Source organism: Capricornis sumatraensis, chromosome 10 (assembly GCF_032405125.1).
Source record: "Capricornis sumatraensis isolate serow.1 chromosome 10, serow.2, whole genome shotgun sequence".
In the NCBI taxonomy this organism is placed as follows: Eukaryota; Metazoa; Chordata; class Mammalia; order Artiodactyla; family Bovidae; genus Capricornis; species Capricornis sumatraensis.
Genome location: NC_091078.1, coordinates 95,794,316 through 95,920,161, shown reverse-complemented (window position 1 = coordinate 95,920,161; position 125,846 = coordinate 95,794,316). Strand labels below are relative to the sequence as shown.

The 125,846-nt window shown below is 44.8% G+C and overlaps 3 protein-coding genes across 5 annotated transcripts; 1 reads left to right on the top strand and 2 right to left on the bottom strand.

Annotated features, from left to right (window-relative positions):
• Positions 1–6,808: 6,808 nt before the first annotated feature.
• Positions 6,809–19,772, bottom strand: MST1R (macrophage stimulating 1 receptor). 3 transcript variants are annotated; one of them, XM_068982199.1, is made up of 20 exons: positions 18,534–19,772; positions 15,453–15,641; positions 15,250–15,378; positions 14,906–15,076; positions 14,033–14,193; positions 13,520–13,685; positions 13,270–13,406; positions 12,694–12,855; positions 12,505–12,598; positions 12,138–12,347; positions 11,883–12,029; positions 11,632–11,794; positions 11,360–11,461; positions 11,081–11,284; positions 10,729–10,809; positions 10,394–10,575; positions 10,156–10,265; positions 9,739–9,904; positions 9,212–9,348; positions 6,809–7,237 (listed from the first exon to the last, which is right to left on the bottom strand). In XM_068982199.1, exons 1-20 carry the CDS (start codon positions 19,770–19,772, stop codon positions 6,982–6,984), a joined length of 4,206 nt encoding a protein of 1,401 aa, XP_068838300.1. In that variant the 3' UTR covers positions 6,809–6,981. The 3 variants fall into 3 exon arrangements, with proteins under 3 accessions (XP_068838300.1, XP_068838301.1, XP_068838302.1); XM_068982200.1 differs by lacking the exon at positions 11,883–12,029; XM_068982201.1 differs by lacking the exons at positions 15,250–15,378; positions 15,453–15,641.
• Positions 19,773–24,235: 4,463 nt separating this feature from the next.
• MON1A (MON1 homolog A, secretory trafficking associated) lies at positions 24,236–35,301 on the bottom strand. The gene is made up of 6 exons (XM_068982551.1): positions 35,142–35,301; positions 28,895–29,034; positions 27,148–27,633; positions 25,452–26,217; positions 24,544–24,691; positions 24,236–24,451 (listed from the first exon to the last, which is right to left on the bottom strand). Exons 2-6 carry the CDS (start codon positions 29,019–29,021, stop codon positions 24,311–24,313), a joined length of 1,668 nt encoding a protein of 555 aa, XP_068838652.1. The 5' UTR covers positions 29,022–29,034; positions 35,142–35,301; the 3' UTR covers positions 24,236–24,310.
• Positions 35,302–41,222: 5,921 nt separating this feature from the next.
• On the top strand, positions 41,223–124,922 carry RBM6 (RNA binding motif protein 6). Its single transcript, XM_068982959.1, has 21 exons — positions 41,223–41,330; positions 56,624–56,734; positions 60,665–61,943; positions 63,591–63,680; positions 65,229–65,298; positions 80,009–80,082; positions 108,214–108,288; positions 112,713–112,773; positions 114,852–115,118; positions 115,502–115,662; positions 116,488–116,585; positions 117,260–117,302; positions 117,443–117,524; positions 117,749–117,834; positions 118,547–118,693; positions 119,010–119,105; positions 120,194–120,454; positions 121,476–121,550; positions 122,233–122,330; positions 123,888–124,017; positions 124,757–124,922. Exons 2-21 carry the CDS (start codon positions 56,691–56,693, stop codon positions 124,880–124,882), a joined length of 3,363 nt encoding a protein of 1,120 aa, XP_068839060.1. The 5' UTR covers positions 41,223–41,330; positions 56,624–56,690; the 3' UTR covers positions 124,883–124,922.
• Positions 124,923–125,846: the final 924 nt, after the last annotated feature.

The following is a 125,846-nucleotide window of genomic DNA, read 5'->3' as shown; positions in this document are numbered from 1 at the left end:
GCAATCAAGGCACAGGGAGGAGAGAGAGACTGCAGAGGTTGCAGCTAGTGAGTTGTAGAGCAGAATCTGAGGCCAGGCCACCAAGCTTGGGACCCACACTTCTGTAACTTCCGGTGCCACAACTAGGTGCCATGCCCAGGGCCACGCGGGCATGGACTCTGCTGGAAGGGAACCAACATGCCTCCCTTCTGAGCTCTGCAGCCTCAATCCCTTGATACTCAAGCGATATCCCACTTGGCCCTGCTGCTTCTCCCGGTAGCTTAGCAGGCGGCTCAGGCCTGGGAGAGGGCATTTTTCTGGCAGGCACTAAGCCAGAGCCTCCCAGGAACCTGGTGGTGCTGAGTAGGGGCTAGTTACTTACCCTGTGGGACCAGGCTGAGTCTTTTGTACTCACAGTTCTTGGCTGATCAAAGCCCACTCCGCTTCATCCAGCTAAGGGGAGGGGCAGCGGGGCAGTCAGAGAAGCTCCCAGGCTGGGCCCCTTCTACCCAGCCCCTCTTGGGGATCAGGCAGGGACATTGCCCCTATACCCCTCCCCCCAACATGTTTTTAAATAGTCTCTCACCAGGAAGAAGGGCATCCAATTCTATTTCTGATTCTGGAAAGTGAGGAGGGCCAACGTGTTGCCATGGCAACCTGGAGAGCCCCTCCCCCCCGGCTGAGCCCATTCCCCAGGCTGAGGGCTGCCTGGGATGAAGAGGCCAAGAAGCAACGGGGAGGAGCTCAGTCTGAGGGGATGGCCATACCAAGACTCCTCTGTGAGGGCAGGTTTCAGCGCTGCCTGTCTTCACACTTCACCTGACCCACTCCGGGCTGGCTCGGAGAGTTGGGGGAGCCCCAAACCCTGGGAAGAGGGTCAGACTCCAGGAGATGGGGACAGTCCGCTCACTCTGAGAAACCCTCCTTCCCCATGGATCAGGCTGGAATCCTCCTACCCAGGAGGCTCTGGGGACGGTAGGCAGGAAAGGCCCCGTGAGCAGCCAAGTTCCCCAGACCTAGTTTTTCAACACAGATGTGTCTTGGGCTCGGTGGTGTTCCCAGGGGTCAGCTCATCAAGTCCCTGGCCCTGCACTCTTCCAGGTGACCTGCCTTCCCTGCCCTGTACTCTGGGAAGACTCTAGACATCTTAAAAAAAAAAAAAAAAATCTAGGATCAAAAGGAGCCTTCGGAGGACTTTCCTGGTGGTCCAGGGACTAAGACTCTGCACTCCCTGATGCAAAGGCCCTGAGTTCAATCCCTGGTCAGGGAACTAGATCACACATGCTGCAACTAAAGAGCCCATGTACCTCAACTAAGACCTGGTGCAGCCAAATAAATAAATAAAATTAAATATGTAAAAAAGAAGTCTTAAGGGGCTCCCAGTGCAGCCAACCACTTGCCAATGGAGTGAAAAGGAATGCAGCAGCTCATCCCTGCCTATTGTCCAGGGGCTCAGACACCAGCCCTGTGTCCCAGAGGCTGCACATGGGTAGCACTTAGATCTGTGGAGGGAGGGCACTCCAGGCGGGAACACAGCCCAGGCAAAGGCAGACTTCTGAAAAGCCCCCTGAAAGGACCTAGTTATTAACCCTCTCTGGGTGGATCTGATGGGAAACCAAAGCCCCCCAGGAGGAAGGCTGTGTCTGCCGCCTCTCAGCTCTATAGCCAGCACTCTGTGTTTTCCTCTCCTCCCTGTGAACACTAACTTCCTGCTTCCCTGAAAGTCTCTTCTGGCCCGGGGGCACCATCCCATGGAGCTGGCGCCTTCTCCCTGCCCCATTCCCTGCCTGATCCCAAACAATGGCAGTTACGGTGCAGAGAAGACCAGCCCTAGAGGAAGCTATGGCGGGATGAGGGGTGATAATACACCTCACCTGGGATGTGAAAGGCAGAATCCAAGAGTGCGGGAAGACGTGTCTTTTGAGCTCTAAGGCGCAGGGAAATTTAAATAACAGATGTTTAAACAACCTTCCCTGCAAGCCATGGTGCAGTGACCCCTCTGCTGTGATGTGTTACAGCTTAAAAATAGCCCACAATGAACCGCTCTGAGCTCCAATTGACTCAAGCTTACGTAACTCTGCGTGAAAGATGGCCAGCCGCACCAGCCACAAGGGAGGCAACGGCACAGCCACCCTGACTGCAGTCCACAGCTGGCTGAGGGGCTGCGGCCAGCTCCGCCACCCCCCCACTTCCCTGGGAGCAGCCCCCATCCAGCCAGGAGTCAGGAGGGAGGAGGAGGGAGTCCTTGCTGCCGGAAGCAGGGCCTCAAGGCTAGTGAGAAGAGACCTCCCACCACACCTGCGATGACGATGTGAGGAGGGCTGCCTTCCTGCATGGTCCCTGTGGAGGGTGGGGGAGACTTTAAGAACAGATGGCTGGTCAAAGAGAGCGGGGCAGGAGCCCATGGGGGCAGAGTGATAGGGCAACCCAAAGAATTCCTTTCCCCCTTTGAAGAGGGGGCTCCCCAGCTCGGAGAGACATGTCAGCAGGACCGATGGCTGGCTGAAGCTGTCACTACCTTGTGGCCCAGGGGAACTACAGAGGAGCCTTGGGGACACTCTCCTGGTGGTCCACGGACTAAGACTCCACACTCCCTGATGCAAAGGCCCTGAGTTCAATCCCTAGTCAGGGAATTAGATCCCACATGCTGCAACTAAAGAACCCCTGTATCAAAACTAAGACCTGGTGCAGCCAAATAAATAAATAAATAAATAAAATATATTAAAAAAAAGTCTTAAAGGGTTCCCAGTGCAGACAACCACTTGCTAATGGAGTGAAAAGCAATGCCTGTTTCCCCAGCAGCTCATCCCTGCCTATTGTCCAGGATCTCAGACGCCAGCCCAGTGTCCCAGAGGCTGCACATGGTGGCACTTAGATCTGTGGAGGGAGGGCACTCCAGGCAGGCGCACAGCCCAGACACGTGGGCTGTGTGCCTCTGGGGGCCTCTAAGTCTCCAGGTCCTGGCTGCACCGGAACCGGGGCGGGGGGAAGTGGGGGGACTTGTGGCACGAGGAAGGGAGATCTGGCTTCAGAGCTAATTGAATCCTGCGATCTTGGCCACCAGCTGCTTTTGAGTCCCCTGTCTTCCCTGATGCATTCCCAGATCCCAACTGCCCAATCTAAGATCACAAGTTTGTGAGTGGCTAAACCAATATGAAGGGGAATGAATGAGAGAGAAGGCAAGGATGCCCCTGGATCTCATGCTCCATCTGCCTCTGCCTGTGCAGAGCCCCAGGGATTCAGCAATGTCCCTCTGCTCCCACCGTCAGAGCTCAGAATAGCAACCATCACAGGCTGGGCCCCACGAGCTCAAGCTCCCACAGAGCAACAATGAGACTGATGAGGGCCAAACCCGAGGACCCGCCCGCCACCTGCACGGCACAGGCTGGCTGTCAGGACCATACCTCTGCTTCCCTTCCAAGGTGCCGCTCCTGGATGGGTGGAGCCAAAGTTGTGGGCAAATGGGTAGCCATGGAGGGACAGGAGCTGGTGCTAGGCCATCTTGGCATCTAGGCTCATAGGGCTAAAAACTCTGACTGGAATGAACCCCCAAAAGAATGGAGGGAGAGACTAAGGCTCAGCTGGCCTCCAGTGCCAGATGGGGAACGCTGGGGCTAGTTCAAGTCATCCCCCCTTCTCCAGGCTGGAGTAGCTCCACCTTTGAGCTGACTGGACTCTCACACGGACAGAGCAGAGGCTGTGGGTGAAGAGATGCTCAGTTCCTGGGTCTTCACAGAGGAGAGTTCTCCAGCTCAGCGTGGAGTAATAGGTGTTTTTCACCAGGGCCTGGCAGATGCCAGGTCAGCACTCGGTTATCAATTCTCAGGGCTGCTTCTCTCCAGGCAGAGGCACTAAGTGTGAAAGATGCATGCTGGGCCTTCCTGAGCCTCAGACCCTCCCAAGAGCACCCATGGCCCCCCAACCCCACCCAGCCCTGGGGGAGGGGTGGGTCTCCTACAGCTGCAGGGAGTTAGTTCATGCAGTGGCGTCAGAGGTGGACCCAGGGCCTCATGGGCTGCACCAAGGGAATGACCGATGAAGTCATTGTCCCAGAAAGGTCTCAGGGTTTGAAATGGGGTTGTGTCTGGAGCCCTCAGGGGTGACCCCTAGACAGCCTTTGGATCCCTGTGGAAATTCTCTGAAAGGCTGGGGCTTTGGCATAAGGGGAATCCCAGATCAGACTCCTGGTCCCCATCAAAGCAGGTCGGTCTACCCCATGTCTGCCCTCCAGGTGCCAGACGACACTGACACCAATGGGCAATCAGGAGGATGTGAGTCATCTGCCGCTTCCTCAGCCCCAGCTCCCAGCCTGGCCTCCCTCCAGCCTCTACTGGTACCTGCTGGCCCCCAACCCCACTGGGCTGCAATGGAGGGAGACGAGGCTGACGAGCTGACACCCACTCCCCATAGCTCATGATGGGAAGACTGGACTCCTGAAGCCGTGGGAGAAAACTGCGCTCATCCCATCCAACCCCAGTGACAGGCCTGGGCTCAGGCCTCCCCCAAGGGAGAAGTAAAAAACAAATAAATAAGGGAAAGGCAGCCCAGGTTTCATGAGCCCTGGAAGCCACTCCAAGTTCCTGTTCTGTTCAGCCCATGGCGGGCAGCCAGAACTAACCCCTCCTTTCTTCCCTGGTGGCCCAGGCAGGAACTGGAAACCCTGAAGCAGTTCCATCTTCAACCACTCCAGATGAATGTAGGACTATCAAATGGCTCTGAGAACAGAGTTCAGAGCTTGGGGGCTTCAGTGTTAGGGAGAGGCGGTGCAGTTGTGTCAAGCACCTGCTTAAGTAAGTCCCCTCCCTGGAGAATCCTGGCCCTGGAGGCCTTTGGCCCATAAACAGGCCCGAAGCCCCACATTCTGGCTACACGGGAAACTGACACCCGCTGAGCGTCTTCCGTCTCCGCTCTCTCCTCGATAAGCTTCCCTCCCATCCAGAGAATCCCCTTCTTCTCTGAGTCTCTCTCTTACATATATATATGTATTTGGCTGCATCAGGTCTTAGTTGCAACACATGGACTCTTTAGTTGCAGCATGCAGGATCTTTAGTTGAGACACGCAAACTGGCATGTGGGATCTAATCCCTGACCAGGGATTGAACCTGGGCCTCCTGCATTGGGAGCATGGAGTCTTAGCCACTGAAGCACCGGGGAAGTTCCCTGAGTCCCTTTCTTATCCCTTTCTTATCTGGGCTCATGATAAGCCCATGGTCCCTAAGCTGCAGAGGCCCAGTGGGGAAGGAGCCTCAGTCTAACTTCAGTGAAGCCTCTGAGCCTTGTCCTCACTCCTCACCCAGCTCCAAGCCTGGGGTCACCCTTAAATCCCCAGGGTGAGATTAGGGCACAAGGACTACCAGGCGGAGGGATAGAGACAGTCCTTTCCAACTGGTATGGGGACCACAGCTGTGGGAGGGTTCCAGGACCATTCCACTCACTTCTCTCCCAGCCTCAGGGGTGACACAAGGCAAGGAGGGAGCCCAGAGGTCCCTGGCAGAGTGTGCAAGGCTACAACCTCCTCCTCTGTGCCTGCACTCTTGGGCATCAGGGGTGAAGTGGTAAACGGGCAGACGGAGCCCATCTCTACCCCTCTCTAGCTTCTAGAGCCCTGATCTTCAGACCCTTGCACAAGAGCTTGAGTCTCCATTTAAGCTTTACCTACCTGTCCTCAGAGTCCTTCAGGTTCCCATATCTGGGCCTCCCTCTTACCCGAGGTGACAGAGTGGGCAACAGATGGATAGAAAACAGCTAGGCAGCTCCAGTCCCAAGGAGACCCCTACTCTGCTTACCGGGGGACTGTTGCCCCAAACCCAGGGTTCCATGCATGACAGGCCAGAGAGCTGGTGACTCAAAGGGGTGGGAGCCTACTTCCCTTAGGGTGAGTCAGGGTCCCCCAACTGATGAGAGAGAGGCCACGGGAAGCCTGAGCAAGAGATAGGACCCACCACGGTGCAGGCCCAGGGCCCAGTCACCCTGGTCGCCCAGGTGTCCACACCAAACAGGGCCCAGTGGCCCCCTCAGCCTTAAGGACATGGGGGAGCAGCAGTCCAAGGAGGAAGATGCTCTCCTTCTCCAGTGGAGCTGCCCCTCTAGTGGCTATTGTACTGTGGCCTTGATGAGTATAAATAGCCTGAGCCGTCTGCACCTCGAAGCTGGTGCCTTGAAAGTGTGGAGCTGAGGCCTTGCTGCAGGCTCATCTCTCTCAAGGCTGCAAGAGCAATGCTGGCATGACTGGGGGAGAGGGGGACAAGTCTCCATGCCTAACAGTGCATGGGGGCGGGCAGTTAGGGGAAGCGTGCCGGTGGAGCAGGGAGCCCTGGAGTGGGGCTAGGGCCTGGGCAATGGGATGGCGGACTGGGCAACAGCAGAAACCATCGCGGCTGCTGCATGTCTGGGTTTTCAACCCACCCCTCTTGGTTCTATCTGAAAGTCCCCAGGGGCCTGTATTCTAGATGTGGGCCTGGCCTGCCCTTCCTGTTCTCTGGAGCCTTCTTGCTAACCCAACCCCTTTCCAGCCCCAGGGCCTTTGCATGGGCTGTTCACTCTGACAAAACTTTCTTCTTCCCTCAACCATTTCTGGCACACTTCCTATCTGACAACATCCCAGCAAAAATGTCACCTCCTGGGGTGGCCTCCCTTACCTCCCTCTTCATCTATCTAGGGCTGTCCTCCATTCCCTCAGAGCAGCCTGTCTTTTCCTTTCATAGCATTTACCACAAAGTGTACTTAAATATTCATTTGTTCATTTACTGATTTAAGGGCCAGTGGTCACCACTGAGTCCCCTGTGCCCAGCAGCCAGGCACACAGCAGACACCTCATAAATACTGCATCAAGGATCCCCGCACTGGCTCCTCCTGAGGAGCGAGAGACCGATATGCCTTGCAGTCCTCCTATGCCCCTGAAGGTGGAGGGACTGGGACACAGCAGAGGCCAGCCCAGAGGCAGCTTGGGATAACTGCCACCGCTATGCAGGTCCAAGCCCCAAGGCCTGCCTGGGGCTGAGGTCACGTGGGCCTCGGTGGCTCTGAGAGGGGCCGGGGCCGCCCTGGGCTCCTGTGCACTGTCGGGGACGGTGACTGTTCCAAGGGCATGATTGCCTTGTCAGGGGCACCAGGGCCCATGTTCACGTAGGCCACGGGCAGCTGCACGTAGTGATCCCCTCGCAGCGCAGCCACCACGAGTGCCACTTCCCCTGCTAGCTCTCCGAAGGTGGGTCGCGCCGTGGGGTCCGCCGCCCAGCAGTGCTGCATCACAGTGTACCTACCAGGGAGAGGAAAACATTAGGGGCACTGTGCACCCCCACCCAGAGCTTCTGGGCCATCCACTTGCGCTTAGCCCCCTGGCAGGCCACAGCGGATGAGAGCGGGTGACATGGCTGATGCCTTGCCTCACCCAATTACAGGGAAGCTCTTATTATAACTGCCTGCCTTCCCACCCTGGCAGAGGCCGAATTGCCTCAGGGGTTGAGAGGCTGGACTCCTGTGTCCTGTGACCTGAGATCTGTGACCTCAACAAGTTTCTTAACCTCTCTGTGTCTCTGGATCCTTCTCTGATCACAGAGCTGTTGGGGCATAAAGTGAGAAGACTCCTGTGAAGTTCGGAGCTTAGGGCCCAGCTCATAAGCTATCGCATTTATCATCACAGGTCTTCCAGGAAGGAAGCCCAGGTCTGAGGAAATGGGGATTCAAAGCCCTGAGATTGTGGGGCAACTCATTGGCATCCTATGGGCTTTCCTGGTGGCTCAGGTGGTAAAGATTCTGTCTGCAATGGGGGAGACCTGGGTTTGATCCCTGGGTCAGAAAGATACCCTGGAGAAGAGAATGGCAACCTACTCCAGTATTCTTGCATGGAGAATTTTATGGACAGAGGAGCCTGGCGGGCTACAGTCCACGGAGTTGCAAAGAGTTGGACACAACTGAGCAACTAACACTTTCACTTTTCTTTCACTTTCTTTGGCACTATGGCTCCCAAGCAGTTTCTTTGGGTCTTAACACATGCCCCTTCATCTTGGAAATGTCATCCCTGCCCTAAATGATACTAAAAGTGCCCTACACATGATAATCTCATATAATTCTCAGACCTCTGAGGGTGGTACTGTGATCACTCTAACTCTGCAGATGAGGAAACTGAAGCCCAGAGACAAGGGACTTCCCCTGGTTTAGAGGATACTGGCATGGCCCCCTTCATTCTCCCTGTGGTTGCTGATGACTCTTGACTGAGGTGCCCTTTAGGAATTGCCCTAGGCAGAAAAGAAATGCCTCCTCCAGGCTCACATGCCTTCCTCCTGGACAGCTGTAAGCAGTGACTGATGTATGTCCGGTGCAAAGACCCGGGCCCCTGGATCTTAATTTCAGAAAACTCTGAAGGGCCACCCCAACTCCAGAGATCCCGGGGGATGGACAGCAGCCTCTTTTACATCTGCATCACAGCTCTACTTCTTTCCTACCTAGTCCTGCTTCCCTTGCCCCCAACCTAGGAATCAACCACCTGCATACATGTAAATCTCCATCTCAGAGTCTGTTTCAGGGAGCCTGACCCGGAGGCAGAAGTTAATTTCCCTGACTTTGAAGCAGATGCATCAGTGAAATAAATAATGAAAAGTAAAAGCAAGGCAGGCAGGGCTGTGAGGAAGGGTTACTCATACCCTTCTGGAACACAAGCTGAGTGAGACAGGAATCATTAGCCACCTTTACCTGTGACCTGGTTCTTCCTGTTCTAACCTCAAAGACCTGAGCATGGCTAAGGCATGCGTGCTGCTCATGAAGCTGAACCACCTGACAGGCACTGATGAAACACAGCTGCCGCCATGCCTCTGGGAACAGGGAATATGAAACTATATCCAATGAAAAACAATTTCTGATCTGGAGATGTGGAGGGGGCTTAGTGTAGGAACTAATGGAACCTTTCCTTGAGGTTAAGTAAGTGGAAGCAATGGAAAACAGCACCCCTTGCTGGGGATTGTGGGGAGAGGAGTGCTGGGAAATGAAATCACTGGCCTCAACCAATGATTAGGAATGCTGTTACCATGGCAACCATGATCTCCTTCTAGCACCAAGCCCTGATGCTGGTGGAACCAGTCCGCAGATGAGGAAACTGAGGCCCAGAGAGGGTCCCTTTCTAGGTCAACCTGAGAATGAGTCAGAAAGCCAGGCAAGAACTCTGTCTCCAGCCCCCTCCTTCCCTTCTTGTCTCTAGGTCCCAGCTCCCTCCCCATCACCATGTCCATATACTCACAGAGAATCTGGGCAATACTCAGGCTGGGGCAGGCGCCGACCCTGGGCCAGGAAGTGAGTGAGGTCAAAAGGGTCGATGTGGGGGTATGGAGGGGCACCCCGTGTCAGCAGCTCCCATAACAGCACACCATACGACCACTGTGGGAGGGACCACCACAGGTGAAGGGACTCAACTCTCAGCTCGAATCTGGGGACAGGTGGACCCCTCCAGGTCTGCTCCCTCCCAGAGCCTGCTAGCTGGAAATGAGGGGCTCCAACCCCAAATCGGAATTGTTCTTCTATACCTCACAAGCATCTTCGCTCTGTCCCCACCCACCACCCCTGAGCCTGCCCAAAGTTGGGGCTCAGCAACGCCTGGATTGCCTGTGAAGAGCCACCTCTTGCCCTGATACCTGACCAGAGATGGGCAAATGGTCTGTGGGCACCGCCCAACAGAGGGTTCCCTGGGTTCATCAACATCCAGAGTTGAATGGGCAAGGCCGAGTGTTGTCTGAGGCTGGGTGGACTCTGGGGCAGATGGGGCCTCACCACATCGGACTTGGTGGTGAATCTGTAGGTCTGCAGGCTCTCCAGCGCCATCCACTTGACAGGCAGGCGAGCGTGGCGGTGCTGTTGGACACTGTAGTATTCCTTGTCCAGGACATCACGGGCAAGACCAAAGTCAGCCACCTTGACCGTGAATGACTCATCCAGCCTGGGAGGGGAGGATTGCACTCAGCACTGGTCCCTACCAGGCCCGAACCCATCTATCTCAGGCCCTCACAGGGTTTCTGAGCCACAGCGTCCAACCCAAGCCTGCACTGGGCAGACAGAAAAATGGAGGGCCAGAAAGAGAAGGACATGTCCAGGGCTATAGAGCAAGGAATTGAGCGCGGGGCTTCCCTGGGGGTGCCTTCAGCTGCATGCCCCGGCGCTCCGCCCCCTGGCTTCTCTCTGGCCACTCACATGCAGTTCCGAGCAGCCAGATCCCTGTGCACAAACTTCTGCTCAGCCAGGTACTCCATGCCGTGGGCCACCTGCAGGCCGAAGCTGATGAGGTCCTTTACTGTGGGATTCTGGGAGTGGGTGGGGAGCACAGGTGGGCCAATAGGTGAGGGCAGAGCAGCTCCATGCCCAGCTGCTGCCCAAGCCCCCCCCACCTACCCACCCCAGAGAACCCAGGGTCAGCTAAGCACTGACTGACCCGCTGGGGTGAGCGGATGAACTGCAGCAGGTCTCCATGGCGCATGTAGGGCAGCAGCACGCGGGGCAGTCCTTCCGGGGGCAGCACAATGCCAATGAGAGCCAGCACGTTCGGGTGGTGCAGACGGCGCATGAGCAGCCCCTCGCGCAGGAAGGCCTCCACCTCCTGCACCTCTGTGATGCCTGCAGGGAGGCTGGAGTCAGGCCCAGGGCGGGGAACCCCTTGATAAGGGTCAGATGGGGAAATAGAGGAAACAAAAGTCTCCTGCTCAGGGTCACGGAGCCGAGTGGTAGCACAGCAGGGATGAGGATCCTCCCAGCCTCTATTCCACTTACGACTCAGTGACTTGATGGCACAGTGGATTTGATTCTGGGCCTCGTCTGTGTATTCTCCATGGTAGACAACTCCAAAATGGCCTGATGAGGGAGAGATGATGAGAGGGGCCCCAGGGCCCAGAGCACACACCACTCCCACCCACTGGCAACCAGACCTCAGAACTCCAACTCGTGATGGCAGAGCCTGTAGCCCTCCCATACCCACTTAATCTGCACCAGAACCCACTGAAGACAGAGTGCCTATTTCACAGATGAGCAAATGGAGGCTCAGAGTCCTGCCCGACTGTTCCTCAAGCCCATGTCATCTCAGGACTCCATCTCTCCCCCGCTCCACCTGGTCTGGCACCCATACCTTTGCCAATGACTCGGTCAGCATGGGTGACCACCCTTTCATGGGGAATCAGTACATCCTTGACCTCAGCCAGGAGCACAGAGTCCAGGTCCCCAAGCTGGATGGATCCTTTCCGCAGCAATGGGACACGGGACCCATCCCCGCTGTCTGAGGAGGATATTCTGTGGACCTGAGTGGAGGAATCCTGGCCAGTGATAGGAGGGGCTGTGGAGGAAGAGAAGGAATGAGGGGCTGGTGGAGCAGACAGTATGGTCCCACCTAGCACCTCCAGCATCTCACCAAGGCCATTTCGGTAGTCAGAGCCTGAGCGGAGCAGAGGCAGAGGCATGGCTCCAGGGGTCCGGTCCAGGGAGGCCAAGTCTTCCAGGTTCGAAGAAAGAACTGTGGACAAATGCCTGCTAGTAGCCAGCCACTCCAAGGTCCTAGAGGCTGACCCAGACCCAGGAGGTGTGGGCAGACCCCCAAGGCCTGGACAAAGAGAGGATATAGCGGCTTGGAGACGTCATAGTTTGGGGGTGAGGGCTGGGTCAGGATGGCAGTGGAGGGCTCACCTAGCTGCTTCCTCCGGTGGTAACTGAAGACCAATATGGCCGCCAGCACAGCCACAAGCAGGAGCAGAGCCAGGAGGACACCGAGGAGCGTGCTCTGGGGGACCCCTTCCAGACCTGGCCGCACTACCCTGCCCAGGGTGTAGCACCCACCATCCACGCAGACCTGAGGGGCATTAGGTGGCAGCTCAGGCCCAGCCTGTAGACTGCCCCACCCACCTGTGTCTCCTGAGGAGGCCAACAGAGCTGCCTACCTGCAGTGGAGCGCCGTCCTTGCCAAGTTGCAGGGAGGGGGGCAGGGGGCAGACTACCACATCCCCCCGCAGCTCGTGCTGGCAGCTCTTGCCACTCACAGTCACATTCACAGCCACGCAGTCGGCCACAGTGCCCAGCCCGATGTACTGCAGAGACAGTCACGGGGGCTGGCCAGTGCCCACCCACCGCGCTCCTTCGGCGAGGCTGCAGCCCTACCCCCTCCACTGTCCTCACCCCTCATCCCCCACACCTACCTCAAACTTGATGGCATGCTCCTCAGGCTTCAGGGGGGCCAGGTCCTTGCTGGGTGGGTGGGGTGGAGGCAGGAAGCGAAAGCCAGGCAGTGTGTAGCCAGGAGCTCCATCCCCACGCACACTCAGGTTCCCTGTCACCCACCCTCGGCGGCCTCGGACCACGTATTCGGGCAGGCGGCACCTGTGTTGCTCCGGGAGCTGCCCCTCACACTGCAGGGCCCAGGTGAGAGCGGTAAGCCCCGGTATCCTACCGTCAGCCACCCCGGCCCCCTGAACCCAGCGTGGGCTGAAGCTGAACTCAGGGGACTGGTGTGGCCTTCCTCCCTCCTGGCGAGGGCCCGCTCAGCAGCTGCCAGCGCCCACTCACCCTGTTCTCCACTGCCCTGACCCCGTCATGGAATGACAGCGTGAGGTGCCATGCTGAAGTCAGGTGCTGGCCACGGATGGTGACGTGGGAGCCACTGCGGAGGAGAGCGGGGTGCTGGCCTCGGGGTGCTCTCTGAGGCTGGATCCCTCATCCTTCAGGGACCAGAATGGGCGAGGAGGTGACACTTACGTATAGCCGCATTTGGGGCTGATGCCCAGGACAATGGGGTCTTCCTGGTAGTGGAAGTTCCAAGAGCCAGGCACCTCGGCGCCCCCTACCTGCAGGCGAATGGGAACGCTGGCCGTTGCGGCCCCAGGGGGCGTGGTGCATAAAAGCTGCCCCTCGCTGACCCTGCAGAACATGGGGATTGGGCTCAGGGGCAACTTCCAAGTGATGGCCAGGCCCAGCTCCTCCAGGGCCCAATAGACCCCTCCCAGTTCCTCTACTGGTCTTCTCCCCGATCTGCCCAAACTCCATGGTCTGTTTGAAGACAAGGTGGTCCCAGTAAAGCCTCCAAGAAGTCAGGGAGGAACAGGGGCCCCATAGCGCTGGCTGCACCCAATGGACACTATAATGGGCTCTCTCACCATCCCCAAACCACCTCTGGGCTGGAGGGAGCAACAGACACTTCTTCCTGGACCATTCCCTCCACTGAGTGACTGAGCCCTCCTCCCCTACCCTGTCGGCGATCTAAGCCCTAACCTGGTGAGGGTTCCCCTATGTGGGACCCTGTCGCCTCCCATCCCCCTTCCCACTGGCTCTTACTGTTTCAGTGGGCACTCAGTCCCATTGACCAGCACAGCCTGGCTGGTGCCAATAGACAGGCCTCGGCCTTCAAGGGTGAGGCAGGTACCTCCTGCCCGAGGGCCAAAGAAGGGTCGGACTGCTGTCAGCACTGGTTCCTAAAAAGGCATGGAGTTGACTTAGCTTGGAACAGGAGGCCCTCCCCTCCAAACCCTTCCCTGCCCGAACTGCCCACCTGCCCAAGGACACAGACAAGGCAAGGCAACCTCACCATGAAAGAGAAGCCTCCTAGCATGGAGGTGCCATCTACCCGGAAGTGCCTGCCCAGTGGCATATTGGTCACAGTGAGGCTGACGTTTGCAGGCCCAGCTACCTGCGTGCTCAAGGGCTCCAGCTCACACTCAAAATCCTCTATGAAGTCCTTCCGGGGCAGTCGGCTGGGACATCAAGGGAACTCAAGGTCGGCCAGGGTGGTGGGTCACACAGGCCTACTGGCCTGCCCATCACAAATCACAGGTCTCCTCTGAGCTTAAAGATATCATCTATCTACCCATGCCTCAATCCCAGGTCAACAGGAACTGTCGGTGCGGGGACTAGTTTGGCCATAACTCAACGGACAGGTAAGGCACATGCAGGCTCAGAAAGGAATAGAGGTGTCACCCCAGACACAAAACAAGCAGAGCCACCGCAGCTTGCCTCATGCAAGCTGAGGACAGGATCCCACAGCAAAGGGGCTGCTTGGTTTACCCGCATCAGGGACAGAAACAGCAGGGACCAGTCATACCTGAGGTCTGAGTTGCCTTTAGGTAACAGTCGGCAGGGACTTCGACCCACAGTGACCTGATGGGTGCCTTCAGGCACCAGACCAGGAGGGTACAGGTAAAAGTTGGTGCCACATAGGGTCAGTCTTGTGCTGCCCCTTAGGGGTCCACTGCGGGGATAGAACTGAAAGGGGGAGGAGAACATAGCCTGAGTCCCTCTGTCGGTCAGGACTCTCAGGCCTGTCTGCTTCCCCCTAAGTTTTCTGCCATACTCCTTGCCTGCCACACACTCCAGTCACCCTAGGTCATGCTGTGTGCTGGATGCTAAGTCGCTTCGGTCATGTCTGACTCTGTGTGACCCTATGGACTACAGCCTACCAGGCTCCTCTGTCCATGGGATTCTCCAGGCAAGAATATTAGAGTGGGTTGCCATTCTCTCCTACAGGGACTGAACCCCCAGCTCTTGCATTGGCAGGTGGGTTCCTTACCGCTAGTGCCACCTGGGAATCCCTTCACTCTAGGTCAGCAGTTCCCAGCCTTTTTGGCACCAGGGACTGGTTTCACGGGAGACAGTTTTCCATGGACCAGGAAGAGGAGAGATGGTTTTGGGATGATTCAAGCACATTGTATTTATTGTGTACTTTGTTTATAATCTAATGCTGCAGCTGATCCAACAGGAGGTACTGATCGGCAGCCCGGAGGTTGGGGACCCCTGCTCTAGCTCACATGCTAGTCCCCATTCAACACTATTCTGTCTCAAAGTCTTTGAATGTGCCCTCTTTGTAGCTACTTAGGACATCCCAGACCTGAGGAAGATCATGGTTAAGACCTGCTGACTCCCACCCCAGGCCCAGCAGGTCCCATCCCTTAACTGTGCCCTGCCAGGCAAGCCATACCTCAGTAAGCTCGGGTGGGCAATAGTCCTGTTGCCAGGAGCCAGGACACTCCTTCTGCCGGCCACACATGCCCCCACACCATCCACAGCCCATGAAACGCTGTGCCCGCAGGCAGCGCCCACAGGTGAGGAAGTGGCGACAGCCAGGGCCCCGGATCGGTACCTGGAAGACCTGGAACAGACAGGTATCTCAGGGGTGGCTGAAGGGGGAGGCTAAGCCCCCTATAGCTCCTGGTTCCACTGTAAATCAGGGTGGTGAGACCTGTGTGTCAGCGCCTCCCTGGATTCCAGCGGGACTCTGTGCTCCCAACAGCCCAGCCCCAGGCCCTACCCTGCCCACCTTACCTGGTCCCCAGAGGCAAAGAGTAGGTGGTCCCCAAGGCGTCTGACACCCCGATGCACGGGCTGCCCATTGCTGCCCAGTGAGAAGTTGGACACGTACAGCAAGTAGTTGAGAGACCTGGCCAGCTCCACCTGGGACAGGTTGGCCATGAGCAAAATGGGGACAGGGATCCAGGGACGAGGGGCCGCGGAGACGAAGGACTCACCTGCAGGATGCGCCCGTCGGCTGTGCCCATGTGGGCCACTGTGACGTTGTCGAGGCGCGTCACGTACAGTGCCGTGACCTCCACTGGTCCCAACAGCCCGTTGAATAGGTCCACCCGTAAGAGGCTGCTGCTGACGAGCAGAGGGAAGTGACGGCAGCTGATATTGGGGCTGGAGACCCCCAGACCAGGCTAGGGAAAGTCAAAAAAGGAATCAGGGCTCATCTCCATGTGCTGAACCCTTTGGGCCTCTGTCAGGGACCACAGTGGCCTAAGCTCCCACTTCTCACCTGGCCTGGCTGGAGAAGGACCCAGACCTGCCAGGCATCCCACCTTCCATCATGCAGCTTTCAGATGCAGCCAGGCCAGGGAAGAAGACCGAGGCCAGAAGGCTGGCTCCCCCGCCCAGAGCCTGGCCCTTCCCTGCCACAGCCATTCTGATAATGTGTTATGGAGCCTTCCAGAGACAACCCCACTCTGTTCTCACTACCACGCTGTGGAGTTGGCTTCTCTTATCACTCCTATTTTACAGATAAGGAAACGGGCTCAGAAAGGTCTGCCCACCTGTCAAAGGCCTTGTTCCCTCCCAGGAGAGGAGCCGGATTGACAGTCTTGAGTTCCTGACCAGAGTCCTCTCCTGCCCCCTGCTGGTCATGCCCCATATTTCAACAAACCCTGTCACCTCTTAAAGCTTCAAAGTCTCCACCTGCTTAAGGAGCTGAACTCTGAGATTAATTGGGCGGCATGGGCTTGGTAACATGGTCCTTCTCCCTGAGACGCCAAAGATCTTCCGGCACCTCCAGCCGCCACCTGTATCTCCTTCGAGGTACAGGAGGGATAAATCAGGGCCTGAAGGCCTGGGTGCCAGGAGACACTAATTTCTCTCCTGTTTTTAGCAGGAAGGTGTCTGGGGGACACCCAGTGCCCCAGGTCAGGGTTGTGGAAGCTTCTGGGAAACCAGAAGTGAAGGTATGGATGCAAGGGTATTGGAGCTGGATACAAGGTACAGGCAAGGCTCTGTAGCCCTCGTAGCTTGGGACCCTCCCTTGCCAGCCCTAAGGGTCCTCCTCCTGATAGGAGGCCCCTGTCTGACAATGTGTGCTTAACCCAGTCCTGAGACCTCAGCACTGATTGTAAGTCTTAGAGCAAGACCTCAGCATAGAGCTGGGCCCTGAAACTCCACACACTGGATCTATAGCATGGGTGGGTGGGGACTAGGAGTCTGTCCTAACTGGAGGTGAGTAAAAGTCCTGATCCTAGCGGGAAGCCAGCCAGGTGTTTTCCGTATGACTCAGGGACAGGTGGGGCTGTGAACTGGAAAAGAGGCCCTACCCTAGTCAGAGGCCCTACCCTGTCTGTGTGCCCCTGAGCTCCAGGGCCTTGGCTATGGATTCCTAGGCTTTTCTGGGGACCCCAGCCTCCTGAAATCACTGAAGTGTCTAGTACCGCATAGAGGAGGGTGACTCCACCAGACTCAAACCCCACCTGAACCCATGGAGGGCAGGGACCAGCTCTGAGGCCCTCAGGCTTCTTGAGGGCAGCCACAAGGAACACAGAGTGACTTTCCTCCTAGAGGCTGTGTGCCCAGTCGCTGGACAAACATGGGACAGGCTGGTTCACACACTGCTTGGGGGCCTGGCCAGACTGTGGGCAGGGCTGGAGATTAGCCCTTTCGAGCCTTGTACTGCCAAGTGGGGCCGGGTGTCTTCTGATCTCCTGACCCCTAGCCAAGTCAGAGAGAGGTCCCTATTCCCCAGAGAGAAGGAGAGGAGGGCAGTGAGGGTTCCCTATGCCCAGACTAGGGATTCCCACCCCTAGGGCCTCCTCAAATGGCGTCAGCTGAAGGAGGAGGCTGAAGATCTCCCCCTCTTCGTTGTGTGTAAACTCTCCTCCTGCCACTGGGACATCAATCAGAGCAAAAGGAGACAGTGAAGAATGTCACAGAAAGGCCAGAGCCACAGGGCAGATAACGACTCTGAGACCAGTGACTATGGGTTAGTTCCCTGAAAGGCTACTTGTCCAAGGCCATTCCTTCATTCATTCACCCATTTCCCTTGGTTTAATCTCTTGTAAGTAGGGTGGGACTGTTTCAGTGGCTTCAAGAAGTCAGTTTTAGGTTTGTCCTCAGGGAAAAAGCATTTTAAGGACCATCCTCTTAGTCTCTATTCCAGCTCCCTAACACCATGGCTGAAGGGAACCTGCGCAGGGTCTGCCGGGAGGAGCACCTTGTTCAGCCTCGGCTGGGAGACCTCCTTCCTGGGATGAGAAGGGCCCCAACTATGGTGAAAGAAAGCCTAGGACTCCTGCATGGTGAACCAATCCAGCCAGCCCCTCCTAGGCCTTTACTCATAAGCAGATGTTTATAGTTGCTTGCACAAGACCGGGGTGAGTCTCCTGGAATCCACTAGAGCCAGGCCGCCTTCCCACTATGTCCTGATTCCTCTCCCAGTCACCCCACTGAGAGCAATCAGTAATGAGTGGGTCCATAAAGCCTAGGGCAGGCAGGCTCCCTGACAAGCACCCAACTTTCAAGGCCCAGAAGGATCTATGGAACAGGGGTGGAGGGGGGCATTCTCTGACAACTCCTGCCCCACCCTCTTGGGAAAGCAGAGCAAAACAAGCGCTCCCACAGGGAAAGTGAAACTGTGTTGGTGAGTAGATGTGAGTCTGGGTGAATTTGTGAGTATCTGCCTGTGGATCGGGGGTGAAGGGCTGCTTTTTGTGTGTGTCCCTAAGTGTATAAACTGGGGGCAGGTAGAAAGGGACAACCACCATTGTACCCAGAGTTTGGAAGTATGCCTGGCAGAGAGATATGATGCAATCCAATTTTCCCATAACCAGGGAAATTACCCAAAAAAGCAAGAGGCCATGGTAAGTGAGAGGGTGAAACAGGAAAAGGGTTTAGCAACAGGATCTAGCCTGGCCAGATGAGATTTCAGTATGCCATTTGACTGACTCCCCCTAAGAAACTGGGTGGAAGAGAAAGCTTCTCCCCACCTGCCTTCCCCCTCCTAGACTCTCTCAGCTGTGGATGGGAAGTGAACACACACTGCTCACAAGTGAGAGCTGCTTCCTTCTGCTTACCGCATCTGGGCAAAAACTGGGCAACTGGAAGAAGTCCAGCCCTCGCCGGAGGCCAGGAGGGACGGGAGGCTCACAACAGCGCTCTACGCCCTGCTCGATGAGAGTGTCCAGCAGGTGGACCGGGAACGCACAGACCACAGAATTGGGATCCGCATCTGGGCGGCTGTCTTTGCTAGCTGAGAAGACCCCGAAGAGCACTTCCTGCCCCTCAGGGATGCTCAGCTCAGCGGCTAGGTGGCCGCCCACTGGAGCAGCGTGGGCTGCCCGCAGCACCGGGTAGGGCTGCCCACCCTCATGGGCCGCGCGTCGCCGGCGTTTAGGGGCGAAATGGCAGTCAAGGACCAGCTCTCGGTAGTCGCCCAGGTCGGTCTCGACAGCACTGAGCCGTGCCAGGCGCGTGTGCAAGGCGCCAGGAGCAGCTGCCACGTCGGTGGGCTGTACCATCAGGAAATAGACGAAGGCTCCGGCGTGGAAACTGTACACATATTCGATGCGGTAGGAATCGAGGTGTTCGGGCAGCACCGAGAGCGCTGCGAAGCCTGCTGCGAATCCTGAACCGTCGGCCTTGAGCCGCCGGATGGACACCGAGAGCGGGCTGAAGCTGGCGGCCACTGCCGAGTCCAGTGACGATGCCACGTACAAATAGGATGCCTGGCCCTGCTCAACCACAGTCACGAGGGTGCCCAGAGGGCTGGCTACACAGTCGGGACAGTCCTCTGGCCGATTGTGCTCTGAGAAAAGGCAGACCGGTGGCGCCAGGTGCAGGGCTGTCCTGCCTGGCTCTAGCTCATGCAGGAAGCAGCGGCCTCGAAGGCTGGAGCCACAGCTGATCAGTGCGGGAAGCGCGGGGTCCAACACCAGAACCTGTGCATCTGTGTCTCCTGGCGGGCCAAGGGGGCCTGGGCCACAGGCCTCACACGTCTGGCAGCCAGGGGCCCCAACAGGGCCGGTGGCCAGGCTCTCAACCGGCTGCAGATCAGGTCCAAGCACATGCAGGCGATTGCGTGTGGCCACGAACACCGCACTCCCTTCCCTGCCGCCCTCGTAGGTTGCAACGGCTTGTACCGGACTGCCGGCGGAGAAGCTGGGCACCGAGTACTCCACAGCAAAGTCGCGGGAAGCAGCATACGGGATGCGCGGGCACTGCCAGGACCCGCCAGTCTCGGGCACCGCCGGCAGCGTCGGCGGCAGCAGCAGCAGTAAGAGGAAAGGCTGCAACAGCGGCGGGTGGAGCTCCATCGAGGCCCAGGTAGGGCCCCGTGGAGGTTTCCGCAGACCCGGGCCTGGCTGGGAGCAGACTCGAAGTCTGGGTTGGGACCCGCGTCGAGGGTCGATCCTGGGAGCCCCGGGGCAGCTGACCCCACCAGGACTCCTGAGATGCCCACCGCCCTCTCCTGCCCACAGTGGCTGAGCGCCTGGCGCGGGCGGACACACGCAGACAGAGAGGCCGCCTCACCTGTTGCTCTTGTTGCCGCTCCCAGCCGGAGATTAGAGCAAAGTCTGTCGGAGCTACCCCGGCGCAGCGGACAGAACCAGGGCGTGGGGGCGGAGCCGTGGGCGGGGCCTTCTGGTCGGCTGGCTGGCCGACTTTCCTCGCCCTCGGAAGCCTGGGTCCTACACCTACGCTTGGGCCCTTTTTTCTCAGTGGCCTGTGAGTGAGTGGGTGTAGAGTGGCCCGGAGAGACGTTTAGTAGATCTGAGCTGTCCTGTCCCGCCCCCTGACGATCGACTGGGCGGAAATGGGAGGGGTTGCCCCAGCGCGTTTGAGGACCATTTGGTATCTTCTTCTCTCGGCTCCAGGATACAGCAACATCCTCAGACACTCGTTCCTGGTCAGGGCCCAGGGAACCCTTTTTGTGGGGACCAGAAGCCAGAAATGTGTGGAGAACCAGACGGGAGGTGTGAGGAGACCCCAGGAGTGGCACTACCCTCTTTGAAAGTGTTATTCAGTCGTGTCCGACTCTTTATGACTGTCGCCCGCCAGGCTTCTCTGTCTGTGGGATTCTCCAGGCAAGTATACTGGAGTGGGTTGCCATTCCCTTCTGGGACTATCCCTCTGTGGACCTGCTCTGGGCTGACTGCAACAGGATGGCGGTCAGAGGCTACTGCCTTGCATCCGGCCTGCCCAGGGCAGTGGGAGTTATAAGATGGGGCCCACCCTGTTGGCTGGCTCTTAGAGTCAGAGGAGAAGCAACTTACATGGAGGCCCAGCCCTAGCTCTGGTCTGTCTACCACTGCCTCAGTAGGTGGCAGCTGCAGGGATTGGGTCAACAGAACACAAGCTGGCCTTGCTTCCTGGTTCTGTTCCAGCACCTCCCTGATATGCAGGAGACATTGGCTTTGGCTTTCAGGGCACCTCTAACCTGTTCTGTTAGCCTTGCTGGGCCTCAGGCTTTCAGTCTCCGAAATGAGGTGGTTGCCCAGAGTTCTCTCTCCAGGCTGTGATTTGTGCAGGGTGGGAGTAGGGGAGTCAACCCAGGTCTGCTCTTGCCATCTCTCAGCATCTGCTCTTTGGGAACTACACCCCTCAACACTGGAGTGTCCTGGGGGACATCTTTAGCCTGATATCCCCCTCAGCCAGGTGGGCCTGGGCCATGGAGAGAGGGAAAGCTTCACAGAGTGACCCTAGGTTGAGTTCTGAGTGACCTGTGAACTGTGAGTCCCAGAGATTTGTAGGGTAAGGAGTGCAGGTGAGGAGAGGAGACAGCCCAACAAGATTCAGCCTGGCCCTACAGGAACCTCCTCCAGTCACCTCCAGCCTATACTCCTAGTTCCTCCTTCCAGGAACACCTTTTCCCCTTCCTTCTCTTGCAACGTACGTGGCATCTCCTCCAGGAAGCCTACCTGATCTGGGTGGTGCCAAGTCCATTTTGTGGGTGCCATACACCCTGTGCTACACCTACCCCAGGACAGTTCACTCTGAATAACTGACGCCCCCATTCACCGACTCCTAATTCGGGACTCCCCTACCCCTTCAGGCTGGAGCTCCTGGAGCAACTGGGGGGAGGTGGGGAAGAGCATAGGGTGGCCACACCCAGTGCTGGAAGGATACTGCACCTGAGGCAACATAAAAGGCACTCCCTTCTCTAACCTGAATTGCCCGGAAATGAATAGACACCTTCAGAAATTATGGCACCATTCCTATATTCCACAGTCAACATATCTAAAAGGTAGTCAAGTGGGACAAAACTGAAATAAAACGTTCCCTGCCTGGCACTGAGGCATGGGTTCTTGGGACCTCCATCCTGGCTCAGGATATTGGGAGAGACTTCTAGGGATTGGGAATAAATTTCAAGGGCCTTCCCTGGTCACCTGTTTGGGAGCAGGGAGTGGGTCTGCAGTAGTCAACAGTTGGTTCTCTGCTGCCATCATGCGGCCAAGCTGTTGACTGCCTCCAGGCTGACATCTCTCAGGTAGCCTAGACTTTGGACAGCAGCCCTTTCCTCCCTCCTCATCTGCTTGGTCTGCGGGAGGGGAGCAGGCAAGCTGTGTCGGGGAAGTCAGCTAATGGGGCCTTGCAGTGCTGAGAACAAGTGCTTTTCTCAAGGTGAATTCACAAGACCCGGCCAAGGTTCAGCTTAAGCACCTACCCCACTGTCCTTGAAAAGAGTGCTAGCCACTTTGCCCTCTGGGATCTCACTTCCCTGTGAATGCTACCACAGAGAACTGGTGCCAGCCTCTTTCTCCAACCCAGAGATCATCCTGGTAGCCGCAGGGGGATCTCTCTAACCACAAAATATCCAGATCACTTTGCAGCTTAAAAATACTCAATGACTCCCCCTTGCCTGAATTTTCCCTGGAGTTTGAGAACCCTGGGCCTGAAAGACTGCTCCAGCTTCACTGTAACCCAATGAACCTGTCATACCAGTTTCTTTACCATATCAGGTTTCATACCAGGTTCATCCCTTGCATGTTCTTCCACTAGGAACACCTTTCCTATTTGCCTGTTGTCCCTTCCTTGCTACCCAAACAGGTAAACTCCACGCTCCTAGATGCCTACTGTCCTAGGTATACACACTTATCTAATTGTGATTCTCCCTTCCCACCCCCACCCAGAATAGGTACTGAACTGCAAGAAGCTGGGAGCCCTACAGAGATTAGGGCAGCCAACAGGGACACTGGGGGGCTGACCACTGACCCAAAAGAACACCAGTAGCTGTCAGAGACAGGTGCCTGGCATCACCTTGGCCCCAGAGACGGGTTTGGTGCCCTGGCCAAAATTCAGGGAAGTAATAAAAACAGGAAACAGGCAAAAAAGAGATGCAAGGCATGTGCAGTGTGAGTGGCAGCCACTAAGCCTCTGGCTGCTCCATAGGTGCTTCAGGGTCTGGGCAGGTAGCCTGCTGCCTAATCCATTCTAGTATGATCTGGGGTGAGGCTAAGGGGTGGGGCCAAGGGGAAGGGCTATGCTGCCTTTTCCTGGGACAGTAAGTGAATCATTCCAGTGCATCCTTGGCCCATGCCACCCACACAGACACATTCTCTAGCATGGGTTGGTTTTAGCAGCAGGGTGTCTTGGTCCGGCACTCAGAGTCACGTAAGGGTGATTCACTCTATAGTCTGAAGACCATATTCTGTGGACATTATTCTCCTATAAGTATTTCTGAGGTCTTCTGCTCCCCTGGCCAATGAGATGGTAGAGCTATGGCATAACTGCGAGAGCCTCTAGCAGGAAGGTTGAGGCTTTCTGCATTGTGCCTTGGGCTCTGTCCAGAAAAGTTCTCATGTTGAGTGAATGGGGCTGGGCCTTCACTTCTGAGCCTCCTGGGATGTTCATGGTGACCCACGTAGGCTGGGCTATGCCAGACACTGGGCCAGGTGACTGAAGAGGGCATCGGCTGTTCTTCTTAGGGCAGGATCCACTCCTACCCCAGAGGTCAACTGGGTCTTCTTCCAGGTTCTCCAGCTTACTCTTGAGGAATGTGCTGGCTGGAGGTAGGGGAGCCGAGGTGGACAGCCTTCATGAGGAAGCCTAAGCTGGGACAGTTTTCCCAGAGGCCTACAGCTGGAGCGAGGCTGGACTCTGACTTTACCTGTGCTTAGCACTAGGTCACCTCACCAAGGGCTCCCAGCCATGCCAGGGCTCAGACCCTCCCCTCTCGGCTGTACCTGTCTCACTCAGCACAGCCCCTGCTGAACAACAGCAGCCCCTTAAGCAGAGCATCAACCAGGGCTCCCACGTGGTTGGGTAGTCTTTGGGGGCACACAACTGGGGATCCCACCAGAGTGACAGGGGACACACCAGGGGCTCAGACTGGGGTGGGGGTGAGGCTTCACAGGGGGTTGGGGGGGAAGGCCACTGGGGTCCCAGAGAACTCTTTACATGTGGCAGGACTCCTGCTGAATGAAAACAGCCCAGCCCAGGGGCAGACTCTGAGCACATGTGATGCTGTGCAAAGGAGGGGAAAGAGAGGCTCAAATGTGCATGTGCTAAAGCAACTATATTCCAATAAAATTTTTTTAAAATAATAAAATCAAATAAAATCATAAGAGAATTCTATTTAAAAATGTGCATGTGCCCCTGAACATGGGGAAGCACGGGCAGGGCTTAGGGAGGAGGAGCCAGGGTTTGTATGTGAGTGAGAGAGGGTGAATGAAGGAATCAGGGACAAGGCCCTTCAGTGTCTTCCCCAAAGCACTTTAATGCACACACCACCCCACAGTTGCTGCCTGCTGCAGCAGGGGGAGGGGGAGCAGAGAGGCCAGTGCCACCTGGAGGCTCCCACGGCTTCCACAGCCCGGTATGCCTAGGGGGGCTGCGCCCACACACATTCTCATCAGTACGTGAGGGGCGTGAGGATGAAGAGGCGGTCTTCCTCTTTGCGGATCCAGCGCATCAGTTTATGGATGGCACTGACGGCCGACGCCTTGGTCCCCAGTGGGCTGTAGCACATGTAGAGCTCAAAGGCGCCTGTCACCTGGAGGAGGGGGCACAGGGTGGTCATCCAGGTGGTCTAAGGACCTTGCGCAGGACCCCGAGGCAGCCCAGCCCACCCCACGGCCACCTTACCCAGGCCAGGAGGTTCTCGTTGGGGCCAGTGTAGTAGATCGTCTTCAGGGGGCGGGAGGCATTGTGGGCGCGGCTATGCAGGTACTGGTAGAGGCCCAGCAGCCGCTCCTGCTCCTCTTCACTGTCGTAAGGGGCCTCAATCTCAGGGCTGGAGATGGGGGAGTGGGTTCGCAAAGGAATGACTCCCACTGGCTTCTCTGGAAATCCAGAAATGCCTATTCCTAGCCAGGGAGACTCCACCATGTGGCCTACCCTCCGGATGCCATCCCACCCACAACCAAGCCACTGTCTCCTCCCTGCTGAAGACTGCCCAGGACAGGGGTGGGGGTGGGGTGGGGTGGGGTGGAGGCCTGGGAGTCCACCCAGACTGCAGCCCTCTTCTCCTCTCGCCCCCAAGTTCATGGCAGTTTTGGGGAACCTCCCTGTGGAGAAGCCAATCTGAGTTTAGGTGTCCTAGAGAGAGTGACAGGACAGGAGGAGAACTGAGTTGGGAACCCTCCGGACCAAAAAGGGGGTAACGGGAGGATAGAAGAGGCCTCATTGGGCCCCAGCCTTTCTGTTGGAGGAGGTGGAGGAGTCCTGCCTGCCGGCTGGACCAAACTGACCCCAAAGGCAGAGTAGCTCCAGGGCCAGCAACCCAGGAGACCTTGGTGCAAGCTTCCTTCCCTGGGTGAATTGGGTATTTCAATGCCTTCTGGTAAATGAATGAAGTAGAGAGGTCTAGGCTGATGGGGAGTAGGGTGATAAGGGGTGGGGTTCCCTAGGGTCAGAGTCAGACAGACAAAGCAAGTCGGCTCTTTTCCAGAGGGGTGGTCAGCTTCAGGACTGCATAAGGGCTCAGGCCCAACCGGTGCCCTCTCCCCACGCCCCTGTCTCCCTCCAGCAGCGTCCCCAAGGCCCGCCCTCACCTGGTGAAGAGTCCTGAGCTCTTTGACTTATACAGGAAGTGGCGCAGATCGGGGACGCCCACCTGGGCAACACTGTAGTAGGGCGTACGCAGTGCCTCCCGGAGCGCCAGGTGCGCTCCGCGCTTCCGCAGGCGCTCCTGAAAGCGACGGCGGCAGTCAGAGACCGCAAAGAAGTCCTCGCGGTCGGTGGAGACAAGCAGCAGGCAGAGATCCGTGTCAGGCTCCAGGTAAGAGATGTGTGCGTGGAAGAAGCCAGCCGCGTTGAATTTGGGCAGGCACACTGGCGTCCAGGCCTCGCCCTCGCGGAAGGACGAGGAGGAACTTATGAGGTTGAAGAGCAGGTGCAGGTCGATGGGATGCAGGAATTGGTCCTTGCGGCGCACGAGGGCCACGAGCTGGTTGCGCGCCAGCAAGATGGAGAAAACCAGGCTGCGGGCGCGTGCCTGCTGCAGGCTGGCACTCACCACATCACGCACCGCCGCCGCCAAGGGCAGGCAGCGCGCCGCCCCCATCAGGAAACTGGGGTCTCGCGCCATGAGCTGAAGCAGGTTGTCCGTGATGCGCTCGGAGCCTGAGAGCAGGCGCCGCAGGTCATAGTTCTGCTTCTGCTGGAAGATGTGGCTCAGCTGCGCGCCCGTAAGCAGGCTTAGGATCTGGTAGTAGATGTAGAGCAGCTCCTGAGCCAGTTCCTGCGCCGACTGCCGCGTGCGGGCCACCGCCACCAGCACCAGCGGGCTCCGGCGCACGAACACTACCTTGTAGCCATCTGGTGGGGTGGATGCACGGAGGCGGCATCAGCGTCAGCCCCTCTCCCGGGAAAGCCCTCCCGGATTGGCCTGGCCCAGCACCCTCAGAGCCCCGCTTTCTCGGCTGGAGCCTGTCACTTTCGCGCACGTGTGTGTGTGTGTGTGTGTGTGTGTGTGTGTGTCCAACTCTTGCGACCCCAGGGACTGTAGCCCGCCAGGCTCCTCTGTCCATAGGATTTTTCAGGCAAGAATACTGGAGTGGGTTGCCATTTCCTTCTCCAGCGGATCTTCCTGACTCAGGGATCCAACCCAGGTCTCCTGCACTGCAGGCAGATTCCTTACTGACTGAGCTACCAGGGGGTCGGCTTCATAGACTGGGGAGGCACTTCAGGACAGTGTGTTTACACATTCTTGGGACTTCCCTGGTGGTTCAGTGGTTAAGACTCTGCCTTTCCACTGCAGGGGACTTGGGTTCCATCTCTGGTTGGGGAACTAAGATCCCATATGCCCTACAGTGTGCCCCCCAAAATTATTTTTTAATAAATTAAAACAAAAATAGAAAAAAAAAGCCATAAAAAACGGAAAGAAAATTTTTTTTAAAAAATTAAAAGAAAACCCTCAAATAAACAAACAAAACCCACACATTCTTGGGCTAAGTTAAGTGGCAAGAGCTGGGTGGACTCAAGACCTGCGATTTTTTGGTCACTGCCCCAGGCTTCTTACTCTAAGGGCAAAGTCTATGTGCAAGCCACCTTTGAACCTCACAACAGCTCTATGAGGCAGTCAGTGTTGTTTCCCTGTGTTCCCAGATGAGGACCTGGGGCTCTCTGAGGTGGAGGGACTTGGTCACACAGTATATCCCAGCCCTCTAGTCCCTGGGGGTCCAAAACCTGCTGTGAATGAACTGTGTCGCCAGGGAGACCTCCCAGCACCCCCTCCAAGGGGCTCACCTGCATGGATGGAACGGATGGCATTCTTGTCAGCCTCTAGGAAGGACACCAGGGCCACCATGACGCCCATGGTGCTGGAAAGTGCCTCCTCGGACCCGTAGCGGGAGTACACAGGCTTCCCTGCCTCGCTCAGCACAAAGACATGCTTCTGGTGCCGGCGCCAGGCCTCGGCAGCCTCTTCCTCATCCCCTTCACCAGCGCCATCCCTTGGGGGCTCTGTGGCTGGTCGCCTGGCTGCCCCTGGGCACTCTGGCCAGTCCTCAGAGCTTCCTGGAAGCATCTCCTCCTGCAGGTCTCGGGCGACACCCGTCAGCTGGGTGCTCAACTCACTGAAGTCCTGGCTGATCTGACGCATGTCTGTAGCCAGAGGTGGGGGACCCCCGGCACCCTCCTTGGGGCTCTCCCCAGAAGCCGCCCCATCCTCTGATTCAGTCAGGTCCTCGTAGGAACGGGCGTGGACGAACATGGCACCCTCCTGTCCGGCACCTGCCAGCCAAAAGCACTGGAGCTTAGAGTGGTACCTGCCGGCAGACCGATTCACCAGCATGGCGCCCCATACAGTGCTCTAGCTTGACTGCCTGAGGCAGTTGTGATGAGGCCAGCCACTGCTCCCTCCGGCTATAGTCTGCTACAAGTCATGTGACTTACAGTTCACTGGTCTCCTCACACTGGGAATAAGACCCAAATCCCTCCAGGCTGAGGTGGTGGCTGGTTTCTGCCTGTCCCTCTCACTCTCATCTCACAGTCCCTCGCCCTCTGCTCTTTGAATACCCTCCCCTACCTCAGGGCCTTTGCATCTCCTGTCCCCTCTGCCAGGAAGGCTTTCTCCCGCCTCTTCCCAGGCCAGCTCTCCCGTCACACTTCAGCTCTCAGCAAAGATGTTAGTTGGCCCTGTCACCTGACCCCTAGCCCCAAGCACTCTATCATATACCCCCTCCTTGACTTCTCATGGGGCACCCATCAGCTATCGCCCTTCTCCACAACTGCAGTTGAACTTCCCCTCAAGGGCAGGAACCTGGTTGTCCATCGCTGTGTGCCCAGTACCTCACCCTGCATGAAATACCCACTGTGCTCAATGAATCTCTCTCCCTGGGAGATACCTCCCCAAGCCCATGCAGGGACCCATGGCTCTGAACCCCATCCAGTGGAATGCTCTCACTAGCCTGCAGCTCCTCCAAGGCAGAGACCAGGTTGATCTTCCTTTACTAAGGTTTTTCTTTTGGTACAGAAGAGTTTAAGAGTTACATTTTGAGTCTCTATTATGAGTTCAGCACTGTACCAGCCATCAGGGTACAACACGGGTACCCACAGCTCTGTGCTCAAAGAGCTCCCAATCTTGTGAATGAGAGAGATGGGCAATACCTACACACACAAATACAACCCTATAAAACTAGTGTTCTATACAGAGTGTGGTCAGAGCAGGCCTCTCTTGTGAGGAGATGACATTTAAGGTGAGAGCTAAGGGAGGGAGAGGGAGCCAGGGAGGGACCTGTAGACCCAGGAAAGAGGAGGAAGGCCCACATGGGCAGTCAGACATCACAGGGCGAATGGCACAACATGGAGAAGAAGGCCGGAGGCAGACTGAGCCTGGATCCCTCCAGTATCCCCAGCTCATGACAAATAGCCAGTGAGGGAGTGAACACATGCATGAATGAGTGGGAGCAAAAGAGTGGCTGGGAATTGAGACTGCCCAGGAGGCTGCTCTGGCTGTGAGCTGGCTGGGGGTGCCCGAGGACCCTGCCTGTACCTGGCTCCATCCCCTGGGCCAGTCCTGGTGTGGGGCTCTCTGCTCTCTCCACACTCTGCCCATTAGAAGGCGCCAACATGCCATCAGGGCCTTCACTGCTTCTCTTCCTCTGCATGTCAGCGGCCATCCCTTGGGCTCTCCTGTGGAGCAAACAAAGGCATCATTGAGGGGAAGGTGCTAGTGGCAGGGCTCACTGGCACAATTAGCTGTGCTTAAGTACAGAAAAGTACCCCTCACCAGGACCCAAGTAATTCAGACCTCTAGGGAATGGGTTCTGAATATGCCCTTCGAAAAAAGCGTGCTCTTCTTTTGATGATTATGAAAGGAAGAACACATGGTATCTATTCACTGTAGAAAACTTGGAAAATAGAAAAAAAAAAAATAGAAAGGAATATCACCACTGCCCCACCATTCAGGATCTCTCACTGTTCACATTTTAGTATATTTCTTTCTAGGGTTTTAAAATTATTTTTAATTAAAAAAACATTTATTTATTTGTCCATGCCCTGTGGCATGTGAGATCTAGTACCCTGGCCAGGGATCGAACCCATGCCCCCTGCACTGGAAGCACGGAGTCCTAACCATTGGACAGCTAGGGAATTCCCTCTACTCTTTTTTAAAACAATGTATATAAAATGTTATCTGCTGCTGCTGCTGCTAAGTCGCTTCAATTGTGTCCGACTCTGTGCGACCCCAGAGACGGCAGCCCACCAGGCTCCCCAGTCCCTGGGATTCTCCAGGCAAGAACACTGGAGTGGATAAAATGTTATCTATTTATCTACAAACTGATAATAGCAGCTGCTGCTAAGTCACTTCAGTCGTGTCCGACTCTGTGTGACCCCATAGATGGCAGCCCACCAGGCTCCCCGGTCCCTGGGATTCTCTAGGCAAGAACACTGGAGTGGGTTGCCATTTCCTTCTCCAATGCATAAAAGTGAAAAGTGAAAGTGAAGTCGCTCAGCCGTGTCCGACTCTTAGCGACCCCATGGACTGTAGCCTACCAGGCTCCTCCATCCATGGGATTTTCCAGGCAAGAGTACTGGAGCGGGATAATAGCAGCTAACCCCTCCTAAATGCCACAATAGCATGCTAAGCTTATGTGGATTTTTATCCAATCCTATCACTCCCCTCTGAGGAGGCACTCTTGTCAGGCTAGCTTTACAGGTGAAGGAACTGCGGCTGAGAGAGTGTAAGCACCTCACTCAAGGTTGAGACAGAAAAGAAGCGCTGGAGCTGAAACCATTCTGTATCCTGATATTTTCCCTTGTACATCCTACCAAGAATACTTCTCCATTCAAAACTCGAGTTGACCGATCAGTTCCTTTTGATATTTAAGTGCTAAGAAAGAAGTGACTCAGAGCAAGCTGGCTTGTCTTCAGGCCTGAGCCTTGTTTTTCCACTTGCATTTTGCATCTATTGAATCTGGCACCAGGGCTCCCCTTTCCAGTCAAAACAAACTGCGGACAAACTGTGGGTTCTCAGTGCCCATTTGATGGACACCGGGGACAGATGCAGCCTGATCTCTCAGCCCTCCCGCAGCCTCAGCGTCAGGGGGATATGGCCGAGAGTGGATGTCAGGGATAACGAAGTTGGGTGGACTCAGGCTCAGCCTCTATGGCCCTGAATGACAGGCTGAAGGGTCTTCATTTGGCAGGCAACATACCATCGACAGGAGACAGGTTCCATCTGAGGCACTGACCCTTTAGGGGAGACAGATTTGACTGTCTGGGCTAGAAGGGCAGCAGAGATTAGCCAGGGACTCACGAGGCAGGCACTGCAGGCAGGCCCAGGGCTTGGGCAGGGCTGGTGTCAGTGTGAGCACAGGAGACCCTGCCTCTGCCCTGGGGCAGAGTCTGCAAGGAATAACTGAGGCTTGTCCCTTTACTAGCTCTGTCACCTTGGGCAAATGACCCCGAGCCTGGCATGAAGTAGGTGCTCAAAAACGTTCATGAAGAGAGTGATTTTAGGGAGGCAGCGTCACCATCACTAGCATTGGTGTAGCCTCAGCTTATCTGTGTCTCAGACCTCTCTCTCTGACCACCCTCTTGACCCAAAGAACTGATTTTCAAGCCCTTCTTCTTGTCATCTTTGTGATAAGCCATGGGATCCTTTCTTCAAATTAATCTTTTACAGAAGCTCAATGTGCAGAACAGACTGACAGGGAGGCAGGGGCCAGAGACTGGCCTGATGGCCATTCCCACACTGCTCCTGGAGCACCACGGCCTAAGACGGGGGACCACTGGCCAACAGCATCACCCTACACAGAGTGTGTTTTGAGTAACCTTCAAAGGAAGTTTATTTGGGAGAACATCTACCTTTGGGGATTTTCTAGGCCCACCCAAGCCTGTCCACCAGGACAATCAAGAGTGATGGTTCCCAGTGAGGGTCAGAGCCCAGAAGACCAAGGTGTGGGCCACCTTGTTTGACAAAAGGCCAGAGTAATTAAGAAGCTGTGTGGCCTCAACAGAAGCCTGGGGAGGCGTCCAGAAAGGTCTCCTTTGAAACTGAGACCAAGAGAAGCAAGCCAAAACAGGCCAAAACAGCCACTGCAACACCACCGAGCCTGGGGCAGTGGATGGGAAGGCAACTAGAGCATGTCCAGGTCTTGAGCAAGAAGACACAGCCCATACCAGGAACCCTGTAGACCATTATTCCACAAGCTAACTTAAACGCCAGGGTGGGGTCTGCATTGCTGTGTAAAGAGAATGACTGCAGACAGATGAGTCTGTCCAGATGCAGGTGGAGGGGGAGCCAGGGCTTTTGGACCTGGCTCTGTAGATGGAGACATAGATTGGGACATGCTTTTTACTAAGGAGAGGGTCCAGAAGCACTGCTTTAAGTGCACATGTCCCGCATTTCCATGTGTACTCACTTGCCCACTCCCCTAGTTGATATCTTCACATCATCTCTCTTCTTAAGCTTCCATCATCTTCTCCCATGCTCACTCTCAGCTCTATCAGTGAGAACCTTCCTTCTAATTCACTGAGGAAACTGAAGTCGCAAAGAGAACTTCCAAGCTGCCCACCACCACCTCACCTTACCTGCCAGACTCTGCCTTCCTTCTTCTTGCTGAAGATGAACTATCCTGGCTCCACTGAGGGCTAACACCTCCACTCCAGCCCATCTCACCTACCCAAGCATATGGCTTCAGCAGCTGTCGCCTCCCCCTCAGATCATCAGTGTTCCCTTCTTCCCTATCCATCACCAATAGACTGTATTTCAATTAAAAAAAAAAGTTAAAAGACACACAAAAAAAGTGGGCAACAGATACAAAGTTACTGATTCTGGACAGAATGTCCAACTTTCATGAAACATTACTGATGTTCAGGGGGAACCACCCGCAATCAGAATCTGACCATGTCTCATCACCTCCACCACTACCACACTGGTTCAGGCCAACACAATCTCTCTGGCAGATGGTTGCCACGGGCTTCTAACTAGTCTCCCCACTTCTGTCCTTGTCCTTGGAGAGTCTGTCCTTGTCATAGTACATAAAGTGATTGGTTTGAAACAGAAGTCAGGCCATGTAATTTCTTTGCTCACAACTCTTTAACGGTCATACCTGACCCAGTGGGAAAGCCAGCTTCTTCACAGTGGTATACAAGAACCACTGACCACACGTGCTTCCCCACACCACCACCCCCAATTACTTCTTCAACCTCATCTCCTATTCTTGCCCCTACTCGCTCTGCTTCAACCCAACTTCATGGCTTTCCTTAAGTATAATGTAGCTTCTCTGGTGGCTCAGCAGTAAAGAATCTGCCTGCCAATGCAGAAGATGCGGGTGCTATCCCTGGGTTGGGAAGATCGCCTGGAAAAAGAAATGGAAACCCACTCTAGTGTTCTTGCCTAGAAAATCCCATGGACAGAGGAGCCTGGTGGGCTATAGTCCATGGGGGTCACAAAGAGTCCGACACAATTTTGTGACTAAACAGCAACAACCAGTATAGTGTAAACGTAATTCCTGAGTATTCTTTCACTTCAGAACTTCACTCTTGCTGAACTTTCTGCATGGACCATACCACTCTGCTTTTCTCCTGCCCTCCACCTCACCTATTCCACTACTTGGGCAAATATCTACATGAGTCACTCTGTCATTTCCTTCAGGTTGGTGCTCAAGAGGTACCTTATCAGAGAGGCTTTCCTGGAATATCCTGGATTCTTATCTCCCTAGCCCTATTTTATTTTTCTACATCGAAGGTCACCCTGTGAGCTGTAGCAAAATGTCAGCTCCATAGGCAGGAGGATTTTAATTCACACTTGTCAGATAAATAACTTTGGAAGGGAGAAGGTGAAAGATCCTCAAAAAACACCCAGCTCCCACGTAGCCTCAGGAGACTCCAGCATGTGGGGAAGATCTGTCCTCAGTGTTCGGGGAAAAAAATGGCTCTGGAGTCAGAGGGACCAGGATTAACCTGACTTGATTTTAAAGTCTCAGCTTTCTTACCTATGAAATGAGGATGATGATAACATTGATTCACTGGGTTGTGTGAGGATTAAATGAGATAAAGCATGTAGTTTGGTTACTCTGAGACAGAGTAGGCATGTACACACTCAGCCGTCTTTAGCATATCATGATTATGTTTAGTTAACATTCAGACTGTGTGCACCCGTACTTATATACAGGTCCAGTGGTCTCTGGAATATAAATTAGTCCTTAGAGATTGTTCATCCTGAGCCAGGCCTTCAGTGAACAGGCCTGGGGAAATGTGCTTCTGACCTCATGAAGCTAGGTGGGCTCTGACCTGAAATGACCCATCTGTGATGCAGGGACAAAGAGATGCCTTTGGGCCTAGGGTTGGGAGTTCCTCCAGGCTCACTGGTTCTCCATCCTGAAGTGGCAGGACAGACCACTGGTTCTCTGCTGCTCCCAGAAATCTCTCCCAAGTTGAACTCCTTTCTGCCACATGCTCCCGCTCTGTAGCCTTGTGCCTCTGACTCAAAGACTCAAACAAGGGCCACAGCACTTATCCAATGTACTGAGGCCCCACTTCCCCCTGACCCCACTGGACTTCAGGTAACTGAGCTGAATACCAGCATAACTGAGTACTACTCAACATGGTACCTGCATGGGGTCAGGGCAGGGTCAGCTGGCTGGGGCTAGTGTGCACCTCATTCTGAACAATTCCCCAACCACTTGAGATCATGCAGTACCTCAAGATCTCCAAGGCCAATCTGGGGATCCAGGCAAAAGCCCTGAAGAAACAAACAGTTCTCTGGACACTTAACACGGGAAAAAACTAGGCAGAGAGGGTGAATGACTCACAGCAAACCCCACCCCCAAACCCTATTGGATCCATAACCTGTGTGGCAGAAGCTCCTGGGTGGCTGAAGCAGTTAAACAAGAGAGGTCTTTTGGAACCAGTCCCAGAGCCTCCCGTGGGGCCCCTTCTCTGGCGGCCTCTCCAGAAGCCCCCAGGGCTTGCTCTTTTCCCCAGAAGTGGTCTGCTGTGCCTTTGAGCAATGTCACCAAACAAGTTAGCTCAATGAGCCCTTCCGGTATGCCTCCCTCTTCTAGGTGCCTGGTCTGGAGAGTGGGAGGGCCTGGCAAGAACCCCTCCCTATTGGCTCCCTAGCACTCTTGCTCCCTCTTCCTGCTTAGATAGTGCCCTAATCTGCCTTGATGCTTGGGAAGCGGGCTGTCTGGGACAATGGTGCCAGGGTGCTTGGATGTGTGGCAGACAGGGTCCAGGTCAGGTTCTGCTGTAGCTGCTTCAGCAGGATAGCTACTCTGTGGTGAGACTATAGCCTGGTACTTGCCACTGGTGGTGGCCACTCCCCTCTCTGACAAAGGCTGCTCACCCTCCCGCAGCAAACTCAAGTCCAGAAAGGGGTGGTTCACCAGGTACAAGAGGCAGCTTGGTTATCTGAGCCAGGGCACCTTTGAGAGCAAAGTCCCAAGCCGCAAGACACCTTCAGGAGCTGCCTGCTCACCCCACAGTCAACCTCTGCCAATCTTTGAGAGTACTCTGCCCGGCCGAATCTGTGTGCGTTAAGTGTGGGCGGGTACTCCTTGGGCACTGCCCGCTATAGGACTTTGCCCTGCCAGCCAAAGGAAGAGCTCCAGGCCTCGCTTTTGTATTCCCCAGCTGGGAACCGGCTAAGGGACCCTAGAGAGACCCAGTCCTCCTACCGCAAATAGCAACGTAGACGGTAGGGGCCCCGTCTTCAAGCCCCTCCCTCCAAAGATGACAGCTCTCCAGTCTCTCGGCGCCCCCAGGCCACGTGGGTTGGCAGTCGGACTCACCTGTTTCTCGGGGAAGGGGGTAGGGAGAGAACACAGAGATTGCCGGTCACTGCCCTCTGCCGGACCCCCGGGAGGGCATGGGTATCCGGCCGGGCCCAGACTGATGGCTCAGGTTCGCAGGACCACGGCCCCCTGCGGACGCAGACATGGCCACGGCGAAGGCCACCACTCCCTCCCACCGCCCTTTGCCGATTGCCGGTTCAGGAAGACAGCATTCGCCGGCCTCTCGCGGCGGAGGCCCGGCTCCCGTCGCTGGGCCTGGCCCTGCCCGCCCCTGGTGTGCATTATGGGAAATGTAGTCCGCAGTGCACGGCCGCCGCGGGGCGGGGAGGGTCGCGGGTCTGGGCAGAGCCCGAGGCTGGGCCTGACCCAGGCCAGGGGTGGCCGCAACCTGCTCTGCCTTCTGCAGGGTCCCAGCCAAGTTCAGACACTTCCCCAAACCCATAGCCCCAGGTGGATCGCAGGCCCAAACTCCCCAGACCCTCTGCCCCAGCGAACAAGAGGTTTACTTTGAGGAAAAGAGACTTTCTTTCCTCCCTAGCGCAGTTTCCCCCACTAATTGCGGAAGGACAGTGCAAGTTTCCGGGCTGGATAAATGTCATAAGTGAGCCCGGCCACACTGGCTGTAAAGGATGTAGGCACACGGCTTGATGCTAAAAGGACATCTTTTCAATCACGTTTTAATATATGAGTCTCTAGAACGATAGTTCTCAATTCTGCACATAGAATGACCTGGAGAACTTAAAACACACAAATGCCTGAACTTTTGATTTAATTGGACTGGGATGAGCTCACGCATCCATATCTTTTTAAAATCTTCCCAGATGATTTACCAGGGCAAGGAAACTCTCCTATGAACATTTGTAATTTCCTAGATGCAAAGTGATTTAAAAAACAAACAGGACAACATAAAGCTTTCCCAACAATTTTATTTTTGGAGAGTACTTTAAAGAAATCAAGTTAGGGATTAACAACAATACTGCTCATGTGTCTCTGAAGCAATTAAATTACTTAATAGCCTCATGGTTAATTCACCCAACAGTTTAGGGATGAAGGAAAAAGTCCGAAGTCACTCCTCTGATTATCCCTGTTGCTCCAAGCACCCCAATGCAATGTCCTGTCTCCATCTCAGTCCTATACCGGAACTGGGGGAACCCTGCCCCCGGGGCTTTTCTTACAGTCTCAGACAACTGCCACTTGGAGCCCACGTGCACAAACTGGACTGTGACTGACACTGTGAGAAAGCTGTGGCCTTTTATGAGAGATGGCTTTGCTCAGGGCTATTAAACTCATGCACATAGCTTAAGGGAAGCTTTCTCCTCCCTTTTAGTTAAGAATATGTGAGAAAATGCCCAATTCCTTAGCTATCCTTAGAGAGAGGAGTCTCTCCAAGTTTTCACAGGTCACTCAGTAATTTTTCTCCTCATTGGCTCAGGAGGACAGGCTTCCTCCCTTAGAGTAAATATCACTGATACGGTTTTACTCTCACTAGTCCTGCCATATTACAAGAGTATAAGCCAAGAAGATCTCATATTCTCTGATTTGAACAGAAATATGCTGATTACATTCCATTAACCAGAAGCTGCAGCCCATAGAACTGATCGCCAAAGAAGACAAATTTAAAGATTTCTCACATACCCAACCAACCACAACAGTCTCCAGGTGACCTCAGGGTTTCTTTGAGTCTCATTCTTGCTTTCAAGCACATCAGCTCTATCAGATAGCACCTCTGTCACTTGGAAGTATTGCATCTCCTTAGCCAAGCAAGTGACCATATAGCCCATGAGCTTCTAACTAACGCTTAAGTGTCCTTCACTCTATGGACTTCCCTAGCGGTCCAGTGGCTAAGATTCTGTGCTCCCAATGTAGGGGGCCCAGGTTCAATACCTGGTTAGGGAACTAGATCCCACATGCTAAAACTACAGATCCTGCATGCTGCAACAAAGATCGAAGATCCATGTGCTGCGACTAAGACCTGGCAGAGTCAAATAAATAAAACAAATAAATATTAAAAGCATAATTCTTTTTCAAAAAAAACCCCTCTGTTTTAATCTACCTATTGATCTACATTTGAATATTGGGACAACCCATCCTAAATGTCACTTTTGCTTATAGAATTACAAAGACACAAATCTAGGTCTTTGGCCTGGAGAATCCCATGGACAGAGGAGCTTGTTAGGCTACAGTCCATGGGGTCGCAGAGTCGGACACGACTGAGCGACTTCACTTTCACTTTCACTTTGGGATAATAGCACTTGTCAATTCTGTGATGGCTCTGTGGCACTGTATGACACTCCTTTAAGCCTTGGTCTTTGCCACAAACACCAAGCTAACCTGCACCTCCAGGTCAGGGGCTCCTCAAAATCTCAGCTTTCTGTTTCGTCTAAGCCCATGATTTGCATGGATCCAGTGTGTCATCTCTGGAGAAGGCAAAGGCACCCCATTCCAGTACTCTTGCCTGGAAAATCCCATGGACAGAGGAGCCTGGTAGGCTGCAGTCCATGGGGTCGGTAAGAGTCAGACACGACTGAGCGACTTCACTTTCACCTTTCACTTTCATGCATTTGAGAAGGAAATGGCAACCCACTCCAGTGTTCTTGCCTGGAGAATCCCAGGGATGGTGGAGCCTGGTGGGCTGCCGTCTATGGGGTCACACAGAGTCGGACACGACTGAAATAACTTAGCAGCAGTGGCGGTAGCAGTGTGTCATCTCTATAGCAGCAGTAATGAGAACTAGTTGTAAGTAAGTGTTACTAGCTCAGTTATATCTGACTCTTTGTGACCCTATGGACCACAGCCCACCAGTCTCCTTTGTCCATGGAATTCACAAGACAAGAACACTGGAGTGGGTTGCCATTCCTCTCTCCAGGGGATCTTCCCAACCCAGGGATCAAACCTGGCTCTCCCGCATTGCAGGCAGATTCTTAACCATTGGAGCCACCAGGAGGAAGTGCAAAGGTAAAAGACCTCTGTTCTTCCACAGATTTCTCCTTTTTTTATTCCATAACTGGAGTGGCCATTTCAGAACCTGAGATGCTGTGAAGAGGTTGTAAGCTGAAGTAAAAGGCCTGATTGTATCCAGAGGGTGGGATCTGTTCCAGCCCTGTTGCTGTTTTGCTGGTGTGACTCAGGGCCAATTCTTTAATGACTCTTTCAGCATCTTCAGCAGTTTCCCCCTCCTACAAATACAAGATTATATAATACGAAGTATTCTGAACTAATAATAGAAATAGTCCTTTCCTGGAAATTTCAAAGAGGTTTTCCTTCCTCCCTTTATTGCTTTTGCAGTTCCTGGTAAAGCAACTGTCTTTCCTAATCTGCTGGAAAATTTCATTGGTGGTCCTTGTATCATCTGTATCTCTCCTGGTTCCTGTCTCTCATTTTAACATTTGATCAAGTCTCTACTTTCATTGCTGAAGAGTCATGGCCCCAAGTGTGATCAAGGCAGCAATGAACCACAGGCAGCAGAGCAGCCTTCCTCTTTGCTGGGTTCATCTGTGTGAGAATTTTAGGGGCCGAAAGTAAGCCAACCCACCTCTGCAACTGGATGTTGTACTCCCCATTCTGGGTGAGGGCACTGTTCTGGATCAGCTCTTCTAAACAATTCATACTTTTTGGTCTTAGGTAGTATAAACAGCCTTACAAGTACTATGGGCCAGCGTAAGTTAAAAAAAAAAAATCCAGATGCTTCCTCTGAAAACCCTCCATCATCACCCTAAGGAGAAGGGGAAAGTTGTCTAGAGCATGAGCCCTGGAGTAGGACTGACCTGGGTTGGAATCCCCCTACCTTCTACTTTCCAGCTGCAGCAAGTTAATCTTTCTGGGCTTTGGTTTCCATAACTACAAAAGGGGATATCACGTGGTTACTGTGAAGATTAAATGAAATAATGAAGGGTCAGCACAAGGCCAGGAGCAGAGTTGTGATAAAGGGTTGCAATTATTATTGCCCAAGGAGAGTGGGCATAAGGCAGAAATAATTAGTTCCTTCATGTTTACCTCTTGGAAGGACAAAGTACTATGTGATAAGGGAGAGATCCACCAATAATGTACCAGTTTGGGAAGCAAAGTACCCACAGTTCTGTGTAGGTGTTATTCCTCTTCCCTGAAACCTCTTAGTGCTGGTGTGCCCCAGGGCTCAGGGCTGGAACTCTGCTCTCCAGTCTATAACTCACTCCTTCCTTCGCAAAGCCATCTCATCCAGGCCCAAGGCTTTAGATACCAGCACCAGTGATATGTTGATACCTTTCAGATTTGCAGCTCTAACCCTGACCTTTAATTTGAACTCTAGGCAAATGTAGCCAGTTGCCAACTCCAAATCTTTTCTACTAGGCATCAAAAACAACCTACCGAAAACTGAGCTCCTCCTCTTTCTACCATAATTGCTCTTCCCACATTCTTCCATCTTTCCAGGCAGTCTCCTAACCAGCTGGCCTGCTTCTGCCCTTTTCACCTTCAGCCTATTCTCCACACAGAAGCCAGAGGGATCCTATTTACCTGGAAATCACAATATTATTCTGTTTAGAGCCCCCCAACAGCTTTCCATCTCTCTCCTTACGGAAACCAAACTCCTTTGAGCAGAGACTGTGTATCTTGTTTAGTTTGTCACCTGTCTTCAATAGCCACCCCCACTCCCATCGCCACCAGAGCAGCAAAGTGTATCAGCCTTATTCAAGTTCCTGTAACGCCAGCACCTGATCCAGTGCCTGGCACACAGCAGGTGCTTCATGAAGTTCTTGAATGAATGACTTCCAGACAAGATGCCTGAGAAGTGGAAAAGTAACCTTGAAGACTACTTAACCCAACAATCTCTTTTCTCTACAGATGAGTATTACTTTATTTTAGAATAATTTATAGGCTTTTCTTGCAGCAGACTTCTTTGATCCCATGATGTTGAATTCAGGCTCTGTAATCAGGTTACCTTCCCTGAGGGGACACAGTCTGAGGATACTGGGTAGCTGGAATCAGCAAGCATTTCACCAATGTACAATCCACTTGGAAGCTTGGAGCTGGCCATTTGAAGAACATTAGCTGTGAGAAGATTCTGGACGTGAAAAGCTGTGCTGCCCTGTTTTCCACTAGATTGTTGATCTGCAGATAACTTCCAGTTCCTCTGTGACCTGGCACAAGTCACTCTTGGCCAGATTTATGACCCATGAGCTAGCAAGGCCTCGTGGAAACTGAGTGGAATTTCCTTTATAGGTAGGGCTACTAAACCTTTAAGACAGATGATACCCACAGTGTATCTGTGAATAGCACTGAAGATTAAAGGAGATAATGAAGGGTCAGCACAAGGCCAGGAGCAGAGTTGTGATGAAGGGTTGCAATTATTATTGCCCAAAGAGAGTGGGCATAAGGCAAAACTAATTAGTTCCTTCATATGTTTACCTCTTTGAAGGACAAAGTACTACTACCCACCAGTGATATTCTTGAGCTGGGAATGGCTAATTTGAAAATCCATCAGAAAGAAAAGAGGACGAGCGTGTGATTACTGGTCCACTATCCACTCCAGTGTTCTTGCCTGGAGAATCCCAGGGACGAAGGAGCCTGGTGGGCTACCGTCTATGGGGTCGCACAGAGTCGGACACGACTGAAGTGACTTAGCAGCATCCTATTGGAGGGTTGGGAGCCAGGCTCTTGTGTGGGCCACAAACTCCCGCCCCGGAAGGCTTAGGTGGAGAAGGCTCCCTTCCATTCCTTCACATTAACGGAGAATAAGTCCTTTTTAAGCTAGGCAGGCCAGGGTCCTCTCCGCACTCTGGCAGGGAGCAAATCTCGAGAAACCCAAGCCACCCATAGACTGCACGCTTTGCTCATACTCGAAAGAGCGAAAGAAGACGAGCGGCGGTGGGCTAAGGGCCAAACCACAACCCCCAGCAGGCCCAGCGGACCGGGGCAAGGAAGCGCACCCTCCCATTGGACGTGGGCAATAGCGTGCCCCTCACGCCCCGCCCCCGCAGGCAAGCACACACCCCCGCCCCGCCCCCGGCCCCCGCGCAGGGTACGCCGGGAGTGGAGTCGCCGCGACCCACTGCTGTATACTCCATCTCCCGGCGGGCCGAGCGCTAAAGGCGGCGGCACTTTTGTGGAGGCAGCGGCCCGGCGCGGAGGAAGTTCCGGTCTCCGCGGCGCTGGGTCGGTGGCGGCGGCTGAGGATTAGGAGGAGCGGGCCGCGGAGGCCGCGCTGCCTCGGTAAGGGCTTGGGGTGGTAGAGAGGGCGTGCGGGAGCCAGTGGGGAAGGAGCCGGCCTGCCCGGCCGCTTTGGACGTAGCGGGCTCGCGCGGCCTGGAAGCTGCGGCTTCGGTGTCGCGGGGCGGCCGCGGCCTCCCTCAGGAAGAAGAGAGTCAAGTGGCGGTGTGGTGAAGGAGGCGCCGCCTACGGGAGGAACGCCCCAGAACGGTCGCGGGCCCGGGGCGGGGCCCGGCCTGGCGGTGGAATTACCGGTCCCGTCTCGGGGCGGCCGGCTTCGGGGGTCCGTGGCTTGCGCGTGGTTGCGGTTGGGTGCTCTTGGTCCTAGGGGCTGCAGGCAGGCGGGCCTTTCTTCCTCTTTTTTTCCCCTGCATTTGCAGGAATCTGATCCACTTGTGAGGCATCGCTCGAGAGGGAGCTTTTCTTGTGGTTAGCCCGTAGCTTCGCCCTCAGACCTGGACAGACCGGAGTGGGCTCGGCCGGACAACAGGGCGCGAGAGCTCGGAGCCCAGCGCGCCGGGCTGTAGAACCTGGATCCCGGGGAGTGGTCTGGTGGGTCCTATGCCAGTTGGGCGAATGTGGGAGGACAGGGTTATTTCCTCGTATTATGCACTCTTTAGATTCCTTTTAGTGGTATATCAATAAGTCTGCTTTTCTCTTAACTTTAGAATTGATCTTGTGCTACTGGGCTTAACTCTGGGCGTGCTTTTTTTTTTTTTTTAAATAAAGGAAAAGGTCTTATTTTGTAGGGTAAACTGTAAAGGTAATTGTATTTTTTGCACATTCCAGGTTTGCTTGTGAATATCAGAGCTGCGGGATCTAGATGGAGTTTAGTAGACTCTGATGCGCCCGGTCACCTGGTTCATTTTTCTGAACTCTGGATTGTGCCCTCAGTTTGTTAGCTTTCAACTTCCTGTTGAGTAGTGCCGCCACTGTGAATGGTTTAATAATGTCAACATCAGCAGACTTGTGAGGTCTATAGGGAGAGGTTTCAAGAACTGATAAGTGAGGGTAGGACAAGTAGTGTCTAATAGTATGTTACCATTTTAGTGAAACACACAAAAATTGCACCTGAACCTTGCCTGGTTAATTAGTATCTAACCAGGTACCTACCCCATAGGATAGGCTATTTTTGGACATCTGTAGCATTCCTCTTCATTTAATTCTGTTACCAGAATTGGGTTTACTTTTGTTGCCTTTGGGAGCCTAGTTTTTTTGTAGCCTTTCATAGGAGAATTGTCAATGGAGAGGTTACAAAGTGAATGCTCCTGTGTTATTGAAGATAACATGGGCAAGGTTATACTTTTCTGCCAGTGTTTAAATACATAAAATAATGTGTTAATAGTCTAACTCAAAATTGTATTAAGATTAAAAAACTGTTGGAAAATTCTGAAATTTTTAAAGATCATAAATCATGGAGTCAGCTTGCTTAGAATAGACTTTTCTGCTAGACTTCCACAGTAGTTGTTCATTTCATTCACTTAGGGGGCATCTATTGGGTACCTTTTATAACCTTCCTATCACACTGATAGGAACTGTAGGAGCTCTAGAAATTGATAGGGTTTGAACTGTTGACTCCTCTACTAACTGAGCAACATTGAACAAGTTACCTAACTTCAGTTTCCTCATGTGTGAAATGAGGTTAAGAAATGGCAGCCACTTTGAAGGTTGTTGTGAGGTTTACGTAATCCTTTTAGGATGGTGCCTGGTGTGAGGAAAGTGTTCACTAAGTGTTAGCTGCCACTGTTACCTTTAAAAAATTTTTTTGTCACTTCCCTGGCAATTAAGTGGTTAGGACTCTATGCTTCCAGTGCAGGGGGTGCAGGTTCCATCCCTGGTGTGGGAACTAAGAGTCCACATGCCATGTGGTGCAGCCAAAAAATTAAAAAGAAAAAAATTTTTTGTTGAGATAAAATTCACACATCATACATTTCACCCATTTAAGGTGTCTAATTCGATGTTTTTTCATGTATTACGGTACTTTTTTTTTTTACAAAGTTGTGATAAATATGTTTTTTTGCATATATTGTAATGAAATTTGCCATTTAATCCATTTCTATATGTAAAATTCACATACAATTCAGTGCATGAATTACATTCACAATGTAATGAAACCATCACCACATCTATTTCTAAAACTTTTTCATCACCTTAAACAGAAACTCTAACCATTAAGCAGGTAACTCCCTTGCCCCTTCCCTCTAGTCCCTGGTAGCCTCTAATCTGTATTCTGTCTGTCTGAATTTGCCTGTTCTAGGTACCCTGTGTAAGTGGAATCATACAATAATTATCCTTTCATGTCTGACTTTTTTCAGGTAAAAGAATGTTTTTTAAGGTTCATTCATGTTGTAGCGTATATCCAAACTTCATTCCTTTTTTTTTAATCAAAAAAAAAGTTGAGATGTAATTGACATCTACATTCCCTTTTAAGGCTGAACAATACTCAGTTGCTATGTATAGGCTACATTTTACTTACCTGTTCACTTGCTGGACAGTTGGGTTTCCACCTTTGGTGATTGTAAATAATGCTGCTGTGAACGTGGGTATACAAATATCTCTTCATGCCCCTGCTTTCAATATCTTTGCATATATGCCCAGAATTGGGTCATATGATAATTCTGTGGATAGCTTTTTGAATACCCACCATACTGTATCCCACAGCAGTTGCATCAGTTTATGTTCCCGCCAGTAATACACAAGGGGTCCGATTTCTCCACATCCCAACACTTGTTACTTTCTGAGTTTTTTTGTACAGTAACCACCTGAATGGGTGTGAAGTAGTCCCTACATCTCTTCCTTCTGCCTCCCTTTTTCTTAGCTATTTTGACCGTTTTAAAATGTACATGTCGGTGCAACCATCATTACCATCCAGCTTCAGAACATTTTCATCTTCTCATACTGAACCTCTGTGCCCATTAAACAATAGCTTCCCATTCTCCCCACCTCTTCCCCTGGCAACCACCATCCTACTTTCCGTCTCTCTGAATTTTTCCTGTCCTAAGAAGCGAAAAGCAAAGGAGAAAAGGAAAGATATAAGCATCTGAATTCAGAGTTCCAAAGAATAGCAAGGAGAGATAAGAAAGCCTTCCTCAGCGATCAATGCAAAGAAATAGAGGAAAACAACAGAATGGGAAAGACTAGAGATCTCTTCAAGAAAATTAAAGATGCCAAGAGAACATTTCATGCAAAGATGGGCTCGATAAAGGACAGAAATGGTATGGACCTAACAGAAGCAGGAGATATTAAGAAGAGGTGGCAAGAATACACAGAAGAACTATACAAAAAAGATCTTCACGACCCAGATAATCACGATGGTGTGATCACAAATCTAGAGCCAGACATCCTGGAATGTGAAGTGAAGTTGGCCTTAGAAAACATCACGATGAACAAAGCTAGTGGAGGTGATGGAATTCCAGTTGAGCTATTTCAAATCCTGAAAGATGATGCTGTGAAAGTGTGGCACTCAATATGCCAGCAAATTTGGAAAATTCATCAGTGGCCACAGGACTGGAAAAGGTCAATTTTCATTCCAATCCCAAAGAAAGGCAATGCCAAAGAATGCTCAAACTACCACACAATTGCACTCATCTCACACGCTAGTAAAGTAATGCTCAAAATTCTCCCAGCCAGGCTTCAGCAATACGTGAATTGTGAATTTGCAGATGTTCAAGCTGGTTTTAGAAAAGGCAGAGGAACCAGAGATCAAATTGCCAACATCGGCTGGATCATGGAAAAAGCAAGAGAGTTCCAGAAAAACATCTATTTCTGCTTTATTGCCTATGCCAAAGCCTTTGACTGTGTGGATCACAATAAACTGTGGAGAATTCTGAAACAGATGGGAATACCAGACCACCTGACCTGCCTCTTGAGAAACCTATATGCAGGTCACGAAGCAACAGTTAGAACTGGACATGGAACAACAGACTGGTTCCAAATAGGAAAAGGAGTATGTCAAGGCTGTATATTGTCACCCTGCTTATTTAACTTCTATGCAGAGTACATCATGAGAAACGCTGGGCTGGAAGAAGCACAAGCTGGAATCAAGATTGCCGGGAGGAATATCAATAACTTCAGATATGCAGATGACACCACCCTTATGACAGAAAGTGAAGAGGAACTAAAAAGCCTCTTGATGAAAGTGAAAGAGGAGAGTGAAAAAGTTGGCTTAAAGCTCAACATTCAGAAAACAAAGATCATGGCATCTGGTCCCATCACTTCATGGGAAATAGATGGGGAAACAGTGGAAACAGTATCAGACTTTATTTTTGGGGGCTCCAAAATCACTGCAGATGGTGATTGCAGCCATGAAATTAAAAGACACTTACTCCTTAGAAGAAAAGTTATGACCAACCTAGATAGCACATTCAAAGGCAGAGACGTTGTTTTGGCAACAAAGGTCCGTCTAGTCAAGGCTATGGTTTTTCCAGTAGTCATGTATGGATGTGAGAGTTGGACTAAGAAAGCTGAGCACTGAAGAATTGATGCTTTTGAACTGTGGTGTTGGAGAAGTCTCTTGAGAGTCCCTTGGACTGCAAAGAGATCCACCCAGTCCATTCTAAAGGAGATCAGTCCTGGGTATTCTTTGGAAAGAATGATGCTAAAGCTGAAACTCCAGTACTTTGGCCACCTCATGCGAAGAGTTGACTCATTGGAAAAGACTCTGATGTTGGGAGGGATTGGGGGCAGGAGGAGAAGGGGACAACAGAAGATGAGATGGCTGTATGGCATCACTGATTCGATGGGCGTTGAGTTTGAGTGAACTCTGGGAGTTGGTGATGGACAGGGAGGCCTGGCGTGCTGCGATTCATGGGGTCGCGAAGAGTCGGACAAGACTGAGTGACTGAACTGGACTGAAGTACCCCATATACATAGAATCATAAATTATACAATATTGGTCCTTTCATGACTGGCTTATTTTTCTTAGAATATCTCCAAGGTTCATCCATGTTATATCTATCGGAATTGCATTCCTTTCTGAGGCTGAATAATATTTCACTGTATGTATATATTACATTATCTTTATCTTCTCATCTGTTGATAGGCACTGGGTTGTTTCCACATTCCACCTTTGAGCTGTTGTGAATAATGCAGCAATGAACATGGAGGGGTGCACATATCTACTTGAGTCTCTGCTCTCATTTCTTTTGGGTTTATACCCAAAAGAATTGGAATTGTTGGATCGTATGATAATTCTGTTCTAAATTTTTGAGGAACTGCTGTATGTTTTATGCGGTGGCTGCATAGATTGTACGTGCCTAACAGCAATGCACAGGGTTCACATTTCTTCACACCCTCACTAGCTTCTGTTAGTTTCATTTGGTTTTGTTTTAATAGCCATCTTAATGGGTATAAAGTGGTTATCTTATAATTTTGATTTACATTTCTCTAATTGTTAATGATGTTGAGAGTCTTTTTATGTGTTTATTGGCCATTTGTGTGTCTTTGAAGAAATGTCTATTCAAGTCCTTTGCTCATTTTTGAATCAGGTTGTCTTTCGTTGTTGAGTTTTAGTTTTCTGTAATTCTGGATATTAATCTCTTATCAGATATGTGGTTTGCAAATATTTTCTCCCATTCATGAGTTGTCTTTTTATTCTCTTACTGATGTTGTTTGTAACACAGACATTCTAATTTTGATGAATTCCAGTTTGTGTATTTTTTTTTGTTGACTCTGCTTTTGATGTCATATCCAAGAGATCACTGCCAAATCCAATGCCTGAGGCTTCTGGTTTGTTTTCTTCTGAGTTTTAGAGTTTTAAATTTTAGGTTTAGGTCTTTAAACCCTTTTTGGCATAGCTGGGCAAGAGTCGCACTTCATTCTTTTGCATGTGGATTTCCAGTTTCCCTATGATCAGTTGTTGAAAAGACTGTCTTTTTTCCTTTGAATGGTCTTGGGACCCTTGTTGAAAGTAACTTGACCATGTATGCGAGAGTTTATTTCTGAGATCTCTAGTTCATTGTTCTGTGTGTCCTTACACCAGTGCCACACTGTTTTGATTACTGTAAGTTTATAGTAAGTTTGAAATTGGGAAGTGAGTATCCTCCAGTTATGTTCTTTTTCAAGGCTATTCAGAGACCTCTGAAATTTCATAGGAATTTTGGGATGGGCTTTGGAATCAGATGGTCTTGAGTTTGCTTTTCCTCATATTAGTTATATTGTTTTGGGACAAGCCTCTCAAACTATTTGAGTCTCATTTTCAGAGTCTGTGAAGTGGGAATTGTAACAGAATTTACCTCATGGAGGACCTGTGATGATTAAATGAGAGAACCCATGTAAAATACATAACTGTGGCAGAGTCAGTACTCAACTATTCTTGCCTTTATTATTGTTTCAGAGGTAGACATACTCAAAAAGGTCCCTTCCAGCTTAATGTGATTGTGATTTTAAACACCTGAGCATAGTAGCAATAATAATATTTAATACATTGTTGCTTTAAAATTTTCAAAAAAATTTTTGGAGGCATGACTTATATATCATAAAATTCACAGACTGTAGCTGTTCAGTTTGATGCAGTCATCACCACAATTCAGATTTAGAATGTTTCCAACACCTCAAAACATTCCCAACTTTCTGTTTGTTGTTAATCTCCACTTCCCACTCTAACTGCAAGTCCTAGCATCCACTAATCTGCTTTCTGCCTCTGTAGTTTTATGTTTTTATGTAACTTCATACAATTGGGATATCTGGCTTCTTTCACTTATAATTTTTTTGAGGTTCTTCCATGTTGCATTCCTTTTTATGAGTATATCACATTTGTTCATTCATCTGCCTGTTGATGGACATTTGGATTCTTTTCAGTGTTTGGCTCATTCATAATAATAATGTTGCTATCAATATACTTCTTCTTATGCATGATCTCATTTACTCTTTATAGTAATCATATGAAGTAGGTACCACTATTATTCCTGTTGTGTAGGAGGAGAGCGTCAAGGCATATAGAATTTAAATATAACTTACCAAAGATACATAGAAAGCTGAATTTTTTCTTCCTTCCCCCCTCGACTGTGCTGAGAGGCATGCGGAATCTTAGTTACCTGACTAGGGATTGAAGCTATAGTCTCAGCATTGGAAGCATGGAGTCCTAACCACTGGGCCGTCTGGGAATTGCCAGTTTGAATCCAAACCCAGGCAGTCTGACTTTAAAACACATTCACTTAGGCCAGTGGTCTTGAAATTCCCTTGAACCATCTAAACAGATTTGGAGAAGGCAATGGCACTCGACTCCAGTACTCTTGCCTGGAAAATCTCATGGATGGAGGAGCCTGGTAGGCTGCAGTCCATGGGGTCGCTAAAAGTCGGATATGACTGAGTGACTTCACTTTCACTTTTCACTTTCATGCATTGGAGAAGGAAATGGCAACCCACTCCAGTGTTCTTGCCTGGAGAATCCCAGGGACGGGGGAGCCTGGTGGGCTGCCGTCTATGGGATTGCACAGAGTCGGACACGACTGAAGTGACTTAGCAGCAGCATCTAAAAGGATTAAAAATTTTTTCACCCTTAAAATTTTGAAAAAATTGTTTACCACTTTGTACATTTCTAAGTTGACATCTTAACACTTCTGTCATAGATGGCTGCGAAGGATGTATTTTCTGGCATAATATATTACATGTGTGCTTTAAATATATAGTTGACAAAATCTTGAAACTGATTATTTAATTTATGGAAAATGTCTGCATTTAAATTTATGGCAAATCAAACCTTAATGTCAGTCATTTAGCCAAATGAGTCTGCATCAGTGGGAACATTCTGAGCCCCAATGATGTTTGAAATAAACTCTTAAGATAGTACTAACATTTACTGAGCAATTTATTTATCAGGCACTGCTCTAGTGAATTTGCATTGTCATTCTTTCCTGATAACTATGAAGTAGACATTATCTTTATTCCGGATTTTTACAGATAAGTAAAGTGAGGCATTAAGTTAAATCACTTGCTTAAGGACATACCTTGTGGCCAAGCCATGATTTCCCTCCCAGCAGTCGAGCTGTGAACCCCACTAGCACAGTAGGTCCAGAGACTGCCCTCTTGTCCCTTCACTGCCACACTGAGCTATCTTATAAAACTCACTTTGCTATCTTATAGAATTCACTTTTAAACTAGGAACCTGATTGTAATTTGCTGATGTAAGGGGTGAGGATATAAGAATATTTAAAATCTGGAAAGTTTCTCTTCATAAGAAAAAGCGGCTCTAATGAAGTGTTTAAATGTCTCCCGACAGTAGTGAAGTCTTAATTTATGCATGAGCTTGAGATCCCTGTAGGATGGCCAAGTGGCCATTTCTGGCAGACATTTGGACTTTATAGGAAAGTCTAAGCTAGAGATGGAGATGTGGAAATTATAATTGTAGAGATGGTAGTGATAGTGATTAAATTGGGAATGGACAGGACTGGCCAGTGTCTTAGCTTGGACTGCTATAACAAAATACCCTAGATTGGGTGACTTAATAACAAATTTATTTCTCACAGTTCCAGAGGCAGGGCAGTTTCAGATTAAGGTGCCAGACAGTTTGGTTCCTGGTGAGATCCTTTTGGTTTGCAGACAGCTGCTTTCTTGCTGTATCCTCACATGGTACAGAGAGAGAGCACTCTCTTTTATTCCTTCTTCAGTTCAGTTCAGTTCAGTCGCTCAGTCGTGTCCGACTTCTTGCGCCTCCATGAATCGCAGCACACCAGGCCTCCCTGTCCATCACCAACTCCCGGAGTTCACTCAGTGATGCCATCAGTGATGCCATCCAGCCATCTCATCCTCGGTCGTCCCCTTCTCCTCCTGCCCCCAATCCCTCCCAGCATCAGAGTCTTTTCCAATGAGTCAACTCTTCACATGAGGTGGCCAAAGTACTGGAGTTTCAGCTTCAGCATCATTCCCTCCAAAGAAATCCCAGGGCTGATCTCCTTCAGAATGGACTGGTTGGATCTCCTTGCAGTCCAAGGGACTCTTAAGAGTCTTCTCCAACACCACAGTTCAAAAACATCAATTCTTCGGTGCTCAGCTTTCTTCACAGTCCAACTCTCACATCCATACATGACCACTGGAAAACCATAGCCTGACTAGACGGACCTTAGTCAGCAAAGTAATGTCTTTGCTTTTGAATATGCTATCTAGGTTGGTCATAACTTTTCTTCCAAGGAGCAAGCGTCTTTTCATTTCATGCCTGCAGTCACGATCTGCGGTGATTTTGGATCTCCCCAAAATAAAGTCTGATGCTGTTTCCACTGTTTCTCCATCTGTTTCCCATGAAATGATGGGACCAGATGCCATGATCTTTGTTTTCTGAATGTTGAGCTTTAAGCCACCTTTTTCACTCTCCTCTTTCACTTTCATCAAGAGGCTTTTTAGTTCCTCTTCACTTTCTGTCATAAGGGTGGTGTCATCTGCATATCTGAGGTTATTGATATTTCTCCCTGAAATCTTGATTCCAGCTTGTGCTTCTTCCAGCCCAGCATTTCTCATGATGTACTCTGCATAGAAGTTAAATAAGCAGGGTGACAATATACAGCCTTGACATACTCCTTTTCCTATTTGGAACCAGTCTGTTGTTCCATGTCCAGTTCTAACTGTTGCTTCCTGACCTGCACATTCCTTCTTAGAAGAGCATTAACCCGTTTCCTAAGGGCTCTACCCTCATAACCTAATTACCTCCTAAAGGCCCTATCTTCAGTTACCGTCAAGTCAGAGATTAGAACTTAAACATGAATTCTGGAGAGACACACATTCAGTATAGTCTATAGCACCCAGGGACAGCATCATGAACAGTGCTAGGGAACATAATAGAGCCTAGTTAGCATATTTGGTGGACATTCATTTATTTAGTGAACTGATGTTTAAAGGTTTTGTATTGGGGTGGGGGGTTATATGAGAGAGACTGGAGTATGCTTACGAGCAAAAGCAGAGTGGTAATATAGGTCAAAAAAAGGAGTTAAGGGACTTTGCCGCTGGTCCAGTGGTTTAGAATCTGCCTTGCAATGCCGGGGACGTGGATTCAGTTCCTGATTAGGGAACTAAAATCCCACATTCCGCAGAGCAACTGAGCCTGTGCTGTAACTAAGATGTGGTGCAGCCAAATATTAAAAAAAAAAATAATTAAATGATAGTGATAGAACAAGGTAAGGGTAGAGTCTTCAGACTAGTCTTTAATCTTCGTACACAAAAACATTCCAGGAAGATTGTGGACTTGTATATTTTTTTAACAAATCACTATGCAGACCTTTGCCTTCAACAAATGCTGTTCTTAAGAATGGATCTTGCTCCTGAATGTAAGAACTATAACTTTAAAATTCTTAGAAGAAAACTGAAAGGGAAAGCTTTATGTGTTGGATTTAACAATGATCTTTTAAAGGATATGACACCAAGGGCACAGTTAGCAAAAGGAAAAATAGGCAAACTGGACTTCATTAAAATTTAAAACTTTTGTGTTCAAAGAATACTGTCAACAAGGTAAAAGGCAACTCATAAAATGGGAGAAAATATTTGCAAATCACATGCCTTGTAAGGGATTAATATTTAGAATATGTAGAAAACTCCTAAACTCAACAACAGCAACAAATAACCTGTATCAAAAAATGGGCAAAGGACTTAAATAGACATTTCTCCAAAAGAGGATGTAAAATGTCTAGTAAGTATGTGAAAAGATGCTCAGCATCATTAATGATAAAGGAAATGCAAATGAAAACCACAGTGAGATACCACTTCACACCCATTAGAATGGCTGTTACTAAAATACAAAAAAAAAACCGAGTAGTAAGTGTTGGTGAGGATGTGGATGAACTGGAACTTGTATCATTCTGTTAGGGTTGCCATAACAAAATACCATAGACTAGGTGACTTAAACAATGAAAAATGATTTTCTTGCAGTTTGGAGATTGACGTCTAAGATCAGGGCATGAGCAGGGTTAGGTTTTGGTGGGGCCTCTCTCCTTGACTTGCAGAAGGCCCTCTCCTGGCCATGTCCTCACATTAGCTTTTCCCTGTACATGCATTTTTGGTGTCTCTTCCACTGACACCAGTCCTGTTGAATTGGGGCCCCACCCTTGTGGCCTCTGTCAACCTTAATTACCTCCTCAAAGGCCACGTCTCCAAATACAGTCACATTGACAGTTAGAGCTTGAAGCTGTGGGGGACACGGTTCAGTCCATAACAGAACCATTTGCGCACTGTTGGTGGGAAGGTAAAATGATGTAGCTGCTGTGGAAAACAGTATGGTGGTTCCTTGAAAAATTAAAACTAGAATTGCCATATGATCCATCAGTTCTGCTTCTGGGTGTATATATCGCCAAAAGAACTGATCTCAGATATTTGTATGTGCATGCTCATTGTTAACATTATCCAAAAGATGGGAGAATCCAAATGTCCATCAGTGGATGAGTAGGTAAAATATAGTATGTGTACACAGTGGAATTATTATTCAGCCTTAAAAAGAAATGAAATTCCAATAGATGCTCTAATATGTGTGAACCTTGAAGACATTATGCCAGGTAAAAAAAGCCAGTCGTGAAAGAAGAAATACTCTTTAATTCCGCTAGAATTAAGAGATACTTAGAGTAGTCAAAACTATATAGACAAAGTGGAATGGTGGTTGCCAAGGACTGGGTTAAGAGAGGAGTGGGGAGTTACTGTTTAATGGCTACAGAGTTTTGGTTTTACAAGATGAAAAAAGCTTGGATGGATGGGGATAAAAGTTGCAAAACACTATAAATGTACTTAATCCCTCTTAACTGTAAAATGGTAAACTTAAATGTATTTCAAAATTTTAAAAATAATTTTAAAAAAATAGGTTTTTATTGATTCTTCATTTCCACCTCCCCTTAATGGGAGCTTCCCTGGTAGCTCAGTTGGTAAAGAATCCACCTGCAATGCAGGAGACCCTGGTTCGATTCCTGGGTTGGGCTACCCACTCCAATATTCTGGCCTGGAGAATTCCACAGACTATATAGTCCATAGGGTTGAAAAGAGTCAGACACGACTGAGTGACTTTCACTTCTCTTTCTTACTAATGCTCTCATTTTACCAAAAAGTCACCTTTCCATTTGATATCGAAGTGAAATCGGAGAAGGCAATGGCACCCCACTCCAGTACTCTTGCCTGGAAAATCCCATGGATGGAGAAGCCTGGCATGCTGCAGTCCATGGGGTCGCTGAGGGTTGGACATGACTGAGCGACTTCACTTTGACTTTACACTTTCGTGCATTGGAGAAGGCAGTGGCAACCCCCTAAAGTGTTCTTGCCTGGAGAATCCCAGGGACAGGGGAGCCTGGCGGGCTGCTGTCTGTGGGATCGCACAGAGTCAGACACGACTGAAGTGACTTAGCAGCAGCAGCATCTAAGTGAAATACACTACCCCAGGGAGGCTCCCCTTTCGGACACCAAACAGTGTTTATGTCATCGCCCAATGAAGAATATTTGGGTTGTCCTCTCTCTTTTTTTTAAAGCTATTATGGATAAAGTTGTGAACATTTTTCTACCGGTCTTTTGTTTTTGTGTATCTTAAGCAGATACTTAGAAGTTCAATTGCTGGGTCATGAGTAGTATTTCTCAGACCAGTTTCTAAACTGGTTGTACCATTTTGCGGTCATTTGAGTAGTGTATGAGTTCTGATTGCTGGAAATCCTTGTATATTTGATTTTGTAAGTCTTTTTAATTTTAGCTGTTCTAGTGGGTGTGTATCGGTGGTTTTAATCTGTTTCCTTAATGACTAATAATAGTGAGCATTTGTCAGACATGTGTTAAAATATTTACTCCCTGTTCTGTAGTTTACCTATTCATTTTTCAGTGTCTTTTGAAGAACAAATTTTAACTTTTATATTTTTCTTTATGATTAATGCTTTCTGGTTCCTTTATAGAAGTCTTTGCTGATACCATCTCGGTGGTGTTTTTTTATTTTTTCCGCTTGGCCATTTGGCTTTTAACATCTTGTTCCTCAACCAGAGATTGACCTTGGGCTCCCTCAGTGAAAGTGCCAAGTCTTAACCACTGGACCGCCAGGGAATTCCCTATGTTTTCTTTTAGAAGCGTTATAGTTTAGCTTCTACATTTATGTAGATCCACTTTGAATTTTAACTTTTGAATGTGGTATGATGGTAGGCAAAGCATGGTTCTGGAGAGGAAGCCTGAAAAACCACTATCACAACTGAGGAGCAGTCTTTTCAAGGCCTTGTAACTGAAATGAATACATTTCATTTTTTTTTTTTAATGAGAATTTGTAGGGGGTAGGTGGCAAGGATACTTCCAGTAGCCACTAGTTCTAGCTCCAAAAGGGCGTATTAAAGTTGCTGCTGTTAAAAAAACTCATAGTTGGATCTTAGTTGGGTAGATGCTCACACCAATCCCTGCCTGTTGTGACCCCTTGATGCTATAGCTGAGTGTCCTGTTTGCTCCAAAGCATTTACTTTGGAAAAATTAGAGTGCTTAAAGCAGGAACAGGCCTGCTGTAGACCCACAGCTAAAACTAATGGAATGGGACCCCCGGTTCTGCTTTGTTGGCGTTTGGAACTTAGGTCATGATTTAAGAGGGATGGCCCCGGGTTTTGATATTGTGCTGCTAGAGGTCGATTTCTTGGACCTGTGCAGGATGGACTCAAAGTGTTTGCCAAGAATTTTTTATTAATCAAGAATCAAAGGCAGAGGAAGCTCGAAAAGAGTCATCTGACATCATGGTTCTAACCTTAAAGGCTGCTGACCTGCAATGGGGAGGCTTTCCCAAACCCACTGGTTGGTTTCCAAGAAACCGAAGTTCTTCTTTATGTTCTGGGGGAGTGTGCTTGTAAAGCTGAAAGTTAAGGGAATCCATGAGAAAGGTGTCACTGGATTGTAGTCCATAGCTTAATGTGATGCTTGTTGTCTCTTAGAGAATGACCCCTGTTCAACCACTGTTCATGTGGAGTTACTTTTCACTTCAGCCGTCAAAACCCTCATTTGCCTATTTGCTACCACCACCAAGATCTGAACCTGCAGACAAGGCTGCCACCTCAGCTGCCTAGACCCCCAGTAGATGCAGCACAGCAATAAGTAGAAGGGGCCCTGTGGTGAGTAAAGCTAGGATGTAAGTCCAGGTGAACTCATGTGTCTTGCCTGAGTATGCTTGTGACATTCTAAATTTTTTCACATGTATATTGCCTCGGAAATGTCTGACTTCTCACAGTATTTTCACCGCTGCTTCTCCCGTATCTGTGAGTCTGCTTTTTTAGTTTGATTAGCAGTGCCCGCCGCTTTTCCCCCCAGAGTTCTGTCAGGTAAAACAGAGGCAAGTACCTTGCATCAGTCCTTTAGCTTCTCCCCCATACAGAACAGAACATTACTAGAACAGAAGTACATAGTTATTTACAAATCACTTTTCCCTTTGGTTTAAGGGAGGGAGCTGGGAAAGTGGGCTGCCACTGCTTCAAGACAAAAACCACTGCCATGCTGAGGGGTGGGTCAGGGTTCACCCAAAACTTTCTGATTATTTTGAGGATGACTTTTGCATCATTGAGCGTTCATTTGGTCATCGTAAAGCTTTGACTGTTTTCTAAAGGCTGGACAAAGTTGGTTCAGACTGCTTATTTTTTAACGTTTCTGTGGAGGAAGAAGGCTTTGGAATTTCATAGTCTGCTGTTTTTGCTGACGTGGGTTGTGTTTTCACTCTCCTGATAGGGTACTCTGATGCAGAAAAGTTTTCATTTTTGATCAAGTCTACTTTATCCTTTTTTTCTTTTGTTGTCATGGTAAGAAATCATTGCCAAATCCAAGGTTATAAAAGTTTGCCTCCTTTTGGGAATTCCCTGGTGGTCCAGTGGTCAGGACTTGGCTCTTCACTGCCTGGGCCAGGGTTCAGATGAGGAACTGGTATGCCACAGGCGGTGCCATGTGACCAAAAAAAAGTTTGCTTCTTTTTCAGTAGCTGGAGTGCAGGTCTTATGAGGACTTCTTAGTCATAGGTTACATGCTCATCTTCAGAGTAATCACTGTGTAATAGACTATTCTGATTGGCCAGGCTGAATAGTGTAGGATCAGCCATGTGGACTGAGGGTAGTAAATAAACATGGTAAGGTGCTGTTTCCAAAAAGGAATATAGAATGGGTGCTGGAAAATTTAATGAATGTTTTATGAAGCATTCTTAGTACTTTGAGAGATTGATGGTGCCCTTTTTTAAATTTAAATTTAAAATGTGTTTTTGTTGCTATAAATTAATATATAAATGTTTAAAAGTGACTTCTAAAAATATCCTTGCTGATGTGGTCCCTGATAAGCCAAACAGGAGGAAATTGGTTTAGTCTTTACTACATGTACCCACATACTCATTTGTTGTGGTTTGTTTTGTACAGGTACTGCTATAACCAGAGTTTGGTAGCAAAAGGATCTACTTATTGGGCCCTCTTGACATAGAAAGAGATGTGGGGGGATTCTCGATCTGCTAACAGAACAGGACCTTTTCGGTAAGTCTTAAAATTTGAATATCGAAATGTCTATTATGACAGTGTAGATACTGTATAACATTTATGGCCTACTATAAAGAGGGATATTTTCTTTGTGTAGAAATAGCTTTGATTTTTTTTTTCCTGATTTTTAAAAATAGAAACTACTTAAAGTTTTTCTAGTCATTTCTAGAGTGATCGTCAGAGTGAATACCTAGCATGCCAAGTATTTTGTGTATTAGCATTTTTTAAATATTAACAAAAAGTCCCCCAGTTTTTAAAAAATATTTTTTATCTTTTTTAGCAAAGTAATATGTACTCAACTAATAAGGAAAGCTAGTAAAAATGTATATAAGTGTTTATAAATGAATGTGAATGTTTCATTAAGTTCAGTAATTTATGTCTAGAATCCAGAGCCCTGTCTTTCCTATGACACATTGTATTTCAGCCACCAGAAATAGTTGTGAGGAAGAAAAATTTATTTACTTAATGCAGTTTCCTAAGCTACATTACAATTTTAGGGGTTACTGGGTACAAAGATAACTGGAGAACGTAGTACCATTCATAGTTGTAAATGAATTATATTATACATTTGTAGGCAGAATGAATTACATTCTTTCTATACAATAAAATTATATAAAATATTGAATTTATAATTCAATAAAGTGAATTATATTATTGATTTGATAAGTGGAGAAGGTGGTACCATTCATAGTTGTAAATGAATTATAGATTTATAGGGAGTGAATTTTTTATAGCCAGTGTAATAAACACTGATGATGATATTTTAAAAACTTTTGCATTGTGTTTGCAGTTAATGAAATGCTATAGGAATATGACTTACGGCTGTAGTTTGTGTATGGCAAAGAAATCTTACTTTTAAAGTTATACATTAAAAAATATTTATGCTCCAGGGAATTCCCTGGCAGTCCAAATGGTTAGAGCTCCATGCTCTCACTGCCAAGGGGCCTGGGTTCAGTCCCTGGTCGGGGAACTAAAATCCTACAAGTCTCTGTGGCATGGCCAAAAAAAAAAAAAAAAAATTATGCTCTAATTGAAACTTTGTTACAAGTAAGTTTTCTTTTGAACTGGCAGTCTGCAGGATCTTCCTGTGCAAATTCAACAGTTATTTTATTATTCTGAAGTTTGGGGTTCCCATGGAAAATTTAGGTAGAAAAGTAAGTTTAAAAGTAAATCCATATAACACTTAGTAAAGCTAGTTTCGTGAATAAAGGGATCTTTACTTTCTGCTTAGCAATCTTTAAAGCAGTGGTAGTGATGCTGGTTCAGAGAAGGCAGTGGCAACCCACTCCAGTACTGTTGCCTGGAAAATCCCACGCTCGGAGGAGCCTGGTGGGCTGCAGTCCATGGGGTCGCTAAGAGTCGGACACAACTGAGTGATTTCACTTACACTTTTCACTTTCATGCATTGGAGAAGGAAATGGCAACCCACTCCAGTGTTCTTGCCTGGAGAATCCCAGGGATGGCAGAGCCTGGTGGGCTGCTGTCTGTGGGGTCACACAAAGTTGGACACGACTGAAGCAACTTAGCAGCAGCAGTGATGCTGGTTATGTTTTTCCTTTAAAAAAATTAAGGTCTAGATCAGTGGTCAGCAGACTGCAGCTTGTTTTTGTTTGACTGGAACATAGCCCTGATCATTCGTTTACAAATTGTTGATAGTTGCTTTCATGTTGCAGGGGCAGAGTTGAATAGTTGTGACAGAAACTGTAAAGCCTAATGTAATTACTGTCTGACTCTTCATGGAAGAAATGTGCAGATCCCTAATCTAGATTAGTGTGTTTGTACTTTAATGTTTAAAAATCTATTCTTTTACTTATATTTATGGATAATTATTTTCTGCATAAGGCTGTTTACACTGAGCCTTCAGAGCTAAAGAAATAACTTCAGCTCTATTGCATCACTGAAAAATTTTTTTCAGAACATTTTTTTCTTTGAATCTATTATATAAAATTGTATTTCCCCACCTTAATTTTAGTTTAAATATAAGTCATTACATGCCATTTTTTAAGGTCTTTGACCAGAGAGAGGCATAGTTTATATAGCATAACTTTGGGGAGGGGACTAATTTGGGTGAAAAAAGGTATTTTGCAGGAAAATGATTTTGTATTTATTTTAACAACTTGTCTTAAAAATTTGGTTGAAAATGATTTTCATAGCCACCACTGTTTTATAACTAGTAGAACTGTTTCTTGAATAGTCTACATAAAATACAGTTCTGAGAACCCTAGTATAGTGATTACTGTAGATGTATTTGATTTCAGTTTTACCTGGTAAGGTAATTCTTAGGGTAATATTCAAAGACAGTGCTGTATGTGTTTTGGTCAGAGAACATGTAGATTTAGATAGCTCAGCGCTCAGCCCATGAATGTCTGCTTAGGCTTAAGTCTTCCTACAAGCTAACTATTGGGATTTGAGTGATTTTAAATGTGGGTGACACTAGAACTAGTGGTAGTGTCTTAATTTTAGCGTTAAGTTGTATTATTTATGAAGCACGTTTAACCTTGCTTCTCTTATGATGAACCCCATACACATAAATAATGTTAATATTTTTGTGTTAATGAAGCTAATGGAAGTTATGTTCTGAAAATCTATTAAATATGCATCATTCTACTGTTTCGGTTACTATTGTTAAATTTCTATTACTCCAGGAAAGGGTTTGGCATTGTAACTGTTGCTCTTGAACTGAGTGACCCAGAAGCAGTTGTCTGTTGAGCCTTTCTATAGCAGTGTAGTCTGAGTTCAGAGGGTCATATAATAGAACCTGTATTTTCTGAGAGGAACTTGATCTCTTAATACTTTTGTTTTGCTGCTGAATAGCAGGTAACCATTCAGATCATTTTATGTTTTCCTTTTTTATGCCCTCCTCTCCCCTTCAAGCTCAAGATCCTAGGTACCTAATTGCCTATTTAAATTCCCTGTCTTTTACCAAAGTCAAAACATACAAAATGGTCTGGTGCTAGGTAGTGTGAAAGATAGGGCCAGTTTTCATTTATGTCTTGAGTTCTGTAAACTGAGAATGTGAATTTAATAATGTGTTTTAAAATATATTGTATTACCATGAAAAATTAGATGAGGCATTAGAATCTAAAAAATCAGCTTCTTCATTTGGGACCTGGGGATAAAGCATGAAAGCCTAATGCTCTCTCTAGGTCCCTTTTAGCATTAAGCTCCTGGATGCTGTTGCTTGGTTTGGTCAACTTACACATGCTGTGTGGCGTGATTCATGCTGCCTTCTGAGATACCCTTGAGTAGTTAATAATAGGACCCAGGTGAGAGCACTTCTAGGCGGAGCCACTGTGGAACTGGGGTTTAGATGCAGCCAGGGGTGATGCTCAGCTGGTGAACACCAGCGTACTCCAACTAGTGGCTTACAGCCAGTGTTTTCTTCATTTTGGGCCTGCATCTGTTCTGATTGGGTGGTGTCCACTCTGTAGCTGTCAATCAGATATTTTGGAATATTACTCTTGTTTGCACCAATGAGGAAGACACATCCTGAAACCTACTGTATAAAATTTATAGTGCATTGATTTTTCTGATATATAGGAATCATCGTGTTGATCTTGGAATTCTAAGCTCCCTGGCTGTAGGAAATGGAAATTTTTGTAGAGTGTCACCATTGCTAGCTTATCTGGTGTTGCGGATTTTCCCTGTTGCAGGACTGGGTGAAAGCTTTTTCTGCAGCAGTCATGTTGAAAACCTTGTGTTGACTTTCCTCGTGTTCTGAAATGGGAACTTAAAAGTTTACTCCGCCACTTCGTCTTAAAATAGCAAAACATTGCTGTTTTCTGCAGATCTAGGACCTTGTTACAGAACTCTGCCAAAAAAAAAAAATGTTTACAGAAGAATGTGCTGTGATTAGAGAAGAATATGCTGGTGTGTAGATTTCAAACTCTCTGGACAATATGAATAACACTGTCTTTGTTTCTACAGTGGGAGCCAAGAAGAAAGGTTTGCTCCCGGGTGGAACAGGGATTATCCTCCTCCTCCCCTTAAGAGTCATGCTCAAGAGAGACACTCTGGCAACTTTCCTGGCAGAGATTCACTTCCCTTTGATTTCCAGGGGCATTCGGGGCCTCCCTTTGCAAATGTAGAGGAGCATTCTTTCAGCTATGGAGCTAGAGACGGACAGCATGGTGACTATCGAGGAGGGGAGGGCCATGGACATGATTTCAGGGGGGGAGATTTTTCATCTTCTGATTTCCAGAGCAGAGATTCATCACAGTTGGACTTCAGAGGTAGGGACATCCATTCTGGGGACCTTCGGGATAGAGAAGGGCCACCTATGGACTATCGGGGTGGAGACGGTACTTCTCTGGACTACAGAGGCAGGGAGACATCTCACATGAACTACAGAGACAGGGAGGCTCATACTGGTGACTTTAGAGGTAGGGATGCTCCTCCTCCTGACTTCAGGGGCCGGGGCACTTATGACTTAGATTTTAGAGGGCGGGATGGAGCCCATGCAGATTTTAGGGGAAGGGATTTATCAGACTTGGATTTCAGGGGCAGAGATCAGTCCCGTTCTGATTTTAGAAATAGAGATGTATCTGATTTGGACTTCAGGGACAAAGACGGAACCCAAGTGGACTTTAGAGGCCGAGGTTCAGGTACTAGTGATCTAGACTTTAGGGACAGGAATATACCACATGCAGATTTCAGAGGTAGACACCGATCCAGGACTGATCAGGATTTTAGGGGCAGAGAAGGAGGACCTTGTATGGAATTTAAAGATAGGGAGATGCCCTCTGCGGATCCAGATATTTTGGATTACGTTCAGCCCTCCACACAAAACAGAGAACATTCTGGTATGAATGTGAACAAGAGAGAAGAATCTGCACATGACCATACAACGGAAAGACCTGCTTTTGGCATTCAGAAGGGAGAATTTGAGCATTCAGAAACAGGAGAAGGAGAAAAACAAGGTGTAGCCTTTGACCATGCATCTCCACCAGACTTTGAGAACAGCCAAAGTCCTCTTCAAGACCAGGACAAGTCACAGCATTCTGGAGGTGAACAACAGAGCTCAGATGCTGATATGTTTAAAGAAGAAGGTGGTCTGGACTTTCTTGGCCGTCAGGACACTGATTACAGAAGCATGGAGTACTGTGATGTGGATCACAGACTGCCTGGAAGCCAAATATTTGGCTATGGCCAGAGCAAGTCTTTTCCTGAGGGCAAAACTTCCCAAGATGCCCAACGGGACCTTCAGGTATGTTAATAGAGTGGTCTACTGTTTTGTCTTTTAAGGTTTTATATATTTACTTATTGATTGGTTGTGCTGGGTCTTTGTTGTTGTGCGGACTTTTCTCTAGTTGAGAAGAGCGAGGGGCTACTCTTTAGTTAGGGCTGCCGGGCTCTAGAGCACAGACTTAGCAGTTGTACGAATGGGCTTAGTTGCTCTGTGGCATGTGGGATCTTCCCAGATCAGGGATTGAACCCATATCTCCTGCATTGGCAGGTGGATTCTTTACCACTGAGCCACTAGGGAAGCCCTGGATTGCTTTGTTGAGTTTTGCTTCTTCATAAGACTTTTCTGAAGGATGATGTATAGAGTCCATTAGTCCTGGGTCTTACTTTATACAGCCATTAAAAAGCAAGATTTATAGTCACAAGTGGAGTGTACATCTCTAGAGAAAGGGCCCTCAGTTCAGATCATATTTTTGATGTGTATCTCTTCATTATCTCGCTTGATGGTACTAATTTAAATGCCGTGGGATAATTTAGTTAGAAAGTATTTGTCTTTGGGAGTTGGTTCTCTCGTCTCTTACGTAGTCAGGCCTTGTGGCTGTTTGGGGTTCATTTTCTTACTTAAAATCATTTAGAGAATATCTAGGATAAGAGATAGAAAATACCTAGTTAGGAGGAGGCAATGTTAATGTTGCAAATATTGAAGCTAACTTAATTGACTTAAATGTTGATTTTCTGTATGTCTAATATATAGTCTAATGTACATATAATCTTAGAATTATGTTTGCAGTTGGACATTGAAAACATTACCTTTAAAAATAGGTGTTACCCATCTCTATTGCAGTTTCTGTTATTTTGGACAGTAATTCTAAGACAAGCTGGTTAGATATTTGGTTAAAAAATGGATTTTGAGAATGTTAGAACTAGATGGCCATATAATTTATTATTCAAGTCAGGACACTTTCAAGAGTAAAAGAGGACACTATTTGTAATTATGCTCGGACAGTAGGTGTGGTCAAGTAGTTGTAGGAGACTTTTTTCCCAAAGGTTAAACCCTTTTTATAACTTAAAATGGAGGAGAATCAGAGCTGAGACTTCTGTGCATATGGAAAATGCAGATTTCTCTGATTTTGTACTGTTAGGTTATATCATCAGATGACACCTTTTGATTTTGTTCTGAAGATTGTTTATAGGTAACAACTTTGATAAATGACATCTGATTTTATTTATGTGCTGTTTTCTCATTCAGGAAAAGAAAATTCTAGTTTTAAAAATCTAGTTGATTTTTTTTTTCCCCCTGTTTGTAAAAGTCCCTTTCAATGCTGTTTCTCTTCATTTTCTGCTGTACTATTTCAAAATTCCTGCAATTAGCATGGGTCTTAGAACACTTATATTCTAATGATTTGAAATAAAATTTGGGGGGAATTCCCTGGTGGTTTAGTGCTTAAGACTCTGCCTTTTCACTGCCAGGGACCAGGTTCAGTCCTTGGTTGGGGAAGTAAGATCCCACTTTAAAAAAGAAAAAGAGACAATTATAACTTTTTATATCTTCATATGATGCAAGTCATTTTGATTTTTTTTATCCTGAGTACCTGTATTTCATGTTGTTGCATTTTGCACAATAACATGTATTTTTTTATGAAATAAGTTTTTTTGCTTTGGATTCAAGGATCAAGATTATAGGACTGGCCCAAGTGAGGAGAAACCAAGCAAGCTTATTCGATTAAATGGGGTGCCTGAAAGTGCCACAAAGGAAGAGGTAAGGGTCTTGTTCTTTTTTCTCTTTCCTTTTCCTTTCTTTTTTTTTTTGGTCAATTAAAAAATTTTAAAGACTTTTTATTTTGAGAAATTGTAGATTCACAGGAAGGTACAAAGAAATCTTCAGGGAAATCTTGGTTATCGTTTACCCAGCCTTCCCCTGCCTATAGAGCAGAAGCTAAACCAGGAAAATAGCTTTAGTATAATCCCATAGAGATCGTTCATATTTCACCAGTTACTGAGTACTCACTGAGGTGAGGTTTGTAATATATTTATATATGACAAGTGATTGTTGTCCTCAGACCTGATAATCATCCTTGAGGGGATAATCCAAGTAGGAGGGAGGAAGGTTGGAGTGCTTACATAAAGATGCTGTTTATAATAGTAAAAACTGGGAACTTTCTAACTCCTCAATGTTAAAGAACTTGGTAACTAAATTATGGATGACCTTAAGGAAGAATTTGGTCAGAATATACAATCACTAGAGCAAACAGAGCTTTACTCTGTGTTAGGCATTGTGTGATACTTAAAAGTAAGTTCATTTATTTATCACAACATTCTATGAAACAGGTACTCTTTATTCATTCATTCAAAAATGACGCACCTTTGTATGCCAGGCAGTTTTCTAGGCATGGAGTGATACAGTGGTGAATATTATAAAGTCACTGCTTCCATGGATAGTAAAAAGAATAAGCAGAAAAAAAAAATTCAAGCAGGGATGAATGCTCTGAAGAAAACTAAAGTAAGGGTTTAGAGCATCACTTGGGTGCAAGTGGTGTTAGATTGGGTAGGTAGGGAAGACATCACTGAGGAAGTGACATTTGAGCCCAGGCCTGAATGCAAGTGAGAGAACAGTCCATTTGAAAATGGGGAAAAGAGCTGACCAGGCTGAGGGAGTTCAGGGACCATGGCCCTGGATAGGAAGGAGCTCATTGCATGATCTTAGGTTTAGAAAATGAGACTCTGGGTGCTGAAAGGTTGCACAGCACATGAGGAGGAGAGACTGGGAATACTGGCAGTCTCATTTCAGAGCCTGAGCTCTTGAGGTTACGCTCTTCCGTTTTTTTGTACTTGAGAATTTTTGAGTAATTATGTTCTACTCATTGAATAGTTTTGGAATGCCTGGAGTGTACTTGGCTTAATTTGACCTTTGTAAAGTAATCATTGCTTTAAAGTTTGTAGAATAAAAACCACTAGGGGAAATATAAAGAAGGCAATGGCCCCCCACTCCAGTGCTCTTGCCCGGAAAATCCCATGGACGGAGGAGCCTGGTGGGCTGCAGTCCATGGGGTTGTGAAGAGTCAGACAAGACTGAGCGACTTCACTTTCACTTTTCACTTTCATGCATTGGAGAAGGAAATGGCAACGCACTCCAGTGTTCTTGCCTGGAGAATCCCAGGGACGGGGGAGCCTGGTGGGCTGCTGTCTATGGGGTCACACAGAGTCAGACACGACTGAAGTGACTTAGCAGCAGCAGCAGCAGGGGAAATATAATGTTTAGTATTTGATTATGATGTGTGTCATTAGTGTGCATACCATATTCTTACAGATTCTTAATGCCTTTTGGACTCCTGATGGCATGCCTGTGAAGGACTTGCAGTTAAAGGAGTATAACACAGGTGAGTTTCATGACTTGCATGCAGCCTTGGGTTAGGAAGAGTCTGTCAGATCTCTGCATCTTGTGTTCCTCCAAATTTTTTTTAAGAAACCACAATTAAGATTTCCAGAAGCCTCCTGTTGATGCCTTCAAACAACAGCCAGCTATACCCTTAGCTGTAGTTCTTTGTGGATATTTGTCCACTCATGGGTGATGAGGATGTATTTTCCAATACTTCTGAGTGCCTATGAGATACAAAGTGAGTGTTGTAGAATTTGTCCCCAAATATGTTTCATGCAATTAAATCATTAAACTTGCTGCTGGTGTTCTTCATGGTGGTGGAATGTTTCTGTTTGAGCCGGGTAAGATTTTAATTACCTTACTATACATAAAAGTTTACGTTTCATTGCTTCAGCATGGAATTTTCAACTTGCCAGAGAAATTGTACAAGTGAGTAGTTTCTTGAGATTTTAGTCTTTTTCTGAGGACAGGGTCCTGCACCATGGATTTTGTTGAAATCCATGAATAGATCCAGAAGACCTTTCTTTTTGACCTCTGCTCTACAGATTGGATTTTCAGAATATCCTCCTAGTATCTTACAGTACCAAATTTGGTCAGTTTCTTCAAACCTTATTATAGAAAAAGTAGTCAAAAGTGAAACACTCAAGATATTGGACCAGTATTTTTAGGACTCCCGAATATGAAACAAAGGTAATTTTAAAGTGATCTATTTTAAATTAAAGAAAGTAGAGCATTAGTTTTTTCACAAGTCTTAGAATTTCAGTAATTCATGTTAAAGAACTCTTGAAGTAAGAGCAAGCCATATTTTTGAGTATATAGTTTACCTTTAAACAGTTCACCATGGAATAACATTTTTGCATGAACTAGATTACTTCTTCTGATTGGTTTTACAGAATAAAACTGTCCACAAAAATTTTGGCGCTTGAAATAATCTGGTGTTTGTGTTAAGTACAGAAATTGTTTTCCTGTAATTTGACAGTGAACTCAGGAGCATTATTTCTCAGAAAGCTAATTATTTCTTTGTTTGAAACATAACCAGCTCTAAACTTGTGGAAATATGACTAAGAGTAGGTATGTTCTCAAACACAACTCTTTTTGGGATGAGGGGTATGTGTCTCATAGAGACTTTCCTGATTTACTATTAACTTTGAAAATTAAAAATAGAATTTATAGCCTTCCGTTGCTTTTTGACTCGCAGGGCAATAACTTCAGCTTTGATCTTATTTCATGAACTGTACTTTCATTAAGTATTGGCGTTTAGAAAAAAGATATGTTTTGGTATTTAAATAACGGCAATTTTAATTCTTCATTTCTTTAGTACTCATTGACTTTCTACATGTATTGTCAGACTTATTAGCAGAGTAAAACCTACATTGATCTGTAGGGTTCACAGAGGAAGTCCTTAAATTTTCTGGCTCTGGCAGCTATTAAAATCATAATTGGCAGACCAGAGACATTGATACAAATGTGAAATCATTCAGGACAGTAGTTTTAAAAAAATCAGTTTTCAGGAAATTCTGTCTTTTCTTGCCATTTTAATACATGAAGTGATCAGTTCAGTTCAGTTCAGTTGCTCAGTTGTGTCCGACTCTTTGCGACCCCATGAATCACAGCACGCCAGGCCTCCCTGTCCATCACCAACTCCCGGAGTTCACTCAGACTCACGTCCATCGAGTTGGTGATGCCATCCAGCCATCTCATCCTGGGTCGTCCCCTTCTCCTCCTGCCCCCAATCCCTCCCAGCATCAGAGTCTTTTCCAATGAGTCAACTCTTCGCATGAGGTGGTCAAAGCACTGGAGTTTCAGCTTTAGCATCAGTCATTCCAGAGAACACCCAGGATTGATCTCTTTTACAATATATGCATATATGAAAATGTTGAACGTGTTGGTTGCTCAGTCATGTCAGTCTATGGGGTTGACTCTGCGACCCCATAGACTGTAGCCTGCCAGGCTCCTCTGTTCATGGAATTCTCCAGGCAAGAGTACTGGAGTGGGTAGCCATTCCCTTCTCCAGACGATTTTCCCGACTCGGGGATCAAACACATGTCTCCTGTATTACAGGTGGATTCTTTACCTGGTCTGAGATATCACAGAAGCCATCATATTTGTATAAGTGCACACATGCACGTGTGTTTACACATACACCATATTTATATAAGCTCACAAACACACACACACGTATATATACTTTTTAAAATGAAAGAATTGAAAGGATTGGATTACCAGTCCCATATTATCTATATTATATCACTGTATGGCAAGTAGAGTGAGCTTTTGAAATTATGAGTCATGTCATGTTATTCCTTTCCCTAAAACCCTTTAACACCCTTCCATCTCAATTGGAAGAAACTCCCAACTTCTTGTTCTGACTTAACACAGTCCTGCATGAGCCTGCCCTTGGCTTTTTGTCTGATCTCATTACATACACTCTTTACCTTTCTTAACCATACTCTAGCCATCCTGAGCCTTCTCTCGTCCTTGACCATATGGACTTATTGCTTTGTTACAGCCTTTGCACTGCTCTTCTCTCTGATTCTCATTTTCTTTGGGGGTTTAGTTCTTGGCTTCAGTTTCAACTCTTAGAGGCCTTGAGTCACCATCCAATCTAAAATCATTCCTCTGTCATTTTATATCATATTTTTGTCATCGTAATATTTATCACTTAGATATTTTTCTCAGTGGTTTTGTGTGTTTTATTCCTGTCATTGGAGAGTTAGCTTCATGACAGTAGGAGCCTTGTTTGGCTTGTTCCCTCCTGTTTCCCCAGTTCTTGACTCTCTGCCTAGTAGCCCAGATGGGTTCCCAGTATACATGGAATGAATAAATGTGGTGTATATGGAATAATGTATTTGGAGAGCCCCTGTGGTCTCCTTTCAAGTGAGGAGACCCCATGGCACTACAGGTTACTTTAGGTTTTACAGCAGTGCACTCTTCCTGAGTGCTGAAGAACATATCTTGAGACAGTCAGATGTTCTGAGAACTTTAACATTTACCTGTTCAAAGATTATGTCTGAATTTCAGTAGAAATGGTGTCTTTTATAAACAGCCATCAAGTTTTTAGGTTAGGATAACCTGCGAAGACCATGTAGGTTGGATATTGTTCCTAAGAGGGGGGTTGTGGGGTAATGTTCATCCTTGTAGTTGATGTATTGGGGAGCTAGTCTGTAATAGAGAAAAGCTTAATGCCTCTTCACTGACTCGAGTAATTATCAACTTAATTTTTGTCTCATTTAGAACTGTGTAAGTACAGGGCTACAACTTTTATCTAAATCTTTGGGGTCAGATGGATTTATGAATTTTTCTGATTATAGAAAGGTAGTATGGTTCAGTAGCTTATATGTGAATTATATCCCCCAATGGAATGTGTATGAGATATAATATTTCTGTAGAAAATGAATATTCTCACTAAGAAGACTTAAAAAAGACTATAAAGAGACTATAGTATAGGTCAAGATATATCTCCAAATGACTTCACAGAAAATTTACTAAAAAACTTGACACTTAGGGGATATTTAGATTTTGGAATTTCAGATAATGGATAATGAACCTGTACCTGTTGTGTATATTTGAATTTTTCTATTGCCAAGTGCAGATATAATAGTAGCCCTATTAATTGTAAAATACCTTGACTTATATGATTACATTTCTGGGGAAGTATCAACAATGAAATGTCTTTTGGTGACTGGGCAGACAAACTCTGGTATATACATCCTGTGGAATACTACTCAGCAGTAAAAATGATGACACTAGGCATGCAGGTATTGCATGCATGTAGCAAGATGGGTGGATGTCAGAGGCATCCTGTAAGTGAGATTGGGCTCAAAAGGCTACATACTGCAGTAGAAAGAAACAAAGTACTGATACATGCTACAACCTGGATGACCCTTGAAAACTTCACACTCAGTGAAAGAAGTGAGGCACAAAAGGCCACAGTATTGTCTGCTTCCGTTTATATGAAATATCCAGAATAGCCCTATCCATAGAGACAGCAGGTGGATTGGGTAGTTTGGTGGTTGTCAGAGGCTGGAGAAGAGGGAAGTGGGGCGTGACTGCTTAATGGATATGGGATTTCCTTTTGGGGGTGATGGAAATGTTCTTCTGGAACTAGATAGTCTTGGTGGTTGCATAACATGGTGAATGTACTTAATGTCACTGAGTTGTACACTTTATGTTTTGTGTATTTGATCATAATTTAAAAAAAGACTCCATACTGTATGATCCTGTTTATATGATGTTCTGGAAAAAGAAAAATGACAAGAATAGAAAATAGTGGTGCCAAGTTATTGGGGGGAGGAGTTGACTGTCAGATGGAAGCATGAGTGAATTGATGGGCATGATGGAACTGTTTTATATATTGATTGTAGTAGTGGTGAATCAGTGTTAAATTCACTGAAGTTGGTACTACTGTGGTTATGTAAGAGAACATCCTTATTCAGCTCGGTGAATGCTTGACGGTAATGATTGGTCAGAGAGATCAAATAAAGTGACATCCTCTGAGTGTCAGAGAAATGAAATGAATCAACTTTTCATGAGTATTATAGGAAATGATCAGACAAGAAGTAGAGAAAAATGTGTACAAATAGACCTGACTTTTTTGTGTGTTTTCTGGAAGTCTTGTTATATACCTCCATTCCAATGCATATTTTTTTAAAAAGAATATTTTCAACCTCTGAAAATGTAGTTGGGTTGTAAGAATTTGTAAATTCCCAGAGAGGAGCTGTTTTCTATACAGGAGACCTTTGGAGGCCTTAAAGTTTGGAGACCTTGGAGGCCTTGATTGTTTCAATTTTGGTATGGGGGAAATGTCTCCATTATTTCTTCTTACTAAGAAAGAGCTGCCGTGCCTTCCGGGAGTTTTAAAATGATCTGGAGTACTTTGTTGTTCAGTCGCTAAGTCGTGTCCAACTGCCTCCCCGTGGACTGCAGCACAGCAGGCTTCCCTGTCTTTCACTACCTCCTGGAGTTTGCTCAAACTAATGTCCATTGAGTCATTGGTGCCATCCAACCATCTCATCCTCTGTTGCCCCGTTCTCCTCCTGCCCTCATTTTTTAAAAATTTATTTTAATTGAAGTAATAGTGGATTTACAATGTTGTGCCAACCTTCTTTCCAGCAAAGTGACAAATGTGTAAAGTTGTACACATAGCCATTCTTTTTTTAATATTCTTTTCCATTATGGTTTATCATAGGGTATTGAATATAGTCCCCTGTGCTATTCAGTAGGACCTTTAGGACCTTGTTTAGATAACATTTTAAAAAATGAATCAAATGTACCTGAGTGATGGTGACAGAGTAGGAAAATCATTGTTTAATGAGTGAAGCTTAAGCTCCATTAGGTTTTTCCTGGTAACCTTGCAATTGAATTTATGTCACATTATTTCCTCTGATTGCTTTTCTCCAAATCAAAGAAAAAAACATTAGTCCTATTATCTTTTTTTAAAATATAAATTTATTTATTTTAATTGGAGGCTAATAACTTTACAATAGTCCTGTTATCTTATCTCACACTCCAAGCTACAAAAATTCCTGGCAGCAGTGTGTGAGGTTATGTGTGAATTGGAGGTTAAATAATATTTGTGATATGTTTCTTCAACCTGAAAGTATTAGTGCTAACTCTGGAAGTAATATACTGAATGAGTAGATCCTCTCAAGAAATTTTTGTCAGAAATTCTGACAGACTTGACGTTAGTTTCTAAAACTGTGCAGTGGTGTTGTGTTGAGGGAGTCAAGTTTTCTGTTCCATTTGTATAAGTACTTCTATATTTGTTAGAAAATTAAAAATTTTCATTTTACCTTTCAGATCAATATCAAGTCCTAGAATGTGCTTACCTGGTTTATCAGACAATGAATATGTTTGACAGTGTACAAGCAAATCTGATGAAAAGCTTTGGTAAACCTTAACTAAGAGTAGTCTTGTATTTTACAATGGGTGCATGGAGGACAAGTGCTGCCAGTAAGTTAGCTGATTACAGTGGTGTTTGCAGTTGAACTTGACATAGGGGACAAACCTCATGTAAATTGAGAAATGGAGGTCTTAACGTGTTCTGGAATGATGTCAGCAGAAAGCAGTGTATGCCTCTGTGTCATACAGGCAGAGAGATGATGAGAGATTTTGTTTCCTCCTCCTATGTGAAAGGTGTTCAGTTGTGTCTAACTCTTTTCGACCCCATGGACCATACAGCCCGTGGAATTCTCCAGGCCAGAATACTGGAGTGGGTAACCTTTCCCTTATCCAAGAGACCTTCCCAACCTAGGATCAAATCAGGTCTACTGCATTGCAGGCAGATTCTTTACCAGGTGATCCACAAGGGAAGCTCAGGAAGACTGGCGTGGGTAGACTATTGCTTCTCCAGCGTATCTTCCTGACCCAGGAATCTAACCAGGGTCTTCTGCATTACAGGTGGATTCTTTACCAACTGAGCTACCAGGGAATCCCTAACATCAATCAGTTCTGGCACTAAGTGGATAACTATAACTCAGTCCAGTTCTGACACTTACTACCCAGAGTTGGCATCAGACTCCAGGTTTAGGGCCTCAGTCTCACAACTGTGCCTTTACTTCAGATACCAATCACAGGTTACCCATACTTCTGTCAGAGGTTCCCATAATCCGACACCCTCTTCAGGTTTGATAATTGACTAGAATGGCTCACAGGACTCAGAGAAATAATCAGTTTATTATAAAGGAGCAGGTGAAGAGGTAGATAGGTACTTTGGTCTGGAAGGATTCCAAGAGTAAGAGCCTCTGTCCCATGAAGTTGGGGTGTACCGCCCTCCTATAATGTAGATACATTTACCAACCTGGAAGCTTTCCAAATCTTATGATTTAGAGGTTTTTAGGCAGTTCCATTATGTAGACATTATTGATTAACTCATTGGCCGTTGGTGATTGACCCAATTGCCACTCCCTTTTCCATTCCCTGGAAGTTAGCGAATGAGGCTGAAAGTTCCACACTTCTAATGAAGTCTTGGTTTTCTATTGACCGGTTGCCAGCCTGAAGCTATCTAGGAGCCCACCAAGAGTTGTCTCATTAAGACAAAAGATTCATCACTCTTACACTCAGGAAATTCCCAGAGTTTAGGAGCTCTGTGTCAGGAAAGAAACAAAGACCAATATCTTTCTGTGATACCACAGATGGAAAGTCTACAGCTACCTCTAGCTGGTACCTTCTGCCTTTAGTTGGGCATTAGTTCTCTGTTATAGGTCAGAGGTGACCTAGGCTCGTGTTCTGGTCAGCATGAGTGTCACAGCATGCCAGTTGTCTAATAACTTCTCTAGATAACTAGTTCACTTTTGGCGTAGGTGAGTGGCTGGGTGAGTGTGATCTGCTGTCATCCTGAACAGCTTCCATCTAGGAAGACATTATCTTTGTGGAATGTTCCCAGAGCCCCTTGGGACATTGGTGAATTGTCCTTTTTGTACTAGGACCAAGGCAGTGGGGGCCAGTCAAAATAAAAATACCTTTGTACCTGTGGGAAAATCAGATATGTTTTTAGTATACACTGGAAATCAGTGAGGAAATTTATCCCTTTAAAATTTTAGCAGCAACACAGAGGCAGCTGAAATCAACCCTGAATGTTCATTGGAAGGACTGTTGCTGAAGCTTCAATATTTTGGCCACCTGATGGGAAGAGCCAACTCACTGGGAAAGACCCTGATGCTGGGAAAGATTGAAGGCAAAAGGAGAAGAGGGTGGGATGGTTAGATAACATCACCGACTCAGTGGACATGGATTTGAGCAAACTTTGGGAGATAATGAAGGACAGGGAAGCCTGGTGTGCTGCAGTCCATGGAGTTGCAAAGAGTTGGACACAGCTTAGTGACTGAGCACCAACAGGGACAACTGTCTCATCTTTAGTCCCTAATAGTGAGTAGTGAAAGTTGCTCAGTCATGCCCTACTGTTTGCGACCCCATGGACTGCCAGGCTCCTCTGTCCATGGAATTCTCCAGGCCAGAATACTGGAGTGGGTAGCTGTTCCTTCCACAGGGCATCTTCCCAACCAGGGATCGAACCCAGGTCTCACGCATTGCAGGTGGATTTGTTACTGTCTGAGCCACCAAGGAAGCCCAGGAAAACTGGAGTGGGTAGCTTATCCCTTCTCCAGGGGATCTTCCCAACCCAGGGATTGAACTGGAGTCTCCTGCATTGCAGGTGGATTCTTTACCAGTTGAGCCAGCAGGTAAGTCCCTAATAGTGCTTTGTAATAGAAGCACAGGAGTACTAACATGCATTATCTCATGCACCCCCAAACCACCCTAGAAAAGAGTTAACCATCGTTGGTACCTGGCATATGAGATAACCCAGGCTCAGAGAAAAATGTCTTGCCTGAGAGCGACTGGTGAATTAGCTATGGTTTCCTGCTTATGTACAGAACTGTAGAAATTACTTTCTTGTGTGTGCTTTGGGGATGATACTCATTACAAGTGATGTGGCATTGACGAGTGCCATCGCCTGCCAGGTGAAAAGACCCTCCACACTTAGTCTGGAATCATCTCTGCATGGGCAGTTTGCGTCAGCATTGATGCTGCTTTCTTGTGTGTGCTTTGGGGATGATACTCATTACAAGTGATGTGGCATTGACGAGTGCCATCGCCTGCCAGGTGAAAAGACCCTCCACACTTAGTCTGGAATCATCTCTGCATGGGCAGTTTGCGTCAGCATTGATGCTGCTTCACTCAGGTGATCCTTTTGCCATTCCCACCAGGTTAGAGTGTCCTTAGCTTGGAGCGGGAGTAGGTTAGAGTGTCCTAAGCTTGGGGAGCAGGGCGGTGGCAGTGGTAGTGGCATAAGCAGATCTTATTCCTATTCCTGATGGTTACTCTATAGGTTTTTTTGTTTGTTTTCAAGTGAACAAAATTTGAACTAGATCATTGGCTCTATAAAGAGTAGTTATTGCCAGATAAAAAGAAATTCCTGGGGATCTAACATACAGGGTTGTGACTATAGTTAACTGTACCTTATTGTGTATTTGAAGGTTGCTCTAAGAGTTGATCTTTTTTTAAAATTTATTTATTTTAATTGGAGGCTAATTACTTTACAATATAAGAGTTGATTTTTAAAGTTCCCATCACAAGAAAAAAAACTGTTACTATGTGTGTTGATGAATGTTGACTAAACTTACTGAAATCTTTTTGCAGTATATGCATACATCAGATCATCATGTTGTATCCCAAAAGTAATATAATGTTGTTTGTCAATTATAGTTTAAAAAAAAAAAAAAGAATAGATGTTCCCTTTTTTGACTTAGGTAGCATTTTGAGATGATCTATGCTTATCTACTTGTCATTAGACTCAGCTCTCTGAGGACCAGGGCACGCCCCTCCTTTGTTCTCACATAGTATTGTTAATGTCAGTGGAATTGAAATGAGTTGAATAAAGGTGATCATTTTCTAACAACTGTCAAGCTGGGCCCACAGAACCATCATCAGGATGAAGTGACCCTATGATTGATTTTGGATTTTGAAAACTACTTGAAGATACAAACCAAAAAAAAATCTATATATCAAAAATAACCAGTTGGTGTAGATGGAAAGCTAGATAAAATACTGAACCATATGCAGTTTTCAAAAATTTATCAAGTAATCATCAGTGCATATCTTCCTCGTTTCATGTGTTTTATTATAAACCAACAATCCTTATATGCATGGTTGAAGGGGAGAGAATTGAAAGTGCTTTAAGATGTCAAAGTGATGGATTTCATGTGGGCCAGTTTCATTCTTCCCAAATTGTAGTTTGACATATAAATTAGATATTTTCCTAATGAAAGCTGCAGGTACGTACTCAAATAAATTTGAGATTTTAACAGAGCAAAGTACCTGTTAGAAACATTCACATAGGCCTTCTCTGTCACATTGCTTCCTTTGATGGGAGTTCAGATATCTGGAACAGTTTTGTTTGGCTTAGTAACATCTCTAACCTGATAATGTTTTACTTTTCTTCTAAACACTTGTATTCCCAGTAGAGTGGAATTAGGAAAGACAGACCGATAAAACTAAGTCCTCTTGAATTTCTATTAAGATTTTTCATGTTGCTTTTTATATTCATAATGCTTCATTTCCACAGAAATAATACTCTTTGTTTACAGGGGGAATTCCCTGTGTTTTCTTTTTCCTTAAAGATACCAGATAACATTTTAAAAAATTATTTCCCCCTCTGCCTATGTTCTTTAAAATCTTGATTCTTTTTTACATTTCATGGTTGGTATGTACATTCTAGGCTGTTTGCTAGTCAACCAGTACTCTCCTAATGGGCAATTCAACTGGACTTGTTTATGTTTAGTTGGGTTTTTCTAGATCAGTTTGAATATAGGGCTGCTTATCTCATTTGCCTAATTCAAAATCTTGGTGTATAAGTGTTATGAAAGTTGGGCTTGGTTTAGACTAAGAGTTGTCTTAAATGGTCAAGAGCCGTGTTTGCTAGCATCACTGAGTCAGTTTTCTAGGGGCAGAGACTAAAGAATTAATTCTAGGTTTGGATATTATTTATCAGGGCTTTGTTTTCTGTATCTCGCTTTCTCCTAAGCACCTGTTAGCTTTTATCACAGATACTTTTTGGGGTAACAGGCAATCACATGGTTAATAATGATGGAAAGAACTGAAAATTTAATGTTACCTTTATAGATTTCTTTCCCTTGCTTTGTTACCCATCTCAGCATTGAAAAAAAGTCTAAGAAGCATTCACATTTCTATGAGAAATATATACATTTAGGTTAGAAAACGAAGTAAGATACGCTTTTTAATAGTCATCTAAATAAGCCACAAAGACCCATCAGCCCACCAAATTTCTTCCCAGCATGTGACTGTAGAAGAAAAAGGTGATAAAAGAGACTTTATTACTTTTTCTAAGTGAGAATCTGTCTGTGGGGTTGTTAACACTGAGTTTACCATCTTGATGATTCCAGATGGTTCCTAGCAATTCTGAATGTAAGGTTGGTTAGTGATCTTTAGAACAGTTAGGTCTCCAAGTAGAACATCATCTTTGTCTACTAGAAGTTTTCTGTGAATTGTAAAACTACATTTGTAAACTAAAGAAAAAAAATCCCAATTATCTCAATATAACAATACAACCACTGCAAACATTTTCATGTACAGTTGTGTCACATTACATTATTTTCAAATTTGTGTATATTCACCTGTGCTTGCTCAACCCCTCTCACTTGCCCCACATGGACCCCATCTTCCCTCTCATGGAGTGAGATGAGAGGTGGGGATGTGACCTGGCTGTGGCTTCAGGTGGTCTCTCCAGTTTCCTCTGAGTGTGAGCATTCACTGTGCTGGCTGTGATTCTGTCATTGAAAGTGATATGCTTTTCATACATTATGGCCCTTACATGCAAGCCAACCTCTTCATCTGGTGGCAGCCAAAAGAAAAGTGATCTCTTGCGACGCTGGAGGAAAAACTGTCAGTGCTGGACTTAACCTATTTTGAGAGATGGTATGTTGTTCTTCACCGTCAGGTGTTGGAGTATATCGACAGAGCTTGGTTTTCATCTCCTATGCAGATTTTGGTCTCTAACCTCTGAGTTAGATGCAACTTCACTGTATTTAATTCCAGTCTTTTTTCTGTACACAGTTTATAATATATAATTGGTTTCATTTTTTAAGTTTTTAAAATACTATGTTTAAACACAACTATATCAAGTATCTTACACTGTAATTTTTATAATCATCATTCATAATAGGACTTTTGGAGTTTTTCTTTTCAAAAGAATTTTGATAGCCATTATATTCAATTCAAGAGAGTGAATGCCTTGTAACTTGCACACTCGGGCCCACTTACAATAATGGTTCTGCCATAGACATTTCAGAATATCTGTTGTGCTCAAATTTTAGTATTTCTAAACGATAGGCATAGTCTTATCTCTACTCAGACTTGTGGGGTCCTTTCTGTAATTGGGCTCCTTAGAGTTTAGAAGTCAGGTTAACCTAATATAGTGCAGTGATGAATAGCACTTGTTTGAATCTGGACTGCTGGGGTTTGAAACTTTATATTGCTGCTTACCATTGAGATAATTTTGAGCAAATTACTTACTCTTTCTTTGACTGCTTCCCCTTAATGAGTAAAATGACATTAATAATCTTTACCTTATATGATAGTCTTGTGAGGATTAACTATATATGTAAAATGTTTAGACTACAGCTTTGTACCAACAAGGGCTGTGTGTATATTACTTGGTATCATCACAGGTTTTGACAATTTATGAAAATCCTCATAGTACAACTATTAGTCTTGGACACACAAAATGACTTGGATCAAGATTGGGTACTTTTAAGTTTTTATTTGTTTATTTTTAAAATTTTAAGTATTAAATATTTTTTCTTCTTTCTCTTTTGGCTGTACTACACGGCTTACAGAATCTTGGTTCTCTAACCTGGGACTGAACCCAGATCCTAGCAGTAAGAGTGCTGAATCTTAACCACTGGACTACCAGGGAATTCCCTAAACTAAATTTCTGTTTTTGTCTAACAGCCAGAGTTTCAGGCAGGAGAATTTGAGTGTGGGACTTGTGAATTTAATACTATATCTAAAGTACATTGTCAACATGTAGTATCTCAGGATTGTATAGAGGCACTATTAGATGTCCCTTATGTCTCCTCTAGACTATCTTTTCCTTCCAGTAACATTATTATCAAAGTCTGTCCTTGAGCAAACTGTGAATGTTGTCATGAATCCTTTCTTTTTCTGTACACAGATTCTGTGTGCTCCTCTGGGCTGTAATAGTTACGTCTTTAAGAACAGAAAGGAGACTCAGGACTTGGCCAATTTGGTGTCAGTTCTCTGTGTTTTTCATTTTGGTAGCTATGAAGAGGGTTTGCTTTCCACCCACCTGGATGCTCTTTTGATAATGTTCTGTTGAGGTAATCAACACACTTGAGCTAATGCTTGTTCCACGGCTGCCCCTTTCTGATTGTGGGCATGCATTTGACTGTTTATACAGTAGATACTTTATGAGAAAACGCACCTTAGTTGCTTCTACTATTCTGCAGTGTTTCCCAAGAACATTCAGAGCCCTTTATAAAAAGCAGACTGTTTTATGTGTGAGATGGTCACTGAATTTAATCAAGAAAGTCCACTTGAAAGGAATTACATAACAAAACAATTTCTGCTGTTAAAATAGGATATAGACAAATGCATATACGGTTTCTTTTTAAAGTAGTTTCATTTATTCAAATAGTTACTAATCAGAGGAAACTGATTTTGTTGTGGTAAGTTTAAATAGAGATTTTAGGAGTTCTAGTTTGTGTTGATCAAAGCTGTAAAATACAGGTAGAAAGTCTCTGTCCACTGATGGTGGTGCTGAGATTTCTAGTAGATTTCTTTTCTTCCTGGTTATTTCCCAAAATGCAAAGCAAGAATCAAATTGCAGGATTGTAACATTTTGTAATGAACTTGAAGTATTTAACAAACCTAAAGTCACAGCTTTGCTGTCATAATAAAACATTTCAGGCTGTTCATTTCTTGTGACAAGGAATCCAACCCATTTCACCAAATTTGGCCTGTTTTTAAGTTCTATTTTCTATTGCCCTAGTTTTATTGGCTTTTTTTTTTTTTTGGCCTTTATTACCTTGATCCAATGATATCAGTTTCCTATTATTATATATACTTTGTGCTCAGAATTGACCTAGGTTTCATGTGGTTTCTCTTTCCCTGAGTTTTATTTCTCATCTGAACAGATCGCATCTTTTTCTTGCTGTTCCATCTGCACAGTGTCACTCCTAAAGATGAGCTTCTTTATCCTGTGAGGCAGTGGAGGAAGCATGGAAGCCATTTGAGGAGCATTGCATTAACAGGTGTATTGTTGTAGTCATATGGTGGCAGTATCAAGGAAATTATAGGATGGGTTAGTATTAGAGTGTATCAATTTGTAAATCCCATGACTTCCTGTTTCATGGGTCATGAGTGTCGACGATGACAGTTCTCAGGAAAAAGGTGAAAAGTCTTTTGTAGTCTGATGGTATGTTTAATTCTTTAACATGTATTGATTGCTAACAACTCCTGTCTCTCCCCAGCCTACCCCAGCTTTGTGTATAAGCACAATTTTGGACCCAGCTATTTGTACTTATTTATGCTTTTACATCTTCTTCCTTTCATAAAAGATTTTAGCTGGTTTATGACTTGAGTTGAAACAAGGAAAAAAAAAGACGACCTGATATGGTCTGTCCCCTGCCAACCAGAAGCTTCCTGTGGTGTCCAAACAGAATAGTTGCCTCAGTCTGTTAGCACTTCTGTCTTTGAAGGCGGTTTCTGCTTGAAAAGTGGTGACTATTAGCATAGCTTTTGGATAATTGCTTCTCTTCCTGTTTTGGGATACATTGTGTTTTTTTTCCAGATACTTTCCTATTCTTGTTGACTTTGTTTTTCCAGAAGACTCAGCCTGTGGTTACAATGTTTCGGGTCCCCCTTTGAACTTTCTGTGGGATTACCCAATTCTGGGATACCCTCACCAGATCATCAGTGCTAAAGAGGGCAGAGGATCTTCTTGGTTAATAGAAAAGGCCATTTTGGAATGACTCTCTAAATCCAGAAACATCCAGACTTTTCCTTCAGTACTTTTTTTCTGTTTGGGGTAGCAGTACTTTTTTCTGCTTGGGAGGGAGGGGCCATTGGGAGGGCTTGTGTTTAAGGGGTTCGGAAACAGGGGATTTAAGTGTGTCTTTTGTGTTTTCAAGGCACTAACACCACTCCCGTCTGTATTTAAATGCTGTCCCCAGGTTACGACTATGGCTATGTCTGCGTGGAGTTTTCACTCTTGGAAGATGCCATCGGATGCATGGAGGCCAACCAGGTTGCTTTATACTTCGGTCAAATGATGCTGAAAGGATATATTTTTCATGAGTGGGGAGGGAGGGCTTCAAATGATCAAACTTTGGAAAGGTACCAGAAATCTATATTTAGAGCATTCCACATTCTAACCAAGAGAAACTTTAAAAGAAGCTGAGGAAGTTTCTCTAGAAAATTTAATGGGCACAGAGTATATTTTAGAAATGCATTCAGTTGTCATTGGATCATATTCCAAAGACAGTAGGTGGAAAAAAATGACAGGTCTGGGGTTCTTCCCTTCAGAGTGTGACTGAGCTTGGGATCCAGATGCAAAAAAACGATCCTCCTTGTCTGTGATCTCAAGGAACTTCCTGGCACAGACCTCGGGTGAAGACTACCAATGGCAAGTCCTGTGGCAGTCAGGTCCGGCCTGCATGTGCTACTTTTGCAAGACAGCCATTGGGGAAAGGAGACCGGTTGACTGTAGGGGTCTTTTGCATTCATCACTGTTCTTTACAGATTGGAGTTGCGTACGCGAGTTCTTAGCTGCATTATAGTTTGAGCTGGTGAATCGAAATCTATACTTACCTTATGTTTGAAACACCTAGAGATATTTAGCTTGCCACATAGGACTCTCATCTGGGTCTTTAACTAAACCCTGCCTGATAGTTTTGGGAGGAAATATGAAATGGATAGAATTCTTCTTGTCATCATATTTCCTTGGGAAAGTTGTTTTCTTTGTGATGTCTTAGTTCCTCCATCTGTGAAGTGGGAGAAAGAAGTGCTATAATTTGATTTTTACATACCCACTGCCTGTGGGTAACACTGTGATTTCAATATACCCAGAATCTTAAAAGAAGGCTCTGCCAGGGCATACTAGTATTGCATGAGAACTCTTCTCTTTCATAGCCTAATGCCCTCTCATCAGCTTTGTTCCATTCAGCATGGCTCATTACACTTCACTTTTTCCCTTCTTTGACCATATTCTCCCCTTATGTCAATGAGGATGACATAACTCTAAATCTTTTGGGATCAAGAAGTAATTAGAAGAAACCTGACGTATCTATTCCTGTTGTTAGTAGTGTAAATACTGCTAGATCCTTAGACAATAAGTGGATTAGGGCTGTATCCCTTTGACAGAGTTCCTTTTTGATTTGTCCATCATTGAGCCAGTCATTTAATAGATGCTAATTATGTGCTAGAAAATGCTACCTGCCAAAATTTGGAGAGAAGAATAAAAGTCCTAGTCTGTATACTTATGGTTGATTCCATTCTAACAATCTGTGCTAATTTGAGAACATTCATTTAACCCATAAGCATTTTGTTTTTGTCAGTGAGTAACTTTTAAATCCTTTGCCACTGTAAGTGGTAGAAACAGAACTGGCAAGCCATGGCAGTTGCCATTTCTTTTGTGCCATTCTCCCAACTGTGTGTTTCTCCTAGAGGGGTGTTACTTTTCATCATAGCTGATTAATCTGAAAAAATAACAATATTGTGTCTTAACTGCCTCTTCCCTCTATCTCTACCCCAAATCCTATCTATCTAAAGTATCCAGCCTCCTAAAGAGTGATGTCATGTAAAACTAGGGTAGGCTTCTTTAAAAATAAGGATTATCCTTATGCTGGATTTCTGTTAGAGCCGCATCTGGAAAAATGTTCATTTACTTACATAAGCAGTGTCAAGGGGCTGAGGCCTATAGACATCTCTCCCCCCACCTTTCCCACACATTCTTTGAACACTGTTAGGACTCCTGAATCCTGCATGAATGACCCTTGCCCAGTGAATGGTACACCAGAATAAAACAAGAGCAAGGCCAGAATTTTTTAGATGTGAAATAGATTGTTTTAATGGGTAGCCATCCTCATGCTTAGGGTACCATACGTTACTCTGTGCAGGAGAACAAGTAAGAGACAGCCTCTGTCTTCTAAGAGCTTATAATCTCAGGCTAAGAAAGATGACAGAGATTATATAGTATTTATGAATTCCATAGAGTGTCCTCTCAGACAAACTCTAAATTTCTGTCTGGTAACATTTTCAGTGTTCACTAGAGTTATTTCTTAATAAGACATAGCTATATTCTTATCCAGATGACCCCATTTCCTAGATTTTTATTCTCTCCTTGTCGTGGGCAGAGGTCACTCTGCTAATACTGCCATGTAGTAGAGTCTTCTCGCTGAACTGCTTAGACTTCATGATGTGATTGGTATCCTTTTTTTTAATAACCTTTACCACAACTCAGGGCTTCCCTGATAGCTCAGTTGGTAAAGAATCTGCTTTCAATATGGGAGACCTGGGTTTGATCCCTGGGTTGGGAATATCCCCTGGAGATGGGAAAGGCTACCTACTCCAGTATTCTGGCCTAGAGAATCCCATGGATTGTATAGTCCATGGGGTCGCAAAAAGTCAGACAGGACTGAGTGACTTTCATTTTCACTTCACCATGATTCAGATGCGTACAGATCATTTTGATAAGAAAAAGAAGAGTGTAGGTTCTGTGGTCAGATGTTAATGTTACTTCCTAGCTGGGTTGTCTCTGGCAAATTTCTTAATCTCCCTTGGCCTCAGTTCCCTCTGTTACTTGGACCTCAGGGGACTCTGGAGCAGATTCAGTGAAATCTTCCGTTCACGAGTGCCTGCTGTGTACCAAGTACCTTTCTGGATGTTGGAGGTGCTGCAGTAAACAAGACACATATAGCTTCTGTTTTCGTTACAGAAGTCAGAGCATGCACAAGTAGACAAATTTAATACATGGTAGTGCTAAATGCTATAAAGATACTGAAGCAGGGTATTAAGAGAATGCATATGAGGGTAGTTTTAGATGAAGTGGTTAGGGAAACTTTTTGAAGGATAACATGGCATTTCAGTAGTGACTCTTGGTGAATAATGTACACAGAATACTTACCATAGTGTCTGGTATCTAGTAAGCATTTGAAACTAGACTGTCATCTTATCCTCCTCTTCCTCTTCTTCATGTCAAATAATTTCCAACCATATTTTGGGAAAAAAATTTCATATATGGATATTCTTTAAGGTAACAGATGTGGAGTAAGCTCCCAGGGACATAGCAGTTCATAATCTTATGAGAGCCCTAAGAATGTGGGGGAAGAAGTCCTTAGGGTAAGGAGGAAGTGTTTGTGAAGGGTGTCTATTCATCTCTTCTCCTTCCTTCCGAGTTGTACGTATAGACCAAATCAGTATGGATTCTGAGTCACTATCTTCAGGGCACCTCTGAGTAGTCTGTATGTATGCTTCTGAGGAGGTTTCTATGAGATGGTTTGGACTGAATTTTTTATAACTCTTTGCTATCTGACTCAGTGTGAAATGTCTTATTTTTCATAGACTGATACTTACAGGTCTGGGGGAAGGGGATAAAGAAGCCTTCTGCTAGCTTGCTTTCTCAGGTATTGTGGGGTATGTGTACATATGAGGTTGTTCAGGATGATGACTGAGGCTGCTCCAGCTCTTTCCCAGTGCCTTAATGGAAACGTCAGATCAACAGGATGCTCTGCAGCAATACTGAGCATGGTGGCCAAGGGGACTTATCAGGGCAGCTCTTAGCCAATAGCCGTCTGTCTGGGAAAATAACTTCCCACAGAGGTTTGTCAGCTCCTACCATCTCTGTGTAGGAGAACCGGAAAGCCAGCAAACACTGTGAAGTGCAGAGCGTTTTATACCATCCCCCCCTGGGAAAGGTATTTCTAGCAGTATCATATGCCCTCGGCTTGCTGTATTGTCCAAGTCCCTGGGGATTGAGGGTGACTGTTACCTCCTTTCATTGTGTGTGCCATTGCACTGGGACCTGGGGAGGTGAGTAGGAAGCATTGTGGTAGAATATCTGTGTCAGTGGTTGCCCAGTTACACTCACCATCTCAAACCATTGTCATTTGGTCTGCAGCATTTTATTCTCTCAAATTTGCAGGTTGATGTTTGTTGACTATTTCTGTTCAACCCAACAGTTGCTAAAATGCCCTTATAGGGCTCTGGGAGAAGTTATTTCTGGAGTTTTTACTCAACTTTCCTAGCTTCAGTGGCCTTCTTTAGCCAGAGATGACTTGGCTACATGACAGTACCAGCCTAATTTTGTAAAGTACAAGGAAAAGAATGCTGTTATCATCTAACAGGAAAATTCCTTAAGACACTGGCTTATGCAAGTACGTGGGATGAAGGCTATAGAATACATGAAGTTTTATGAGTGTTTTTTTGTGTCAACAAACTTAAGAGAGTTTGAACTTTTGTAGATACCAGAATAGCCAGGGTGTTTCTGAAGGTATTTGAAGGAAGCCAAATCTTAAGTGGAATCTGTTCCCTGAAATGAGATGAATAGGAAAAGCGTATGTTTTGGGGGATGGGAAGACTGTTCTGAGACCATGATGGAAAAAATGAGCAAAAACCCAGTTTTTTAAAAATCTTTTTTGGTTGGTAGCAATATTGTATGAAACATTTTAATACTTAAATTGTGTGCTTTCCAGGTAACAAAAAAAATAAGTCTTCATAAATTCCTGCAAGGCTGTGATGTTGCCTAAACCCTCATGCTAAAACGACTTCACTGAAGAGAATGTGGCATTCTGGCCAGAGCTCAACTGTATAACTTGTGGCTTGAGTCATGTCATTCTTTTGTAAACCGACAGTTATTGAAGATTCCCCCTCTTTGGAGAGTTGAGGTATTCAAGGAAATCGAAAATGATTTTAAGGACTAGTAATCTAGTTATGCCGTTTGGTTATCTGTCCAGTGATTTGAGTCTTGGCTGGGCACCAAGCAATATATCATAGTAGTTAAATACTGGACTCTTTGCTCCATCTGACCTGCTCAGTGGGTAAATACATGGACTCTGGAGGCAGACTGCTTGGGGTTGTTTCCTAGCTCTGTCACCTTCTACTGTGTAACTTGGGCAAGTGGCCTAACACAGCATCTCTATGTCTTAGTGTTCTGTCATCCTTCTAGGGATTAAATGAGTTAATGCATGTAAGGTGGTTAGAACTGAGCCTGGCATGCAGTGAACATTGAGTGTTTATTTGTTATTAACACGACAGCTTCTTACATCTGCAACATGTAAGTCCTGAAGTTGCAGCAACTCCAGTCTTGGCTTCATGGCATATATGGTTAAAAAAGGATTTGGGGGCAGTGCCCAGGGGATTATTTTTACATCAGCAGTGCTTCTCATTTAGCCTGTTGACTGGGACTGATTTTCAGCTTACTGCTTCCAGATCTCTCTAGGAGTTTCTACTGCCTCAATGTTCAAATCACCAGTTCTTTTGAGAGAAAGGGCAAGAAACGTACTTCCGTGGAGCATGAAGTATAGTTAGACCACAATGGAAATCTAACCTGTGACTTTAAAACCCTAAACTCTGATAACTAGCCCCTGGCTTTGCCATATCTCAGATTTTCTCCAATTATTGTAAAAGGTACTCTAAATTGGATTCAGTTTAGTGTTCTTGAATTTAAGAAGTAAACACTTATCATTTGGCAGTTTTAAGATGAATTTCTAATGTATCTCCCATGATGAAGTTTATAATTATTTTTCTTATACATGTTTCATGGTTCATTGCTGTGGATTGAAGTAATTTAGTTCCTGATTTGTTCTAGCTTGGAAATGTGCATATATGTTTTAACCTTGTACTTTTGACATTGTCCTCTTTCGTTCAGCTTGTAATTTTAGTTAATGTTTGACTTTTTATAAAAATGAGATTGTGCAAAGTGCTAATTTTGGAACTTGATTGAAGACAGTTACTGAAAAAAAAGCAGAATATGTATAATTCTAATTACGTAGTTCAGGGATTACACAGAGGCACAGACTCTCTGTGGTCTTGGTTATAGCTTTGGTTTATAACTTTGTAAACCTCCAAACAGCATAGTGTTAGGAGCACAGACAGGTTTAAGATTCCAACTTCATCACTTCCTAGCTGTTTTGTGATTTCCAAAGCTCAGTTTCCTGTCCATAAAATGGAGGAATAATCACAGTACCTACCTCCGAGCAGTTGTGAGATTTCAACATGTAATGTATGTGAAGCACCTGGTACATATTCAGTAGTACAGAGTGATTCTGTAACACTGAACTGTACTTGGTTGCCTGGCTTTTTCTTGGCTGCTAATCCACCTCCTGGGACTCAGAGATGCCTAAAAAGTGGCATTGCTTTGAGTGGCATCCAGTTCGTGCGGTGTTGTCAGTGTCTCTTCCATGAAACTTAGGTGTCTGGACTGAAAGTAAAAGAAGCTGGGTAGCACCTGTCATGACAGCCTCTGAGAGACAAGTGCACAGGCATATGAGGGCAGAGGACCACGGCCATTCCAGCATCCCACAGTGGAAGGCCTTATTTCTGAATCTAGCAATGCTGGTAGTTTTAGGACATACTTAGGCTGCAGCTGGCATCAAATGTTTATTAGGTGTCTTTTCCACTCAAGTTGACCTTGGAGGTTATTATGCATCTTTGTGTCTCATTCTCCACAGGGCTAAGGGTTCAGGTGTTGACATTCTGCCATCTCGCTCATTTGTATATGAGCTAGATACATAAATATGTACCTGCTTAATATGTATTATGTATAATATATACACAGTTCTTGTTAAGAGTTATCGATGTGACTTTGGTAGTCATGGATAAACATCCATGTTAATAATTATCTTTAATCTCACATGGTGACATTAGTGGTGCTAATATTGTATACCAATGTTTATTTTACTAGAAGCTATGACCAAATGAAATTTGTATTTTGTCTGTATAAATGCTGTTTCAAAAAGAAAATATAAAGAAGAAAAAGAAGTATTATCATGAAAAGTAGATAATTGGTTTAGTTCAGTCGCTCAGTCGTGTCCAACTCTTTGCGACCCTGTGAATCACAGCATGCCAGGCCTCCCTGTCCATCACCAACTCCCAGAGTCTAACCAAACTCACGTCCATTGAGTCGGTGATGCCATTCAGCCATTTCATCTCCTTTGTCATCCCCTTCTCCTCCTGCCCCCAATCCTTCCCAGCATCAGGGTCTTTTCCAATGAGTCAACTCTTTGCATGAGATGGCCAAAGTATTGGAGTTTCAGCTTCAACATCAGTCCTTCCAGTGAACACCCGGGACTGATCTCCTTTAGGATGGATGGGTTGGATCTTCTTGCAGTCCAAGGGACTCTCAAGAGTCTTCTCCAACACCACAGCTCAAAAGCATCAATTCTTCGGCGCTCAGCTTTCTTTACAGTCCAACTCTTATATCCATACATGACTACTGGAAAAACCATAGCCTTGACTAGACGGACCTTTGTTGGCAAAGTAATGTCTCTGGTTTTGAATATACTGTCTAGGTTGGTCATAACTCTCCTTCTAAGGAGTGTCTTTTAATTTCATGGCTGCAATCACCATCTGCAGTGATTTTGGAGCCCCCCAAAATAAAGTCTGACACTGTTTCCCCATCTATTTCCCATGAAGTGATGGGACCAGATGCCATGATCTTCGTTTTCTGAATGTTGAGCTTTAAGCCAACTTTTTCACTCTCCTCTTTCACTTTCATCAAGAGGCTTTTTAGTTCCTCTTCACTTTCTGCCATAAGGGTTGTGTCCTCTGCATATCTGAGGTTATTGATATTTCTCCTGGCAGTCTTGATTCCAGCTTGTGCTTCATCCAGCCCCTTTCTCATGATGTACTCTTCATATAAGTTAAATAAGCAGGGTGACAATATATAGCCTTGACGTACTCCTTTTCCTATTTGGAACCAGTCTGTTGTTCCATGTCCAGTTCTAAGTGTTGCTTTCTGACCTGCATACAGGTTTCTCAAGAGGCAGGTCAGGTGGTCTGGTATTCCCATCTCTTTCAGAATTCTCCACAGTTTATAGTGATCCACAGAGTCAAAGGCTTTGGCATAGTGATAATTGGTTACCAGGCACTTAAAGAGGGGGAAAGCAAGAGGGAAGAGTAAGTGACTGCTAATGGGTAATAGGGTCTCTTTTTGAGGTGGTAAAAAGGTTCTAGTATTAGATGGTGGTGATGGTTGACCAACCTTGTGAATATACTAAAACTCGTTGAATTGTACAAGGTACTATGAAAAAGTGAATTTTATGGTATATGAAGTTTTCAGAAAAAGTCTTTAAACTTTGCTTGGAAATTAGTTCAGGCTCCCAGCCTGATAGGAACGAATCCAGGTCTAAAATAAAATACAGATTCACTTATCCCCCACTCAAAAAGGTAGTCTGTCAGTTTGTCTGAAAGCTAGAGATTTAAAACTTTGATCTTAAAATGTATGAAGAATTTCTTTGTTATTGCTATCTACATACCACAGAAGAACATTTAAGCTTAAAGTCTGAAAGGTGATGGATGGAATTGGTAACAAGCCACATTTGAAGCGGACATTTGAAGTGGCTGTTAGGCTTGTGCACTCAATATAGTCAAGTGGGCATTCTTTTTCAGTATCCACACAGAAATAAAGGGAAAGGGAATTCCTTAGTGGTCCAGTGGTTAGGACTTGACATTTTCACTGCCGAGGATGCAGGTTCATTCCCTGGTCCAGGAACTAAGATCCCACAAGCCATGCAAAAAAAACCCCAAAAGGCCTTTTGGAAAAAAAATTTTTTTAAGGTGATAATCCTTTAACTAGATGCTTTGTAGGTACCAATGTGGATCTTTCTTGGTTTCCTGGAATTGTTAACCAAAGCTCAAAATTGAGGTGGGGGTAGAGAAGCCGAATCACTGGTGAGGCTATGCCCTCCCTGTATATATACATATATCTTTCTCAGAGGCTTCCTTTTGGCAATATTGACACTGTGGCTTTCATCTTTGACCTCTAGTACCAGAGGAATACAGAGGTCCTTTTTTTTCTTTCGAGGAAAAAACTTATTATTTTCATAATTTAAGTATCATAAAATTCATCCATTTTAAATGTATAATTCAGTGATTTTTAGTAAATTTATCAAGTCATGCAACCATAATCATTAAGATTCCTATTCAGGGATACATTTAAATTAGAAATAAAATTATTTCAGACTTAAAGATAAGTTGCAAAAATAATACAAAGAATTCCTGTGTGCTTTGTACCCAGATTCCCAAAATGTTAACATTTTACCACATTTGAATGCATAGATTTTTTAATGTTTCCCTGGTGGCTCAGATGGTAAAGAATCTGTCCACAATGCCAGACACCCAGATTCAGTCCCTGGGTCGGGAAGATCCCCTGGAGAAGGGCATGGCAACCCACTCTGCTGTTCTTACCTGGAGAATTCCATGAACAGAAGAGCCTGGCAGGCTACAGTTTATAGGCTTTCAAAGAGTCCCAACTGAGTGATTTACACTTTTCTCTTGAAGAGGCATCACTGAACTTAACCTTCCTGTCACACTCCCTCACTTGGTGGTTAGAGGTAGTCTTTGGTTGGGGAAAGTAATATGTAAAGTTTTGGTGGGTTGAGTATTGCTTTGTAAGGTGATAAGGGCTTAAGATATGTTGTCTGTGCTTCCAAGAGGGTTCCCTGCTGGGCAGGACTGAGCTTGGGCTTTAGATTTGGAGGATGGGAAATAGGGCCAGATTCAAACTTGCACTCCTGCACACTGGAAGGTTTTTGAAGGTCTTGAAAAACAAAACAAAAAGAACAAATGTTTTCCCTCATGAGAGAGCTGGCATTTTTTTTTTTCAAACTTTAAGCTTTTTATTTTGTTTTGGGGTACAGCCAATTAACAGTGTTGTGGTAGTTTCAGGTGAACAGCGAAGGGACCCAGCCATACATATACATATATCCATTCTCCCCCAGACTCCCATCCCATCCAAACTGGCACATAACATTGAACCAAGTTCATGTGCTATACCATAGGTCTTTATTGGTTATCCATTTTGAATATAGCAATGTGTACATGACCTTCCCCAACTCCCTAACTATCCCTTCCCTTCGGGGAGCCACAAGCTAATTTTTCTAAGTCTGTGAATCTCTTTCTGTTTTGTAAGCAAGTTCATTTGTATCATTTCTTTTTAGATTCCACATATAAGGGATGTCATGTGTACTTTCCTTCTCTAACTTACTTCACTTGGTAGGAGACTCTCGTGGTCCATCCATGTTGCTGCAAATGGCATTATTTTATTCTTTTTAATGGCTGAGTAATATTCCATTGTGTGTATGTACCACATCTTTATTCATTCCTCTGTCAGTGGACATGTAGGTTGCTTCTGTGTATTGGCTATTGTAAACAGAGCTACAATGAACATTGGGGTGCATATATCCTTTCAGATTATGTTTTCCTCCAGATATATGCCCAGGAGTGGATTGCAGGGTTATATGGTAGGAGAGCTGGCATTTGGATGCCTGATACACAAAGAGGGACTGTATGCTAGTTAGCATTAGACCAAAAAGCAGCAGTTACTACTCAAAAAACCAGAAAGTTGAGAATTCCTTAAACAGATTGTATTTCACTGTCATTTTTCCAGGGATAATTTAAAATGTGAGAGCTGATTTTCATAGCTCTTGGTTATAGTGTATTAAATATTGGAAGTCTTTGGATCAACTTTTCATTTGACTTTATTTTGAAAAGTTTCATGGAGCCTTCTACCTGGAGTCAGCATGTCGAAGTAGTTATAGAGTTTCAAAGTAAAAGATTCATATATTGTATATATTTTATTTTAATGCCATTTTATTGTAAATGGGACATACCATGCTATGAAAACTGTTGGTCTGTCTGGAGTCACATTGGATATATCAGAAGCAACTCATTTTAGCTTTGGTTAGGGTGGTGAATACTGAGCACTTCTATGCCTAAGACCCTGGACTAGGTGGTGTACGCCTATTAATGAATGAAATGGACATGTCTCCATATAGTCTAGTAGTAGGAGGCTGTTTAAGCATGTTTTATTTTCAAGACTTCTCATTTTGGAATAATCGCAGACTTTAAAGGGGGTACAAAAATACTAGAAGACCAGTACTCTTCACTCCAACATTTCATAGTGTAGTCGTCAAAATCATTGTTAGCATAGATATAATATTATCTAATATAAAGAGCTTTTCAGATTTTGCCAGTCATCCCCTAATATCATTTTTCTGGCTTGAGATGCAATCCAGGATCACATGTTGTATTGAGTTGTGGTATGTCCTTTTATGGGGCTTCCCTGATGGCTCAGCGGTAAAGAATCCTGCAGTGCAGGAGACACAGGAGACATGGGTTCGAATCCTGAGACAGGAAGATCCCCTGGAGGAGGAAATGGCTACCTACTCCAGTATTCTTGCCTGAAAAATCCCATGGACCGAGGATCCTGGCAGGCTACAGTCTAAAGGGTTGCAAAGACTCCGACACAACTGAGCAACTTCACACGTCTCCTTTTATTCTCTGTGGCAGCTCCTTAGTCTTCCTTTGCTCTCATGGCCTTGACACTTCAGAAAAGTACTGTCAGTTATTTTGTAGGACTTTTCTCAGTTTGCATTTGTCTGTTTTCTTGTGATTAAAGTGAGGTTATGCATTTTTAGCAAAAATACCCCAGGAGTGATGTGTGTCTTTTCCTATATGTCATCAGATAGCACGTGATTTTGTTCTATTACTAGAGATACTAACAGACCACTAAGGTGGTGTTTGCAGCTTTCACCACTGTAAAGTTACTATTTGAGGTATAATTAACTTATTAATTGTAATTAGTAACTTTTGTGAGGATATACTTTGAGATTATATAAATATCCTATTTCTTAGCATGCCTTTTTCACTTAATTTTAGCATCCATTAATAGCGCATGCATGTAAAGTTGCTACTGTGGATTTTGTCTAAGGGTAATTTTCTATTTCTATCATTTCTTACACATTTTTTAGAATTCTGCTCTAAGGATGAACCATTCTATATCCTTTATTTTATTTACTGAACAGAACTAAAAAATATGGCGTATACACATATATGCATTTTTATATCTATCTGTGTATATATTTTTTTAAAAAAACATGATTTCATCATGTTATCTTTCCCAATTCCAATCTGGTATTACAGAGTTCGTTCTAACTTTACCTCATTCTTATTTGTAATTCCTTTTGCCAAAGTAAAAATCCTGGGTCTCATCCACAATATATTGACTTATTTGCTCAATCCTAGAGTATACATAAATTAGTTTCAGAATTTTTAATTCATACCCCTGTAAAAAGTGGAATACAATATTTGAGGAGAGTGGTTTTTTTTTTGTCTTTAGCCTGAGAGTATATATCAAAATACTGTTTTCTCAAGTTAGGTTAGTTCTCCACCATCTCACCCACTCTTCTGTGTGGTGGTTATTCATTTCACTGTACAAGAAGTAGAAAACGCAAGTTAAATGAAGAGCATTAACTTCTCCAGTAATCTCTTAATTGTTTTTTTTTTTAAAGATGAACTAGTGGATTTTTCCTTTTGAATAGACTTTGTTTTTAAAGCGGTTTTAGGTTCACACAAAAAATTGAGCACCCCACCTCCACCACTGCACCCACAGCCTTTCTCACCACCCACCGCAGTACATTTACTGCAATCAGTGAAACAACACTGATACATCATTATCAACTCAGAGTCCATAGTTTACATGAGGGTTCATTCTTGGTGCTGTACATTTGTGAGGTTGGATCAATGTATAACAACATGTATCAGTAATTATAGTATCATGCAGAGTTGTTTCATTGGCCTAAAAACCTGCTGTGCTCTACCTGTTCATCCTTTCCTTAATGGTTGCTAGATTACAAATCCCTTTTTTGGTCTCCAAAGTTTTTCCCAGAATGTTATGTCGTTGGGATCATATAGTATGTAGCTTTTTGCACATTGGCTTCTTTCACATAGTAATATGGATTGAAGATCCCTCCATGTCTTTTTGTAGGTTGATAGCTCTTTTTTTTTTAAAGCTCTGAATAATACTTTATTGGCTGAATGTACCACAGCTTGTTTATTCATTCACCCATTGAAGGACAACTTAATTGCTTCTAAGTTTTGACAGTTATGAATAAAGCTGCTATAAAATACATCCATGTGTAGGTAGGTTTTTATATGGCATAAGTTTTCAACTCATTTGGGTAATACTAAGGAGCATAATTCTGGATCTCATGGTAAGAGTATTTTTAGTTTTAAGAAACTGCCAAACTGTCTTCTAGAATGGCTATAGCATTTGCATTCCCATTAGCAATGAATGAGAATTCTATCCTCTCCAGCATTTGGTGGTGTCAGTATTCAGGATTTTGACCATTATAATAGCTATGTGGCTCTGTGTGTGTGTGCACGCATGCGCTCAGTCATGTCCAACTCTTTGCAACACCACAGATTATAGCCCGCCAGGCTCCTCTGTCCATGGGATTTTCCAGGAAAGAATATTGGAATGGGTTGCCATTTCCTCTTCCAGGGGATCAAACCTGCATCTCTGGCATCTCCTGCATTGGCAGGCGGCTTCTTTACCACTGAGCCATCTGGAAAGCCCTGTGTAGTGGTAACTCATTTTAATTTGTATTTCTCCAATGGCATAGGATGTGAACATCTTTCCATAAGTTTATTTGCCAGCTCTAAGGTTCTCCCCCATCCTCACTCCACCCCTGTTGTTCTTTAGCAAGTAGAGAAGGGTCCCATCTAATTCTGCTGAGAGTTTTTATCATGAATGACTGTTAAATTTTGTAAATGCTTTTTCTGCATCTGCTGATATGACTATTTTTTTAAGCCTGTTATGATGGATTATGTTAATTGATTTTTCAGTTGAACCAATCTTGCATTGCATACTTGTAACCAGTTGGTTACAACATATAATTCTTTTGATACATTATTGAATTTGATTTGCTTGTATTTTGTTGACAGTTTTTATATCTACATTCATGGGCAATACTGGTTCTTTCCACGTAATATCTTTGTCTGATTTTAATAGTAGGGTGATATCTGCTGCACAGAGGGCTTCCATGGTGGCTCAGCGGTTAAGAATCTGCCTGCAGTGTAGGAGCTGCAGGAGATGCGGGTTCGATCCCTGGGTTGGGAAGATCCCCTGGAGGAGAGGGAGAGCATGGCAACCTACTTCAGTATTCTTGCCTGGAGAATCCCATGGTCAGAGGAGCTTGGCAGGATCAGTCCATAGGGCCACAAAGAGTTGGACATGACTGAAGGGACTTAGCACAGCACACTGCTGCATAGAATGAATTAGGAGGTATTTGCTCTACTTCTCTGTTCTGGAAGAGACTATAGAAAATTAGTATAATTACCTTAAATGTTTGGTAGGCTTCATTAGTGAACTCATCAGAGCCTGGTGCATTCAGTTTGGGAAGATTATTAAAGATTATAATTTCTTTAATAGATATAGGCCTATCCAGATTGTCTTTTTCACCTTGTGTGAGTTTTGGCAAATTGTGTTTTTCTAAGAATTGGTCCTTTTTCATCAAGGTTATCAAATTATGGTCATGGAATTGTTCATAATATTTCTTTGTTATCCTTTTAATGTCCATAAAATCAATACTGATGGCCTCTATTTCATTTTTGATGTTAATAGTTTAGTCTGGTTAGGTATTTTTAGTCTGGTTAGGTATTTTTCCATTTTAGTGATATTTTAAAAATCCCAGCTGTTGGTTTCATTGATATTTCTCTATGAATTTTCTGTTTTTAGTATTGTTGATTTCCGCACTGATTTTTATTTCCTTTGCTTCGTTTGGATTTAACTTGTTCTTTTGATAGTTTTCGAAGGTGGAAGTTGAGATTATTAAGTTTTAGATCTTCATTTTTTCCTATTATGTGCATTCAGTGCTATAAGTTTCCTTCTGCTTTCTTTTCTCTGCATCCCACAAATTTCAAAATTATGTTTCAGCTTCATTTAGTTTCAAATTTAAAAAAGTTCTCTTGAGAGAGTTTTCTTCTTTGACCTATTTGTTATTTAGAAATGTGTTATTTAATCTCCAAATATTTGGAGATTTTACAGCTGTCTTTCTGTTATTGATTTCTAGTTTTATTCTGTTGTGATCTTAGAACATTGTATGATTTCTGTTTTAAAAGTGTTACCGTGTTTTTTTGTTTTTTTTTTTTTTGCTCAGAATGCTGTCTATATTAGTGAATATGCCATCTGAGCTTCAGAAGAATGTGTTATTTTTCTGTTTTTGGATAAAATAGTCTATATCATTGAATAGATTATTACTGTTATTTTGATGTGTGCCCTTCCAAATTTTCCTGTGCACATGTCATCTATAACCTTTGTATTTACAAAGTAGGATTATCTTGTTTAGTTGCTAAGTTGCGACCCCATAGACTGTAGTCCGCCAGGCTCCTCTGTCCATGGGACTTCCCAGGCAAGAATACTGGAGTGGGTTGTCATTCCTTCTGTAGGATAATCTTGAGCACTTGATTTTATAACATTTTCACTTCACGTATTGTGGACCTACTTCCTTGCCATTAAATACATTTTCCTCACATCAGTTTAATGACTTTATAATGCTTCATAGCATAGGTTACCATGATTTAACCATAGTTCTTCATTTGATAGTTTGAGATTGCTTTTTTATTTTATTAAGGAATGCTATGATGAATGTTCTTGTGGCTAAATAGTCACACATCCTTAATTACTTCTTTAAGTTAATTCCCCCAAGTAGACTTGCCAGATTAAGAGGTAAGCATATTTTATGACTTAGTAAATGTAGTCAAATTGCCACCCAGAAATTTCCCTATTTATTTATTTATTTACCAACAGTATTTGAGAGTACCTGTCTTTCCCATGTCCCAGTGGGTGCAAACTGTTAATAACAAAATATTTGTATTGAGTAGTGGTGCATGAATATTTGTTATTGTATTATCTACTTTTCTATGTGTTTGGAATATTTCATATTTTTTTAAATATGTTAACCAGTGTAGCAAAGAAGGGAATGATTTAATTTTGTCTTAGGTTATTAGTGAAATAGAATGTTTTTATATTTGATTACTACTTTTTTCTTTTGCAAATTGTTGGTTCCTGATGCATACATAGACCGCTAGAAGTGGAAAAGCAACAGGATACCTTATTCACCCTGTCTAGTCTTAAGGTGAATAAGGAGAAGGAAATGGCAACCCACTCCAGTATGCTTGCCTGGAAAATCCTATGGACTGAGGGCCTGGTAGGCTACAGTCCATGGGGTCGCAAAGAGTCAGACATGACTGAGTGACTAACACACAGTCTTAAGGTAGATATATATGGGATATCTATTAGAATTTTTGAAATGCTGAAAACAAGTATACTACCTGAATATGACCTGGTGTTTCCCCAGAATTATCTCTCAGAAAAGAGAATCCCCCCCACTCTTTTTTTAAAGAAAGCAGAGAAATTTAACACAGTTTCAGTGATTATTCTAGGATTATAATCTCAAAAATAAAATATCAAATAGCATTTTTATTAAAACAAGTATTCGAATTCACGTACAGGACTAATGAAAGAATTGATTATTGTGGTTTCATGACAAAAAGTACTCCTGGCTTAGGATAAACTTCCCCACAATAACATTATTCACAGATTCAGAAAATTTGTGTAATGGACATATAGTTTATTTGCAGTGTTGTGTCAGTTTCTATTGTATAGCAAAGTGATTCTGTTATATATACATTTTTTCATATTATTTGCCGTTATGGTATATTGAATAGAGTTCCTGTGCTGTTCAGTAGGACCTTGTTGTTTATCCGTTCAATATGAAGTAATTTGCATCTGCTAATCTCATACTCTAAATCCTTCCTCCCCCCACTCCTGCAACCAACAAGTCTGTTCTCTATGTGTGTGAGTCTGTTTTTGTTTCATAGATAAGTTCATTTGTGTCATAAATGAACATTTGTGTACAGATTTTTGTATAAACAAATTTCAGTTCTCTTGGGTATATGTCCAGGAGTGGAAATGCTATAACTTTTTGTTGTTGTTGTTTTTCAAGAGCTTTCTCCTAATGGATTAGGCTCCATTTTGGAGTGGTGTGGTATTGAAAACACGGAATACTCACAGTTCCAATGACCAAGTTTCAGTTCTTAGATGCCTTGGGCATTCACACTGCCATTTTTGAATTTTCCCTTGGACTGTGGATTGTTTTGTTTTTGAAGCACTTGCTGCCTTGGGCATGGATCAGTGTTTGTTACTTGGTTTTGAGCGTAACCAGAAATTGCAGTTGAACAGTCAGTTTTCTTCTTTTCATTCCTCACAGGTTCTCCTGCTCAGAGTCAACTTTTTTTTTCTTTAATAATTCCTGAGGTATCTTAGTTTATACGATATAGAGTAAAGGTGTTTTTCTTTCTTCTTCTTTAACTTGATTCTTGTGCACTGTGAATCCAGACCAATGCATGAATTCACTATGAACTGGAAGAAAGACAGCTCATAGAAACATTTGAGTTTCTTCCTATCATATTTCTAAGCTTAGCTGGACTTCTTTAAGTCAGAGAACATGACTTTGGGTGCTTTGCCTAGGAAAGTGCCTCTTGTGTCTCTTGAGTACTTGGGATGAATGGGACTCTGTGTTGTCAGGTATGTGCTTAGGTAATTTCAAGACAGTACTGAGCTCGGAATCAAGATTGTTGGGAGAAATATCAGTAACCTCAGATTTGCAGATGACACCACGCTTATTGGCAGAAAACAAAGAGGAACTAAAGAGCCTCTTGATGAAAGTGAAAGAGGAGAGTGAAAAAGCTGGCTTAAAACCCAGCATTCAGAAAACTAAGATTGTGGCATCCAGTCCCATCACTTTGTGGCAAATAGATGGGGAAACAATGGAAACAGTGACAGACTTTATTTTCTTGGGCTCCAAAATCACTGCAGAGGGTGACTGCAGCCATGAAATTAAAAGACGCTTGCTCCTTGGAAGGAAAGCCATGACCAACCTAGACAGCATATTAAAAAGGAGAGACATGACTTTGGCAACAAAGGTCCGTCTAGTCAAAGCTTTGGTTTTTCCAATATATGGATGTGAGAGGTGGACCATAAAGAAGGCTGAGCACTGAAAAATTGATGCTTTTGAACTTGTTGGAGAAGACTCTTGAAAGTCCCTTGGACTGCAAGGAGATCACACCAGTCAGTCCTAAAGGAAATCAGTCCTGAATGTTCATTGGAAGGACTGATGCTGAAGCTGAAGCTCCAGTACTTTGGCTATGTCATGCAAAGAACTGACTCATTGGAAAAGACCCTGATGGTGGGAAAGGTTGAAGGCAGGAGGAGAAGGGGACAACAGAGGATGAGATGATTGGATGACACCACCGACTTGATGGATATGAAATTTGAGCAGGCTCCAGAAGTTGGTGATGGTCAGGGAAGCCTGGCATGCTGCAGTCCATGGGGTCACAGTTGGACACAACTTAATGACTGAACTGAACTGGCAGCGCATAATGTGCTAAATATTTGTTTCTGTATGGTAATGCACACTGAAAGTGGGGTTTCTGACTATTCCTTCTTCATAAGCCTTTAGTGATCTTTATAGTTTCTGCACAGTTAGAGGGCTCTTATCCTCCCAACTTGAGTAGCCTCTTGACCTGCCAGATTCTGGTACTTCTGTTAGGTTTCTACCCTATTATGTTTGGTAGCAGATAGTAATATAGTATTGGTGTTCTAAAAGAGGTCACCACATCTTGTTTGTCGTACTCCAGGAAATAGTGAAAGGAAGAGCTTGGAAAGTGCAAAGTAGGTTGTTAAGGGCCTTACATTTAGTCTTTAAAAACACAAGGGAACCACAGGAATGACACTATTGGGAAACTCTTGTAATAGAATATAGACTTGACTAGAGGGGAGAAACTGCAGAGTAAAAAGTCTGTTAGAATCTGGAGCAGAAATTGAGATGTGAGAAGATGATGGCTTCCACTAGGGGGTGGGAGCAGGTATGTAATGAAAATGTCAGGCTTGAAAGAAGACTCTTTAAGGTTTGGTAACACTGGATATTGGACAGAGGGCCAAGAGAGAGCAGATTTAGAGGCTTCTCAGAGGTTAGAAAAACAGTAGTACCTTGAACAGAAAGTAAACATCTGTAAAAGGAAGGCATTGGGAAGAGAGAGGTGAAAATGCTTGTTGAGTGTGAAGTTGACGGCAGGATCTTTAGGTTACTGATGGAGATTCAGTACTGGTGCCTGGCAGAATATAAACATGCAGTTTTTTTCATTGTTACTTTTTGTATCTTTTGTTCCACTATTTAACTAGTTTTCACCTTTTTTTAAAGTCTTAGTCTTTGGAGTAGAATAATACCTCCCTCTGCCTATCACCGATAATCTCCAAAAGCATTTAGATCAGTTAGGATTAGATTTGGTAAGTGACAAAACTCACCAAAAAACTCACAAAACTAGAATTAACTATGGCTTAAATTGAGATGATTTATTTCTCCTTAACATAAACGAAATCTAAGCCATCCAGGTGTTCTTAGGGTGGTATGATCGTCAGGGATTCGGGCTCTTTTCATTGTGTAACCCTATCATCCTCAACGTGTGGCTGCGACCTGATTGTCCAAGGTGGCACCTTGGGTGTTGGCCATCACTTGGCTTGCCGACCAGTGGTAAAGACGAAAGGATGAAAATGGACATTCCTTTAAGAATGAATGCTTCCTGAACTCTGCATGTACTATTTCTGCTTATGTCCAGTTTATTTGAATTTAGTTACAGCTTCACTTAACTGCAGGGAGGTTGGGAAAATTCTTATTCCAGGCAGCCATGTACCCAGTTAAAAATCAAGGATTTGCTTCCAAGAAAAAGGAAGCAAATAGTCATTGGGAGGCTACTCTGATTCTCGTAATTTTCCAGGCTAAGAACCAGATTCCAAATTCTTTTAGGTCATGTATGAAACCTATTTTTTCAAACTTTATCCTAATAATTTAAAAATTATGAATAATAAAATACTAATAAAATAATTATCCCAATAATAAAATTATCCTACTAATAAAAATACTAAACAATAATAAAATATATAAATAAAATATTAAAATGTACACTTCTGTTTTTGTATTTTTTAAAATGTCACATAGACTGAGGACTAGTAGCTAAATGGACACTGGAATAGACAGTGTTGATATTAGTGTTGATATTAGTATCTAAATAGTAGCTAAATAGACACTAAATATTAGCTAAATAAACACTAAATAGAGACATAGTAGCTAAATAGACACTGTGGCATAGACTGTTGATATTAGTGTCTAATATTTGAATGCAGAAGCTAGAGAAGTTAGAGCATGATAAAGACCATATTTTAACTAGGCAGCTTTGGGTATAGCCTTTCTGTATGAGTTGTTCCATGACTTATTGTTTGTAAACTGTACGATTTATAGAGGGCAGAAATAGAGTGCTCCTTCCCTGAAGGCACTAGCATTTCTGCCAGGCTCATGTTATCAATATCTATATATGTCTTGATCTTACTTACTGCTGGCTCTCTCACGTAAGTGTGGTTTATCATTCTCTCCTCTCTGGGTAATATCCAGCTTTGTCCACTGCATGTGCTGCTCACAGTGCATTTTATATGTGGTCAGCTGTGTCACACAGTTGACTTCTTAGCATAAACTTTCTCACTCCGTTTGTCTCTCTTCTCTTCTGGCAATAATAAAAAATACTTTCCAGTGTGTGTTTCTCCTGATAAGAATTTCAGGTCAAGATATATGCTCCTTATTTGTTTAAAACGATACTTGTTTGTTGTTCTCGTGCTTTGAAAAATAATCATAAAAAATAATCTTGAGAGTATTGCTAGATTTTGTTCACTACTGAACCCCCCATATTTCATCTGCTGTGAGGAAATAGCTGCTCTTGAATAATGAAAACATAGCCTGTTCTGGCTACGGATTTTTTGGGATGAGGAGGCAGTAGGGAAAAGGTTAAAGGCATTTTTAATCTGTAAAACTCTAGAAATCTTCCCACAAGAAGAAATGATCTCAGTATACTGAACTGAAATATTTTGGAGAGGAGCCAGCTGTGTTGTAATGTTGACTACCTTCTAAACTTCAAACTGGTGTGCATTGCCTTTTGACAGGACAAAACACAAAGTTGGAACTATCCTAAAAAAGTCTAGACATGCCTGCTATTCTGTGTGCTGGAAACTTCAGGATGTTTCCTGACACTGCTCAAACTTCTCCCCTTTTTAATATGTCCCCCCCCCCCCCAGTTTTTCTTAAAAACAGAAATTTTTATTTATATGATCACTTCCCTTGGTTATTCTGGTGATCGTCAAACAAATAAAAGGGATACCTTTTAATATACTAGATGGTGTATCCTTAGGTCTTGAGAATATTTCAAAGCATCCAAAGGTTAAGTGTGTGTTAGATTTCTAGAGCATACAGGTTTGAGCAGGAGGGTTCCTTGATGGCCGGAGGCTGTGCCTTTGTAACACTTGATAGTACCTCTAGCTGGGATAGTGTTAGAGACTTCCTGGCTTTGTCTCCTCCCAAGCTCCTGGATTTCTGCCCTGTGCAGAGATCATTCCCTTATCCTCTAGACATATCTGCTGTGGTAGCAGCCATGATACTACAGCTCAGCAGATGTTGCTTCCTCAGTATGGACCAATTTAACCTGGGCATGTCTTCATGTGACAAGCCATCCCTTATTATTAGGGGCTGAGGTTTGATAATTCTATGTTATTTGTGTGTGAGAAGGAGTAGATCTAAAAGAGTGAAGGATCCTGTCCCAGCGAACCTTCTGACTTGACGCTTGCATTGTTGGTCTTGTTGCTTCTGTCAGTGTGGCACGGGGTCTGTGGCTTTTTGACTAAGAAATAAAGAATGGTGGGTGGTTGCTTTGCTGTAGTTGAACAGTGTGTGTTCAGAAATCTGGCAGCTTTGTATTTTATTCATCTTCTCGGGGTCCTGTTTCTGCAGAAAGTGTGTCAGCTGGGTTCTCTGAAATGTCTGAGCCTAGGACATTGAAGCCAGAGAGGCTAATAGAGACTGCTTTCAAGAGAGCTGAGGTCCTTGGGTGGGAGGTAGGAGATAAAGAGCCAGGAGAAACGATCTCTTTTCATTGGTGAGGCCGGAAGAATAGCTGCTGCTGATTCTTTGGGGGATGCCTGGGGAACATTGTACGGCTTTCGTGGTGGGCTCAGCTGTGTGGCCTGTGCAATGTCTTAGGACTTGTGGGCTTTATCTACTTACTCTCTTGGCTGTTCCTGCTACCTCCAGTTGTCAGCTCTGAAAGAAAAAGAAATGAGAGAAACGGTTTGAATGTTATTCAGCAAACAAAATAAGAAGCTTGATGTTTTCCACAGCTATTTTAGAAACTTCCTTTTCTTCCCCTACAGTGACTCTGTTTAGAGACCTAGACAATGAAGCTTGAGTATATGTCGAATTTAAGGTCCGCTTTTCCCAGAAGGAAAGAGCCAGGGGAACTAGAACAGCAGTTATCTCCGAATAGGAAAGAATAAAATGGAGGTTATGGAAGCCTGAATTCTGAAAGGAATTCTGAGCATCAGTAAGCTATGTTCCACAAAGATCTAGGTCATATCTCTATTTGGAAATTAATAATTGATTAACGAGGGAAATCTTAACTGAGGTCTTTATAAATATTGGCTGAAATGTTGTTCTAAACCATGCAAAATGATAACAAACTGAAAGCTTCAAAAACGATTTGCATCTTAGTGGTTCGTAGTTGTTGATTATTCTCAGTACTGTTAGCTGGAGCTTGTAAATCGTTTCTTTGTGGTGAAGGAATTTGCTGAGTGCCCCATCTGCCTGGCAGTAACAAGCCTCATCTTCTAACAAGGAAAGAAAAGACTTTTGGCTGTTTTGCTCATTTAATTTATTTGATTTTTCATTTATTTGTTTGTTTATACTTTGCCTCTTTGTTTTTGCCTCAGATGACTTAGAATGGGAGAGTCTCATGTATTCCCTGGTAGACGAGTTGATTTCTTCCTAAGTCTTCCTGGAGCTAAGTATGACATCATCTCCAAAACTGCAGATCACTGATTTTCTTTGACAATGACAGAGGCATTCTCTGGAGGAACTGGAATCTCACTTTAAAATCCACAGAAGAATGGCAGGGAGTGGTGGTGGAGTGGACGGTTTATATTCACAGCACCAAATGCCTGTGTTGGGACCTGTGTTGTGTTCCTGGAGCAGAGTTCATCTTGAGACCTTACTTCCACTGAGGCTGAGCCTGGTCGAAGCACAGTCCAGCCGTATGGCTTCAGAGAACACAAATAAGGTTTTAGTTTTATTGTGATACAAATTGTTTCCTTTTAGGAAATGATAGGTAAATTGGTCAGGTAGTAAAATAGTGTTATTAAGGAGCATTTTAGAAAATGTTTGTTGTGCTTTCGTCTGGACAAGAAAAGATATTAAGATAAGTCACTGCCCAGAGGGTATTATCTCCTTGCTCCTGTCTTATTTGGACCCTCAAGTTCGATTCTGTTTCTAGCGGAGTTCCGTTCAGGACCTCACCTCGTGCTTGCTCGGAGGGCGCGTTGGCTCCTGTCAGGTGAAAGGCCATTCTAAGCAGAAGGTACTCTGGAGTCAGTGGACCAAGCTAAGGTTGTCACAGAGCATTCTGTGTAGTTTCATCAGGGTTCTTGGCCTCTCCTTCCTTCCTGTCCTTTGCTCTTTCTGACTCGTTTTGGTTTTGGCCTTTGAGAATACTTAGTTTTACAAGATGTTGGAGCTGTTACATATCCTTGTACCAGAAAGAATGAGTCTAGCTGCTTTCCGAAAGATTTCTACAAAAAAGCTTCCCTTTTATGCTGCGGGGAGTGACATACGAGCAGCCCTCCTCATGCACAGGTCTGCATCCGTAGACACAGAGGGCCAGCTCTACTACACCATCTGTGCCAGACTGCAGCCTCCTGGGATTGTGGCATCCGTGGGGTCCCAGAACCAGTCTCCAGTGGTTATCGAGAGAGGACTGTACATCTGTGTTAAGCCTGTCGTTTTGTTCCTCCTGATTTATTATTTCTGCAGGTCCATTTGATTGTTGTTATTGAAATTCCTTGTAGAGTACCAGTTAGCAGCCAACTTTGTCCTAGACACAGCACCTAAAGTAATCATAGGTGCTTTAAGCACATTAAGAATACCTTGAGCAGGCCAGTTTGGAGGACCGGCAACACTATCAGGATCTTTGTGACAGTTTCTCTAAAAATTCCTGTGGTGCCATTGCCTGTGAATTTCTTTAGACACTAGCTTATGCACTTTTTCATGAGAAGCCACCTTGGTGGTGTGTCAAGTGTTAAGAGTTAGCTGACACTCTGGAAGTTTAAAAACAAAGAAAAGCAAGATGGTGAAAAGAAAACCTGCTGTTTGGTCCCATGTATATTGCTAACTAGCTCTATAATCCTGAACAGACTGCTCTGTATCTCAGTCATACTTTCCCATGGGGAAATAGATTTTATATATCCCCTATTTGCAAGGATCGATCAAGGTGACATTCGTGAAGAATGCCTTTGTAAACTATAATTGCTTTGTGAATAAAGATTACTATTGCTGATAGTACCAGTTTTCAACCACCAGTAACCTGATTTTCCCATCCTGTGCTTGGAAGAAGCACAAATCTACAAAGAGGGCTTGCTGATTTTTCAGTGTAAGTCGTATTCACAAGGCTCACATGCTTTCCCCCTGCCTTTGATCCTGCCTGTCTCTCCGTTCTTGAATGGGATGACCTGTTGTGTCACAGCAGCCGTAGTCTCAGTATAAAGTAGAACTGTGACTGCGCTTGTAGGAGATCTTTAACAAAGCCACAGCGCTGCTGCCAGAAATGTTCTTTCATTTCCATTCTCTCCTGTACCTCCTAGTACCTTAAGAATCCTTGGGCTTGGTTATAAACCTGCAAGAACTTAAGGTAGAGTCTCAATTCTCTGACCCAGATTCTTTTCACAGGTCACAAAACGGAGCTATCAGGTCTCCAAAAGCAGCAGAGGAGAAGGGAGATGGAACGTGCTTGTGGGGCTTAGCAGCCCTCAGGCACGGATTATGGCCCCCAGGGTCCCTGAGGCGGACAGCAAGGGCTCGGTTTGCTGCTCAGAAGGTTGATTATCTCTCAGTCCGTGCAGCTTCACATTAAGATGCACTTAGGAACGCATCTGTGTGACTTGGTCAAGTAAGGGCTTTCAGTTTAGGAGGATTCAAGCAGGTTTTAATCTAATTTAAGCCTAATCTTCAACGACTGAGAAAGGGCATGGGTGTCTTTGGTTTTACTTTCAAATATATGATGGTACCAGATGGAGCCAGATGTGATTAGTCATACTTGCAGTCTTCATGGGGTTGCTTTAGGAGCCTTAATAAACAACCCACTAATTCAAGTGATTAATAAAATTTCTAGTGTGTGAATGAAGATGGTAGGTATTAGACAATGAAATGTGGACAACCAAACAGTGATGAAATCACCCTACCCAGCTCCCCACAGGTTGTTTCCCTAGGAGACGCTGGCGGATCTTGACTCTATGAAACCTGAAGAAAAGACCTGACAAGCATGGGGGGAGTGCAGCATATGTCACGCCTGTGTTTGGTATATCTGAGCAGCTGATATATGATAGCAACTGGGGAATCAGATCATAAGTCAACCATTTGACTTTGTTCTGTGTCTGTTTATCCTTATTCAAACAATTGGCTGTTTTTCAACAGTGATGGCTTTCACAACCGTTTTGTATTCCTTAGCAGTGGTCTCTGGTAGCCTTATATCTAGCCATGTGCAGGTGGAAAAGAAAGGGCCATCTTAGTTGTAGATAGAGGAACCTGAAAAATAAGAGATGGTGCATGGGGAATTCCCTGGTGGTCCAGTGGTTAGAACTCTGTGCTTCCATTGCAATGGGCACAGGTTTAATCCCTGGCCAGGGAACTAGGATCCTATAAGCTCTGCAGTGCAGCAAAAAAAAAAAAAAAATTATACATGGCCTTTTTAACATGAGTTGAAGGTGATCTCCAATTGATCCTCTATGAGTACTCCTAGCAGGGGGAGTTCCCTACCCTTGGCAGAAAGTCCTCAGAGGCTCCTGGAACATCCATCCATATTTGTTATCTGAGAAGTAGAATGTGCTCCTTGCCTTAGGAATTCCTGAATCTACTGATGCCTCCAAGTGGTGAAATCAGAGTTTGCAGACTGCTATTCACAGTAATGCCTTGTTCTGAAGGCACTGTTCACTGTTCAGATAGCATCCCACATATTTTATGGATGGATATATAGAGGTGCACTATGACAGCAGAACCTTTCTCCAGAGCTCCTGTGTGCTGAGTACTCCAGTCTTCCAGGCATAGTTGGATGCATTCAAGTCTTTTTTTTTTTTTTTTCATTCCATAAATGCTTCTTAAGTTCCTTTTCTGTACTAAGTCGTGGGCTGACTACTGATAACAAAAGACCAGCAAGATTTAGCCTGGTTGATCAGATACGGTCCAGCAATTGAAAACTAACACTAAAGGCTGTAATGAAAATATAGGTTCTGACAGGCAGTGACCCTGCCCTTATGAAAGCTTAGTCTTTCAATAGATTGAAATGGGGTATGAAATATTAACCCCTGACAAGCAAGTGAGAAATACACTTATTAAGCCTAACTATATCCCATGCTAAGCACTTGCAATGAATTAATTCATCTTGATAACCACCTTGTAAGGTATACATACTATTATTCCTACTTTACAAATAGAGGAAACTGAAGCTCAGAGAAGTTAAGGACCTTGCTAAAGGTCATGGAGTAGAGGCAGGATACAAATTTAGGGAACTTGACTGAGAGTCCATACTCTTAAATGACTTAAATGACACACTGCCTCTGGATGGAAGGATACCATCTTGACCAACCTGCTATATGATAGGGCGTGGCAGAGTGATAATCCCCTGACCCTCCTTGTCTGCACAGCTGTCTCTCTTTCCTATATTGGCTCCTTGGGCAGCTTACCTAACCATCAGAGTGAGCAGGAGTTGCCAAATGTAGCCTGTATTCACTTACCTACAGCCCTAGAAGTTAATCTGACTCTGCCTTTGACAAGCTAGGTGTCCTTGCCTCTCTGAGCATGTTTCCTCATCTGTGAAGTAGAGACAATGATCATGGGATCATTTAGGGGTTAAAGAAGATAACAACACAGTCTTTGCCTCTGAGTAAGCACTTCAAGTTGGTTAGCAAATTTTTGTTATCATCATCCTCTGGTCTTGAGAGCAAACCACGAAACAGTTTCTCAGAGACCAGATTCTAAGACCTAGGTAGGCGGGCAGGTTTTTTTTTTTTTTGGTTTTGACAAGACAATAATTTTATTCTGTGTATTTCTCTTGACTCTTTTGGTGTGAAAAGCAGAGAGGTAAAGCATTATTTGACAGATGTATGGATTCAAGCAAGAAACTGAGGTGCAATTGCAAAGAAATGCCTTGTATAACTCAGAGCCCTGTCTGAGGAGACACAGAGGACCCTAGAGGGCGGAGAATGAACACAGCGCAGGGGCTAGTTCCAGAGTCGCATCCTCGGTTAGTTCACTTGCAAGTGTGGGTGAGGGTCCCTGGTCATTAGGCAGAGATTTTTTTTTCCCCTCTGCTCTAACACCTATCTGCTGTCTAGTGTTTATTAAACAAAATTTATTTCATTTTTCTTGGTGTGAAAGAATTCGTGTCTTGTCCAAAATGCAGAGGCAAAGGAGCTCTGTAACTGCAGGCTTGTTGAACCCCTTTTCCCCACCTGTTCCTGTGCCAGAGTTTGCCAAAGTGTTCACTTGCCAGCTGTTGCTCCTCACTTCTCACGGCCAGCTCACTCCGAAGACTCAAGCCGCAGTGACACGGCCGTTTCTGCCGCCGCCACCACCAGCAGCAGCCACTAAGTTTCCTGCTCTAAGGATGTGACCTGCCGTGAAGCTTTCACAGTCCTCTTTCATTCCTGTCTTCAGTGTTGTATCTCTTTCTTTTGGTGCTTTTGCCATGCAGCAGTATTGCAAAAAAAAAAAAAAAAGTTTTCAGGCACCAAAGTGAAGAGCCCTTACTACCTTACCATAGGGATTTGAGTTAGCTATGGCAAAGAAGGAAATTGAGAGGGCTCCTTGTGCCTCTGTGCTGAGCAGGAAGGAGTTTGCTTCTTGACAGTGTGCTAGCTCCCTAGCCAGGTGGAGGACTTGCTGGGTTGTATGACCTCTGGAGGAATATAAAAAGAAAGACAGTGCCCCCAACCCACAGGAGCCAAGGCTGGAAGACCGATCTCACCTTCTCCCACTCCCTTTCCCTAAGCTTAAGCTTGCTCTGCCAGCAGACACTGCCCCAAGACCGTGGCTTATAACAGCCATTTCCTTTTGTCTATGAATAAGCTCACTCTTTGTAAAATGTTTCAGCTTGGGGGACTGGAAAGGCTCTCTTGTGCCTTCCTGTCTCTTCATTTCTCCAAGGGTTAATGTTGATGGCTCTGTCTTTGTCTTCACAGGGAACTCTAATGATCCATGACAAAGAGGTCACACTCGAGTATGTACCAAGCCTGGATTTTTGGTACTGCAAGTGGGTGAGTGCCCAGATTTCTTCTCTTTAGAAGTAAGGATCCAGCGTCATAGTTCCTCCGTGTTTCCAGGAATGCTGCCTGGTGCATTATACATTGCCAAGGGCAAAGTTCTTCTTTCTTGGTTCACTTCAAATGAACTGGAGGTCAGGGCAAGGTCATCCCAGCTACTGCCTGTGGCCATAGAGGTTTCAAGGCCTGTAGGTGGAGACCTTTTTTCCCAGGGACATATGCCATGTTTTTGTTGATTTTGAACTGAAAGAAAGACAGTCCCTTGATTTAAAGCCTACCCCCAGTTACCTTTCCTGGGAGTGGTTAAAGAGGATTTACTAATACTTCAAAAAATCTATATACAGAGGCTGGATCTGTGAGAGGTATAAATTTTTTTTTTTTTTTTATATTCAGGGGTTTCCAAGGATATAGAACTTCAGGTAACGTAGTATTTGTCCCCTGTTTAACTTCATATTCTTCTTGAACGATATATTTAAAGATTTTAGGTTATACTCTTTTTAGATGTCCAGTTTGATTGCAAATGAGTGTGAATATACATTTTATCATTTTTCATCGGGCTATTAGTTTCAAAGTAAGTTTGGAAAGTCTGTAAAGTTTCTGAACCAAGATTCACTAAAAATATTGTAGAACTTGATAAAATTAAGTAATGGCTTTAGCTTGACATTTTGAAATACAATTTAAATAGATATAGTTGTCATTCACCAAAGCATTAATAGTTCATGGATATATACCATAAGCTGTCAATTTAGAAAGAAAGACATTTAATTATTTTTTAAATAGTTTGCTGTTTTAACCATTTTAAAGCATGTAATTCAGTAGCTTTCAGTACTTTCACAGTGAAGTGCAATCACCAACACTAATTCTAGAACTTTTTCTTCACCCTGAAGGAAACCCTGTATCTATTTAACAGTCATTCCCCATTCCCCTTTCATTGAGTTTCTGGAAACCACTATTCTGTTTGTATCTCTGTGAATGTGCCTATTCTGAACATTTTACATAAGTAGAACCATGTATTATGTGACCTTTTGTCTGCCTTCTTTCACTTACCGTGTTTTCAGGGTTCATCTGTGTTAGAGTGTGTATCAGTATTTCATTTATTTTTATGGCTGAATAATAAATGGGCATGCCACGTTTTGTTTATTCATCAGGCAATGGACATTTGCATTGTCTCCATTTCTTGGCTATTGACAATAAGAATACCATGAATATTTAGGAACAAGTTTTTGTTTGAAAGCCTGTTTTCAGTTCTTTTGGGTTTATGCCCAAGAGTAGAATTGTTGGGTCATATAGTACTTTCATGTTTTAACTCTTTGAGGAGCTGCTGAACTTTTTTTCACAGAAAGCAGCTGCACAGTTTACATTCCCATCAACAGTGTCTTAAGGGTTCCAGTTTTTCCACATCCTTGCCAACATTTATTTTCTTCCCCCTCAAACCGCCCCTCCCCCCTGCCTTTTTTTTGGTAGTAGCCATCAAACTGTTTAACAACCACTAGTGGGTGTGATGGAGAAGGCAGTGGCACCCTACTCGAGTACTCTTGCCTGGAAAATCCCATGGACTAAGAAGCCTGGAAGGCTGCAGTCCATGGGGTCGCTGAGGGTCGGACACGACTGAGCGACTTCACTTTCACTTTTCACTTTCATGCATTGGAGAAGGAAATGGCAACCCACTCCAGTATTCTTGCCTTGAGAATCCCAGGGACAGGGGAGCCTGGTGGGCTGCCGTCTATGGGGTCGCACAGAGTCGGACACGACTGAAGTGACTTAGTAGTAGTAGTAGTGGGTGTGAAATAGTATTTCATCTTCATGATCGTGATACTGATTTGCAGTTCCCTAATGATTAGTGATGTTGAGCATCTTTTCTTGTGTTTGTTGCCACTCGTGTATCTTTTGGGGGAAAATGTGTATTTAGGTCTTCTGCCGATTTTTAAGTAGGTTGTTTGTCTTTTTCTTAAGTTGTAAGAGTTCTTCTTGGCAATTCCCTGGTGGTCCAGTGGTTAGGACTCAGCACTTTCACTGTGGTGACCCAAATTCAGCCCCTGGTCAGGGAACTTATGAGCCATAAACTGTGCAGATTAAAAAAGGTCCCGCCCCCACCAAAAAAGGCTGTAAGAGTTCTTTATATATTCTGGATGTTAATCCTTTATCAGATATGGTGGTTTAGGTCACTGAGTTGTGCCTGACTCTTGTGACCCCATTGACTATAGCCCACCAGGCTCCTCTGTCCTTGGGATCCTCCAGGCAAGAATACTGGAATGGGTTGCCATTTCCTTCTCCAGGGGATCTTCCAGGCCCAGGAATCAAACCCAGGTCAGATAGGGGATTTGCAAATATTTTCTACCATTCTATATGTTGTTACTGTGTGTTACTTTCTTGATAGTATCCTTTGATATACAGAGTTTTTTTAATTTTGATAAAATGAATTTTATCTGTTTTTTTTTTTTTTCTTCTGTTGCTTGCCCTTTGTTTGGTATCATGAAAGTATTGCTAAAGCCAAGGTCTTGAAGATGTATCCTTATGTTTTCTTCTAAGAATTTGATAGTTTTGTCTTTTAAATATATTTGGACCTTTGATCTATTTTGAGTTAATTTTTGTTCAGGATATGAGTTAAGGGTCCATCTTCTTTGGAATGTGGATATTCCGTTTTCTGTGAACCATTTATTGAATTAACTATTATTTCCCCATTGAATAGTTCTGGTACTCTTGTTGGAAATAATTTGCCCATAGATGTATAGATTTAGTTATATAGACTTTCAGTTTTATTCTGTTGATCCATATATCTGTTCTCATGCCAGTACCACATTGTTTTGATGATTGCAGCTCTGTAGTAAGTTTTGGCAGTTGCAAAGTGTGAGTCCTTCAGTTTTGTTCCTTTTCATTGTCTTGGCTACTCAGTGTCTCTTTACACTTTGCTATAAATTTGAAGATGATCTTTTCCATTTCTGCAAAAAGGCCATTAGAATTTTGAGAACATTTTGTGTTTATGTAGTGATTGTCTCTACATCTTGGAATTATGAGTGATTTTTTTATAATCAGAGCTGGAGGGAGCTAGCATTAAAGAGAAATTTTTGAACTCTATTTTCCGTTAAGCAGCAAAAAAAAAAAAAAAAGATGTTGGTATCTGATGTCAGAATTATGCAACTGTTGCCAAGGATGTTGCTTGAAAGAGCAGAATGGCTTGGTTAGATTGTCCCCTAAAATATCAGGCCACTCTTTTAGCTATTTCAGGGGTATTTTGTAATTTCTGTGCTCCTCTGGAAGGATTGAACTGCCAGTCCTGCATATGGGATCTTTGGCCTGAAAAAAAAATTCATAGCAGTAGTAGTCATAATAGCCAAGAAGTGGAAACAGCCTTAATGCTCATCAGCTGACAAATGGATAAACTAAATGTAGTATAGCCATACATTGGAATACTATTTGGCAATAAAAAGAAATGAAGTACTGATCAGTGCTGCAGCATGAATGAACTTAAAAATACTATGCCAGACACAGAAGATCAATTCTGTGGGACTGAAGGTAAGAATGGAAGATGACTGCACTAGGTTTTTCTTTGGGGGATGAAGAAAATGTTCTAAAGTTAAATTTTGGTGATGATCTTACTGTATATAGATGTACTAGAAATCCTTGAATAGAACACTTAAAACTGATCAATTTTATGGTGTCTAAACTATAGCTACCTAGGTTAGGATCATAACTCCCCCACTTAAAGCTCTGCTGTGCGATCTTCCCACAGTATCTATAGGGGACAGATTCCCTATATTTTGGTATCAAAATCCACAGATGCTCAAGTCCCTTATATAAAATGATTTTGTATTTGCATATAACCTAGGCACATTCCCTGATATACTTTAAATCATCTCTAGATTACGTATAGTAGATAATACAATGTAAATGCTCTGTAACACTTCTAACGTCCTCAGAACAGCTACCAGAGGTGCTACCTGTGGATCTTCTCCTTCCACGCCCTTGTTAAAATCAGTGTTTGAGAAAGGAATTGATCACTGAATTCTTCTTGGTTCCAGCCACGCCTGAATCGGGCCATCATAACCAGTTCAGGATCAGATTTTTGGGTGCAGGCTGAGTAGTCACAGCCTTAGGACAGAATCTCCTATAAATCACTTAATAGTCCATTTTCCTTAGTTAAGTTTACTTCCGGGAGAAATCTTTGTCCAGAGCAAAGGCATCTGGGCTGCTCAAAGGTCCAGCCAGATACCCTGTTAGAGGCAGCTCTCAGACAGCAGCTCACCGGATTCTGTGCCAGCTCTGATGAGTAGAGGATATCAGAATGGTTAGGTTTTATGGGAATCTGGTATATGGCTTATTTCTTTCATTTTTGGCAGTTGTCACTGTGTTATATATATAAGGTTAAAAAAAATTTTTTTTTTTTTGGTCAAATTGAATTATTTTCTTTCCCTGTGCAGTGTAAGGCCAGCACTGGTGGACACCGATCTTCATGTTCATTCTGCAAGTGCCCAAGGGAAGGTGAGTGGTGGTAGAGGCAGAGGTGGTAGTTATTATTTTGTACACTGAACATGACAAATTTTCTGCTTTCCTTGGCTTTAAAGAGTCATCATCCCTAAATACAAGTTCATCTGGAAAACTCTTAAAAGTGCTGTGTGATAGCTAACTTTGTGTGACCTGTTAGTAAATAGTTTTGGGTCTCAGAGTTCCGCCAAGGGCAGGAGATGGATTATGGGCTACTTAGCCTGGGCAGCTGACCATAGGTCAGCAGTATTGTTACTTAGGATATTGTTACAGTTTAAGGGTATTAGGTTGAGGAAGAGTCTACATGGCATTCGTCCCTGTGACCCCTCCACCCCTACTTCTTTGAAGTTATTGGGGACAGTTTGCTATTGTTATTGCTTTCTCATTTACATTCTAAACATTTGAGGATCTTAACACAAACACATTCCTTAAAGTAACAGTAAAAGTATAAACAAGACAAAATCAGGATTGAGGGTATGTGTTATTATTAGAGTGATAAACCTACCAGCTTCTCAGTGACTTGATTTTAAAGTTAATTTCTCCTGAGAACCTCTAGGTAAACAGCCTTAAGAGTCTGTCAAAGGCATTTATAACAGTAGTCCTATAACAATGACTGTTACATGCCTCTTTCTGATATTATCCTGTAAGGAAAGCTAGTACCTGACAGTAAAATACAGTTCAGTGCTGGGATCCTGGTAGTCTTCTAGAAGATTTGTTTGTTTCAAGGTTAGACTTTAGTGTGCCTCCAAGGAATGTTCTAGCTGGGCTTTTGGCCTGTAGTGGAGATTCTGCTCTCAAATGAGGGCTATGAAGCAGGTGTTCTGAAAATATCTGTGGGGAGGCTGTATAAGCTCTAGAGTCCAAACCAGCACGTGGGAAGGTGAGTAAATAACTTTCCTATTGACAGATGAGAGATTTTTAGCTTGCTGTATTACTCCAGTTATGCAAAATTGTGTTTTCCCTCCAGAAAGTCATCTTTTCAGTCTGTTCTAACAGATGAATAAATGGGTTATAGAAACCCTTGAGGACCATACCACTAAAATGGTTGAAACAGCTTTAAGCTAAAAACATACGTGGCAGGCATTCACTAGTCGCCTGTCACCACTGTTAAGTAATCTCTACACTGCTCCCATAGAATGTCTTTTTGAGCCACATGACTTCCCTTAAGAATGAATTAACTGTTAAAAAAAAAAAATGCCCCCAATCAACTGGGCACATTATCCTGATATAGAAAGAGATTTGAAATGAATCATTTATATCTTGAAGGACGTTTACCTGTTACAGTTATTGACATGTAAATGAGCCTTGTACAGGTAGGTCTCTTATTACTTTTGCAGGAGACTGGGGGGTCTAGTCTTATAGAATTTGGGCAGCTATTTTAGTACCATAACACTGGAAAAAGAAAGACTCCTAGGCATAGCACATTTGACATAAATGTTTCTAGCAAATTCCTGGAAAGACCATATGTTTAATACTTTTTTCCTAAGATCTGTTCTTATCAGTAGTTATAATAGTAAAAGTCCAGGGTCTCTGAAAGATTTAAATGTTGGGGAAGTGATAAAAAAACTTACTCATAAGATTAAATTTTTTAAATACTTAGTTACTGCTGAAAACTGTTCTATTTACTGTCTTGTTAGCCTTTCTGCTTAAAGTTTGTCAGAGGACTTTTTTTGTAGGGTTTTTTTTTTGTTTGTTTGTTTTTTTACTTTTAAAAATATTCCAGGGAATTCTCTGGTGGACCAATGGCTAAGACTCGGCACTTTTACTGTCATGGTCCAGGTTCAGTCCCTGGGTAGGGAACTAAGATCCTGCAAGCCATACAGCTTGCAGGATATAAGCCAGTTCCCTGGCAGTATAGTGGCTAAGACTCTGAGCTTCCACTGCCAGGGGCACAGGTTCAATCCCTGGTCAGGGAAATAAGATCCCACACGTTGCTCACTGTGGCCAAAAAACCCAAAAATAAAACATTCTAGTGCGAGTATTTGTTGGCAAGTAAGGAGGAACCACAAGAGTAGTGTTTGGGGGATTAAAACCTGTTGGAGATTCTTTTTCTATTTCTGTTCGTCTAATGACAGAAGCTAAGCAAGAATTAGTAACCTACCCTCAGCCTCAGAAAACATCCATACCAGCACTATCAGAAAAACAAGCCAGCCAACCCTCAAGGTCAGCTGATAAGGAATCTGAACCCAAGAAGAGGGAAGAAGGACAAGAACCACGCTTGGGACATCAAAAGAGAGAATCAGAAAGGTATCTGCCTCCTCGAAGGGAAGGATTCACCTTCCGAAGAGACCGAGAGAAGGAGCCATGGTCTGGGGAGACACGCCAGGATGGGGAAAGCAAAAGTAAGTGGTTTGTCAGGGCATGTACCAGTCTGTGACCACCACGGTTGGGGCATAGATGACCTGTACTGTGACTTCCTACACCTCAGTAAAACAGCTCAACCTGATTGTAGACACTATTGTTTTTTGCAGGCCTCGCTGTCAGAATCTGTATCCTCCAACTAGCAAGTTTCTATTCAAATGTAGCAAGGCATAACTTTAGATTTCTAAGTATTGTGAAGAAAAGTGTGAAGTATTTAACTAACATTCTGTTATAGAATCACCCTTGGTAGAACAGGGTAACATCTGCAGTATAAAAAAAAATACACTCAAACTCTGAAGACTTCAAAATTGTAAACCTTTCTCTCTTTCCTTTCTCCTCTCCCATTTGTGCTTGGTTTGTTCAGCAATCATGCTAAAACGCATCTATCGTTCCACTCCACCGGAGGTGATAGTGGAAGTGCTGGAGCCCTATGTCCGCCTTACTACTGCCAATATCCGTATCATCAAGAACAGAACAGGACACATGGGCCACACCTATGGCTTTATTGACCTGGACTCCCACGCAGTGAGTTGCAGTTGTCCATCACGCCCATCCCCCAGGCCCCTCACCCTCTCCTTTCACCCCAGGATGGCCTAGGAACAACTGCCTATGGAAACCTCAAGAAGGTTGGAAGGACTTGACCCTTAAAATTGTCATGTGCCACTTGGCACCATAACCCCTGTTACTGTTTTCTTTGGCTCATTCAGGTGAAGTGACTGCCCTAGAAAGTTGGAACTCTGAGTGGCTTTCCAGGTCTATTTCTTGTCTGGTGGCATTTCAGTTTCCAGTTAAAATAAAGTGACAGCTTAGTCACGTGGAAAATCTGAGTACTGAACCTTTTCAAGATTTTGTTGAATTTTCTAATTTCTTAAAATCATTTTGACCAATCACAGTTTTATGTTTGATGGTAACAGAACATTCACTCTTTTTCCTCAAAGTGTTGCTTTAATAGATTCTTGTGCCTTGAATTTCTAGTTGTGGGGCCCTTTTCCATGTAAGTAATGCGAGGGTAGCAATGAAAATTATGTTTTGCACTCAGAAAAATCACAAGAGACTTTGTAAACTGGATCTGATGCAGTGACAGTTGCAGACTAAAAGAAGAGGATTTGAACTTTTGAAATTGATACTAAGAACTGATGGCTACACTGACCATTATTCTGATCAGTGCTTCATTAAGGGTTGCTTATTTTTGCCAGTGTGCTCTTAGTGTTATAATGATGACCAGAACATAATGGTTAATAAAGGTTTTTTTTTTTTTTTTTTTTTGAGAAGGAAAATCCATGTTCAGTTTTCTTTCATAGTACATGTCCTTTTCTTTCTTTGGGTTCAAATGAGTCTTTGTTTCCCCAGGAAGCTCTTCGAGTAGTGAAAATCTTGCAGAACCTTGATCCACCATTTAGCATTGCTGGGAAAATGGTAGCTGTAAACCTGGCCACTGGAAAACGAAGGTAAAGCAGAGGGATGGGACTCCTTTGTGTTACCCCACTCAGATGTTTGGGAGGCAGCTCTTACCTCTGACTGGAGATACAGATGGTAAAGCAGGCTTTCCCAGTGTAAGTTGCCTCAGATTCACATGTATATTTTCTTTTTCTATGGCTTGCCTTGTTCTTTCTCTAGATTTTTTATTTTTTTTCCTTTTAAATAGTAGTACTGAGTACTTATTTTTTTCCCCCTCTTAACTCTCTGGTCTCTTTGGGCCCCAGGTGATGGTACAGCCTTGGATATGCAAAAAAATTGCAAAATATCCTTGCTCCCTGAAATCCTAAGAAAATGCTGTTCATACCCCCATAGTGCTGGGAAATCTTATTCTTTACTCCTTCACTCATCTTGACCCAGAAGTGGTAACTGGGAAGTGGCAGCATCAGAGAGGCAGGCTTACAGGGAAGGGTCAGCTTTGCTCTGGTACCCTCAACTCAATTGCTGTTTTCCTCCAGCAGATAGTTATACAGGAGTCCCGCTGCTTCTCCCTTCAGGAATCTCTGCATCACCAGACCTGCTATCTGGGTTGATTCCTTTCCGTGCCACTGGGGGAATAGAGTTTCTCAGCAGATCTGTTAGGGTTGGGCACCCCTCAGGTGGCTTTCGGTAGCAGGCTCAAGACATGTTGTGTTGTTTGTTGCAGAAATGATTCTGGGGACCATTCTGACCATATGCACTGCTATCAGGTAGGCTTCAGCAGTTGAGGAGTGCTTTGTTAAGATCCTCAAGTGACTGAAAAAGTGACCTTCAGTTCTCTCTAATGGCTGATTGTTAAGGTAAATGGCTATCCGAAGTTCCATAATTTTAACTTGTTTTTCTGTGATAGGGTAAAAAATATTTCCGAGATAGGCGGGGAGGTGGCAGAAATTCAGACTGGTCTTCCGATGTAAATCGACAAGGACAACAGTGTGAGTAACCTTTGTCTTATTTCTATTGTTCTTTCTAGTTTGATTGCCCATTAATTGAAATGTTGATGGTCACAAAGTTGGCAAGAGAAAGGGGTGCTCACTCAGAGAGCTCCATCTACAGATTTTCGGTTGGCCAGCCTCCTTCTTAGATTGTTCTTGACGAGTCCCCAGCAAGGGCTTCTTTGGACAGGGGCTAACACTGGCTCTGGTTTTATTCCCTCTAGCTTCATCTGACTGCTACATATATGATTCTGCTACTGGCTACTATTATGATCCCTTGGCAGGAACTTACTATGACCCCAATACACAGGTGAGTTTGGGGCTTTGTTATTTTGTAAATCATTCTTTTATATATATATATATATATATTTTTTTTTTAAGATTGATTGATTGATTTTTGGATGTGCTGGGTCCTCATGGCTACGCGAGCTTTTCTCTAGTTGTGGTGAGTGGGGACTACGCTTCATTGCAGCAAGTGGGCTTCTCATTGCAGTGGCTTCTCTTGTTGCCGAGTGTAGGCTCTAGGCATGGGGCTTCAGCAGTTTCAGCTCACAGGCTGTAGATCATGGGCTTAGTAGTTGTGGCGCATGGATTTAGTTGCTCCACAGCATGTGGGATCTTAAGCCAAGAATTGAACCTTTGTCCCCTGCATTGGCAGGCAGATTCTTAACTACTGGACCATAAAGGAAGTCTTTATTTTGGTGTGTATGTTTTGTTTTGTTTTGTTTTTGGTGTTTTTAAATGTCCAGGTTTTATATTGAGTTGTAATTATGTAGGTGGATTTTAAAGATGGTGATCTCCTTGTGACATTACAGGTGAGAACAGTGCTGCTCTTGGGAAAAATGGACAGTGAGTGGTCTGGCTACCTTTTGACCCCTGGAGTGGGTTTTTAGGTTGTTTGGTATGTTTTCCTCTAAGGCAAGAGAGAGAAAGCTGTTTCTTTCCCTCAGAGGAGAACTGTGCTCCTTAGACGTGGAATTTCTGGGAAAGTGAAATGTTCTATAGACTTAACTGTTTTGCAGCAAGAAGTCTATGTACCCCAGGATCCTGGGTCCCCTGAGGAAGAAGACATCAAGGAGAAGAAACCTAGCAGTCAAGGAAAGTCAAGTAGCAAGAAGGAAACATCAAAAAGAGACAGCAAGGAGAAAAAAGACCGAGGAGTCACGCGGGTAAGAGGGCATGGGAACCCTGCTTTCTTTTTGCCACAGTGCACACTAAATGTATATATCTTTCTAGATAGAATAGTAGTAAAGGCTGAAAGAGATAATGTACATAAATGTACCATCTGGTACCTGACATAGGGCAATCACTCAATATATACTAAATGGGATGTGTTTAAACCTTTTTTTATTTTGGAATCACTATAGTAATATCACAGATATTTCACAAATTAAGAGGTTTGGAAAATCAGACTCATTTCAACAGGAGAACTCTAAACCCAGCTTTTATGAGTATCATATAAAAATTACCTGGGATTTTGATCAGTTTCAGGAAAATGCCAGTGAGGGGACAGCTCCCCCAGAAGATGTGTTTAAGAAGCCTCTGCCTCCCACTGTGAAGAAGGAAGAGAGTCCTCCACCAGTAAGGCTAAGCTGATGTGCTGGGCTAGGGCTGGGGCTGATTGCGAATGGGAAAGAAGGTTCAAAGGTTGATGACTCACTTCAGTATTACTGGTCCTGTAGTTCTCTGTGTCTCACAGACAAGGACTCCTCTTGAGTGTGAACATGAGGTGCATTTTCCTGTCTGTTAGCAGGAGTGTTCCTTGAGACTCAGAGACCGTTATCTGTCCTTTTTCTCTCTACCTTGTGCCGTTCCTACCAGACCAGAGAATGCCAGCCATTTTTAAGTTAGAATCTTGATTTTGTTAATTCTTCTCTTCTAAATGACCAAGGAAACATGTTTTCCTGGCCCTAATGTTTTCTACTTTTTGATGCTGCATGAAAACATCTTAAATGTCAAGTGCATGCATATGTCATTTTTATCATTTGCCCGCCAGAGTGAACAAGGCTAACACTGGTACCCGTTTTTTAGATGCCTTAAAAGTGATAGTCTCAAGGTAATCAAAAGTTATTTTGATGCTAGGCCAATGATCATGTATCATTATTTAACATTTTCTATAAACTCATGATAAATACTTTTTGCTGCTCTACATTGTTGATTCAGTTCACTGTAATGTCTATCCTAACCCTGCCTTTGTCTTTACCTTATTCAGGAACTGGATCTATTTACCTGAGTGATTATCCTTTAGTTAGTTTTAGTCCATTGCCTAAATCTCTCTTGCTATAGGGGTTTCTGTGCCCTGGATGAAAGTTGTCTTTTCTCCATGGGTTACAATGTCTCTGCCTCTTTAAAAGTAACTTGTAACTTTTAAACTCTTTCTTTGAGGGCTATGTGAGTTTCCATTTCTCTTCCTTCTCATCACTCTTCTATTGCTAACTTCACTTCTAAGGGAACCTTTCTGGCTTATGTCAGTGGACAAGGAGAAAAATCAAGCTCAAGCCATGTTGCTTCCATCTGGAAGATGAACAGTGTGGTCAGTGGGCCTGTTTTGAACCCAGTTCATTATCCAAACCAAAAGAGAAGAAATGAGATGCCCATATCAGAATATCTAGAAAACATGCCCCAAATACAGGTTGAGGTTGTGTTAATCCCTGGCCTTCTCCTTCCAGCCTAAGGTGATAAACCCTCTGATTGGCCTCCTGGGTGAATATGGAGGAGACAGTGACTATGAGGAGGAAGAGGAGGAGGAGCAGACACCTCCTCCACAGCCCCGCACAGCACACCCCCCACAGCGGGAAGAGCTGACCAAGAAGGAGAATGAAGAAGACAAACTCACTGACTGGAATAAACTGGCTTGCCTGCTCTGCAGAAGGCAATTTCCCAATAAAGAAGTTTTAATCAAACACCAGCAGCTTTCAGATCTGCACAAGGTATTAGGGAATGGGCCCTGGCCTTCTGAACTTTGACTGTCATCGTTGAGCATTACAGTAAAAAGAAGCTTATGCTGTCCTTCTCACTCTTTCTCTTCCCCAGCTCCTCTAATTAAATCATTCTAATTAAAAAATGAGTTGTTTTTCCACCTTTTTGTTCATGAGTGGCTCTGCATTAAGATTGTGCCTAGCTTCAGAAAACTGCATTGTATAGACACAAGGCAAGCAGTATGTCTGGGGTTGAAGCACCAAGGATAGAGGCTGTGCTGAAGTCAGGAGGAGCAGGGGTCATGGAAAAGGACACTCACTTGCTGGGTTTCTCATCTTAGCTCTACTGTTAACCTCACAGTTGGTCTTCAGATAAGGCCCTTTACTTCTCTGATACTTGGTGGCTTTACCTAGTTCCATCTAGCTCTGACAGGGTGCAGTTTTCTCGAAAGGTGAGTCACATTCTGCCATATCTTCATGTAGACACCTTAAGTTTCTTATATATTCCAGAGGGCATTGTGTGGTGAAGCCACATGTGAGGAGTGGGGTACCCTCAAGGAGTACGGGGCTCTCAGAGCAATCTGTTGTTTCGTGTCCTTGGAGTGCCTTTTCATGTTTCTCTCTGGGTGTGAAAGAATGACTAGAGTCAGGATGGCTGGTGATGGTGGCAGTAGGCAGTGCATGTGGGTATTTGGTTTTCTTCAGTGGTGTCTTCAGAGTCCCCTCTCCCATTTTTGCCTTGGATAAAGAGATAAAAACCAGGTTTGTGTCTTCTACATTTCAGGGAGAAGTAGGATAAAATTCTGCCTTGTGCCACAACATGGAACTAATCTGTGTGTCAGAACATGGGTTCCCATTGGTGAGATTAATGCAAGATTTAGGGGTTGCTGCTTCCATAGTACAGTGATCACTTAGGAGAGTTGGCCAGTGAAAGGAGCCACAGTCCTAACACAGCTATCAGAAAAGGCCTAGACACATTGCTCGGACCACTCTTTTTGTAGACCTACACTCAAAGAACTCCTTCTCTTCTCAGCAAAACCTGGAAATCCACCGGAAGATAAAACAGTCTGAGCAGGAGTTAGCCTATCTGGAGAGGAGAGAACGGGAGGTAAGATTTGGTGGCATGTCAGTCCCTTGACCCCAGCTCTTTTAGTTTTCTGGTGTAACATATGCAGGCTGTGTTGAAGATCAAGAACGGAGAAGCCCCAAAAGATGGTGTGTACATTTCTCAAAACTCATCAAACCACGTTAAAGTGGTTTCATTTTTTTAATTTATAAATTGTACCTTGATAAAATTAGTTCCTTCAAAAGTAATGTTAGGGTCTCTGGGTAGGTCACATAACACTCCTCTTTCTTGCCCAGCTTTTAAAATCAATGAAAAAATGTTGGCTTGGGCTGCTGAAATAGCATCTTTTACGGTTAAAAGCCAAGTTGGAGGAAGTAGCTTAGTCTGAGAGCCAAATGGACTTGCTATTTAGGCCACACGATTAGGCGCACTCACTTAGGCAACTACAGGCTTTACTGGCCTATGACGGGTCTTATGTGATTGTTAGGAATCCATCTGTGGAGGCTATCTTTTCCTCAGAAGAGGGGAAGATAACCTGTTCTTCCCAAATTTACCAGTTAAGAGAAGCCACTACTTTCTCATGAATGTTTAAAGTGAGAGATTCCAGGAGTTACCAGTTGAATTCCCTTCTTGTTATAGGAAATACCCAGAATAAAGTGAAACTTTCCCACTCCCCCACCCCCTCAGATGGAAATCTCAGGTCTGTTCTTCTCCTTACCAACAGGGAAGGTTTAAAGAAAGAGGAAATGATCGCAGGGAAAAGCTCCAGTCCTTGGATTCTCCAGAAAGGAAACGCATTAAATACTCCAGGGAAACTGACAGGTAAACTATAAACTCTTCACTCAGCCTACAGCTCCAGGCATAATGATCTCTTTCTCCACCTTGCTGCCTTTTTCTGATTTCAGAGAGAGAGGTTTTTGGGAGCAGGTTCTTTCTGAACTCTTTGAGCATGAGGTTCACCCCAGCCTTTTGACCACCTGTGTTTGCATGAAAGAATCATTGGCTGCTTAGCTGCTCAAAACCAGGGCTGGAGTGGCTGTGGTTGGGAACCCTTCCTCTTCTCATCAGTAATGCTGTATCTCTTTATTAACCTGATAAGAATGTCGCACTCCTGGACTTTTTCTACAGGGAACCTTCATTCTCACATGTATGTCTGTTAGTCACTCAGTCATGTCCGACTCTTTGCAACCCCATGGACTGTAGCCGGCCAGGTTCCTCTGTCTATGGAATTATCCGGACAAGAATACTGGAATGGGTTGCCACATAAGTACTGAATAAGTGGTTGGTTGGTGATATATAATCTGTAGCTTCCTGTGCTTCTTTATGGTCAGAGAGCTCCCAAGTTTTGAGTCCAGAGTTATAAAATTTTCTGATAGCCACTGTGTACAGATACTGCACCGAGTGCAAAGAATATTCAGGGGGATAAGATAAATATTATCTTTGGCTGTCTGAACACAGACTAAGGAAGGCTTCGGTGATAATTTGTCTCAGGGCAGACACAGAAATCCGGTGAGGAAGGGAAGGGCATTTTAGTTGCAGGGAACTGCATGTTTCATGGATGAAAGAGAGAGGTCGTGATGCATTTGAGAAGTTGTACATAGCCTGATGGGCTGAATACTGGGAAAATGTGGTTGAGTGACAAGGAGATGAGGCTGGCTCAGTCCAGTTCATGAAGTCCATGCTGTTTGAACACCTTACTAAGATTTTGTCGTAGGGCAGTAGGAGGTTATGAAATGATTTTAAGTAAGGTGTTGATCTAGTGAAATTTGGGCCGGTCTCTTCATTGGTAAGTGAAAGAACTAGTAGCCAGGATAGAATATGCCTCTGGGGGAAAGGTCATGATTTAGCATTATGTTCATGGCTGTTCATAGTCTGGATCAAGCAGCCTTTGGTCAGCTCCTACCGCTTCTCTTGTGGGCAAGTTGTATTCTTTCACTTTTCCCTGCTTGTGTCCTCCTTTCCTCCCATGCTTTTTCTAGCTCACAAGCTCATCATTCATTGAGAACCTGTTCAGGTATACCCTTTTGTTAGAATTCCTCATTTGTGATGATACCCCTTCAAGTTTGTGATTTTTTTATTTCCATAATAGATAAGTACTGCCGTCCCATCCATGGCTGAGCTCTTCAATGTGCTATAAGCATCTGTTGACATATTATCCTTCTCACATCCTTCCCCATGAACAGGGTCAGGTCTTAGTCTCTGTATCCAGGACAAAGCTGGTTTCATAGAGAGCAGGCACTGAAAGATACTGTTTAATATGCTTTTTTTTTTTTTAACTGTTTAATCTTAAGAGGAGGCATGTCTGAATCAAAAGGACAGAGGTTTTTTTGGGCTCACAAGCATATCACTGGAATCTTAGTATGTATGCTTCTTTTGCAGCGATCGTAAGCCTGTTGGTAAAGAAGGCATCGACAATAGCAGCAAAGGAGGCTATGTCCAACAGGCCACTGGCTGGAGGAAGGGGGCAGGCCTCGGATATGGCCATCCAGGATTGGGTTCGGCGGAGGAGGTGAAATAGTTTCCATCTTGTTAGGGGTGTCATGAACCTGGCATATACCTAGCTTCCTCTCATTCTGTGGCCCACAACTATGTCCCAGCCTATTAGGTGGGCTTTCTCCACCACTGGCAAAGAACTTGAGAGCTGAGAAGGCTGTCAGTCTTTATTCCTAGGTTATAGCTAGGCATGCTAGGCTCTTTGCAGTTTGATTGGTGATGGGAAGCAGAGAGAGAAGTTGGAGTGGGGCTCATTTTACTGTTACAAAGAGGAAGACATGGGGTAGCATGGGAATCAGGCCGTTTGAGAGTGAAGAATAATTTGGTGAAAAGAACCAGGAACCAGCAATAGAAGGTATAAAGGCATCTCAGAGAGGAATTGTCATCAGAGGTTTTTGATGGCTAAAGTTTGAGGAGCATGATATTAGTCCTGGTTCTCATGAAGGGCCTCACCCCTCATGTTTCAAGAAAAGAAGATAGAAAAGGTGATACAAGGGAACAGTGCCCATTTTGTGTTGTCTTAGTCCCCGTCTGAAAATGCCAAGTATAAGAGGTTGGCTTCTCATATTGCTGGTGTTGAATCCTGAAGTCATGGTGTCACCATCCTTCTTATTCATCTTGAGTGTTTATTAATTAAGCATTCTTTAAAAATTCTCCTGTATCTTGCTCTCCTTACTAGTCCAGAAATGTTAAAGACCAGCCCTGAAGCTAATTAATTTACAGAGCCCACTTCAATGTTTGTCTTTGTTCTACAGACTGAAAGTCGGATGAGGGGTCCCAATGTGGGAGCTCCAGGAAGAACGAGCAAGAGACAGTCCAATGAGACTTACCGAGATGCTGTGCGAAGAGTCATGTTTGCTCGGTATAAAGAACTCGATTAAAGAGTGGAGACAAGTCCCATAGGACACAACCTCCTTCTTGTTTTGTTTGTCCGTCTCTCTTTTTGTTTTGTTACTGTTCTTGCTGCTAGAACTTTTTTAAATAAACTTTTTTTCAATGTGATTTTTTTTTTGGGGGGGGTGGTTAAATTTTCCTCCCAGAGATGGGTGGGGGTTGGGGCTAATGGTAGGCGGGGGAAAATCCCTTGATGTGGGCCCATTTGAGGTGATGCTGAAATGGCAGCAAGGGCTTTCATGAGCTCTGGAACACTGCCTACTATCAGTGTGAGAGGACTGGCTGCAGGGACCTTTGAACACTGGCCTGTATGAATACTGTCAGATCTAATCTCATTAGTGAAAACAGCATCTCATTATTGTAACTGCTAAGGCTGAACCTGTTTCCATATGTGGGTTTATTACTCATTAGACCTTTAGAAGTGCTCTTCTGACTTTGTTGGTGGTTGGGGGAGGCAGTGTTGTGACACCTCTTTTTCTGAGTGTCTCCTGGGTGTTCAGTGCTTCACACATTGTGATCACCACAGCAAGCTGGCATAATAGGAATTATTATGCCAACATAATAGGAATTATGCCACTTCTCTGCAGCCACTGCCCCAGCTTCTCCTTCCCTCCATGGCTAGGATTCTCCAAAGAAGTGTCTGCCCTCTTTCAAATCTTTCCTTATTGCCCACCATATCACTCATACCATTTCACAGAATTTGCTTCCAAAGGAAAGGGTTTTTAAAAAAATTCTTTGTAGTTAAAAGGACTGCTATATCTTGTGAACCTATTAAAACTTAAAAATAATATCTTAAGGGAGCATATGGTACTAAGAATTGCACTTCTCAGGTATCTCAGGGGAAGAATGTTTCTTAGAGAACTGCATGTTTGAAGGAACATCTTGATTGTATAAGGTAGGGGTTTGTAAACTCTGTAAAGAGTCAGAGAGTCAGTATTTTAGTCTTTATAT

Coding starts and splice junctions, on each gene's coding strand:
- MST1R (XM_068982199.1), bottom strand. CDS start 19,772: ATGGAGCTCCACCCGCCGCTGTTGCAGCCTTTCCTCTTACTGCTGCTG. Junction 15,379..15,452: donor CCGACGGGCGCATCCTGCAG/GTGAGTCCTTCG, acceptor AACCTGTCCCAG/GTGGAGCTGGCCAGGTCTCT. Junction 13,407..13,519: donor TAGGAGGCTTCTCTTTCATG/GTGAGGTTGCCT, acceptor ATGCCTTTTTAG/GAACCAGTGCTGACAGCAGT.
- MON1A (XM_068982551.1), bottom strand. CDS start 29,021: ATGGCCGCTGACATGCAGAGGAAGAGAAGCAGTGAAGGCCCTGATGGC. Junction 27,634..28,894: donor GGCCCAGGGGATGGAGCCAG/GTACAGGCAGGG, acceptor TTTGGCTGGCAG/GTGCCGGACAGGAGGGTGCC. Junction 24,692..25,451: donor AGCTCAGGACTCTTCACCAG/GTGAGGGCGGGC, acceptor CCCCATCTCCAG/CCCTGAGATTGAGGCCCCTT.
- RBM6 (XM_068982959.1), top strand. CDS start 56,691: ATGTGGGGGGATTCTCGATCTGCTAACAGAACAGGACCTTTTCG. Junction 61,944..63,590: donor ATGCCCAACGGGACCTTCAG/GTATGTTAATAG, acceptor TTTGGATTCAAG/GATCAAGATTATAGGACTGG. Junction 80,083..108,213: donor GATGCATGGAGGCCAACCAG/GTTGCTTTATAC, acceptor TTGTCTTCACAG/GGAACTCTAATGATCCATGA.